We start from the raw sequence: 144,179 nt of genomic DNA, 5'->3' as shown, positions 1-144,179 counted from the left end.
CCAGGCTGTCTCTCCGTCCATCTAGGCTGTCTTCTCTCATCTCTCTCTCTCTCTTAAATCAAGAAGTTATGTCCTTGTTCCGTCTGGGTTGAGATTGTTGCCTGGTGACTAGATAAAGGTCACCTTGTTCTTCATAACTTTTTTCTTCTACTGAAAAAGAAACTGACCTTGGCCATTCTTAATCTCTCTAACTCGCACCTGGTCACAAACGGATTTCTAACTTAACTTTGCTCCTATAAAAATAAATCTCTATTCATCTTTCATAATCAAATTCATGACAGGACTCACCAAGAAATATCTGTTTTTCCACACTACCCGCCAGTGCGACCAAAATTTCCACCATAAAGATGCCAACAGCCCTAACCAGTGTGGGATAGGCAAAAAATCCCCCCCATCCAAAAGCCAATCAGGATGAAGGTCAAAAATTCCAATCCGACCCCTTTAAAAGGCGACCAGCAAAAACTCACACTAGAAAAAGGGCAAGTGGGTGGGCGCCTTCGAAAGAAGAGGACGGATAAGAAGGAGAATGCAACTTATATACTCAGGGGCTTCTCCCGCTCTTCGAACAATCACATTTGCCCAGTAAGTCTCGCGCCATCCGTGGGGGGGACAAAGCTCACTCATGCTTCCCAAAGCCTCTGGCTTGGGAGCAACTTTGTCATTACCCCCCAACCCGGAATAAAGATGCAAGACAAATAGATATGGATTAAATCATGGGCTACACTTTATTAATAATCATTCTGAAGAAAAATTTGTTGCCAATCAATTGGCAAAGGGGGACCTGCTGTAGTGCGGAACAGATAAATCAGTAATCATACGGGTGAATCCCCGGCCCCAGATTCTCGCGGTCTTAATGACATCAGGAACCCGGCTGGCTGCTAATAAACACCCCCAGACCTTGAGCCATCTTTAATTGATGACTGTTGGTCCAGAAGTGGTCCAGCGCATCTTTCCCGCCCAGGTGCTGTAATCGCATGATCCACAGCCCTGGGAGGTCTGATGCACTGTTAGCTTACCTGATATTAAAGTGGGACTCACCAAGAAATACCTGTTTTTCCACACTACCCACTACAGCATAGGGACTAGAGATGCTATGTCCCTTGCCCGCCAATGAGCCACTCAAGCTCAAGAAGCAGACCCCCCTGGATGTCTTCCAAGAAGACATCCAAACCCAAATTGGACAGATAGATTTCATTCTTCTGAAAAAACTCAGGCCTATCCATCTGGATCCTTTGGTGACTAGTCACCGATCCAAGGCCACTGCAGATTGCTCCGCAAACCTCATGGCTAACACTCCTCTGGGTCGTGTTAACATTGAGGAAAAACCGGTCATCTCTCTATGTCAAACGTAGCACAATCATGGACCACACAATTGTCATCAGAGGGTACTTAGTCTTCATCCACTTCAGGTCCCGAACAATGTCCAAGATCAGCACCTTACCAAGATGCTGAACTAAATCATTACTGCTGATGTGAACAACCAATATATATGGTGGTGCCTAACCAAAATAGCCGCCAACTTGCACAGTTGGATCCATTGCATGCTTCACAGTCCTTTCCATTTGACTTGTGTGCTGGCCCCGAGGCCCAGATCACTCCCCCATGGGGATGCAGCAGCATAAAGCCCTGCCGAATGGATATAGCTATGTCCATCAATCACAATATGTTGTCGTCTCGCCGACCTATAGGTCCTGTGGAGACATAACAGACCAGGCCTCTGCCTATACATTAGGCCAGTGGTCCCCAACCTTGGGCCTCCAGATGTTCTTGGACGTCAACTCCCAGAAATCCTGGCCAGCAGAGGTGGTGGTGAAGGCTTCTGGGAGTTGTAGTCTAAGAACATCTGGAGGCCCAAGGTTGGGGACCACTGCATTAGGCAATGTTCTCACTTATTTGGAACAGCTAGCCGACGACCCAACCTAATCTCTTGATTTCTTTGAACTGTACCCCATTGCAGCTGCTGTGATAGCTGCTCTTATTCTAAAATAGTAATTACCAAAACTCGTACTATTTGCATATATTCTCTTTAATGCTAGTTCTGGTAGTTTCCAAAACTGATACTTTGTCAGAGGAGACCCATCAGTATACTGGAAGAATTATCCTGGGCATCGTCCTCTCAGCTTCAGATGTACCTGTATAGCTCTGACGGGGCAGATGTTGCTTATGCTGCACTGCCTTAACGCATTTTGCGTACTCTTGCCCAATTGATCAGCCTTGGATTGTTGAATGGGTAATTGTACCTTTCCATCCTCTACTATAACAACCTGTCCTTGCAGGGCTATTTACATACTTTATTGTTACGGCATCAAGCCATACAAAATTGAATACAAAACTTCAAACACTGGTATGCACTACAAAGAGCCATACCAGACATACAAAAAGTAAAATATCTAAAACAGCAAATATAGCAATGTAAGACCAAGGTCTAAGGGTTTAGCTGTCTATTCTGTCTGCTATAGCATGCCGCCCAAAATTTCGCTACCAGTTCTGTAGTAGTCCGATTTTGGTCAGTTAACAATTGATTACAGTAGTCCAAATCCGATTGACCTGCCATATCTTTTAAGAGACGTGTAATATATTTTCCTCGGATCTTATTATGCCTGTTACACCTGAGCATCATGTGCTCAATAGATTCTATCTCGCCAGAGCCACAAGGGCAGAATCTCTGTTCCCTTGGGATTTTCTTAAATCTGCCTTCCAACACCGCAGAAGGGAAAGCCTCGAATCTAGCCAGAGTAAAGGCTTTCCTAAACTTATATGTCTCAGGCTGTGATAGGTAGGCCGTAGGGAGCGGACGATATTTATGCATGTATATTGCTCTAAAATTGGGGCATCTATTGAGATCTACCTGTCTCTCCATATTCATTATTCTCTGTTTAAGGGCTGATTTTGCTTCATCTCATTGCATGCTTAATATTGCTTGAGGAGAGAAGCCCATTACTTGCAATTTATTTAGGACTGCTTTTAACCAGCTCAATTGGAAGTTGCCCTCTAGGAGTAGGTGTGTTAATCCCTGTAATTGAAAGTTTATTTTAAGCCAGTACTGAGGGGAGGCTAGCACAATTTTGGCTACCAGTGTTAGTGAGCCGGTCTCTAAATGGATTTGTGCATTCGTTACACATCTTGGGACTTCAAGTATTGCTCTAAGGAATTTTGACTGAACCCGCTCTATCAGGTCAAAACTGCTGGGTGGAGGCCCCATAAAGGTGCCATAGAGGATCTGGCTGACCACCTTTGCTTGAAAGAGTTTTTGGGCTGCTGGAATATAACGACCCCCTTTTGAATGGTAGAACCTTAGGATGGTGTTTGCTGTTTTTTCCCCTTGGGTGGCTGCATATTGTATATGGGCATTCCTGTCCCCAGTGGATTGCAGGGCCATAACTAGGTATTTAAAACAGACCTGTTCAAGAGATTGCCCATTTATAATCCAAGATCTTTTCTTTTGTCTTCTACCAAAGGCCATAATTTTTGTCTTTTGATAATTTATTTCTAATTCCTTCTTTCTGCAGAAGTCTGCAAATTTCTTAAGGGCTCTCTTTAGGCCGATGGCGTTCTTGGTAGAAACACAGCATCATCCACTTAGAGAAGGAAAGAAATATGTCCGGTGTAATTTTGGAGAATGAAGACTAGGAGAATTCAGATGTTCTACTATGTCGTTTATATATAAATTAAACAATGAGGGGGGCAGTAAGCAGCCCCATCTGACTCCTCTATAGGTGTTAATCAGTTTTGTTAAATTCCCTTTCCTATTGAGCCTAACCTTGAGATTGTTATTATTGTGCAGCACACGAAACAATAGAAGTAATTGTTCATCTATTGAGGTGGCTTCTAAACTGGCCCATAGTTGCTGTCTCGAGATTGAATCAAGCCACTTTCAGATCAATAAATGCAGCATATAATGAGGTTGGGCCTTTTGCTGCATATTTCTCTATAAGATGTTGAATAATAAGACATTGGTCCATAGTGGATCTACACTCTCTAAAACCGGCTTGTTCTACAGCAATCCTATTTTCTTAGATAAAGGTAAAGGTAAAGGTTCCCCTTGACAATTTTTGTCCAGTCATGTTCGACTCTAGGGGGCGGTGCTCATCCCCGTTTCCAAGCCATAGAGCCAGCGTTTTGTCCGAAGACAATCTTCCGTGGTCACATGGCCAGTGCGAGTTAGACACAGAACGCTGTTACCTTCCCACCGAGGTGGTCCCTATTGATCTACTTGCATTTGCATGCTTTCGAACCACTAGGTTGGCGGGAGCTGGGACAAGCGATGGGAGCTCACTCCATCGTGTGGATTCGATCTTACAACTGCTGGTCTTCTGACCCTGCAGCACAGGCTTCTGCGGTTTAGCCCACAGCGCCACCACGCTGGCGCTGCAGGTCTCAAATTTGTCCTGCAGATGCCTAGCATATAGTTTACTGCATATATTTAAGAGACTAATAGGGTGATAGTTTGCTGGCTCATCTCTTAGTCCAGGGGTCTCAAACTCAATTTACCTGGGGGCTGCTGGAGGCAGAGACTGGGTGAGGCTGGGCCACATCAGATTTTCTGCCAAATGGAGCAAGAGCCTAAGGAAGCAACCCAGGAATTTCCTTAGCCCGTCTGGGGCTCTGAGGAGGAGGAGGGGTGTGCGAAACCTCATCGCTGGCCACAACCCCCTCCAGGTCCTTCTTCACTACCAGCAGCAGCAGCAGCAGCAGGACAAAGAAGTCAAGAAGGGAGGGAGTGTCGGTGGCCACCTAGCGGGGGGGCGGGAACGACATAAAAATTTTAAAAACCATCAGAGAATTCATCTTGCCAAAGGAGAAACGCCCCCACTGGTATCACGCTGCAGCAGCTCGGGCGCTTGGGGAAAAGGGCCGGCAGCATGCCTCGCTCACCAGCTATCCCCCAAGACAGCGCCCCTTGCACCCTCAATCTGGAACTGCAGCCTGCCAGCTGGCAGACAGGTGGGCTGGCTGGCAGGCTACAGTTCTGGATGGAGGGTGCAAGAGGCGCTGTCTTGGGAGAGAGACAGTGAGCGAGGTGAAGCTTTTTTTGACTCTCGACAGCAGAAGACACATGGGAGCTTTGCGGGGGCAGGCCAGGCAGGGGCCACAACTATCATCCAGCAGGATGCAAATGGCCCCCGGGCTGCATGTCTGAAACCCCTGAGCTATCAGTTTCTTTGGGTATTGTTGCGAAGAATGGTTGTGGAGCCAGAGGTTGGGAATTGGATTTCCCACTGTACCTGTAGGGAGGAAGAGCTGGCCTGTGCCGCTTTGGGCAAGCTAATCACATGCCAATCAGGCCTTGATAAAGTTGATGTCTTTGACTGTAATTCCAAAAATTTTCCTAACCAGCCAAGCCATAGGTCAGAATCCTCCGATGTCAGAATGAGGTCACAATCTGGTCTGTATCTCTGCAAACTGAGAGGCAGTTAAGAGTCAGGCTGAGCCTTCATCTGGTCAGGATGGATCTTCCTGTTAGGTCAAGTAGAGGGTTGAAGGTGGGCTTTATGACCTGATTACAGTTATGGTGTCTTAGTGGATACAGTGTCAGACAGGTATTCAGGAGGCCCTGAGCGAGGAACCTAGAGGAGTGAGGAGGACCTTCAAAATAACTTTGTTCTGAAAAGCTTCAAGACCACCTTGTACTAACAGATAACTACCCATTTTCTTTAAAGATGCTCCTGAAATTATTAATTCCTGATTTTCAATTAAGCTATTGATAGGGAAAATATGTCCTGTGATTGACAATGTCACATTTCAGGTAACGAGTGTTCCCCGGGATTTGCGATCTGTTTCTTTGCTTTTCTCCTGGAAGAAGGGAATCAGGTCACGCTATAGGTTTCTTTGGGTATTGTTGCAAAGACTGGTTGTAATGCCAGAGGTTGGGAGTTGGATTTCCCACTGTGCCTTTAGGGAGGAAGATCCGGCGGGTGTCCCTTTGGGCAAGCTCATCACATGCCAAGCAGGGCTTGATAAAGTTGCTTTCTTTGACTGTAGTTCCCACAATATTCCTAACCAGCCTAGCCATAGGTCAGAATCCTCCGATGTCAGAATGAGGTCACAATCTGGTCTGTATCTCTGCAAACTGAGAGGCAGTTAAGAGTCAGGCTGAGCCTTCATCTGGTCAGGATGGATCTTCCTGTTAGGTCAAGTTGAGGGTTGAAGGTGGGCTTTATGACCTGTTTACAGCTATGGTGTCTTAGTGGAAAGAGCGTCAGGCAGGAATTCACGAAGCCCTCAGCGAGGAACCTAGAGGAGTGTGGAGGACCTTTAAAAATAACTTTATTCTGAAAAGCTTCAAGCCCCCCTTGTACTAATAGATAACTAAAATTTTCTTTAAAGATGCTCCTCAAGTTATTAATTCCTGATTTTCAATTAAGCTATTGAAGGGAAAATATGTCCTGTGATTTAGGATGTCACACATCAGGTAAAGCGTGATCCCCAGGATTTGGGATCTGTTTCTTGGCTTTTCTCCTGGAAGAAGGCTTTTGGTTCGCACTATAGGTTTCTTTGGGTATTGTTGCGAAGAGTGGTTGTGATGCCAGAGGTTGGGAGTTGGATTTCCCACTGTGCCTTTAGGGAGGAAGAACCGGCGGGTGTCCCTTTGGGCAAGCTCATCACATGCCAAGCAGGGCTTGATAAAGTTGCTTTCTTTGACTGTAGTTCCCACAATTTTCCTAACCAGCCTAGCCATAGGTCAGAATCCTGTGATGTCAGAATGAGGAGACAATCTGGTCTGTATCTCTGCAAACTGAGAGGCAGTTAAGAGTCAGGCTGAGCTTTCATCTGGTCAGGATGGATCTTCCTGTTAGGTAAAGTTGAGGGTTGAAGGTGGGCTTTATGACCTGATTACAGTTATGGTGTCTTAGTGGATACAGTGTCAGACTGGTATTCAGGAGGCCCTGAGCGAGGAACCTAGAGGAGTGAGGAGGACCTTCAAAATAACTTTGTTCTGAAAAGCTTCAAGACCACCTTGTACTAACAGATAACTACCCATTTTCTTTAAAGATTTATTTTATTTATTTATTTATTTTATTTCTATCCCACCTATCTGATCAAATTAGACCACTCTAGGCGGCTTACAATAAAAACAGCAATAAATTTTAAAAACTTTACACCTAAGACAAAAATGAAAATAAAGACAGAATAAAAGAAGAAATTGTCAAAAGTTTGTTGTTGGGAAGGCCTGCCTATACATCAGTGTTTTTAGTTGTTTCTTAAAAATGCCCAGCGAGGGAGCTGCGCGAATCTCAGGGGGTAAGTTGTTCCAAAGGCGAGGAGCCACCGCCGAGAAGGCCCGATTTCTGGTCTTTTCTTTTCGGGCCTCTCTCGGCGTTAGGCTCCTCAACCTCACCTCCTGGCTCGCGCGGGTGACACGGGTAGATCTTGGTGGGAGAATGCGTTCCACCAAGTATCGAGGTCCTAAACCGTTTAGGGCTTTATAGGTGAGCATTAACACTTTGAAATCGATGCGGAATCGGATGGGCAGCCAATGCAGAGCGGCCAGAGTGGGCGAGATGTGTTGGCATCTTCTCACACCACTGAGTAATCTGGCCGCTGCATTCTGCACCACCTGTAACTTCCGCAGCAGCCTCAAAGGTAGCCCCACGTAGAGCACATTACAGTGGTCTAATCTTGAGACTATGAGCGCATGCACCAGAGTGGTGAGAGACCCCACATCAAGGTAGGGCCGCAGCTGGGCTATCCGCCTAAGATGCAAAAAGCAGAACGGACCACGGACACCACCTGGGTTTCCATAGTAAGCGCCGGGTCCAGATGGATCCCCAAGCTGCGGACCCCATCCCTGGCGGGCAGGGTCACCCCCCAAAAAATGAGGGAGTTTCCCATATCCCCAGGTGGGGAGGTGCCCACCCTCAGTACCTCCGTCTTGTCCGGTTTCAGCCTCAGCCCGTTGTCCTGCATCCATTCCTGCACAGCCTCCAGGCAACGCCGAAGGGACCGAACGGCATCTCCTGCGGTTGGAAAAAAGGAGATGTAGAGCTGTGTGTCATCCGCATATTGATGGCACTGTGCTCCACACCTCCTGATGACCTTCCCCAGCGGCCTCATGTAGATGTTAAACAGCATTGGGGAGATGATCGACCCCTGTGGAACCCCACAATTGAGGCTCCACGGGGCTGAGGCATTCTCCCCAAGCTGTACTCTCTGGGGCGGTCCTCCAAGAAGGAACGGAGCCAGGCAAGAGCCCGGCCACCAATCCTCAACTCGGCGAGCCTCCCCAGGAGGATACCGTGGTCAATGGTATCAAAGGCCGCTGAGATATCGAGGAGGACCAGCAGAGACACTTTGCCCCTGTCGGCCTCCCTGAATAGGTCATCACACAGGGCGACCAATGCCGTTTCTGTTCCATGGCGCGGCCTGAAGCCCGACTGGAACGGATCCAGGGCATCTGTTTCTTCCAGGAACGCCTGAAGCTGATCGGCCGCCACCCTCTCGACCACCTTGCTTAAGAAAGAGACATTGGCGACGGGCCTATAGTTGCCAATTTCGTCCGCCGCCAAACAAGGTCTCTTTCTTATGGGCCTAATGAGTGTTTCCTTGAGGGCAGAAGGAAATCCGCCCTCAAGGAAAGACCCATTAATTATTGCAGTAGCCCATTCCGTTGTTGAAGGCCTGGCTGCCTTGATTAGCCAGGCCGGGCAAGGGTCCAAAGAGGAGGTGGTGGCACGACAGCGATCAAGCGTCCTGGCGACAGTGTCGGGCACTACGGGCTGAAAGGAGTCAAAGGACACCAGGCAAGGCGGAGCGCTGGGTATCTCGACTCGACTCACTGTATTCAAAAAAGGAGCGAGATCCCGGTGGATGGCCTCCACTTTAGTTTTAAAAAATGCTGCAAATTGGTCCAGGGTAAAGCTAGGGGGAGGCCTATCTCCCGGGCCAACTCCGGATAGGTCGCGTACTATGCGGAATAGTTCTGCCTGCTGGTTAGATGCCTCACTTATTCGGTTAGCGAGGTAAGTTCTACTGGCAGCCTTTACCTTTGCCTGGTAAAGGTTAGTCGCGACCTTAACAGCTATACGATTGAAAACCGTCGGGTCCTTTCTCCATTTGCGCTCTAGCCGTCTCCTGACCCGCTTCGACACCCGAAGATCCTGGTTAAACCAGGGCGCTGGGCGATCTCTGCGGCGGAGAGGGCGTTTAGGCGCGATCGTGTCTACGGCACTAGTCGTGGCGGTAAACCATCCGTCAACCAGAGCCTCGACAGGAGCGCCAGCCAGGTCAGCCGTGAACCCTCTCATGGCATCTTGGAATCCAAATGGATCCAGTAGCCTTCGAGGGCGGACCATAACAATAGGTCCCTGCTCCCTGTGAGGGGGGAAGAGCCATCTTAAGGGAGCATTTTATTAGGTGGTGATCCGACCATGACAAGGCGACCGACTCAAGGTCAGTCACCATCGGTCCACTCTCACTCCCGTTGGTGGAGAAAACCAGGTCTAATGTATGGCCGCCCACGTGTGTAGGGCCGTTGACATGTTGGGACATGTTCAAGAAGGCCATGGTCTCCAAGAACTCAAGAGCTGGCCCAGCAGACTCTGCCCCCACGTGCACGTTGAAATCCCCCAAGACCAATAATCTCAGGGAACCCAGCAGTGCTGAAGAGACAAAGTCTACCAGCTCCGGTAGGGAAGTGGCTGGGTCGCGGGGAGCACGGTAACCCAGCAAGATCCCAATACCGTCCCTGGCCCCAACCCACACGTGGAGAGCCTCAAGACCCGGTTTTACCACCGAGGAGCGCCTAACTACCTCCAAGGTGGACTTATAAATGATGGCAACTCCCCCCCGTCCCTCTAGTCTACCCTGGTGTTGGACAGCATAACCGGGCGGACAGATGAGAGCTAGAGGGGGACCCCCCTCTCCGCCAATCCATGTTTCGGTTATGCAAGCCAGGTCTGCATCTTCCTCCAGAATAAGATCATAAATTAACTGGGTTTTGTTAGATACAGACCTGGCGTTCAACAACAACAGGCGTAGAGGGTTGGCTGGTCTGGCTACCTCAATATTGAAGGTTGGTCTCCATCTCAGAACAAGGAACAGCCTTTAAACATCTGTTCATTGTTCTTCCAATACAAGTAGGGAAGGAGCCAACGCCATATCGCCCTCTACCCGTGACTACAGAGATGTTCTGTGGCCCCTCGCTGGGAAGGCAGGCCCTCTGATCCATGACGAAAATAAAAAGTATAAAAGAAAATAGATAAAAAGCTAATAACTTAATAGAACTAAACTAAAGGGAAAGAAAAAAATATACAAAACAACGATAGACTAAATACATCAATAATAACATATAATTAACAGTATCAAACTTGATAATAATTAACATAAATAACCAAAGTAATAAGCAATAGAGTGAAAAGTAATAATAACAGAAGTAAATTATCCCCCAGAAGTGCTCAAAGATTTCAATCTTCCACCCTGTAGTCCAGTCATTGGTCGCAATAAAGATGCTCCTGAAATTATTAATTCCTGATTTTCAATTAAGCTATTGATAGGGAAAATATGTCCTGTGATTGACAATGTCACATTTCAGGTAACGAGTGTTCCCCGGGATTTGGGATCTGTTTCTTTGCTTTTCTCCTGGAAGAAGGGAATCAGGTCACGCTATAGGTTTTTTGGGTATTGTTGCAAAGACTGGTTGTAATGCCACAGGTTGGGAGTTGGATTTCCCACTGTGCCTTTAGGGAGGAAGAGCCGGCGGGTGTCCCTTTGGGCAAGCTCATCACATGCCAAGCAGGGCTTGATAAAGTTGCTTTCTTTGACTGTAGTTCCCACAATTTTCCTAACCAGCCTAGCCATAGGTCAGAATCCTTCGATGTCAGAATGAGGTGACAATCTGGTCTGTATCTCTGCAAACTGAGAGGCAGTTAAGAGTCAGGCTGAGCCTTCATCTGGTCAGGATGGATCTTCCTGTTCAATCATATTGAGGGTTGAAGGTGGGCTTTTTGACCTTTTTACAGCTATGGTGTCTTAGTGGATAGAGCGTCAGGCAGGAATTCAGGAGGGCGAGGAACCTAGAGGAGTGTGGAGGGCCTTTAAAAATAACTTTATTCTCAAAAGCTTCAAGGCCCCCTTGTACTAATAGATAACTACCCATTTTCTTTAAAGATGCTCCTGAAGTTATTAATACCTCATTTTCAATTAAGCTATTGATAGGGAAAGTATGTCCTGTGATTGACAATGTCACATTTCAGGTAACGAGTGATCCCCAGGGTGTGCGTTCTGTGTCTGCTTTTCTCCTGGAAGCATGCTTTTGTGTCACGCTATAGCAGGGGTCTCAAACTCAATTTACCTGGGGGCCGCTGTAGGCAGAGTCTGGGTGAGGCTGGGCTGCATCTGATTTTCTTCCAAGCGAAGCAGGGGCCCAAGGAAGCCACCCAAGATTTTCCTTAGCCCAACTGGTGCTCCAAGGAGGAGCAGGAGGGGCATGTGCTCCCTCATTGCCAGCCACGATCCCCTCTGGCTCCTTCTTCACTACCACCACCAGCAGCAGCAGGACAAAGAAGGGGAGAAGGGAGAGAGTGCCAGCGACTGCCTAGCTGGGGGAGGGAGGAGGACACAACATAATTTTTTTTTTAAAAAAGTCACAGAATCGCCCTACCAAAGGAGAAAAGCCCCCATCGGTACCCGCAAAATTAAACAGAACAGGGTGGGCCTCCCCACAGATGCGTGCACGCACATGTGTATACACGCACACACACAGAGGTCTGGCAACCTTACTCTGAGGGGCCCCCCTCAAAAAAAGGCACACTCAGTAGCAGCAGCTACCCCCACCATGACTGAGGAGCAGACTTTGGGAGGCGAGCCCAGGCAGCCTCCAGAGCTGAGGCAGCTGAAGGAGGAGCAGGAGGAGGAGGAAGCACTGCCGGGCGCTGAGGTGGCCGTTTGCCGGGCTGGTGCTGAGGGTGCCGAGAGAGAAAGAGAGCCAGAGAGCCGCTTCCCTGGAAGAGGCGGCAGCGGTGGCAGCTGCTGTTGGCAGGTTGGAAGCGCTCTTCTTCAAGGATGGGAGCGAGCTCCGCTCTCAGGCATCACTCGGCGGTGGCTCGGGCGCTCAAGGAAAAGGGCCAGCAGTGCGCCTACCTTGCCGGCTCTCCCTCAAGACAGCACTGCGAGCAAACACGGTGTTCGAAAACATCTGCGTAAGCCTGGGCAGAGAGCAATCAGGAGTTTGCACACGCTAAAATGGGCTGAGTGAGTCCAAGCTCAGCTAGCCATGCTACAACACTCTATCTTACAAGTCTGCCCACATAAAAACACCCTTGTACTCTCAGATATTACTGTGAAAAGATCAAGTGGGCTTTGTAGTCCTTAGACTTAACTTGCACCACTGGCTGGACTCCTTAAGTATGCTAGGCCGAGGCAGCACTCTCAGATGACCCTAAGACAAGTGTACTGTTCAGAAAACCAATTGAGTTTTATAATCATTATTTTATTAAAAAATAAGCATGTTACTAGGTATCAAAACCAAACTAAGCCAAAGTAAGTAAATAAGCATTGTGTTAGTTATTTACAACTCTGTAGTGAGGCAAAGAAAGCATGTAAAATAGAAAAGTGTTCAAAAACCTTACAAAAATACAAAAAGCCATTAAAAAGAATAACAACAGTTCCAGTCCAGTATTTCATTAGTAAAAACAAAATAATCCAAGTAGGTTATAAAAAGGCTATAGTCCTCAGTGATCCTGTAGAACAAAAATCCTGTACTAAAAAGAAAATTTCAGTAAAAGTCCCATTGTCCTTAGGAAAGAAAAATCCAGTAAATGTGCCATTGTCCTTACAAAATTACAAGAGCATAGTCCATATGAAGTATTCCAGAAATAATAGTTCATAGAGAAATAATCCATAGTCCTTAGGAAAAAGCCCATAAATCCAAGGGTAATCCAGTATAGTAAAGGTTAGTCCCGTGTGTCACGAATGACTGAAGAGTCGGTCTTGAAAGACAATGTCCATAGGCAAAAAGTTCCTTTTTCAAGAGTAACTGGCAAGGGCTTATCGCACCTTCCCACGATGTCATCCAATCAGAGTTCGTTACTAGGCAAACAGTCCTGTTGCACCACATGACTTCTTTCCCATACACACCAGATGTTATTTGGGTTTACTGTGGTTTCGCAAAAAGTCACAACAATTCCCATCTAATCACACCGAGTCCTTTTCTCAGGCTATCAGAATAACATTCTCTCTGCTCGCCTAGAAAACAACCTGTTAGCATAGCAAAGATACTTTATACAAAGAAACAAGATGGAACCTCTCTTGCTCATTTCTCAGTTACAAAACCCATATTCCTTACAAGACTTTAACTCAAAAACCCATCTCATCACAAGCCCCTGGAAAATTAACAAAATTTCTGAACAATTTGAGTTCTAATTTTGATAACTGAATAAGATGAGATGCCACAATTAAGCATTAACAAAATAGAGAAAGATAGTAACTTGAACATAAAGTAATACATTTCAAATATGATTCTAAAAATAGCAAAACAATTGATACATGAGAACTATTATAATTACAGTATTTACCATACATGAGAGAAAATTGCGTTAGACACCTCTACTAGTCTGAAAAACAGAAGAACAAACATGTTAGTATAACTAATTAAATCATCACTCTGCATATGCTCAGATAACACTCCCGTCATTAAACAGTAAAATAGTGAAACCAGGGTTAACATCATAATAACTTGACAAACCAATATACTGATATGAAGTAATAATGGATAAAACACTCTATGTATCCTCAGGAACATTGTAATACCGAATATCAAGAAAATTAAATATCAGATTTTTTTTTCAATTCTAGCCAATTCCTCCCCTTGCATCTGCACTAAACATTCTAGATAAACAGTGGGCAATCAAGGCCTTCTTTCCAGGTAGATGTTCAATGTCAAAATCATATTGTTGCAATCTGAAATGCCACTGCATTAATATTGGACTTCGATACCTCTGTCTCTCTAAGAATGTCAAAGCATTTTTGTCTGCTTGAATAACCACTTTCTGTGTACATCTATATATTCTGAAAACGTGAAGAGCCCACAAAGTTGAATAAGCATTTCCCTCCTGACAATTATACTTTCTCTCTCTTTCCTTCAATTTTCTGGCCACATAAGCTACGGGGTGTAAAAACTTATTGTTATCTTCTTGTAATAAGATAGCGCTCAGACCTCTTTCTGAAAAAGCAGTTTGAATTATCATGAGTTTAGCAAAATCAGCTGATTGCAAGATTGGTTCTGTTATAAGTAACATTTTTAAAGACTCAAAAGATTGGTTGCATTCTCGTGTCCACTCCATTGCAACAGATCTTGCTTTCCTTATTAATTTCTTTAGAGGTGATACCAAATCACTGTAACCATTAATGCATCCTTGGAAATGGTCAACTAATCTTAAAAATACCAATATCTGTTCTCTTTCTGTAGGAACAAGCCAATCATTAATAGCTTTCACTCTGAAATACTCAGGTAGAGGACAATTAGTTCCAATCCGATATCTTAGGTAGGGCACACTCCCATCAAACCAAACACAATGATCCATTTGCACTTTCAATCCTGCACTCCTCAATCTGCGAAGTACCGTTTCTATATGTTTTACATGTAACATTGGATCAGGGCTGTGAATTACAATGTTGTCTACATAGCCAATCACGTAATATAAATCACCAAGCAACTCATCAACCAATTTCTGAAAAGTAACATAGATATTTTTCATTCTAGGTGCCAACTTCCTGAGTTGGTAAATTCCCTTAGAGCAAGTAAATGACGTGTAAGGGCGATGTTCCTCTTTAATTAAAATCTGATAAAGCCCTCCTTTTATTCCAACCACAGAAATGCATTCAACGTTTGCAACAATTTCTACTAACGTGTCAACACTGAGTGTAGGAAGAGTCTCTGTCTCAGTGAACTTATTTAACTGGCTAAAATCTAATTCTACTTTAAGATTAACATCCTGTTCGCCTTGACACATTGAAATAGTATTGAACACAGCTGTTCTACATGGTTCAATCACTCCTTGTGAAATAAGACTTTCAACAGTTCCAGACACTAAATTGCCCTTAGTCCCTTCTATGTCCATAGGAACAGAAACAGCAGTTAAACCATCTTTAACTGTAATAGAATGTTTCACCATATGAGTCTCTCCAGGTGAATTAGAAAAAAACATCTTGGTAATGATTTAACACAGACTCCCATATCTGTTCTGGGCTAAATTGATCAATGCCTTCAACTCCAGTATCTCCCTCACCATTTTCTCCATCTTGCTCATCATTCTCTTGGTCTACCTCTGTCACCACAGGTATAATGTCAGGAATCTCTGGGTCAAGAAATGCAATGCACTTGTAAACCCGTATTGCTGGTATCCTTTCTGAATTAACTGTGCTATCAGGTTTGGTCTCAAGAGGCCACTGTCGCATCTGATTTCCCTCAGGAGCTCTCTGCATAGCCTCAGGAATGCTATTAGGCCTAACGTTATCACCTGTTTGTTTGGTCAATTCCTGCATCGATCCCAAAGTCATATTATTATTCAAACAAATATTAGACATTCCAGAATCATTACTAGCATTCACAACTTGGAGATTAGGCTGGTTAGAATCCCCTTTCTTTTCCAAAGGAATCACAGGAAATATCGACTTTGGTACAGAGCCAAGTTTCCCAGACATGATTTCAGTCTCTGGAGAAAAATCAGCACTCTGTAATCCCAAAAAGTTAGCGCTTCCCCCTTCGTTGGTTGTGTTAGAAACAGTCCCACAACCCAACAGGTTTAAATGCAGTTTCTTATCTTGAACCAAGCTTACAGAATTAGCATCACATTCTCTTGTACCATTAAAACAGTGTGAAAGTTCGTGCTGCAAGGTCTCTGTACATTTAACTCCTCCTGTAGCATTACTCAACATCTCTGGTAAAGGCACTTTATCTCCTTCGGTCTGCTTTGATGTGCTCTCTCCTGCTCCAATTTTTTCCCCCACACAAATTCCTTCAGATCCTACAGTTCCCAGTTGCTCAGGCAACTGAGGAACAGTAAGCTGTCTATCCTGATCTGACATAGTCACTACTGCTGGGCATTCTCTCAAGTCCGGGAGTGAATGAGATTCTGCTAATGCTTCTAAGCAAAGGCCTTCCGGCACTACTTCCTCCCTCTTAGCAAGCAAACCCATAGTTCCAGAGTTTCTCACCTGTCCTGGGCTTTGAAGAAGGACTGAGGGGTGTGCTGAGCTGAATTCCAATGCACTGAAGTTCTTTGGAGCACTGCAGTTTTCCCTTGCGTCGTCAGATGCCAGTTCATCCACGGAAACAGCTCTGTGAAGCGATGCCTAGAGTAGTCCACCACGACTAGATAGGCGGGATATAAATTAAATAAATAATAAATAATAATAATAATAATGTCTCTTTCTCCTGCATTCCTTCCTCTGCACGCTGTACCGGCACCCATAGATTTTCTGCTGTTAATCTGCTATCTCCTCTGGTATGCTCATTACCACTCCTCTGGGCCTCGTTAACTCTTTCCACGCAAGCATTTTGCATACCAGGGTCATTTCTAATTGACTGGAGTGACCCGTTGCAGTAATCCTCAAATGAGTCCTGCTGTGCTTGAATAAACTGCTGCATCAAATCAGGTTCTTGTTTCAAGAGGCTTATTAAAAGTAAGTTTTCCCGGCAAAGCCGAGCTACCTCTCGATCTTTTTGACGCACACTCTGCGTCGCTTGCTGGATAAATTCCGAAGCACTTGTACGATTCTCTGTATGGCCACCAACTCCTCTTCCTCCCCCATGTTAAGCTAGGTCAGCAATAAAACAAAACAAAACTCCAAGGAAATCAAAATAAAATTAAAAATCTTCTCTTCACCTTCGACCAACTGCTGTCACTCTGTGATCCTAAGATCGGCAAAGAGGACAGACAGCTGCCACAACCAAAATACTGAAAAATCCAAAAGGAAGAGAAAAGAAAAAACTGTGACCACTCTGTGAACCCTAAAGTTACAGAGATGATCAATGACTGAGCTGGGTGCAGATAGATACCACTAGGGCCAGGTCATCTGACAGATGCTGAGATCATAGGGCATGACTCTAGGCCAAGCCAGATACAGCTAGGTACCCCAACAGCTCCTAAGATCGTAGTGGGAGACCCAGATCTAGGCTGGATACAAACAGGGCCAGGTCCTCCGACAAATCCTAAGATTATAGGAGTACGCTTAGGCCAAAACAAGCTGGATGCAAGTCACCAGAACAAAATAGCCAGAGTCATTCATGCAATCCTAAGATTATGAAATGACACTGCTCAACCTGGGTGCTATCAAAGACTGAAAAGGCAGGGTCATCCCTAACAGATCCTAAAATCCTGGGCATGACCTGAGACAGCACTCAATGCAAGCATCCCAAAAATAAAGGACATGCATCTTAAAATTACTTCACTACAACGTTGTAACAACCTGCACATGCCTACTGATTATATCCAATTGTTTCCTAACAGTTTGCTTGTCCTCCTGGGAATCTCTTTCTTAAAATAGCACCCCAGATTCTAACACACATTACCACAGCCTGAAGATTTAACACCTCTCACCACAGCCTTTAGATCTACAGTAATTGCTGGTAAACAGCGTTTCCTAGGAAGCTACTGTTCACACTCAGGGATGCACCTAGCTCCTTAAAGCATCAGTGTCCCACTGCAATCAAAACTTAGCTTGTGGATCAGAGCCACTCAAGCTGCCAGATAGAACAAAGATTGGTCATACTGAGGTTCTACAAAAACCAGCACGTGGTCCATCGCGCCGCTGCCACCATGCGAGCAAACACGGTGTTCGAAAACATCTGCGTAAGCCTGGGCAGAGAGCAATCAGGAGTTTGCACACGCTAAAATGGGCTGAGTGAGTCCAAGCTCAGCTAGCCATGCTACAACACTCTATCTTACAAGTCTGCCCACATAAAAACACCCTTGTACTCTCAGATATTACTGTGAAAAGATCAAGTGGGCTTTGTAGTCCTTAGACTTAACTTGCACCACTGGCTGGACTCCTTAAGTATGCTAGGCCGAGGCAGCACTCTCAGATGACCCTAAGACAAGTGTACTGTTCAGAAAACCAATTGAGTTTTATAATCATTATTTTATTAAAAAATAAGCATGTTACTAGGTATCAAAACCAAACTAAGCCAAAGTAAGTAAATAAGCATTGTGTTAGTTATTTACAACTCTGTAGTGAGGCAAAGAAAACATGAAAAATAGAAAAGTGTTCAAAAACCTTACAAAAATACAAAAAGCCATTAAAAAGAATAACAACAGTTCCAGTCCAGTATTTCATTAGTAAAAACAAAATAATCCAAGTAGGTTATAAAAAGGCTATAGTCCTCAGTGATCCTGTAGAACAAAAATCCTGTACTAAAAAGAAAATTTCAGTAAAAGTCCCATTGTCCTTAGGAAAGAAAAATCCAGTAAATGTGCCATTGTCCTTACAAAATTACAAGAGCATAGTCCATATGAAGTATTCCAGAAATAATAGTTCATAGAGAAATAATCCATAGTCCTTAGGAAAAAGCCCATAAATCCAAGGGTAATCCAGTATAGTAAAGGTTAGTCCCGTGTGTCACGAATGACTGAAGAGTCGGTCTTGAAAGACAATGTCCATAGGCAAAAAGTTCCTTTTTCAAGAGTAACTGGCAAGGGCTTATCGCACCTTCCCACGATGTAATCCAATCAGAGTTCGTTACTAGGCAAACAGTCCTGTTGCACCACATGACTTCTTTCCCATACACACCAGATGTTATTTGGGTTTACTGTAGTTTCGCAAAAAGTCACAACAATTCCCATCTAATCACACCGAGTCCTTTTCTCAGGCTATCAGAATAACATTCTCTCTGCTCGCCTAGAAAACAACCTGTTAGCATAGCAAAGATACTTTATACAAAGAAACAAGATGGAACCTCTCTTGCTCATTTTTCAGTTACAAAACCCATATTCCTTACAAGACTTTAACTCAAAAACCCATCTCATCACAAGCACCTCTTGCACCCTCCATCCAGAAATGCAGCCTGTCAGCTGGCAGACAGGCGGGCTGGCTGTCAGGCTGCAGTTCCAGATGGGGAGTTGCAAGAGGCACTGTGTTGGGGGACAGCCAGCGAGCGAGACAAGGCGAGGCTTTTTTTTGACTCTTGACAGCAGAGGACGCGTGGGCGCTTCGATGAGCAGGCAAGGCGGGGGCCACAAACTATCATCCGGTGGGCCGCAAATGGCCCCCTCTCTTAGTTCTTTTTTGAATAAAGGTACTACTATTGCTGTATTCCATTCTACAGGAAAGAGGCCTGTAGAGTCGATATAGGTGAATAATGCTGCTAAAAAAGGTGCCCACCAGTCAATATTTTCTTTGAAAAGTGCTGGAGGTAAGCCATCCAACCCTTGTGCTCTGCCTATTTTCAGTCGGGCAATATGGGATTTAATTTCCTCCTGGGAAACTGGAGGTCAGACCAGTATGTCTTTGAATTCACCAGCTGGAACTGGTGTTGGTGGAAGGTCTTTATAAAGTTGATTAAAATAGGCAACCCATTTACATTTGGAAATTGGAGGATCAATTTGGAAGGGGAAATTTTGTCTCTTGTCCCTAACCAGTTGCCAGAAATTAGAAGAGTTTTTCTGTTTTGCAGCTAAAATTATTTCCGCCCATAGGGAATGAGAGTATTCTTTTTTCTTTTGATAAATTAGATGTTTGTATGCTGCTTTTTGAATCCTAAGCTTCTGTCGGATTTCCTGTCTTTGTTTGTTGTTTGATTTTTTAAACATGTAATAGATGGCTGTAAGGGCTTTTCTTGCTCCTTGACAATCTTTATCAAACCAGGGTTTGGACTTCCTAAAGGATGTGAATGGGTGGTCTTTGGGTTCAGTTACATTTATTTTTAATTCCTGTATTAAACTATTATAGATCTTAATGGGGTCAACCTGTATATTGTAGTCCCGTTCTTCAAATTTATGAATACTGTGATCTTTGACCTCTATTATTTCTCTAAACCTGGATTGAATTTGTGCAGACCATCTCACTCTATGACTTAATACTTGCGAGCCTTCATAAGAAGGTTGATCAGTCATAATTTCAGTTGTAAATACGAATTTAGCCTGAAGCAGTAGGGGGAAATGGTCACTCTCTAAGTAGGGTAACACCTGGAAGCTGGTTATGAGTGGGATTAGAGAGGCACAAACTTAGCATATAATTAATAGTACTAGATCCTTGGCCTGACATATAGGTGAACACCTGATGATCCTCCAGAAAGGTTCCATTCAAAAGGTACAGATCCAGTTTGGAGGCTACTTTGATACAATCCTACAAGGTTTGAGGATGAGTCTTTAAAAAGCCTTGGGAAAGGGAGAAATTTATAAGAGTTATCCGGATCACTAAAAAATTCCTTGTACTTAAATTCAAGGCTGGTATCATCAGGGTCAAGACGTGCATTAAAATCTCCTAGAAGTATCACCTTTGCTTTTGGGTGATCTACTAATAGGTTTGCTACATACTGTATTTTTTGCACCATAAGACGCACTTTTTCTCCCAAAACAAGTGGGGGGAGAAGTGTATGCGTCTTATGGAGCAAATACTGTCCCCTCCACACCACCATCGCTGGCTTCCGAGGCCTCCGGAGGCCTCAGCAGGCAACGTGGGGGCCTCCCCCAGGCACCATCGCTCGCTTCCGAGGCCTCTGGAGGCCTCAGCAGGCCCCGTGGGGGTCCCCCACCACCACCACCGCTGGCTTCTGAGGACCTCCAGGAGGCTTTCCACTGGTAAGGTGCTGCTTTGTACTTTTTAAAAAAATGTTCTGGGTGGGTTTTGTAGGGTACATTTGGGCTGGGGGTATGTTTCTATGTTGCTTTGTGTTTTGGTAATTTTTTTGCAGTCCCAGCATGGGACTTGCTCTGTTTATTTATTTTTACTTTATTTTTTGGTATTTAAAAATTAGTTGCTGCTTTTTACTTTTTAAAAATGTTCTGGGTGGGTTTTGGAGGGTAGGTTTGGGCTAGGGGGTATGTTTCTATGTTGCTTTGTGTTTTGGTACTTTTTTTTGCAGTCCCAGCATGGGACTTGCTCTGTTTATTTATTTTTACTTTATTTTTTGGTATTTAAAAATTAGTTGCTGCTTTTTACTTTTTAAAAATGTTCTGGGTGGGTTTTGTAGGGTAGGTTTGGGCTGGGGGGTATGTTTCTATGTTGCTTTGCTTTTTGGTGATTTTTTTGGCAGTCCCAGTGTGGGACTTGCTCTGTTTATATATTTTTATTTTATTTTAATTTTCGGTATTTAAAAATTAAGTGTGTCTTAACGTCCGGTGCGTCTTATGGAGCGAAAAATACGGTATATCTCAAGAGAATTCCAGGCTTCGGTTATTTGTTGTTTTAATGTGAGTGGGGGAATATATACATTTATTAAAATTAGACTGTCTTCCCCACTTTTCAGGACTACTGCCATAGTGCAGGGCTATTTGAGACTTATCTTACTCTCTTAACTCAAGTACTTCACTAATTCTAAAGGTCCCAAAGAAGGTCAGCAAAAACGTTGCCTCAAAATGGGGATGGGCCTTTTAATGGATTTTTTACATAAGAGTGCCCACTGATTACAAATGCGCTCCAACAGCTGTGTTGAAATAGGGACCCTATTATCCTGAATCTTTCCTCTCTCTTTAGACCACCCTTCCAACATTTTCTTAAGTGATGGTCACCTGTGTAATCCTTGAAGCCACTGATCCCTGCATAATAAGCTAACACAGACAGCACACCCTGAATGATTCCTGTGATGTGCACCCAATGTCCTTTCTTTATTTTCCCTTAAACACAAGTCCACCCTCTGGATGTTTGTCCTCACTTCATGCTGCCACCAGGTGTTATTCCCTCAATACCAAATTGATCTTAAACACGTGCTGCCAATTCAACAGATTTATTGATTTTATAGATGTCATGCAAATCACAGGAGTAAATCACAGATGTTTAGGCTTATTCATTAAATATCATTTGCTTTCACGTTGGGTTGTATGTGCATTTATTCACTGTTATAATATTCTTTGACTATCCATATATTCTCTATACTTTTCTTTCCTATTCTCTCTAGCATTCTCTCTTAACTTTCTCAATTCAGTCTCCTAACTCTCTTTTCAATTCCCTATCTGCAACCTCTTTTCTCCAACTCCCTTCTCTAACTGTCTAACTAACTGTCTAACTGTCCTGGTTCCGCCCCTCCTGTCCTCTCATAGGCTCCTGCCCTTGAGCTCACCATGATGGGCAGGCATGACGTGGGGTTCCGCCACAATTCCCATTGCAATTCCTTTTCTCTTCAAGTGCACCAAGACTTGCTGTAAATGTTCAGCTGGAGCCATCCTTTCTGGCTCGAGGTCAAGCATCTTCCTAAATTCCTGAAATTCCATACTCATGGATGCATAACCCCTCCTGGTCCTTGGAGCCAGGGCTAAACCTATTGCTCCTGATATATCCTCTCACCAATTTGCCATACCTGCAGGGGCAGCACTTTGGTGAACTCCCTGGCTCCTGGGTCTAGCTCCCTGAACAAGTACATCTGATGGCGTGCCAATGCATCAGATATCCTGTTTTCCACACCTAGCACATGCTGAGCATTACATTGCAATGCCCGCACTGTGAAAGGCATAACTAATGTGTCATGGTAATGTGGACTGCTAAATACTCTGCTAAACTGCAGTTTTGCGCTACCAAAATGCAATGCGAGGTTGTCTATAATGTAAAGAACCGCCAAATTGTTGCACCAGAAACCGACCACTGAGTATGACCACCCAGAGCCAAAAAAAATCCAAGAAGGTCATGTCTCTAGTAATACATCTATGGTGCCATTCTTCAGGCCAAGTGCCCGCGCACCACCTTCTTCTAAAGTAAATGCTGAACCCCAAGGATCTCGCATATGAATATACCTGGAAATTGGCTTTCAACCCAGTTTCCATTCTCCAAGAAGAAATACCATGTCATTTCTCCAAAAACTTACTCCATACTGATAAGTCTTCTCACATTCGTCGTGTGACACTAGCCCTGTGCTGTAGTCAGTGAAGACCCTGCATAGCAGTGCACAGTCGCCTTAGGAATGGATGCCCTAAAGTCACGACTCTACATACAAAATTTAAACATCCTATTATTTCCGAAGATCCCTCAGGGACACCTTACTCTTAAGGAGTAGTTCTACTATCCTGGACCGAAGATCCTCTGACGTATTGCCAGGCAATCTTAATGCCTGTTGGATTGTCTCCACTTCAATACCTAGAAAGGTAAGTGATGTTGTTTTCAGTTTTTTCTTCCACTAGTGGTAATCCTAGCTGCTTTGCTAATGCCTGAAAATATTTTAATATGAAACTACACTGCCCTGAGTTCTGTGTAAATCCTGGAGGGATAGCATTGTCAGCAAACACGAGTTCGAAAACACGTGTAAGCCTGGACAGAGAGCAATCAGGAGTTTGCACATGCTAAAATGGGCTGAGTGAGTCCAACTCAGCTAGCCATGCTACAACACTCCCTCTCACAGGTCTGCCCACATAAGAACACCCTGGTACTCTCAGATATTATTATGAAAAGGTCAAGTGGGCTTTGTAGTCCTTAGACTTAACTTGCACCACTGACAGGACTCTAAGTAAGCTAGGCCGAGGCAGCACTCTCAGATGACCCTATGACAAGTGTACTGTTCAGAAAACCAATTGAGTTTTATAATCTTTATTTTATTAAAGAATAAGCATGTTACTAGGTATCAAAGCCAAATTAAACCAAAGCAAATAAACTAGCATTGTGCTGGTTAATTACACAGATGTAGTGAGGCAAAGAAAACATGAAAAATAGAAAAGTGTTCAAAAACCTTACAAAAACACAAAAAGCCATTAAAAAGAATAAAAACAGTTCCAGTCCAGGAAATCATTAGTAAAAACAAAATAATCCAAGTAGGTTATAAAAAGGCTATAGTCCTCAGTGATCCTGTAGAATAAAAATCCCTTAACAAAAGTAAAAATCCATTATATGTCCCATAGTCCTTAGAAAAGAAAAATCCAGTAAATATACCATAGTCCTTACAAAATTACAAGAGCATAGTCCATATGGAGTATTCCAAGAAAAGAAGTCCATAAAGAATATTTCATAGATAACAGTCCATAGAAAATAGTCCATGCATAGTCCTTAGGAAAAAGCCCATAAATCCATAGGTAATCCAGTATAGTCCCATGTGTCACGAGTGAATGAAGAGTCGGTATGGAATGACTGAAGGATCGGTCTTGAAAGACAATGTCCATAGGCAAAAAGTTCCTTTTTCAAGAGTAACTGGCAAGGGCTTATCACACCTTCCCGCGATGTCATCCAATCAGAGTTCGTTACTAGGCAAACAGTCCTGTTGCACCACATGACTTCTTTCCCATACACATCCAGATGTTATTTGGGTTTACTGTGGTTTCGCAGAAAGTCACAACAATTCCCATCTAATCACACCGAGTCTTTTTCTCAGGCTGTCAGAATAACATTCTCTCTGCTCGCCTAAAAACAACTTGTCAGCATAGCAAAGATACTTTATACAAAGAAACAAGATGGTGTGACAAACCCAGACCTACTGGGATATGCCACAGTTTCACTAAGCTGCCACCAACCATTCCCTATAAGAAGTCACACAGACCAGGGATGGATTTTTAACAAATAAAAGAACAAGGTTTATTAAATAACACACAGGGAAAAATAAAAGGATCAAGTGAATAAGATACAGTAACGTGGCTTAGTCTCAAGCATACATACACACAGTTTGGTTCACACAGAACACTTAACTTGAAGCACAGACCCTGAACCTATCAGTTCTGGCTAACCATACAGACACCTGAACCTATCAGGTTGGTACTGACTGACACACAGTAGTACCCTGTCTGACACACAGACTCCCACTCAAGCTTCTTCTCTCAGCTTTTTCCAGCTTCTCCTTCTAACTTCTCCACACAAACTCCACATATATATACAGTACAGCCCCTCCTCCTGATGTCCCGCCTTCCACTCCCCATAGGATGGAACTTTCCCTCCAAACCCATGACAGACAGGTAACATCAGTGCTGTATGTAACAGATGGAACCTCTCTGGCTCATTGCTTAATTACAAAACCCACATGCCTTAAAAGATTTTACCTCAAAAACCCATCTCATCACAAGCCCCCGGAAGATTAACAAAATTCTCAAACAATTTAAGTTTTAATTTTGATAACTGAATAAGATGAGATGCCATAATTAAGCTTTAACAAAATAGAGAAAAATATTAACTTGAACATAAAGTAATACATTTCAAATATGATTCTAAAATATCAAAACAATTGTTACATGAGAACTATTATAATTACAGTATTTACCATACATGAGAGAAAATTGTGTTAGACACTTCTACTAGTCTGAAAAACAGAAGAATAAACAAGTTAGTATAATTAATCAAATACATCACTCTGCATATGCTCAGATAATACTCTAGGCATCAAACAGTAAAATAGTAAAACCAGGGTTAACATCATAATAACTTGACAAACCAATATACTGATATGAAGTAATAATGGATAAAACACTCTATGTATGCTCAGGAACATAGTCATACAGAACATCAAGAAAATTAAACATCAGAGCTTTAACCATTCTAGCCAATTCCTCCCCTGGCATCTGCACTGAACATTCTAGATAAACAGTGGGCAATTAAGGCCTTCTTTCCAGGTAGATGTTCAACATCAAAATCATACTTTTGCAATCTGAAATACCACTGCATTAATCTTGGGCTTCGATGTCTGCTTCTCTAAGAATGTCAAAGCATTTTTGTCTGCTTGAATAACCACCTTGAGATAATCCTGTTTGTCTTGACACACTGAAATAGTATTGAATACAGCTGTTCTACATGGTTCAATCACTCCTTGTGAAATAAGACTTTCAACAGTTCCAGACACTAAATTGCCCTTAGTCCCTTCTAGGTCCATAGGAACAGAAACAGCAGTCAAACCATCTTTAACTACAATAGAATGTTTCACCACGTGAGTTTCTCCAGGTGAATTCGAGAAAACGTTTTGGTGATTAGCTAACACAGACTCCAATATCTGTCCTGGGCTAAATTGATCAATGCCTTCCACGCCAGTATCTACCTCCACATCACTTCCTCCACCTTGTTCATTATTCTCTTGGTCTACCTCTGCAACCACAGGTACAATATTGGGAACGCCTTGGTCCAGAAATGCCACACCCCTGAAAACCTGTATTAGCTGTGCTATCAGGTTTGGTCACAAGAGGCCGCTGTTGCATCAAAGTTCCCTCGGGAGTACTCTGCATAGCCTCAGAAACAGTATCAGCATTCTCACCACTTCCTTGGAAAATAGGCTGTTGAAAATAAGAATGGTCCCAAACCTCTGCTTTTCTTTCTAAAGATCTTTCTGAGAAGGTTAACTGTGGTTCTGGGCCAAAGTTTCCAGATATGATTTCAGTCTCTGGAGACACATCAGTACTTTGTAATCCCAAAAAGTTAGCGCTTCCCCCTTCATTGGTTGTGTTAGAAACAGTCCCACAACCTGACAGGTTTAAATGCAGTTTTTTATCTTGAACCAAGCTTACAGAATTAGCACCACATTCACTTGTACTATGGAAACAATGTGAAAGTCCATGCTGCAAAACCGCTCCACGATCAACTTCTATGGCACTTGGCAATGACTCTGAGAAAACATTCACTCCTCCAGCCTTCTCAGCAGACTGCTCCTGTGCACTGAGTAGGCTACCCCCATGGTAAATCTCATTACTCCCAAACTGCCATGAAGTACACAGGGTCCCTGCCAACCTAACAGTGTCTGATTTCACTGTTCCCTCTGGGCTAAGAGAACGGGGGTTGTTTGAGATCTGACATGCATCAAGATCTGCTGACACAAGTCCTAGCAAATAATTAAGCTGAGTCTCTATTACATCATCCTGCTGGTATCTTACTCCCCCTTGAACTGCTGTTGCTTCTAAGCTGATGAGAGGGCTCTCAGTCACAGCAATTGCTTGACTGTTTTGGAAAATCCCTTGCTCTCCCTCTTCTGGCAAACCCATAGTCTCATCCCGAATTATTTCAGAGCTTCTCACCTGTCCTGGGCTCTGAAGAAGAGCTGAGGGAGGTGATGAGCTGCATTCCAATGCACTGCAGTTTTCCCTTGCGTCGTCCGATGCTAGTTCCTCCACGGAAACAGCTCGGTGAAGCGATGTTTCTTTCTCCTGCATTCCTTCCTCTTGGACGGATGATAAATCGCTGTCTCCTCTGGAATGCTCATTAGAATTCCACTGGGCCTCGTTAACTCTTTCCACGCAAGCATCTTGCATCTCAGGATCGCTCCCAATTGTCTGGAGCGTCTCGTTGCAGTAATCCCCAAATGAACCCTGCTGAGCTTGGAAAAACCTTTGCATCAAGCCAGGTTCTGTGCTTAAAAAACATTTTAAAAGTAAGTTTTCCTGATAAAGCTGCTCTATAAGCGAATCCCTTTCCCGAATTTTCTGCTTGGCTTGCTTGAAAAATCCCGAAGCCACTTCCAAGATTCTGTCCACGGCTGCCGACTGTTCTTGCTCCCCCATGTTCTGCTGGCAATCTAGCCTAAGCTAGGTCAGCAATAAAAACAAAACAAAACTCCAAGAAAAAAAAAATTTAAAAATCTCCTCTGCACCTTCAACCAACTGCTGTCACTCTGCTATCCTAAGATATGCAAAGGGGACAGACAGCTGCCAAAACCAAAATAAAATTAAAAATCTTCTCTGCACCTTTGACCAACTGCTGTCACTCTGTGATCCTAAGATCTGTGAGAGGACAGACAGATGCCAAAACCAAAATACTGAAAAATCCAAAAGGAAGAGAAAAGAAAAACTGTGACCACTCTGTGAACCCTAAAGTTACAGAGATGATCAATGACTGAGCTGGGTGCAGATAGATACCACTAGGGCCAGGTCATCTGACAGATGCTGAGATCATAGGGCATGACTCTAGGCCAAGCCAGATACAGCTAGGTACCCCGACAGCTCCTAAGATCGTAGTGGGAGACCCAGATCTAGGCTGGATACAAACAGGGCCAGGTCCTCCGACAAATCCTAAGATTATAGGAGTACGCTTAGGCCAAAACAAGCTGGATGCAAGTCACCAGAACAAAATAGCCAGAGTCATTCATGCAATCCTAAGATTATGAAATGACACTGCTCAACCTGGGTGCTATCAAAGACTGAAAAGGCAGGGTCATCCCTAACAGATCCTAAAATCCTGGGCATGACCTGAGACAGCACTCAATGCAAGCACCCCAAAAATAAAGGACATGCATCTTAGAATTACTTCACTACAACGTTGTAACAACCTGCACATGCCTACTGATTAAATCCAATTGTTTCCTAACAGTTTGCTTGTCCCACTGGGAATCTCTTTCTTAAAAGAGCACCCCAGATTCTAACACACATTACCACAGCCTGAAGATTTAACACCTCTCACCACAGCCTTTAGATCTAACTGCTGGCAAACAGCGTTTCCTAGGAAGCTACTGTTCACACTCAGGGATGCACCTAGCTCCTTAAAGCATCAGTGTCCCACTGCAATCAAAACTTAGCTTGTGGATCAGAGTCACTCAAGCTGCTAGATAGAACAAAGATTGGTCATCCTGAGGTACTACAAAACCCAGCACGTGGTCCATCGCACAGCTGCCACCATGTCAGCAAACACGAGTTCGAAAACACGTGTAAGCCTGGACAGAGAGCAATCAGGAGTTTGCACATGCTAAAATGGGCTGAGTGAGTCCAACTCAGCTAGCCATGCTACAACACTCCCTCTCACAGGTCTGCCCACATAAGAACACCCTTGTACTCTCAGATATTATTATGAAAAGGTCAAGTGGGCTTTGTAGTCCTTAGACTTAACTTGCACCACTGACAGGACTCTAAGTAAGCTAGGCTGAGGCAGCACTCTCAGATGACCCTATGACAAGTGTACTGTTCAGAAAACCAATTGAGTTTTATAATATTTATTTTATTAAAGAATAAGCATGCTACTAGGTATCAAAGCCAAATTAAACCAAAGCAAATAAACTAGCATTGTGCTGGTTAGTTACACAGATGTAGTGAGGCAAAGAAAACATGAAAAACAGAAAAGTGTTCAAAAACCTTACAAAAACACAAAAAGCCATTAAAAAGAATAACAACAGTTCCAGTCCAGGAAATCATTAGTAAAAACAAAATAATCCAAGTAGGTTATAAAAAGGCTATAGTCCTCAGTGATCCTGTAGAATAAAAATCCCTTAACAAAAGTAAAAATCCATTATATGTCCCATAGTCCTTAGAAAAGAAAAATCCAGTAAATACACCATAGTCCTTACAAAATTACAAGAGCATAGTCCATATGGAGTATTCCAAGAAAAGAAGTCCATAAAGAATATTTCATAGGTAACAGTCCATAGAAAATAGTCCATGCATAGTCCTTAGGAAAAAGCCCATAAATCCATAGGTAATCCAGTATAGTAAAGGTTAGTCCCATGTGTCACGAGTGAATGAAGAGTCGGTATGGAATGACTGAAGGATCGGTCTTGAAAGACAATGTCCATAGGCAAAAAGTTCCTTTTTCAAGAGTAACTGACAAGGGCTTATCGCACCTTCCCACGATGTCATCCAATCAGAGTTTGTTACTAGGCAAACAGTCCTGTTGAACCACATGACTTCTTTCCCATACACATCCAGATGTTATTTGGGTTTACTGTGGTTTCGCAGAAAGTCACAACAATTCCCATCTAATCACACCGAGTCTTTTTCTCAGGCTGTCAGAATAACATTCTCTCTGCTCGCCTAAAAACAACTTGTCAGCATAGCAAAGATACTTTATACAAAGAAACAAGATGGAACCTCTCTGGCTCATTGCTTAATTACAAAACCCATATGCCTTAAAAGATTTTACCTCAAAAGCCCATCTCATCACAAGCATCATTGACTGATGCTCCCTCTGGAAAGGAGATGCATTGAATAAGTCTAAACTCCCCCTGTGTCTATTTGGGCATGATGCCCAATGTTGAAACCCTCAAGTTCTCAATAGGTAGCATTGGGAAGGGGCCAAGGACTCTTCTTTTGGCAACCTCCTTATCTATTTTATTCTGCACCACGCCTTCCTTTCCCCACACTGAAAGGAGGTTGTGCTCAAAGTATGCACTGTGCTCTCCTAACTGGAAACCATATTTAAATCCTTCTAACAAATATGTAGCATCTTTCTTATTCAGATAATGCTCCTAAGACTTCAAAGACCACTACTCTATTTGGCCTGGGCCCCTTTACCAGGCACGCCACCGCCACTATTGTGCTTTTTTCCTCCTTCAGTGCATTTATTTTGCTTCTGGGCACCTACTCTAAAACACCTAGCATTGGGGTGGTGACCCCTGCATGTGCTACATTTGTGCTTAAAGTAACATGGCATTTTAGTACAAAACCCCTTTGAATTGTACTCCCGGCAATACATGTGGGGTTGAACTGCCTGCCTCGGTGTAACATGGGGATTTTGAACAGGGGCAGCTTTCTTATTTAAGTGTCCACTATCAAAGCACTCTCCTATGTTTGGTCTCGCTGGTGTCATATGTTGTAGCCACAGTCCCAGCTGTGGCTCATCCCAATGCATGTTGGGGTGGATTGCACTTCTCATACAGAATGCTTGATCATAGTGAAGCCATGCCATGCCAGAAAAATCCATATAAGCCCTATATATGGTGTCCAAGTATTGAAAGAGAGACCGAACCCTCCATGGTTGGGCTTTGACTATAACTCCCACATAAATTAGAAAGCCCAGGAGCCAATTATCCAAATTCCTTTCTGGCTTTTTTCTCCTCATCCTCTCTTTTTCTTTCTCAACCCCTTTGTCTAACTCCTTCTTTTCCACGTTTCTATTAAGCAATTTGAATAGAAATACATACATACCCTTTCATATTTTCTCTTTAGTTGCCAGGGCGAGGTGATCTCCCAGCGGCATAGAGTAATCTCCATATGGGAGGGCACACAGTGGCGCCATGTTGTAGCCCATGTTGGCCACAGAAGGGTAAGGCCACCCACCAGCACTGGCCAGGGTGTCCTGACTTGCTAGTACCAGAAGCCACTGGTAATGGTGCAGCTAAAAAAATACTGTAAATAAAAAAAAATAAATTGATTGAGATATGACATCCCCTAGCCACTGTATTGTGGCATGGCATAAGGCCAGGGTGTGCCAGTCAGCCCTATATTTTGTGTATTAATAACTGTGAGTGTTGTAGATGCAAATTGACCAGCGCCAGCCCAAGGCCATGCGAGGGTCAGTGTGTATGTGTTAGGAGAAATGTTCCACTCACCCAAGGATGTTGATGCGAAGCTAGGCCTCCCAGTGTGTTGCCTGTCAGGATAGACTTCAACTACGTCCTCCTGTACTTCCTAGCATTCTAAATTTGATGTAGTCATTGCTGACAATGAGGATCTGTTGCTCTGTTTGGAACACCTAGGTTTAGGCATAGATGACAAATCCTCAGCCTCAGTCCTTTCTGTCTCTCCAGGTACCCACTCGACCTCGATAACATTAAAATGATCCATTATGAGCTAAGGCCTTAAGCTTAGCCTTACGATGACTTTTAGATCTAGATCTATGAGGTTGCAACCCCTCTGGCTGAGGCGTTCGACTAGCAGTTCTCTCAGCCTCAAGGGCTGAAATTTTACCCTGAAGTTCTTTCCAGATAGGCCAAGACTCCTTGTCAGAGGAGGCTTGAGGCAGGGGCAGCTGTGGCCTTTCTTTGGCTTGTCACTTTCCTGTTTTATTACCCATGCCCTCCCTTGATGCCATCACGTATAAAATTTATTGGTCCTTGGGAACACTGTTTCAGCAGTAAATGCAGTTATAAACCACTGAACAACCATAATTTTATAATTACTTTCTAAATTACTAATAACTAGTTACTTGCCTAGTTGCTTAATAGCAAATTAATTTCTTAATTACTCACTAATTATTTTGTGACTTACTTGTTAACCGCTTATCCCATATCGATGCAATTCCTTGCTATATCAACCAACAACCCCTTATTGCCAGAACAATTTCCAATGGACACCACTAGTAGAAACAAATCCTTATTTACTTAGATATACTTAGTAATGAAATTCTATCTTATTCAATTACTATAGCTTAATTAGCCAATTAACTCAATTAGATTAATTAGAATAATTACTCCTCTCCACACTCTTTAATAAATCCCAACCAAGCCCCACTAACCTTTATTAATATAAAGTATTATAAATAGGATAAAATGGAATCAATTTAGTTATTATTACTATTAATGTGCCAAATTATGAGCTGCTTCAACAAAAACAGACGAACTAACCTGAGCTCCAGTCCCTATAAACCCCCTTATGCGCCTTCTGGAGGCTAAACGTTCAGGCGGGAAAGAAGCAAGGTAAAGAAGGGTTGGGGGGCTGAACTCAACTTGCAGTCGCGTGGGTAATGGAAAAGAGGTTGTGGCAAAGAGAAACTGGACGAGGATAAGCTGGGAAAGGAACTAAGGTAGGGATAGATCTGTGAGGTTTCAAGCTCGGCTTGCACCTCAGGCTGGCTGCAGCAGTAGGCTCAGCCGAGCCACACTGCAGCCACTCAGGTGACCAAAGACAGTCAGGGAAGGAAGAGCTGGAGAAAAGGTATTGATGGGGTTGGGCTCAGCCAAGCTGTGCCACAGCCACTCGGGCAACCAAGGAGGCTAGGGGAAAGAGAAAGTGGGAAAAGAAAGAGGTAGCTTCCCTACCGACTCAGCTCTACCCCAATCTCACCCCTCTTCTAGCGGCCGGCCATATGTCCTTCTCTGCACCCTACTCCCATTATTTCAACTTTAATTAAATTTAGTCTCCAAACACCTTAAAAACTCTAATTAAATAAGCCTTCACACTGAAGCACAGTGACACGATCACGCCACCGCTACTGCCCACGACCCTCTGTTACCCTTTTTTTTAAAAAAAAAAAAAATTAAATTATAAAGATAAGAACACAAGTCCCTTTAAGTCAATCAAATAATAATATGAAAACAAGTTTTTAGATCTGGGGGTGGGAGCCGTTGCTACCCCCCATCCTCCAGAGCAAGCCAACTGTGATGCAGCCAAAATTTCCCAGCGATGGTGACCTCCTTCTCGTGCAACTGCCTTCAAAAGAAGAGGATGGATAAGGAGGAAAATGCCACTTATATACCCAGGGGCTTTTCCCACTCTTCAAACAATCATGTTCACCTAGTAAGTCTCATGCCATCCATGGGGGGGGGGGGAAGCTCACTCATGCTCCTCAAAGCCTCTGGCTTGGGAGTGACTTCGTCACTCTCATCAAGACTACTTATCTGATGCCTAACCTTGGACTGTGTTTTGGTTTTGTTGTGGAACCTTTCTGAGTTATTAAAAAAATGCCTTAAATATTTGTGGGATACAAAGAACTTGAATTTCATGATACTATAATGTTCAGTGTTATCACAAATTTTACCCCACAATCTTATCAACTTATAAATGTGGTCTTTTCCCTACAAACATCAATGACTAAGAACTTCCAAATGTTCTAAAATATTTATAGACAATGACAATCTTATATTCTCCAAAACCATCTAGAAAGTTGAGGAAGAATATTATGTTATCAGAGCTGGTACTGAAATAAATCACCAGATTGATCACAATAAATGAGTTCAATTATCTGTCTAACTAAATACTCCAGCAAGATTGGTATAGAACATAAACATCCTTTACTATTGAACTTTCCTATTCCCCACATAGGACAATTGATCTAAGGAAAAAGCCTAAGACCAGAATAGTTTACCTCAGCTCTTTAATCCATCATCCATAGTTTATGGCAGCCATGTATCAACACACGTCTTGTGCTTGAGAACAAAGCAAACGTTAGCATATTGATCTGGATTATACAAAGATATGCATGTTGTCAATGTATTTAACATGTTCAAAACTTCAACTTTATCAGAAGTCGAACTGACTCATAAATGTGGTTATTGTTTAATACTGATATAGTTGGTTGGTTGCTAAATGGCGCCCAGAGTAGACCTTTGGTCTAGATGGGTGGGGTAGAAGTCCAATAAAATAAATTGAATATGTGTGCAACTATAAATATTTATTTATTTATTGGACTTATATACCGCCCCATAGCGCTACAAGCACTCTCCGGGCAGTTTACAATTTTTAATTATACAGGCTACGCATTCCCCCCCCCAGCAAGCTGGGTACTCATTTTACCGACCTCGGAAGGATGGAAGGCTGAGTCAACCTTGAGCCGGCTACCTGGGATTTGAACCCCAGGTCGTGAGCACAGTTTTAGCTGCAGTACAGCGTTTTAACCACTGTGCCACGAGGCTCTTATGAAATATGAAATAAAGACATTTGTTTTTTATTCTTTTCCTACAAAGGTCTCAGAGTGATTTATTGAGACCTTAAGTATCAGTTATTAAGAAAGGGCTGGACTGTGGGAAACTTGTAGCTATTCTCCACTATAGGTTTCTATATTCCTAGGTAAAGGTTCCGCTTGACATTTAGTCCAGTCGTGTCCGACTCCAGGGTGCGGTGTTCATCCCCGTTTCCAAGTCATAGAGCCAGCGTTTGTCCAAAGACTGTTTCCATGGTCATGTGGCCAGCATGACTAGACACGGAATGCCGTTACCTTCCCACCAAGGTGGTACCCGTTTATCTACTTTGCATTTGTACATGCTTTCAAACGGCTAGGTTGGCAGGAGCTGGGACAAGCAACGGGAACTCACTCCATTGTGTGGATTCGATCTTACGACTGCTGGTCTTCTGACCTTACAGCACAGAGGCTTCTGCGGTTTAACCCACAGCGCCACCACGTCCCTATGGTAGATTGGACTCCTGCTGTGTAGTAAAAAGGAATTTTACCAGAAATTTGAAACTCTACAAGTTATAAGCCCAGACACAAGAAAAATAGACAGATAGTTAAGTATTTTAGGCTTCGTTGTTTTTCAAAGGGTTTGCAAGTTTTTCCTTCTTCTCTACCTTCCATATTTTTAACCAAAACCACTTCATAACCATTATCATTAACTAGCACTTAAAATATCAAAAACTCACTCTAAGACATTTGTAGAAGAATAAAATATTTCTTTATAGTTGCTTAAAATTACAGATTTGTATATACGTACTGCTTTCTTTCTGCACACATACTTAGCAACTGACTGAACAGATCAACAGCACACAACTGCTACCAACAGACAAAAGAGAGGGGGGAAACACTCAGCAAAGAGACCGGGCTCTCTTTGAATTCAAAAGCTGAAAGTAAGTATTGGTTAGTGCTGGATAGACAATCACTCCAGCCCAGAAAAGTTCCTCCCTATCACATAAACTACAGACAGCATGAAAGGTTGCAAATAATACTCCAACAACTGTTGTAAGAGGGCTGTTTGAGCACCATCCCCTTAAACATGAAATCAGTCGCTGGCATCTTTGGTTTATGCATCTATGGTAGAGAGTGAGGCCATTTGGCATGACCTAGAGGAGATATATGGGAGAATATGAAGCATTTTAATGATAGGCATCCTTTTGCTAACCTGTATGTCAACCATGTTTTCTTGCATATTCAATGGAGAGAGGCTGTTCATGAACCAAGCTGGGGGGGGGGGAGGACTTCATCCCAAATTTGGGAGAGGGGTGGGATAACGAATCAGAAATTTCCATTGGCTGTCTGGAGGCAGATAAGTGTTCCAGAGGAGTACTATTAGAAGTCTGCTCTTTGTGTACTTCTTCTAAGGTCAAGCTGTGTGCCAAATAGATGGTTCCTCCTGCCAATGTTTCTCTGTATGTGCTCTGTGTAAAGGAAATGAGCCTGTGGGATGCATTCTTACATAGTGTGCCTTTATCATCTAAAACAAGGGCGGAGCATCTTTGGACCTCTGCTTCAAGAAGCCCTAGTCAGCACAGCCACTGGTAAGGGGCTGGTAGACAGTATCTTAAGGCTCTCTCTTTCCTCACCATTTGAGAATTTACATAGGCTCTAAAAGCACCATAAATCTCCTTTATTCATTCAGAGCATATCTCCACATCTATGCAAGCAGTTTGACTAAATATAAATGATGTTGTAGAAGCAGCTGCTTCTCATATATTACCAGTGCAATTCAATGCATGACTAATAAGGATTGGACCAATCAATCTATTTCTGGTCTGTGTCAGTTTGGCGCATACTCATTCATTAATTTTGTTCCTTTCTTCCTCAGTCATTTTTTTCTTAACTACTCAAAAGTGTGCAATAAAATTTGCATTCAACATGTTATTTACAGAAAATTTTACAATTTGTTTCATCCCAAATACATATTTTTCTATGCATGTGCCTGAAAACATGACTTCTGTTCACATTTTATCCTGAAACACCCACTTTGATACACATTTTGATCTTTTACTTGAGCTTAGAACTGATTGCTAAATTCAGAAATAGTGCAAAATCTAAAGGATAACTGTGCTTTTCTCCAGAAAGTGTCCAGTAGGTATGCCTTAGGTCAGTTTGCTTCAAAATGTAGAACAAACAAAATACTTAAGCAGCCCAACACAGAAGTGAGTCCAACTGAGTCTCACAGAATTTACTTCAAAGTAGCTGGGTCTAGGATCACAACCTAACATAGACAAAAAGGAACATATTAATTACATCCCAATATTGTTCTTTTGTTAAGTACACAGATTTTTTACTGTATCTTTCTCTCAATTCTTCTGGCTTTAATAGCTCTCAATTATGTATAATTTCTCAGAACATATTTGCCATTCTGCAGCATTGTCCCTTCCACTCTGCCATACAATGTGTGTGAAAGGGCAGGCAGAACAATGACCAGTCTGCTCAAAAAACAACTAAAAAACCCCCACACACTTAGTATAACGAGACCCCATGGGAATCATGCACACAACAATGAGATATTCTTAGGATTAAAATATTGCATGGTCCCATGGGATAAAATTCAAATCATAACTCAGCCTTTCCTTAAACAAGCAAACACTGAGAGTAGGATTTAAATAAACCTTGCATAATATTTCATTCCATGCATTTCATAAAGTTAACACTACGATGATGCAGTAGTGGAAGGCAGCAGCTAAGCCTTACACATGGGCAGCGAATTGTTGTTTCATTTATTATTGTATTTTTTTCATTCTGGAGAAAAAAGATAGTCCTTGTGATATTTTCAGTCCAAATCTGATCAGTGGAAAGAGGAGAAATACCTAGACTCAGCTTTTACAAGGCTGGCCATAATGGGAAAGGTGAGTGTGCTCCCTGCAGTCAAACATACACTGCAGAGACCACAGACCAGCTATTCTGCCCCTGTGGCAGACACAGAGAAGAATCATCAAAGGAGCATTTTAAAAGCACATCTCATGTTTCTATTTCCTTTTTATAGATGTTTTGGTGATATAATGGAATTGCATTATCTCCTGAGGCATGGGCATGGTTTGAAAGACAGTAAGATGTGACATGAGCATGTTTCTTTCTGAGCCACCTTAATCCAAGTCATGATTCTGCTTTATTTTAGTTGTTCCGTTAGTGTATCTTTATCAGAAGAATGGCCGCACTGGCAGTTTTCTGCCTGCTTAGCTCAGCAGTTCCATCAGTGTGTCTATCATGGCAGTGGCATATTGGCTAGAATCCTATTACCAGGGATGAGGACTTGAGTCACAGGACTTGCTATAGAGTTGGACTTAAGTCGCATCAACAACTTGACTCAGATCCAACTGGTTTTTTTTTCCCAGTGACTCAGACTCAGCTCGCAACTTGGACCCGTTTTTCTGAGTCACATTTTCAAATTCCTTTTCTTTTAATGAAGGCCAGTGTAAACCCAGAAGAAGCTTTGCAATGCTCACCAGAAGACACAGGAGAGGCAAGCAAACAGTGGGCAAATGGTAGTGGAGGAAATAGTGACATGGAGGAAGAGATTTTGAGAGGGTGGTGGTGGAGGGGCTGAGGGAAGGCGAAGCAGGTTTTTTCATATTGGCCACAGTTCCGAGCACAAGGATGGGTTGGTTCACAAGCCTTAGATCTCCCCACACACACCCGACACAGAACCATCCAGGAAAGATGGAGACACTGTGTGTCCCTAAAGAAGAAGCAGATGCCCAGAGGAGGCATGAATTAAGGTCTAAACCATCTTACTGGGGAGAGCAAGAAACTAAGGAGTGGAGGAGGAAGTTGGGAGAGGAAAGAGAGAGAGTGGAAACAGAACGAAGGGAGAGGTTAGATTGGAGAATTTGGGAGAATCAGCAGAGAGAATTCCTGGAGTCCCGTGGGAGATGGGGGAACCCCCCAGGGAGTGTGACTGCGGTGGAGAGGAAGACACTATCCCCCTACTGGAAGGAGAGGAGAGATTACTACTGAACCCTGATGCCCCAACGGAGTGGCCCGGGCCCTGGAATAGCCAGGGTAAAAACCCTTTCAAAGTGGATGACTGGAACCCCCCTTCAGACCTATTGTCAAAAGGGGAGAATGTTTGGAATGCTTTTGTTGACACTAGACTGTTGTTAAATACCCCAATAAATGTTACCCCCATTTCTAAATCAAGGAGAGTGGGTGCATTCTTTGGAAAAGAGTCGGAACAAACTACTGAACCCTCACAAATATGTAAGAAATGCCTTTGTTTTTCCACTCAAATGCTATATTTTGACCTTTGCTACTGAAATACTAAAGTTTGTAGTTAATAAACCTTTTTTCTAAAGTTATTACAAGTTAACTCCATGTTTTTGACTCTGTACATAATTTAGCTCATTGAAGATAGTTGGTCAGAACACACAATGATCGCTAACATGGTAGCAAAGGATGATTAGTTGTGATCCAGTTACTCTTCCATTGCCAAGCTATTAAGAGTCATTAAACTTGAAAGCCATGCAGTTAGAATAAAGTGCTGCTGTGGTGACAGAGAAGAATTAGATTGAAAAGAAAGGTTTTTGGTCATTCTAAATGTGAGTAAAAATGCCTGAGATAAAATATTCCATGCCAAAGTTCCGGCCTGCTAATTTCCAAAACTGGTTATTTTGCCTGGAGAATCTGTGTGAAATCCAGGGAGTGCTTGGGGTTTTAACAGAAGATGAACCTCATGTAACACATAACCAGTATGCAGATTGGAAACTGAAGAATGCAAAAGCAGAGGATCTCATAATTCACTCTTTAACAGAACAGAGATTGGTTCAAATCAGGCATGAGAAAATTGCCAAACTTGCCAAGTTAAAATCACTATATCAACGCGATCAAGGACAGAGTATGCAAATTTACTAAAACAAGCAACACAGTCCAAATGGCATGAGAAATCAGAATAATTGGCTCAATATATTCTGAGAATGCAAGCAATATTTGAAAAGTTGGCTGTGGCAGGTGAAACTTCAAGCAAAAGTATGCAAGTTATTCTGATCCTTAATTCAAGTCTCCTATTCAGAGCATGTTACCATAGTCTCTCGAGACTGACGGATGCCTAAAATTCAATGCCTGCACAATTCAATTCTTTTTCTGGGTCATATAAGCAGCATAAAGAAGGGTTGGATAATCTGATCCCTTGCTTGCAAGAAGAGCATATCACACAACAGAGCTCAAGTTACCAAACTGGTCCTGCTGCTTTTACAGTTGATAGCTTCTTCAAACTGCCAAAAAGAAATCCCAGCCAGAAGGAGAAGAAGGAAGCTGATAGCCATCACAAAAAGGAACAGTTGATTTGCTATCTCTGCAAAAGAAAAGGACATTTTGCTAGAGACGGCAGAAGCAAAGAAAGAATAGAAAAGCATAACCAAAATGATAATAATGAAAAGACAGCCATGTATGTGTGCAGTCTTAATGCAAGTCACCAGACTTCAAGCTTCTATCTTGATACAGGAGCTAATCAGCATCTAATCAGAGATGCTGATTTGTTCACTGAACTAAATCCAAGTCCAGTGAAACATATAATGTGTGCAAGCGGCCAGCATACACGGTGAAGGAAATGTTTTGCTCAAATGCAAAAATAAAAATGGCTTTGAAAATCTTGTTGCAGAAAAAGTACTGTATGTTCTATTTCTTGTTGTTGTTGTTTAGTCATTTACTCGTGTCCAACTTTTCATGACCCCATGGACCAAAGCATGCCAAGCCCGCCTGTCTTCCACTGCCTCCCAGAGTTGGGTCAAATTCATGTTGGTAGTTTTGATGACACTGTCGAACCATCTCGTCCTCTCTCGTCCCCTTCTCCTCTTGCCTTCACACTTTCCAAACATCAGGGTCTTTTCCAAGGAGTCTTCTCTTCTCATGAGATGGCCAAAGTATTGGAGCCTCAGCTTCAGAATCTGTCCTTCCAGTGAGCACTCAGGGTTGATTTCCTTTAGAATGGGTAGGTTTCTTCTCTTTGCAGTCCAGGGGACTCTCAAGAGTCTCCTCCAGCACCACACTTTAAAAGTATCAATTAGTTGGCGGTGAGCCTTCTTTATGATCCAGATCTTGCTTCCATACATCTCTGCTGAAAAAACCATACCTTTGACTATGCGGATCTCTGTGGGCAAGGTGATGTCTCTGCTTTTTAAGATTCTGTCTAGGTTTGTCATCACTGTCCTCCCAAGAAGCAGGCGTCTTTTAATTTCGTGGCTGCTGTCACTATCTGCATGTGGCTGCTGTCACCATCTGCATCATGGAGCCCAGGAAAGTAAAATCTGTCACTGCCTCCATATCTTCCCCTTCTATTTGCCAGGAGGTGATGGGACCAGTGGCCATGATCTTAGTTTTTATGATGTTGAGCTTCAGACTATTTTTTGCACTCTCCTCTTTCACCCTCATTAAGAGGTTCTTTAAGGCCTCCTCATTTTCTGCCATCAGAGTGGGATCATCTGCATATCTGAGGTTGTTGATATTTCTTCCAGCAATCTTGATTCCGGCTTGGGATTCCTCTAGTCCAGCCTTTCGCATAATGTATTCTGCACATAAGTTAAATAAGCTTGGGGACAATATACAGCCTTGTCATACTTCTTTCCCAATTTGGAACCAATCAGTTGTTCCATATCCAGTTGCTTCCTGTCTGACATATAGATTTCTCAGGAGATAGATAAGGTGGTCAGGTACTCCGATTTCTTTAAGAACTTGCCATAGTTTGTTGTGGTCGACACAGTCAAAGGCTTTTGCGTAGTCAATGAAGCAGAAGGAGATGTTTTTCTGGAACTCTCTGGCTTTCTCCGTAATCCAGTACATGTTAGCATTTTGGTCTCTAGTTCCTCTGCCCCTTTGAAATCCAGCTTGTACTTCTGGGAGTTCTTGGTCCTCATACTGCTGAAGCCTACCTTGTAGGATTTTGAGCATAACCTTGCTAGCATGTGAAATGAGTGCAATTATACGGTAGTATGTTCCACAGTTCACAGCAAATTTGATGAGTGCATGTACAGTGGTGAACAAGAACTTTAAAGTGAAATTGGATAATGAAGTGTGGTGGAATGCCCATATCACTCCTGTCTATCATAGTTGAAGCTCAAGTTCAGGAGCCTATGAGAAGACAGGAGGGGTGGAGTCAATTAGGCAGAGAGAGAAAAATAGGAGGGAGTTGATGGAGAGTTAGAGAGGAGAATAGAAGATTTGGAGAGTGGACAGAGAATGAGGAGAGTTGTGAAAGAGATGAATAGTCAAGATAAAGAGACAGAAATTATTAATGAGTTAATTAATGTAAATAAGTAAATACAACACCTGAATAAACAAATGAGTAATCAAATATAAGAGGTTCTAATGAGTGATCCTACACATTGATAAAAGAACATCTGTGATTTAAATACCAAAAGAGAAATAAACAAGTTATATTATATTTACGCTGTTAGCCGCCTAGAGTGGTCTTAACCGACCAGATAGGTGGGATATAAATAAAATAAATAAAAACATAAAAAAATATTGGCAGCATGTGTCTGATGCATGTATGGTGCAGTGTGGGTGAGAGATATTCACCATGGTGGCAGCAGAAGAAAGACAAAACGTATCTAGAGATTGAATCTTGGTTTGGGGGAAAACAAACAAGGAACACTGAGTGTTCCTTGTTTGGAAATGTCTCATTTGGAAATGTGACTTATCTCACTGGAGTCCAGAAAAATGGATTGTTTGAGTTAAACTGTGAGAAACCACATACAGTCTTTATGGCTCTCCTATGCCATGTGGCATAGGAGATTTGTGCATAGGGAATCGGATGCAATTCTGAAGTTGCAGAAAGATCAGCTTGCTACGGGGGTTGATACTGATGGAAATACTGACTGGGACTCCAGATGTATAGTTTGTGTGAAAGGAAAGGCAACCAGGTCATCTTTTCCCAAGAAAAATGGAACACAAAGTACACAGCCGCTACAGCTGATCCATACAGATTTGTGTTGACCCCTTCAATCCTCAGGAGGAGGGTACAAGTACATTCTGACTTTCATTGATGACAATTCAAGTTACTGTGTGATTCACCTACTCAAAGAAAGGTCTGAGACCTTCAACACAATGAAGGCATATGTAGGTGAAGAACAAGTTCAACAGGAATCCTCAGATTGTGAGATCAGACAATGAGGGCAAGTATATCTCACAGTATATACAGACTTCAAAGAGCAAGGAATTCAACATCACTAAACATACACAGTGGTGTACACTCCTGAACAGAATGGTGTGGCAGAGAGAAAGAATCGGTCAATCATGGACATGGTCAGGTGCATGCTCATTGAAGCAAAACTACTAATAAATTCTGGGTACATGCAGCATTAACAGCAGTCTATCTGCAGAACAGATTGCTGACCAAAGCAGTCAACAAAACACCATTTGAACTTTGGCATCAATGTAAGCCAAGTGTCAAACATCTGAGAGTATTTGGGTGCAAAGCATATGCACACATACCTAAACAGAAGAGATCCAAACTCGATTCCAGAGCCAAAGAAGGTGTTCTACTTAGCTATGAATCGGGATGCAAGGGATACAAGTTCCTGTACCCAAAAACCAGTAAAGTTGACATTTATAAAGTGGTGTATTTCGATGAAAGAGAGCCCAGTGACCAGAGTCCTGATGATTGCCACGGAGAGAATGAAGATGAGGGAGACCAACCTGAGCTCCATTATCCCATGTTCCAATGTGCAGTTGATACTGAAACCCAGAGAGAGGAGGGTGCCCAAGTTATAACTCCACCAGAGTCAGATGATAAAGAGGCTGGCGCACCGGACGAGGCTGAGATGCTGGGAGATGTTCCAGAGTCAACACCAAGTCCAGAACCAGTCCAGAGATGTTCATCAAGTCCAAACAAGGGAGCTCCAGCAAAGCGACTCACAGAGGTGTCACTACCAAAAAAGCCTGCATCATGGAACGAAGTGCAGCAGCTTCCCACAGCGGAAACAAACAAGTGGAAAGTAGCAGCTCAACAGGAATCTGATGCACTACAAAATAACAAGACGTGGACTCTTGAAAAATTGCCAGTCGGCAAGAGAACTATCAGATGCAAATGGGTCTTAAAGGCCAAGCAAGATGAAAGAGGACATGTACAAAGGTTCAAAGCTAGGCTTGTTGCAAAGGGCTACTCTCAAAAATATGGAGAGGACTTTGATGAGACTTTTGCTCCAGTTGTCAAGCACACCAACATTAGGGTGCTTCTAAGCCTAGCTGCTTCCGGAAAAATGCATGTTGAACATCTGGATGTGAAAACTGCATTTTTGCATGGAGAAATTGAGGAGGAACTATACATGCAACAGCCTCCTGGCTTCACAGATCCCAAGAACAAGGATCTAGTTTGTAAGCTTCAGAAGGGGATCTATGGCTTAATGCAGGCAGCTAGAGCATGGAGCGAGAAGCTGAACAAGATGCTGTTAAGCCAAAACTTCATCAAAAATAAAGCAGATCCCCGTCTCTTCACATGAAACAAAAATGGCAGATTTGTGTAGATCCTTACATATGTGGATCACCTGATGCTTTGTTGTGAAGATCAATGAAACATCAAAGAGATTGTATCCAACCTCAACAAAGAAGTGGAAGTAAAGCAACTTAGACAAGCCAACTATTACTTAGGGATACAAATAGAGAGAGAAGAGATTGGAAGTTTTCTTCTGAGCCAAAGGCAAAAGATCCTCAACTTGGTGGAAAGCCTTGGACTGCAGGATGCCAATCCTCTATCCTCTCCCATAGATACTGGCTTTCATAAACAGAGAGAACCAAGTGAACTCTTGCCCGACAACCATGGCTACAGAGAAGCCATAGGAAAGATGCTGTATCTTGCCACTATGACAAGACCAGTTTTTGCGGTGGTGGAGGACATTCTTGTATCTAAAGAGTACTGCACATTTAAAGCTGAAATTACCATCTACAGAAAGTCCTAGATAAGTGATGCAGATTGAGCAGAAGACATAGCCAATTGTAAATCCATTAGTGGGGATGTATTTTTTTTCTATGGGAATTGACCAATGAATTGCATTAGCTGCAAGCAAGGCAGCATAGCTCACTCTTCTACAGAGGCAGAGTACATTTTGGCTGCAGCAGCTTGTGATGAAACTGTATGGCTCAAGCTCTTGGTTGCAGACCTCAAAGTTGATAAACCTACTCCAATTAGGGTTTTTGAAGACAATCAAAGTTGCATTAGACTTTCCTTGTCAGAAAAGACAGGTGGGCGCACAAAACACATTGATGTTAAACACCACATCATAAGAGAGATGCAAACAGAGGGATTATTACAATTGGAGTATTCCACTAAGGACATAACTGCAGATATCCTAACTAAGCCGTTGGCTAGGGATAGATTCCAACAACTGCAGGGGAAATTGAATCTGATTGATTCAGGAACACAGTGAGCTGAGAAGGGGTTTTGGAGTATACAGATCAATTGTGTCCCAGAATGCAGCGGGTGATTCTGCCAATCACTCAGTTCTATCCTGCTATTGGGGCGCTATTGTGCATTGATCACTTCCTGCCCCATCTCTCTCTTTTGTGTGCCTTCTTCCTTGAAGAAGGGCTCTTTCCAAGATGGAGATTGCCAGAGCACATGCTATCTGATTGCTCTCTCTCCCTCCACATTTGCATCTATGCCATCCAGCTTTAGGAGTTGGTTTACCCAGTTTTGAAACATTCTTCAAAGATAAAGAAACTTTCTTGGAATATGTAAGACAAATGCCTTCTTCTTAAAGCTCACCCTGTATAATTATAATAAACCAAGGGCATCTTCTAACATGATGTTCAGGGTGTGGGAGCTGTTGCTTTTCCCCTTGTTGCTTAGCTAAAGTGACACACACTGTCAGAACCAGATGGGAAGCATTTACCTCATGGGTCCTGCACAGACCTGAATTGCTTCAGTTTCAGAGAGCATTGATTTTGATGCATGAATAAACAGGCAGCAATAGGCTCCTCTATCATGACTGGCGTTTGTGGCCTTATCTGAGTAGTGTAGAAAGAAGGCACCTGAAATGTTGCAAAGGAGGCCTGACAAGGGAATTCACAGAGCCGGCTGTACTGTTAAGCACACTGAGGTGGCAGCCTTAGGCAGCAGAATCGAAATGTCATGATCAAAAGGCAGGAAATTGATAGTTGTTTCACATATGATTTTTTTATTCTTACTATAGGACATAAGGAGGGAAGAGCTGCTTGGGGGAACTTCTGAATCATGTGCCAAAGCCATTTTTTTAGCTTTGGGTATTTTCATGCATGGGAGGGTGCCATCTTTTGTTCTGCTTCAATTGGCAAAATATCTAAACAGGGAATAGTCCCTAGTTACAATGAGTAGAGGGATAGAATGGAGACAGGCAACCAGTACTTGACACAACCACACAACATTTCTGCCCCTCTTCACCAGCATAGTACATGCCACTGCACAGAGTAAGTGAGGATATGGGAGCTGATTAAGATTGCCCCCCAGATATTCTGCAAACCCTTCACTCTCAGAATTGCAGTGGAACCACAGGTTGTGATGGAGTCTGATTGCACTTAACCTGCCTGCAACATTTTGTGTCTTATACCACTTATACCACTGAACGCAATGGATAAGTTTTTCACCAACCAAAAATGAAAAGGGTAATAGAATTTTAAGGATCTGAATGCATTTGTGTTGTACTATAATTCTTTAAGGCCACAAAGGATTATTTTCTTTTAGGGCATTCTATTGAATCATTCTGCTGAATCATTGTGAACAGCTTTACCGAACATAGCCTGCTTTATTAATTTTTAACAGTATTAGCATTGTAGCTGTAACAAACATTTGTTTGCTAGATGGCAGCAAAAGTGCTGCGAAGGTATTTAGTTGTACATGTGCTTGCCAAAGTCAAATTTGAAAGTCTGTGTTCTTTCTCTTTTGCTTCTCCAAATTTATCGTGATGAGGGTCTGGAACATAAGGCTGAAGGATCAGACCACCCAGATTTTTTGGTGAGGCAGTTTTTTTTCTTTTTTCCAGAAAACATTCTTCCAGATTTCAGGTGGCTACATTTGGAACACAATTATGAGTAATCCATTGTACTGACACCACCACAGCCTACAGAGGAGTTGCACAGTGGTTGTTTTGTAGCCCTAGGGCTGTGTGAGGCATAGAACAAGCTGGCACTCCATTCTGTTATGTGTACAAAAGCAGAGTGGATTGGGTGTTGAATCTTCAACTCTGGGAATGGGCCAGTGTTCTCTTTCTTGGGATAATAACAATCTTGCATGCACTAAAACTGGGTATCAGTGGGAGGGGGTTCTACAGCCTAATGTGATTGTTCTTTGTCACTAACTTGATTGATAAAGTTTTTCCTCCACCATTGGCATTTGGGGCAAGCCTTTGCCTCTTCTTCCTGTTTGTTTTTGCTCCCATTGTATTGTTGATAGTCCCTTTTATTTTTCTGACCATTCTGTAAGCATCTAGTGCGCAGGGTCTCCTTCATGCTGGACACTCTATCCCCCCTCTTTTTTTCTTCTGACTATTACTATAGATAGTAACTGTAAGTAAAGATACCCTTTTTCCTACTTTAAATGCATCTATAGTGATATTTACCATACAAAGTGCTAGTTTGTGTACATGAGGGATGGCATTGTTTGATTAGTTTGGGCTATTCTCACCACATTTCTATGTTGTTTTTCTACCGTATACTCTGCTAACTAAAAGGAATAGCCAAGTTCCTAGAAACCCCCTTTTTACCAAATTTCCCCAATACTATTTTGACCCTCTAGGTAACAAGTTAGCTAAGGCCATGGTCACACCAGCGTAAAGTCCTCCTGTTTTTATGTGACTTTTAATTGTGTTCCAGTTGTGCTTTGCAGTCATATGGCATATATCCCAGAATGTGTGTCCCAACGAGTTTTTGAAATACTGCAACATTATGTACCTTCCAATTCAATAAGTACCTAGAGCTTCTTGTTGAAAGTGTTTGACAGAAATTAACCAACACATCGACACACCATGGAAATTTTTTAAAAATTGTAAAACATTTTAAAATGACATGCATTGTAAGAGTCAAAAAGGCCCTGATGATATCATTCACACATGCAGCAACACATTTGCCTGAAAAGATCCGCAATGGAAAAAAGTAAAAGCCTCTGGTTGCATGGGAAATGATTGGCAGTTAGCATGCTCTCCAGGTAAATGATCCGCTAATGGCCGTGCATCATGTGACTGCAAATGTATGATACAAACTCAATGGGGAAAAGGAAGGCAACATTTGGCTCTTATGACCACAGCCTAAGCTGGTGCTATCCTAGTCCCATAGCATATAACTCTCTCCTCCAGCATCTCTTAGCATCTGTCACCTAAGGTGATTGCTTCACTTTGCCTCATGGCAGGGCTGGCATCAGGGTAGGGTGGAGATGTAGTCCAACTGAACTGCTGTGCTTCCCCGCTGAAAGCTAACAAGCCTTTTTATGATACCAGAATAGAGAAATCAATGGCAACTGGAGCAGGGTCTTGAGCAATCTAAGCAAGTATCACTGGCTTGAGCCATCAATACACAAGGGTCAGACCCACCAGTACTTCAAAACAGATAATGCAGGTAGACAGAGACTCAGAAAGAGAGGTCAATGTTAAACAATAATTGTGTGTCATCAAGTCAATTCTGGCATATAGTGACCTTTTTGAGATTGCTAATGTAATGGGTTAGCTTGAATGACTCTCCCAGTTTGTATTGACAATGAGCCCTTTACTATTTTTGTGTCATAACAGCAGATGAAATGTATGCAGAAAACGATGCCATACATAATATATCCAATGAGAAATTAAATGCAAAGATCTATATGACCAATACCAAGTTCGTTAGTTATGATAGGTCTAGGTTTACCTCCTCCATTCATTTGGAAAAGCAGAGCTAAAGTAGAGCAGTGTAATATAAGATGTCATATCCAAATGAGCATGTGCTGTTGTTAAAGGAATCATATGGTCATCAGATCTGCATTTTTATATAATTATGAAGTAGTATATAAACCATCAATCATCAATCAAAGTAGCAGATTCCATTATTGTTGCTATTTTATATACAGACCAAGAAATGTTTATCATCACTTTTGTCAGCATTATCATTATAGTCAATTGTGTTTCTTCCATATTCTGTTGCATATCCCCTCTCCCTCTCAAGTCTCATGAAGACAAATAAGAGCAAACAGGGTTTAATCAGATCTCTAGCAATCTGTCATGGAAAGGCTTTGGAGAGGAAGACTGCCAGGTCTTGGTGCATCAGCTGAACCAAACTCCCCAGGCAGGGAGAGAAATCTCAGGACAAGCAGCACTGGAGAAGCAGAAAGCTTGGGTTTATAATATGGGCAGTTTTAATGCCCATATGCCTGTGATGCTCCCATCCCAACTGGTTCCAGGATTTACTCATTCAGCACATTGGTGCTTGCATGTCTGATCAACATATAGACAGCTCATGACCCTCCCAAACATTTTGGATGAGGAGCGCATCTATTCCAGTCCATGGACTGTACCTGATTGCACACCCAACATTTGTTTGCAGTTCATATTCTCTCCCTCCCTCCTTCTATCTCTCACAGACACACAGACACCACAAAGACATACTATATATTACTTTGCAATGGTTATACAATTGTTATACAAGGGTTAAAGCTTTCCCACCGTACTTCCTTTTGCACTTTTCTGTGGAGGAAATCCTGTATGTTGCTATTCTACATTCCAAGGGTGTTTCCAGGAAATGCTTTTATTATGAAATCACTGTTTCATTCCATTTTACAGGGGGTCCAGACATTATTGTCTTTATAACTCATTTTTTGGCCATACTTTTCCCCACCTTTTTTCCTATTAAAAAGGGTAAACAGAAAATCTGAAAAGGACAAATGACTGGACAGCTCCATAACGTGTTCTCATTGATAGCTCTAGGAGGCACCTTGGTAAGCCTCATTGCCTCCCTTCATAAATTAAATTAATCCAGAATCTGTACAATATAAATAATTAACTATTTGTTTCCCTTTCATGTCATCCCAAATCTGCTATTTGAATTGGCTTCCTCATTCTGTTGTTGGTAAGGTTTGTGCTGAAGGCAATGTGCACAATCCATCATGTTCAGGCCACGTGCAACCCCCAGAGGTGCAGCCACACCTTTGAAGAACCCTGAATGTGATTTAGAACCTGTTGAATTTCTGAGGTAGTAAACCGCTGATAACATGGGGTGATGTTTCACAGCTACAAGCATACAGACCCCAACATGTGGGCAGTTGTGGAAACAGGCAACAAGTTTTCAAATAAGAGGGTAGATCCATGTCTGCATGGAGTGCTTACATAAAATAGTGGCAATTTATCATAGTGGTTACGGTGCTGAGAACCTCAACAGGTCAGACAAATATGGGGATTTTTCTTCAGAAATGCAGTCATGAATTTGTCTATACGGTTTAGGGCCTCGATACTTGGCGGAACGCCTACTTCCACCAAGTTCTACCCGTGTCACTCGTGCGAGTCAGGAGGTGAGGCTGAGGAGCCTAATGCCGAGGGGGCCCCGGAAAGAAAAGACAAGAAATCGGTCCTTCTCGGCTGTGGCTCCTCGCCTCTGGAATAACCTTCCCCCTGACATTCGCGCGGCTCCCTCGCTGGGTATTTTTAAAAAACAATCAAAAACACTGATGTTTCAGCAGGCCTTCCCCTCAGCCAACTCCTGATCTTCCCTCTTTTTCCTCTCTCCTAGTGTCTGTTCCATCTCGTCCAAAGTTTCTCCCCTTATTTAAAATTGTTTTAATTATTTTGTATTATGCTTGTTGTAAGCCGCCTAGAGTGGTCTTAAGTGACTAGATAGGCGGGATATAAATAAAATAAATAAATGGCTCCTATTAGAGATGGGCATGAACTGCTGGTTCAGCGGTTCATGTCGGTTTGTTTCTCAGCCAAATGAGTGCTCGGTGCCTCCCAGTCCTGCCTCCTCTGGCAGGCACCCACTCAGAGGCAGAGCCCCAGGTTCTCCTCCCCCCAACACTACCTCTGAGTGGGTGCCTGCCAGAGGAGGCAGGACTGGGAAGTGGCAACCACTTGTTAGACTGAGAAACAAACCAGCATGAACTGCTGAACCAGCTATGCCCATCACTAGTAACTATACTTGAGTCCCTACATCTGGAAGTCGAGTCATGACAACAGGACTTCTTTCTTATTAGTTGAAATGTTTCGCTACTTATCCAAGTAGCTTCTTCAGTCTGAGGAGAGTCCCTACACATTGTTTGACTACAATTCCCAGGACCCCTGACTATTATCCAAGCTGTCTGGGGTTTCTGGGAATCTGTGCTCTAGAGTATCCAACCAACAGCAATCTTGAAAGGTTGCTGGTCTAATAAAAATATTTTAAAATATTTAAGATCAGGTGTAAACTTTTTTCTGTAAAATATTTCCTTTCAGCAACCTAGCCAATAGTAACAAGAAAATGGTTACTATACATGGGATGCTTCATGAGCTTTCTCTTTGTTGATAATATTTTTGTTTTTATACGGGGTATGAAAATGTATTCTGTATTTTACAATAGAATATATTCTTATTTTTTATTTTTATTTTTACAATAGAATATATTCTTATTTTTTGCAGGTTTAATATTTTCAGAAGGATTATAAACTTGGCAGACAGTTTAGTTTGATTGTATGTGCAAGCTTCTTCATAAATAATGATATATTATTTGTGTTTTATTATGTCTCTGAGCAAATTTATCTTTGATTCCACAGTTCAGAGACAGTAAAAAAAATTACTAGCCTGTTCATGTACACACACACAAACACATTACTAGAACAATCCTTATGGCTCTGCATTGTAAGTTGAGATAACCTGCAGCACTGCAGTCTACAGACAGTCAAGCACTTGTTTGGAGAAAAGAAGTCATTCCCTGACTCCATGTCAACAGGAAGCTTCCTGATACTAGTACCATGTCCTAGATAGGGTTGTTGAAGTAGGCCTTAAACAGGTAGCTCTGACCTGCTGGTGGCCTTTCGGTTGAATATCAGGAAAAACTTCCGAACTGTTAGAGCAGTACGACAGTGGAACCAGTTACCTCGGGAGTTGGTGGATGCTCCAACACTGGAGGCATTCAAGAAAAACTTAGATCATCACCTGGCAGATATGCTTTGATTGTATTCCTGCACTGATGGCCTTGAAGGCCCCTTCCAACTTCACTTTTTTATGATTATATGATTTGGCTGCATTTCAAAAGTCCTTTTCAAATGATTAATTTCAGTCAGCTAGTTTGGTGAGAGTGGGACAGAAGGGATGGCAAAGTTGCAAAAAGGGGGTATTTGAAACAGAGAAAAATTGCCATGTTTTTGTATTGTTTTGCTTTTGCCACCCATATCCAGCATGTGGCCCAACAGTTTACTCCTAGGAAATTGGAATACGGCCCTCAGCCAAATAAATATTGCTCACCCTTGCCCTAATTGTTACAGTGAATGCCAAATAAGCAGATTGGATTGATCCTGTCTGTTCTTCACCAGCCATCCCTCTCCCTTGAACATCCTCACAATTGGACTGTGATCCTTCAGAGTTTCTATAAATTGAAGCAGGGAATTTTTGCTAGTTGTCCCAGAAATTCCTCACCACACCTCCCATCCTGTTTACAAGTAGTCCCCAAGCCTCCAAAACAGATTTTTCATACCATTTTTCGTGCCGGCGGGGGGGGAGAGACATAAAAGTACCCTGTTCAAGGGATAGAAGTCTGCTCATTGGAACTATGTATCTCTGTTGTTATAGACCATTGGTTCCCAACCTTGGGTCTCCAGATGTTGTTGGACTAAAACTCCCAGAAACCTTCACCACTAGCTGTGCCAGCCAGGAGTTCAGGGAGTTGTCATCCAAGAACATCTGGGGACTCCAGGTTGGGAATCACTGATATAGACAGTTGGTAATACTGAAGAACGTGGTGGCGCTGCGGGCTAAACCGCAGAAGCCTGTGCTGCAGGGTCAGAACACCAAGCAGTCGTAAGATCGAATCCACGAGACGGAGTGAGTGCCTGTCATTTGTCCCAGCTCCCGCCAACCCAGTGGTTTGAAAGCATGCAAATGCGAGTAGATAAATAGGGACCACCTCAGTGGGAAGGTAACACCGTTCCGTGTCTAAGTCGCACTGGCCATGTGACCACAGAAGTTTGTCTTTGGACAAACGCTGGCTCTATGGCTTGGAAACGGGGATGAGCACCGCCCCCTAGAGTTGAACACGACTGGACAAAAATTGTCAAGGGGAACCTTTACCTTTGCCTTAATACTGAAGAAAAGAGACCTTGATTGTCAGGGTTCTCTCTCTGGGACAGGATTCCTGAGCTCTGTAATATCAATTCTCCTAATACTCAAAGGCTTGAATAAAAAGGCCACTCATGCCCCTGCCCTTATCTCCTGCATTCTCCTAAAATGCCTTCTGTTTATGTTAACACTCCACATATTCTGTAACTCCCACATAAAATCTCTCAGCAGATTTGAATGCTAAGGAAACTGAAAGTAAAAGCCTTCACACAGTTCTGTTGATATAATTATTGCATATTATTATGTCAAATTATTTTTAATTGACTTCACAGGGAATTGAGGATAATATATGCAGCAGGCCCAGTGTGATCCAGCCCACAGAATGTGTCCACAGAGTCCATGTGGGATGTGCTCATATGCAGTAATAAATAATACTTCCTTTATGCCATATATTGTTGTTTGAATCCGACACTAGAGAGAAGCAAGAGTCTACTCTGCTGCCAAAGGAGTGTGGCCATGATACCAAAGGCAGTTAAGTATATCATCATGGCTCAACGTTTTCACATAGTGATGTGGAAATGTTCGATATTTTACTCCCAAAATGAGACATCTAAATGAACAGATATAGGAGAGGATTTAACTGCTTCATTAGTGTTCTTGATGATGATGATGATGATGATGATGATGATGATGATGACGACGACAACAACAACAACAACAACAACAACAACAATGACAACCCAAGGAATAAATTTCACATTCACATGTTGATACACAAGAAACCAATAATCTGTCAAAAACAAGTTTCACTGTACATATTTGGATAAATATATTAATGTATTGAGTATTATGGGTTTACTGAAGCCCCTCCCCAAGAGAGTCTGTACACAAACAAAGGACATGGAGATAGGGCCAGTCCACCCTCAACACTTTAAGAAACATTCTGATCTATTGTGTCCCTAAGTCCACGATATAATCTGTGCTATCCTGAAATCTCCATTTTAAAAAATGCCAATTTCTACAAATGGGGGAGACATGTAAAGGACTTGGAGGGGCTATGCAACATCCTAACTGTGTGGCTATCCACTTAAAGCCCACAAAACATACACTCACTAAATTGTAACATTATTTCAGTAAAATTTAGTAAAAAATAAGATAAAGATTAGAACAAACAAAAAGACTACCTGTGCAAGAAGTCTGTGTAAAGAGCAATACTAATATTTCAGTTCATTGTATAGCTCCATGAAATGGCTGATGGAGTGACTGCAAGGGGATATACGTATCTACCCCACTGTGAACTCAGTCTGAGCCCTTTGTAGTGTCTCAGTGTTTGAAGTCTTCAAGAGAGAGCTTGGGCTTCAGATGACATTTACCAACTCTTTTGGAGGCATTGGCTCAGTTGACTGTATTATTTTGGGTTCCCCTTTCTTCAGTTGAAAGCACTGACTATTTTTTAAACTCTATGAATGCCAAATGGGATATGAAGGATCCTACGTGGTGTTGCTCTGCTCTGGTGAGATGAGGAGAGCAGTTGCTTACTCAGTCTGTAATCATCTGCAAGTAAAACAAATACCATGTTATAATGCATTTTTGTGTATTTGTCCAAATACCACATACATTGTCTACTGAGTACAGTGGTGCCCCGCTAGATGACGACCTCACAAAACAACGAATCCACATGACGATGAGGTTTTGTAATCGCTATAGCGATTTGCAAAACAGTGATTCCGATTTTCGCTGGACGATGTTTGGGTCCCTGCTTCACAAACCGTTTCTTGCAAGACGACGATTTTGACACGGATCGGCGCTTCACAAAATGGGTGTTTTCAGGACCGATGCTTCGCATGACAGCCATTTTAATAGCTGATCGGCGCTGTAAGCAATCCCCCATCTCCAAGGAGATTTAGGGGATGCCAGAGATGGAGAGATTCCAGAAAATTAGTCAGTCCTTATGAGCTAAGATGAGCCCTAAATCTCAGCAGGCCCTGAACCAATTTTCCTTCCTCAAGTCCATCCCCTTTGTTAAGAAAAAGCAACAAACACAGACAGTCCATGAGTTTACACTCAGGCCAATCTGGGCTCTATATATGGTAGCAAAATATTAGTGGCCAATTAGTTAGGCTAGTTTGTACAAGAGACCAATGCATGCAATCTTAAACATTATTGCTTTTATTCAGAAAGATAGTTCTAGACAGAATTCAGATTATAGTAAAGCATTTCAGTCAGTAACATTTCCATATCAAGTCAGACAGACCACCCCACTCCTCCAGCTATAAAAATAAAACAAGAAATGCATTCTAAACTAGGACAATGCATAAGCGTAGTCATTCTTACGTTCCTGTGATTCCATAGTCCATGATCCACCAGGAAAAGTTAGATTCCAGTTGTAATCCAAAAGTTATAATCCATTTTGGGAAAAAGCACATGTCTGTCCTTTCTCAGTCAAACTCCATCTTTTTGTCCCTTCTCCCAACTTTCTTCTTCTTCCCAGAATTCCTCATAAGGAACACCCCTCCTGGGTCTTGTTGTCCCGCCTAACTTTCTCATGGGAGCTTGAGTTGTTATCATCTTTTGTGGCAGAATTATTATGACTACCAGGAATGTAACTCTCTGGCTCTCCTTAGCAACTAGATAACCAGAGAACGAAGCTTCTCTGAAACAGCATGTAAAATTTTCCTACCACAGACACAGACATTAAATCAAGATGGATGCTATTGGGACAAACGTAGGACTACATATCCCATTCTAATGCACATAAAAACACAAATCATCATAGGCGCTTCGCAAAATGGCTTCTCTGTGGGCAATCTTTGCAAAACAACAACGATTTTTCCCCATTGGAACTCATTAAACAGGTTTCAATGCATTCCAATGGGGAAATGGTTTTCACAAGACGATATTTTCACAAGACAGCGATTTCTATGGAACGGATTATCGTCGTCATGCGGGGCACCACTGTATCTATAAGCGTTGTGGCAGCAAAGCAATAATATAAATCTATGAACAAATAAATGCTGTTCACTGCCATGGCTATAAGGAGTGAAGGGGAGAACATAATTTTTAGTCAATGATTCACCCAGAATCTCCCCATATAGAATGATAACCTTCCATTAACAGTCAGTGGTGTCAACTGTACCCCAATAACATTAGGGAAAAAAAATTCATGTACCCCTTCTGTCAGTTTTCTACAACTCCATGTTTCAGGAAGTCCTCAGCCATAATAAGATATGAATTGCCATGTGGTGTTTCAACACTTCCTGCTCATTCTTTTAGCAAAAACATCTGATGTTTTTAATCTTACAGCTCTCTGGGGGTTCATTCCTTTTCGAATGAATGGAGCATTAGGAAAAACAACCATATAAGTGAGACCCAAATAAAATGCTGTTTAAATTATTAATTACTTATTATGTCTACAGACCCTTAGTCAAACCTATTCTGGTTCAAGTTTTTATATTGGAATTTTTTTTCTTTGCTGCTGTGCTTTGTTTGCCCATGTTTTGTTTTGTATGAGAATGTTATATACGTAGATGGTGCAAAGAAATTATTTGGCCTATATTCATATTACACAAATCATTTACTTTCCTTAAGGCCACCATAAATGGGAGCACAGGTCAAGACCCCACATATTTGCATATTCCTAGCATTTAGTCCATAATTACTTCATTTCTACAAAGGGAATTGTTTTGACCACCAGACTTGAAGATCAAACATATGTTCATCTTCCAGTGACTAATCAAAAAACAAAATTTGTTAGAACACAAAATACAGAAGTGAGGGAAGATATGAGTTATGACAAACAGATGTCTTAGATTACTTAAAGAGATTCTCTCTCTCTCTCTCTCTCTCTCTCTCTCTCTCTCTCTCATATCCCCATAGGAAAACCAAAGCAGCCCACAAAAGCTGAGACTATACAATGATCAACATTTTAAAATACCACATATATACCATATTTTAAAAAATTAAACATATATGAGGAATAAAACTAAGATTAAAAACAATTTTAAAACATTTTAAGCAACCTTTATATCACTTCTACCTGCATAATCTAGCCTGATGTATGAGAGCTTCTGAAAGTGCTCCATACCACATAAGAGTGTCATGACTGATGATCAGTTAGTGTCGTTCAGTGGAAGGTTCTTAATAGGGCAGTAGATGTCATTTCATGAACACATGACATCAAATTCTGGTGTTTTGCAGTTCCTAAGGGCTACATGTATGTTACTTATTAAAGATACAGGGTTTTGCCAAAACTAACAAAGTTGTTTGAAAGCAATCATACACAGCAGCCCGCCACATAGCTGATTAAAGCCAATATAAGCTGAAATCCTGTTCATGTATGCTTTGTGGTGGAAGACTGATAATGTCATCAGCCAGGGCAAATGTTTGAAAATTAAACATTTCTCCCTCCAGTTCTGAGGCCACTGCAAGTCCTGAGTAATTCCTTTTATTGCTGGGAACCTGTGCGGGCCATGGAATGGGAGGGGGGAGATTTTTGTTACCAAAGATCACAGCTGCCAGTAAAGTCATTTTAGTAGCAACTACAGTGGTACCTCGACTTACGAACTTAATCCATATTGGAACAGTGTCCGTAACGCAAAATGTTTGTAAGTTGAAGCACCACTTCCCATAGGAATGCACTGAAAACCAGTTAATCCATTCCAGCTGAAGAAAAAAATACACCCCCCCCAAAAAAAAACACTGCAAGCCCCATAGGAACGTGCTGGGGCTGCAAAAAATAAAACAAAACCCAGGAGAGAAAGGGAGCCTCAAAGGCTCGCCGAAGTGAATGGGGCTGGGGCCAGAGACCTGGCTGGGAAGCTCTCGCTTGCCTGCCCACCTGCCTCCTCCTGCTCCTCCGGAGCTTCCCTCACTCCGGTCAGCAGTCACGGCTCCCCCCCCCGCTGCCCAGAGGAAAAAAATAACCGAAAAAATTTAAAGAGCACAGAAAGCCCAGTTGAAAGGTGCTCCATTGTGATGCTTTAAGAAAAAAACCCAAAAAAACCAAACAGACACTAGAGCCACCTCCGTTGCTGAGGTTTAAGAAGGAAAAAAAACCTCTAAAAATACAGACACACAAACACACTTGCTCCGAAGCAGAGCACAGAAACAAACCCTCCTTGCAGACACACACGCGCACACTCACTCCAAAGCAGAGCCACCAAAACCCACTCAGAACAGTTTTTAAAGGAGAAAACAGCAGCTTACCTCTCTACACAGAGAGAGAGAGAGACTCAGTCCGAAGCAGGAAGTTCTCCGAAGCCTACAACTGCAACACACCCTATAACTGCCGAAAGATCTACAGCACAAAGAAGCAGCCTCGTCACCACCTACAGTTAGAAAGTTGAATTGCCCACCTTTTTTCCCTGCCTGTTTCTGTTCGTAAGTGGAAGCTCTGTTCACAAGTCGAAGCAAGAAGTCACGACCGGAGCTGTTAGTAAATCGAAATGTTCATAAGTAGGGACGTTTGTAAGTCGAGGTACCACTGTATTTGAGGTGAATAAAGATTTCCTTTCCCCATTCTTTGGTCTGCAAGGGTTTCCAGTGATAACAGGTATTACTTGGATCCTATAGGAACGTTATGACAGGAGGGGAAAATATTTAATTTAAAAAAAAGAAGCCCCCCCACAGAACTTACATGAACAAGATTTCAGCCAATACTGGCTTTAATCAAGCAGGGCAGGAGTTTACCATATTTGCAAGGTCCTGGATGAACTGTAACAATTGATAACACCTTTGCCAATGTGCTACTAGCCAGAGAATTCACTAAAGGGAAGAAAAGCAAGTTAGAATTTCACTGGCAAATTTGTACCAATTTTTTAAAAAAAGTTATAAAGCAGAAATTTCCTCAGCATTCCAACCCCATTCCAGCAGTACAGTACAGTATCTGGAAACTCCATGAAGATTTCGTGCATGTCGTTATATACAACAGAAGGGATGGTCTTTTCTTCAAGAAAGATGTTGCCATGCCAGACAACAAGCACATGCCTGAAATCTTTCAGTTTGTTTATATAATAGGACTTGTAATAACACCAAGAGTAGTGCAGACATCTCTAACTAGTTTATCTCTGTGTTATTTATTACAAATATTTGTTTGCCATCTAATAACAGAATATTATCTGAGTGGCTTCCAGTAAATGTAGAAACAGTGGCCATTCTTAATGAGTTCTAAATTGCTTGGATGTTGAACAACACATAGCATTAACAACTACAGTGGCCATAGTTTCATCTCCAAAAATGAGGACAGAGAAGACTACAAATGCCAAAATGGAGGAAATTCTTCACAAAAAATGGAGGCATTAATTTAAAGTCCAGTTTTGTCATTACAGATGTTTAAAATAAATAGTCTATAAATCTATATAAGATCTATATAACAGACATCTTGTGTGGATCTAAAATCACATGTTAGATTTTAACTGCAAAAAATTGGAATTTCTTTCTCATTTAATTTTCGCACATGTTTTTTATCATGGGTTTTAAATCTGTTTTAATTTGTTCCAACTAGTGACAATTTTAACATTTTAGGCTTAATTATATTTAATATCAATATCCTAACTTACTGTGATTTTAGATTACATCTGTCCCTTCACTAGGAGAAAGGCAGGATAAAATAAATTAATAAACAAATAAAATGTTTTGAACAAGAGTTCTAAACCAGATTTCCTAAAACACTTACGTTACAGTGGCAATTTCAACCCTTTATACTGAAGTTTCATGAGTGTCTCTCCTGTGTAGTGTTGTTATGTTCCATCAAATCAGTTCCAACTTATGGCAGGTGGGCTCCCAAAATATTTAAGGAGTAATTTTATCAGTGCCACCTTCCAATGAGTTCCCATGGCTGAGTGAATATTTGAACCCAGGTCTCCTGAATCCTAGTTCAACCACCTATCCACTACACTGGCTTTATCGCCCTTCACTGTTGACTGACTGCCTAAGTGGTAACCGTGTCCCATTTTAAGAAGCCTTTTTAAATCATTTCTCCAGTTCTGCTTTTACTGCCTCGTGATAGTCCTGTTTTTCTGCTTCTCTCCTACCAATGTTGAACCCTCCATGCTAAACCCAGCCCACCAGCTATGCATCATGAATGCTTGCTTTCTTTAGTATGCTGCTTTAAGCAGGCAAGCGGACAGGCAGCTGAATGATTACTGAGCCCCAATGGGTCACCTCACCATAAATATCAGTCCCATTTTACTCCCTCTCCTATTTTAGCCTTAAAGTAACTGTGTATGTGATTTTTTGCATAGGATGGCAGTCCAAATCACTCTTCCCTGCTATTATGCTTTTAATTTGGGAAGCCATTTGGTTTCCCTTCTTAAATCTCTGCACACCAAACTTTGTGTGGCATGATGAAGTCATCAGACTGTGAAGTTGATGGTTTACTTTTAATCATCTAAGTCCTGTCTTCCTTTAAAATATATACTGTATATTTAAAAAGCTATGCCAGAAATTATTCTGTTTGATAGGGGTGGTCAATTCCTGTGAGAGAGACCACTGTCATCTCTCCTTCAGGGAAGGAAGAGAAACATAAAAAGCTGTAATGAAAAGTTCACCATGACAGGCAGAGTGCTCAGTTCTAAAACACCCCTTTTTAATCTAAACATGCAGGCAAATAGAGCAGTGACTCACTGTTCATTTCAATATTTATGCCATGACCTACTTAAATGGTAGGGGTGAGAAAGAGTAGAGTTCAGAAGAAGATACTAAATGCAGTAACAGCATTGATGCAGAGAGCTAGATGCAGCCATGGGTGGAGCTTCTAAAAGTTGCTTTTTTGTAGTATATCTCCCAGAATTCTCTAGAATGTGTTGCAGTGTTTTGAATTTCGGCTAAAAACCTCTATCTGTGCAACAGATGTGCAGGGACTTATGGAGCAGAATTTGCTTCCCTGTCTCCTCTGAGATATTGTTGAGAAAAACAAGTAAAAAGTTTAATTTACTTGCAGTTGAATAGGTCACAAACAGCACACTGTACAAAAAAACGTCTACTTATAGTACCAGGCCCCATCAGAATCATAGCCTGCATTCACCAAACTCCTGCAGATTACATTCTCTGACTGCACTCTAGCAGCACGAACTGCTAACTAGAGAGTCTCCTGGCAGTTAGAATATAGTTAGCAGTAGAGGTGGGCATTGGGTGCTATTTGGTGGTTTGGCCCAGTTCGTCGTGGCACCCAAAACCAGTTGTCTCATTCTGTTTAAGATTAACCAGGCACTACGTGTTAAAGTTGTCAACCACCATGCCACAACCTTAAATTCCTGTGTTATTCCGGTGTTATTTTCTCTACCCTATGCCTGATTTTTAAACCTCTATCATTATGACTGTAATTTAAAAAATGTAATTTAAAAAGTTCTTCCCTGAGCTTCCATCTCAGAACATCTTGTCAGGTTTAGTGAGGGGCAAAAAGTAATAAAACCACACTCTGCGTGACAAGAGGTGGAAATATTGAGCTTCTTAAGGACATGAGTGAAAATGACCTATAAAGGACCTCTTCTCTCTTTATTTATCTGTTAAAGTCCAAAATAGGAACAACAATTCTACTCCAGAGATAGGCAGAGGTGGGCTGCTTTCAACTTTCAGTCACTTTCCCATCTTGTGAAAAACAACAAGAAGCAATCTTTAATATGTGCCATTTTGCCTCAAGAAACTTTGAAAACTGCCATAAATGGGCAGAGAAAAAGAATTCATCTGACTAGACCTCTAATATAAAAGAGTCCTCCTTCCTGTAGTTAGAAAAGAAGGTATATAGGAAATAAGTCACCTCTTCTTGAAGTAGGGTTGCTTCAAAGTACAGTGGGATGCAAAACAGAACAGCAACAGAAGGAGGCTTCTGAGAAATGGAAGGCCATAGTTTTCAAACAGAAAGGAGACACACAAGCTCACTGTCCTCCAAGAGAACCCAATGTCATTTCCCACTAGATGCTTACTAGAAAAGTTCAGTCCCCATCCCCCAAAGTCCCTTAAGATATTCCGCAAAAAATAACAATGAGGGGGAAATCAGTCCATTTTACATTACTTTGTTTTCCTGGAAGCTTCCAGAACTGGAAAATCACTACTTTTTTCCAGAATATTTGTTCAATACTGTGTTTCCCCGAAAATAAGACAGGGTCTTATATTAATTTTTGCTCCAAAAATGCATTAGGACTTATTTTCACAGGATGCTTTATTTTATAGTCATGTAATCTTCTGGTTGCTGCACAATGCTACATAATGGTGGAGGGTGGGGTTTCACTTAACTAGGGCTTATTTTTTAGATAGGGCTTATATTACGAGCATCCTGAAAAATCATACTAGGGCTTATTTTCAGGTTATTATAGGGGATACGGAGTAGTAGCAATGAAGCCTCACTTCAACCATCATCCCTGCTTTGGGTGCTGGCTTACAATATGGGATACCCTTTCAGTTTTCAGGAATTAAAGCCGAACTGTATAAACAGACTTTAACTAGTATTTCACCAATTGACCTGGAGTATTCATGTTTGTTTTAAATGTATTTAATTTATTTAAATGCAGGTGTTATCAATCCAGCTAGAGATAGGGTTTTGCCCCCCAACCCCAGAATAAAGATGTGAGACAAGTAGTATGGGTTAAAACACAGGCCACACTTTATTGATTATAATTCAAAATTTGCCAATCATTTGGCAAAGAGAGGTCTGCAGTAGTGCGGGAACAGGTAAATCAATCAACATATGGGCGAGTCCCCGGCCCCCTGTTCTCATGGTCTTAAAGACTGCAGGAACCCGGCTGGCTGCTAAATAAACACCCCAGGCCTTGAGCCATCTTTACTTGATGACTGTTGGTCCAGAAGTGGCCCAGTGCATGTTTCCCCCCCCCCGGGTTCTGTAATTGCATGATCTGCAGCCCTGGGAGGTCCGATGCGCAATTAGCTTACCTGATCTCACAGTGGAATTCACCGGAAAATACCTGGTTTTTTCCACACTACCCACCACAGCATAGGGACTAGCCATGCTATATCCCATGCCTGCCATCGAGCTGCTCAAGCTCAACAAGCAGGCCCCCCAAATTGGACAGTTGGACTCCATCATTCTGAAAAAACTCAGGCCTATCCATCTGGATCCTTTGGTGACCAATCACCAATCCAAGGTCACTGCAGATTGCTCTGCAGACCTCACAATTAACACCTCTGTGAGCCACGTTAACGTTGTGAAAATCCTAGCATCTCTCCATGCCAATCGTGGAATAATCATGGACCACACGATCTGAATAGCAGGGTACTTGGTCTTCAATCACTTCAGGTCTCATATAATATCCAGAATCAAAGCCTTACTGGGATGCCTGGCTAAATCATTACCACCAAGGTGCACGACCAATATATCTGGTAGAGACTGGCCAAAGACTGCCAACCTGCACAGTTGGATCCATGGCATGCTTCGCAGTCCTTTCCCCATAACTTGTGCTCTGGCCCCAAGGCCCAGGTCACCCCCCATGGGGATGCAGCAGCATAAAGCCCTGCCCAGTGTATATAACTGTGGCCGATTATTGCAATGTGTGTTCGTTTCACCAACCTTAAAGGACCTGTGGAGACATAACCAGACCAGGCCCCTGCCTATACATTAGGTAATGTTCTTACATATCTGCAGTAACTGGAGGACGACCACTGGCCTAGCCTCTTGATCTCTTCTGAGCCACAACCCATAGCAGCCGTGGTAGAAGCTGTGCCTATTCTGAAACAGTAGGTGCCAAATTTCACGTCTTGTACAGTATACCTACGCTATCTAATGCTAAGTTGATTAGTTTCCAGAACTGATATTTTGTCAAAGGTGACCTATTAGTGTGCTGGAAAAAATATCCGGAGTGTTGCCCTCTGACCTTCAAATATACATGTGTGGCTCTAACAAGGCAAATGCTGTTTATGCTACACTGCCCTACGGTAATTTGCCTATCCTTGCCCAATTGATCGGCCTTGGATCACCAAATGAGGATTTGTACCTTTCCTTCTTCAACCTTAACATCCTGCCATCTCACTGATTCTAAGTGCCCCAAAGAACATCATTAGAGACACTGCTTCGAAAAGGGCCTTCTCATAGTCATCCTTACATAAGGGCACCCGCTGCTCGCAGATATGCTCTAATAGCTGCGGTGAAATAGAGACCCTTGTATCCTAAATCCTACCTCTCCCCTTAAACCACCCTTATATCATTTTTCTTATGTGATAATCCCCTGAATAATCCTTAAAACCATTGATTTTTGCATGATAGACCAGAGCAGATAGCTTGCCCTGAATGGTCCCGGGAGCCAATCCCTTTCTATTTAAATGTACCATAAATTGTGTAAGTGTTCAACTGGACCCGGCCATTCCAGTTCAAGGTTGAATACTTTCCTAAATTCCTGAAACTCTGTACTCACGACCGAATAACCCTTCCTTGTCCTTGGTGCCAGGGCCAAACCTATTGCTCTTGATGTATCATCATGCCAGTTTGCCAGACCTCCGGGGGCAGCACTTTGGGAAACTCCTTGGCTCCGGGTTCTAGCTCCCTGAACAGGTCAATCTGTTGGCACAACAATGCATCAGCTATCCTATTTTCCAGACCTGGCACGTGCTGAGCATGCAACAAAACATTAAACTGCAATGCCCGTAATGTAAATGCCCTGACCAATGTCATGACCCATTCTGATTGTGATGTAAGGTTGTTTATAATGTAAACCACTGCTTGATTGTCACACCAGAACCAGACCACCATTTTGGCCACTTGTCAGCCCATAGCCAAAGCGCCCCTACTATAGGAAAAAATACTAAAACTGTCAAATCTCTAGTGATGTCCTTGAGGTGCCACTCTTCAGGCCACGTGCCCGTGCACCACGTTCCTCTGGAGTAGATCCCAAATCCTAAAGATCCTGCTGTGTCAGAATGTACTTGGAAATCAGCCTTTAACCCAATTTCACCTCTCCAAAAGGAGATTCCATTAAATTCTGCCAGAAACTGACTCCAAACTACTGACTCTAGTTCTGTGCCATGGTCGATGAAGATCGTGCATAGCAGTACACAATCACCTGAGGAATAGTCATCCCGGAGCCACTACTCTACAGGCAAAATTCAAGTGCCCTACTATTTGTTGAAGCTCCCTCAGTGACACCTTGTGATTCTTTAAGAGTGTCACTATTCTGGTCCGAAGGTCCTTTAACTTATTATCCGGCAGGCGTGATGCCTGCTGTATTATGTCTAATTCAATACCCAGGAAGGTGAGGGATGTGGCTAGCCCCTCAGTTTTCTCCTTGGCTAGTGGTAATCCCAGCTATTTGGCTAATGCCTGTAACCTATTTAGTATGAATCTACACTTTCTTGAGTTCTTTTTGGCACAGAAAAGGTAATCATCAAGTTAATGGGCTGCAGAGTTACAGCCCACCATACACCTCAGTTTCCATTCAATAAACATGCTGAATTTCTCAAATGCAGTGCATGATACTGAACAACCCATCAGTAAGACCCTATCAATGTAAAAGGATCATTTGAAATGGAAACCTAACAGATTAAAGTTGTTGGGGTGCACTGGCAAAATTTGAAACACTGATTTTATATCACATTTTGCCAATTTCGCCTGCCTCCATGATTGCGATGTACAACTATATGCAATTGGGTGGACAAAGGGGGGGTACAGCTTTGCCACCTACCAAGGCCTTATGCCATGCCAGGCACCCTCATGCCTAAATTATTCAAACCGAGGGGGTGGGGGAGCAGTGCCAGGCCAAGGGCCGTCAACCACTAAAACCCCAGCACTGTCTCTCCACTCCTAGGCTCTTTCCCCAACGTTCCTATCTTCTTTTAGAAGGCCTGATTAAATTTGTGCTGTTCTTGTTTAATAATTATTATTCATTTTTTTCAAACGTGAAGCTGCTTGCGCCTCAGCGCAGCAGGCGCCGCTGCACCGCTGCTACCACTTGCTTCCCCTTTGAGCCCGGTAATAAAAACTTATAATATATAAAGGAAACAGCCTTCCCACAATTAATTAAGAATATAACAAATGAGAACACAACTGTGGGAGGGAGCCGGTGCTACTCTTCCATCCTTCAGAAACCTGTCTCAGTGACGAAGCCAAAATTCGCTGGATCGAGCGGAGTCCTCTTTTCTTTTGCAATGCCAGAAAAAGAAGAGGACAGTTAGAAGGAGGAAAGCCCCTTATATAGCCACGCTTTCCCCCTTCTCTTCAAACAACTCTCGTGAGATTGTAGGGTCCTGTGCCATCCTTGGGGGGCCCCAAAGAGTGAGTTGTGCTGCCCAAAGCCTTGGCTTGGCAGCGACTCTGGCATTTGTTCTCATTGTATCTATTGCATTTTCCTGTTTATATGATTGTAATTATGTTTTGATGGGTTGTGAACTGCCCAGAGAGTGTTTGCACTGATGAACAGTATAGATATTCGAATGAATGAATGAATGAACGAACAAATGAACAAACAAACAAACGAGTGAATGAATGAATGAATGTTTCAAAATGGTTGTTGTAGGTTTTTCAGACTGTCTGGCTGTGTTCTTGAGGTTTTTCTTCCTAACATTTCGCCAGTCTCTGTGGCTGGTATCTTCAGAGGACAGGAGTCAGAACTCTGTCTGTGCTCTGGTGTTTTGATTCCTGTCCTCAGAGTTCTGACTCCTGTCCTCTGAAAATGCCAGCCACTGAGACTGGTGAAACGTTAGAAAGAAAAACCCCAAGAACACAGCCAGACAGCCCAAAAAACCTACAACCACCATCAGATCCCAGTCATGAAAACCTTCAAGAATACAACATTTCAAAACTTTAAAAAGTCATTAAAAATAACAACAAAGTCCTGTATCGCCTGAAAGACTTAAACATTTATTTTGACATAGATTTTCCTAAACAATGAGTCCACTTCATCAAGCACAAAAAGTGTTATTCTAAATTGGCAGATATATATACACACACTGCAGGAGGGGAATGCATATAATGTAAATGTATGTTTGTAAAATAATTTCAGTGGTTGCTTGCAGTGTTGACAGTAACACAAACATCCTGGCAGAGTAACTTTAATGTTGTGACTGCACAACAAGGGAAATGCAAATTCACCCACATTCACTGTCTGCGAAGTTGCAGCAGGAAATTCAGGTCTGTGCAATTCCAGTAGCCACAAAGACAATAGGAGAGAGACTTTTTTTGGCCACTTGCTTGCAGTTCAGTGTATAGCCTAGCATGCGGTGACACTACAAAGGACTGTCTTCCTGCTTCAGTTTCCTCATATAGTTATTAGCTTTTTAAAAAAATTATCATGCTCAGAGACAAACTTAGTTTCTTAACCTATAATACAAAAAACATACCCCAGGAATGTTGGTGCCAGTGGAAGGGAAGTGTAAACAAAGTTTCTTGGAAAAAAATGTTTTGTTCCCCAAGTGTGTGCTGCATGTATAAGGCAAGAGAGAAGATGCTTTGCATTTGTGTGAGTGTGCTTGATTGAACTTCCCTGTCTGCATCAGTTCAAAGCAATCACATACTCTGAACCAAAGCAAAACGATTCGACTTTTAAAAAGCAAAAAGGCCTCTACTGGGAAACAAAAACTGCAATTGGGACTGTAGGATTCCAGGTTGATTTTCATTTCCCATTGTGTCACTGGGGGGAAATGGGAGTCAGCCAACCCCAAACCTGTAGTTTTCCTGCATTTTCCTCCCATTTAGTCATGCCATAAGATAGGAGAAAATAAATTTTTAAAAATAAAAGCACCATTATCTCAAATCACACTGCAGGTAGTAGAACTGAACTTTTTGATAAGTTGTAATTCAATGGTGTTATGATAGAGTTGGAGTCCACTATAGTGTAGTGCATAGAGTGATGGGCTAGCACTGGGGAGACATGGGTTCAACTCCCTCCTTGGCCCTGGAAACTCTCTGGGGAGGAGGATGGAACTGATAAAACCACTCCTTAGATATTTCATTTTCCTTTAAAGCCCTAGCAGGGTCACTGTAAGTTCTGACTTGACAGCCCATAGTACACATAATAATATGAAATTATTGTTTAAGTTATTTCATTCAAGGAAGGCTAGCTTACACAATACGCAATCTTTCGTCCTCTCTCCTTATCTCTCTGAGTTGGGGTGGCAAACCATGGGGTGGCAAACTCAGGAGGAAAAACCCAGCTGTTACATGCACCTGTAGGGGCCTGGAATTCATAATCTTTCATGCAAGCTCAATGGTTTAGGCATCTGACTGTAGAGCCAGAGGTTAATAATTCAATTCCCCCCCCCTGTGCTCCCTGTGAGTACAGCCAGCTTTTGTGCCCTTGAGCAAGCTGCACAGTCCCAGAGTGTCCCTAGAAGAAAGGAATGGTAAATCACTTCTAAGTCTTCTCTGCCTCAAAAACCTAGAAAAAGATCACCATAAGTATAAATTGACTTGATGGTACACAATAAGGGTGGTGGTGGGTGGTGGTGATGCAAATTGAATGTAAAGGATTACTGGGTTCCACACTACAGTTTGCCAGTTTATATCGCTCTCTTCTCTTCACAACGTCTACTCCTGCTGTCATTGTCCACCTCCTGCTTATCTCATATCACTGCAGATTGACAGCTCCATGGTTCTTCTTTGCAAAGTAACTGACTACAAGTGGATCATGAGCAACTAAAGTTACAAGGAAATGTAAATGGTTCATTTACGGTATCTTCTCTTTAAGAAAAAGAACTTTCCTTATTTTGCGACAGCTTCAAGCTCCTAACATGCCCCAACTCTATCTTGATACTAAAGTGTTAACAGGATATTTTTCTATAGTTTCTCTATTTGTTGTTGCTTAGTCATTAAGTCATGTCTGACTCTTTATGACCCCATGGACCACAGCACACCAGGCCCTCCTGTCTTCCACTGCCTCCCAGAGTTGGGTCAAATACATGTTGGTAGCTTCAATGACACTGTCCAACCATCTCATCTTCTGTTGTCCCCTTCTCCTCTTGCCTTCACATTTTCCCAACATTAGGGGCTTTTCCAGGGAGTCTTCTCTTCTCATGAGATGGCCAAAGTATTGGGGCCTCAGCTTCAGGATCTGTCCTTCCAGTGAGCACTCAGGGTTGATTTCCTTCAGAATGGATAAGGTTGAACTCCTTGCAGTCCAGGGGACTCTCAAGAGTCTCCTCCAGCACCACAATACAAAAGCATCAATTATTTGGTCGTCAGCCTTCTTTATGGTCCAGCTCTCACTTCCATACATCGCTACTGGAAAAACCATAGCTTTGACTAGGCGGACCTTTGTCAGAAAGGTGATGTCTCTGCTTTTTAAGATGCTGGCTAGGTTTGTCATCGCTTTCCTCCCAAGAAGCAGATGTTTTTTAATTTTGTGGCTGCTGTCACCATCTGCAGTGATCATGGAGCCCAAGAAAGTAAAATCTGTCACTCCCTCCATATCTTCCCCTCCTATTTGCCCGGAGGCGATGGGACCAGTGGCCATGAGCTTAGTTTTTTTTTTTATGTTGAGCTTCAGACCATTTTTGTGCTCTCATATTTCACCCTCATTATGAGATTCTTTAATTCCTCCTCACTTTCTGCCCTCAGAGTGGTATTGTTTCCATATCTGAGGTTGCTGATATTTCTTCCAGCAATCTTAATTCTGGCTTGGGATTCCTCCAGTCCAGCCTTTCACATGATGTACTCTGCATATTAGTTAAATAAGCACGGAGATAATATACAGCCTTGTTGTACTCCTTTCCCAATTTTGAACAAATCAGTTGTTCCATATCCAATAGTTTCTCCATATCTTTTCCTAAAACTGAGCTATAAGTAGAATGTGTTGTAATTATGTTTCATTGTTGCTTTGACAAATCTTTGTGTGGTTTATATTGAGTGTTTACCAAAATAAGAGTGAAGCTTCTCTTCTCTCTTTTTCTGTTGGGAAATCAGTTCATTTTAGCTAAAGAAGGCTATGCTCTTGCGTTTTTCTTTTTAATTGGGCATTGTTACATTCAGCTTTTCCTTGGGAAAATCTACCACTATTGCTGATACCAGCTTCTGCTAGTTCACTCTGAACAGTAAGGTGCATAGAATTAATTTGCATTTTGAAAATAAATTGCTTTCTTGAAATGCCTTCTTTGGCAAGTGTATGCCTCTGTAAGATCGATGCCTCCTCCCCCCTATGCCTTTCACCAGTCTTATTACTCTGCAAGTCAAATGCAATAACAATGTGTGAAGTGGTGGAAGCTATTAGAAAACAAAAGAATAATAAATCTCCAGGAAGTCATGGAATACCAGCTGAATATTACAAGAATTTTCAAGAAGTTCTAGGTTTAACCTTTAAGGAATTAATAGAAGAAATAGAAATGCAGAGAAGGCCTTTGACAATATGAACTGGATTTTTTTGCTGACACAGTTGCAATTAATGGAAGCTGGAGATAAGTTTATAGGAGAAATTAAAGCAATATATTCTAAACAAGAAGCAAGAATCAAAGTGAATGGAGAGCTATTTATTCTCATGTTGGAAGTCCTGAACCAACAAATCAGAGAGGATAAGAGAATCAAAGGTTTAAAGGTTAAAGGAGAAGATTTCAAAATTCAAGCTATGCTGATTATTTAGTAATAATCTTAGAAGAACCTATGATGTCAATAGAAACATTAGTACAGACAATAACTGAATATGGATGTATGTCAGGTCTTAAAATAAATAAACAAAAAACAAAAATTCTAATGAAAAATATGAGAAAAGAACAAAAAGAAGAATTACGAAACACTTTAGATGTCAAGAAATGTGTAAAGTTAGGTACATAGGAATTCATATGACAAAAAAACCAAGTACATTAATAAAGGACAGTTATATGGAAGTAATTAAAGAAATCAAAGTAGATTTGCAGAAACGGTCTAAACTCCAATTATCCCTAATGGGTAGAATAGCCGCAATAAAAATGAATATATTACCAAAGCTAGTTTTCCTCTTTCAGACAATTCCAATATTATTAAAACAAGATGTTTTTGAAGAACTGAATAAGATAATGACCAAGTATATTTGGGATGGGGAAAAAACAAGAATAAAACTTAAGGCTCTTCAGGACAATAAACAAAGAGGAGGGTTTGTCCTACCATATTGCATGAATTATTCAGCATCTCTGGCCTGGGTGAGGGAATGGGTTATTCTACAAAATGGGAGACTTTTGAAAATTGAGGGGCATGTTTTAAGGCTAGGCTGGCATGCCTACCTATGGTACCAAGATGATAAGCAATGCAAAACATTTAATTTACATTTGATCAGGACAGCTCTGTTATGGTTTTGGAAGACAGTTAAGGCACAACATTATAGAAAGATACCATTATGGGTAGCTCCATTAGAAGCGTACTCTGATCTGGCAAGAACATCTCAAGGGACAAACAGGAGATATGCCAAGATATTAGATAGTTATTTTAATGTAAAGAACAAAGATGAACTGGCAGAACAAGGTATTATCTTGATAAACTTGTTGAAATCAAGATATGTAAAAGATAAAACTACAGGGTTCAGGAAGACAAAATACCTTTGCATAAGGGATTGCTGGACTCAGAGGAAAAATTGATTAAAAGTTCATATAATAGTTTAATGGAGCAAAAAATGGAAGATGAAATTGTGAAGGATTGCATGGTAAAATGGGCTCAAAATATAGGTCATAATATAGAACTAAGTGCGTGGTCACAAATTTGGGAACAATATATTAAATCCATAAATCTAAAAAGAAAATGTATACAAAATGTTTTACAGATGGTATGTAACACCAGAGAAATTAACAAAATTGTATAAAATGTTTCTAATAAGTGCTGGAAATGTGAAAAGAAAGTAGGGAGCTTCTATCATATGTGGTAGTGCAGTAGGGCCAAGGACATTTGGAAAATGATTCATAAAATGATAGAGAAAAATTTAGTTGTTAAAATTCATTGACACCTGAAATTTTCTTATTGAATATATTACCAGCTACACTAAAAAAAAGAGACCTACTTGACCTTACACCTCGTAACTGCAGCTAGAATTGTATATGCCAGTAAGTGGAAGACTACAAAGGTGCCGACAAAGAAGGAATTTATTGAGAAGATTTTGGAACTAGCAGAAATGAATATTTTGGCAGATACACTAAATGATAGACTGGATAATAATAAATGAGAACCTCTTTATACCTGGATGAAATCTACACCAACTAAAGTACAATAGATTAGATTAATATGATGTTAGAGAGTAAAAGACAAGATGAAATGAATGGAACATATTGTAATAAATCACTCTGGCTGCAATGGATTGAAAAGTAGAAAAAATACATTTAAAATAGATTGTTTTGTAATCATGTTTCATTGTTGCTTCGACAAGTCCTTTTGTGGTTTATATTGACTGTTTACCAAAATAAGAGTGAAGCTTCTCTTCTCTCTTTTTCCATTGGGGAATCAGTTCATTTTAGCTGAGGAAGTCTATGCTCTTGGCTATTGTTTTGATTGGGTATTGTTACATTCAGCTTTTCCTTGGGAACATCTACCACTATTGCTGACACCAGCTTCTGCTAGTCCACTCTGAACAGTAGAGTGCATAGAATTAATTTGCATTTTGAAAATAAATTGCTGTCTCAAAATGCCTTCTTTGGCAAGCGTATGCCTCTGTAAGATCAGTGCCTCCTCCCCCTATGCCTTTCACCAGTCTTATTACTCTGCAAATAAAATGCAAATGTACTCAAAATGCCAGGCTCCAGACCAAGATGTTTTGCTGATTCACACCCAGTCTAGGCAATACAGTTAACATGTCTTTAAAAGCTCACTGAAGTGGCAAAAATGTCTAATTGTCCTAGCACAAGTTTCTCACATTCTTTGTTTTGTAAATGAGCTTGCTTTTGTTTTGCGATTGACTAGTAGGAGGTAATCATAGGCTGTATTTGCAAGTCTGATTATTCTTTGAAGGGATTACATGCCAGGAACAAAAACACTGCAATGCCAGGAATTATACACTTCCCTCATTAGGTGACGTGACTCTCAGGCAAAAGTTAAAATATCATCCCATATGTGCAAGAGCTGGCTGGACTGGCAGTTGAATCATACTTCAGCATTGGCAGTAGGACAGGATCCTTTACCACACTTTGGTAAGCATATTTGTATAGGGGATGCATAATATGTTGTGTGACACTATTGGATGGCAGTGTCTTCCAAAAGGAGAGAAATAAAGGGGAGGCGGCTGTCCCAGGATCTGCCTATTGGAATAGCCAGCCAGCCCTGCAAAAAGTTTGCACATAAAACTGTGTTAAGTAACAGAATAGCATACTGTATATTCATTTATCTCACAATCCAATGCTACATCATCTTATATAATGCAATGTCACACAACTCCATGAATGGCACCAGATGATACTTTCAATATCTTGTGACAATTTTGTATAATGACCTTTCAGACCTTCAGGTACAGTCTTGCCCTGTAGTTCGTAGGCCAGAGCAATCGTAGAGACAAGCCACCTAGAAATGGTAGAAGATGAAGCAGGCGAACCCTTTTGGGGTCCATGAAAACACAGAAAGAGTCTTTGAGCGGCACAGAAGTCTTTAGTTCTAGAGATGTAATATGCCAATGCTCTTCGGATGTCCAGAGAATGAAGCATGCACTTGACGTCAGAAAATGGTTGAGGAAACAAAGTTGGTAGCAAGAGAGATTGATTAAGATGAAACTCTGAAACAACTTTTGGTAAAAAGGTAACATCTGGGTATAACTTAGCTTTGTCTCTGAAGAATTGCAGGTAAGGAGCATCTGATTTCAGAGCTGCCAACTCACTTGCTCTTCTAGCAGACGTAATAGCAACTAGTAATAACGTTTTAAACAACAGTAACCGTATATCACATGAAGCCACGGTTTCAAAGGGATGCCGAGTAAGTGAATGTAGTACCAGTGTGAGAGACCATTGGGGCACTGGAGGCCTAGTGGGAGGACAGATATTGGAGAGTCCCTTCAGGAACGATTTCAGTGGTGGATTGGAGAAAAGATTCAGAATCTCTGGGCTGGAAAGAGACTATAGCCGAAATATAGACTTTGAGAGTGGACAAAGCCAGTCCTGAATCAAAAAGATAACATAAGTATATAAGTAACGTTTGGAGGGAAACGGGAGATGCCTGTAAATGTCTTGACTCAGTGAATTTGAGGAAATTGTTCCATTTATATTTATATAAAAGGTTAATAGGTGGCGTTCTAGCTTTATCTAATATCCCTTTGATGGCAAATCCTCCAAGCCGTGAGGTGGAGAGACTGCAGATCTGGGTGCAGAATGTTGCCTGAGTTCTGAGTCAAGAGATGTGGTAGCACTGATAGCCTGAAGACATCCACAGCCATCTCTTTGAGGGTGGAGAACCACGGTTGATGTGGCCAACATGGTGCAATGAAGATGGCCTGTGCTTGCTCTTGTCTCAACTTGACCAGAGTCCTTTGGATCAGAGGAATTGGCAGAAACAGGTATAGTAGGCTTGTTTGCCAAGGACTCATGAACACACCTGCTAGAGAGTGGGCACCCCTGCCTGCACAAGATGTGTACATGTTGCACTTCTTGTTTATGTCCGATGCAAACATGTCTATGGATGGCCGACCCCACCTCTTGCAGAGCATCTGGAAGATGTCCTCGTCCAGTTCCCATTCGTGGGACTGTCCTGTCAGGCGACTCAGCTTGTCTGCTAGTTGATTGTCGGACGTTGATATGTGTATTGCCACTGGGAAGATGTGATGTTGGTAGCACCACTCCCATAGATGCACAGCCAGGTAGAGGAGTGACATTGACCTTGTTCCTCCCTGCTTTTTGATATAAAACATGGTTGTAGTGTTGTCTGTAACAACTTGTAAATCATGACATTGTATTAGGAACGCCCTGAAGGCCTTTATAACTGCCATCATCTCAAGGTGATTGATGTGAAGGCCTCTGTCTCGTTGTGACCATAGGGCATGGATCTTGTGGCCCTCGCAGTGTGCTCCCCAACCCGTGGGGCTGGCATCTGTTGTGATCTGAACTGATAACTGAAGGGGGCGAAAGGAACAGCCCATTAGGAGATGTGGTGCGAAAGCCCACCACTGCAGCTGGAGTGCTAGCTCTGGAGTAACTAGTAGCTTTTTCTTTGGGTCATCTTGAAGATAATTGAATAGGTGTAGAAACCATGCTTGTGGGGAATGCATTTTTAGTTGAGCATTTGGAAGTGTCGCTATTGTGGAAGCCATGAGGCCCAGTAGGTGTTGAGCATGATGTGCTGAAACAAAAGAGTGAGGCTTGAACTTGTGGATAGCCTTCCTCAGCTTCTGAATGCATTCTGGTGGTAGAAAGACTCTTGCTTCTAGGGAATTCAATCTCGCCCCATGTAGTTGATGACTCGAGATGGTACCAGTGTGGACTTCTCGAGATTTATTGTGAGACCCAGGCTCTGCAGCACGTGCAGAGTGAAGCTTGCATTTTGCAAAGCCTTTCTTCTGGATGTGGACACTATCAGCCAATCATCTATGTAAGGAAAGACTTTTATGCTGTGAAGACGCATGAACGCAGCTACTGACGCCATGCACTTTGTGAATCTGTGTGGAGCTGTGGCTAGGTTGAAGGGTAGAGTGCAGAATTGGAAAATCCTGTTTTAGAATATGAACCATAGGAACTTTCTGTGATGCTGGTGTATTGATATGTGAAAATATGCGTCCTTGAGGTCTATCACCACAAACCAGTATTTTCTCTTCAGTAGGTGGATGATAGACTCCAGCGTGACCATCCTGAAGTGTCGTGGATGCAGGTAAGTGTTCAAATCCCTCAGATCTAAGATGGGCCTTATTCCTCCGTCCTTTTTTGGTACTGCAAAGAACCGGGAGTAAAACCCATTGGCTATGTCTCAGTGAGGTACTTGATGTATAGGGAGTCATCCGGTTTTTCATAGAATAAGCCCTTGGTGTCGAATGGCTGATCTTCTATTTGCCTTTTAACGTCTTCCACTATGCCAGAAGATTGTAACCAAGTGTGGCGTCTTAGTACTATGGATGATGCCACTGTCTTGGCAGAGACATCAGCAGAATGTCTGGACGCTAGGCGTTGATGCTTGGAGACAGTAAGTGCCTCATCATAGGTGTTTAGAAGATCCTGGTGCATTTCTTCAGGAGCTGCTTGTAGGACAGGAAGTACTCTGGACCATAACTGCTTTTGATAAACTCCCATAGCCGCATGATAGTTGGCTACCTGGAGCATGAAGGTTGCAAAAGAATATAATTTTCTCCCTAACACATCCAGTTTTCTACCTTCTCTGTTAGTCGGTGTCACATGCTGGCATCCTGAAGCCTTGGAGGAATTGGCTTGCACTATGATGGAGTTTGGGGCTGGATGCTTTGTAAGAAATTGAGTCTCATCTCCATGGATACGGTATAAATTCTCAGTCCTTCTAGTAACTGACTGAGGGTTAGATGGTTGGGTCCAGGACTCCTTGATTAGATTCATGAGGGGTGGTATAAAAGTCAGGCTGAGTGGTTGTGCCCTTTCTTGGTCGATGTCCCCAAAAATTAGATCATCTGAAGCAGGAGGCAGTTGTTGAGTTTCCATTTTCAGTGTCTTTGCCATTCTGGAGACCATTTGAACATAAGAGGAGAAATACTCAGAAGGGGAGGATGGGTGAGGATCTCCTTCATCTGACTCGAAGGATTCCGCCTCCACAGGTGATTCTGCTTGAGCTGGGGAGAATAGTTCATCCCCCTGTTCAGAAGAAATGGAAGAGAGGATTTCTTCCTGATCTGAAAGAGGTGGTTGACTGTCCTTTCTTTTGTGTTTAGGAGGTACTGCAGTTGATTGTCAAGCATCCAAGTGATGTTCGGTAGAATGGGTTCTTTTTGATGTCAATCTCGGCATCGAGGCATGTTTTAGGGAGGCCTTGGAAGTGCCCTTGGTACGCGAATCTCCATCGACCCTGTGGCGATGTCGACATCAAGTTGGTGAAAGAGAAGAAGACATTGAGGTGGATGTAGTATCATAGCGAACTCTCCTATGTCTGTGGTAGTCTTCCGACGTCGAGGATGAGTCAGAATCCTCATGTCGACGTTGACATATGGATCTTTTCCTGTCGACCTCGACATAATCCTTATAGTCCTGCCTATGCTTCTTTCGATGTCGAGAAGACTTGCTCGGGACCAACACCTCTTTTCGGGAAGACCAATGTCGGTCCAGAGAAATGTGCTTTCTTCTAGCCATCTTTTTACAAGGTGGAGAATCATGCCTCGATTAAGAAGATGGTGAAAGAGGTGCCGGTGACGCCCGCCTGGTAGAAACATGGCTGTGAGGGGCAGAAATTGGGCTGGAGAGAACAGCCTCTTCGAGCTGAGTTGGGCTTGGTGAATGCTCGAGAACGATGGATGATGTCCCTTGTTGTCAAGGAGGCAAAGATGGGGCAGCCTCTGACAGTGACTCACGATCTTGAGATGAGTCCTCAAGGATCGGGGATGGTAAAGAAGCTGTGACAGGAGAAATAGATTTGTGATCTTTCAGTTTGTCCTTCTTGCTTTGGGCAGTAGTCTTTTTTCTGCTTTGCAGGTTCCTTAGTAGATGGTGTTTTTGACGTCGAGGTTGAGACTTTTTTGGTGGTTGTTGCAGGAGGCTTTTTTGGCGGTTTTGTGACACATTTGGATACTGATGTAGAAGATGAAATATTTGCTTCTGACCGAGGAGTAGCTGAGGGATTAGATGCAGTCTCCATGTCTGATGGCTTAGAAGCAGATAGAGTTTTATCTCAGAGGTAAAGCTTAAGTCTTTGTTGGCACGCTTTTAGGGCAGCTTTGGTGAAGTTCTTGCAGTAACGGCAAGATTGAGGCTGATGAGAATCTCTCAAGCAAAAAAGGCAGAGGTCATGGCCATCTGAGAATGAAAGTTTTCGGAAACACGACTTGCACCTGCTAAATGGCTCTGAATGGGACATAAATCAGATAGAAAGGGAGTGAAAAGCTCACAGCGGTAATTGGTGATTTCCATAAGTAAACAGCACTAATGAGGTTAAAGTGCTCCCCGCAGCACCAATCAACAGCGCGGTTTTTCCAATCCACAATGAACGGTGATTAAGAGCCAAAGTCAACAATCCAATCCACAAAACAAAGAATAGTCAAGGCCGGTCAGAAGTCAAGGGGCAATAGAGAGGTTTCTTCATCAAAAAAACAGTCCAAGTCAAGCCAATAAGTGATAAAGAAGATTATATTGAGAGCTCTATCTGAGAAGTTCCTAGCACGATGGCGGTAAAATGGAACTGGAGGCTGAGGGGGATGGAGCATGCATGGTAGGGGCATTCTAAACTTTGTTACTCTTTCAGAAAAGCTCTAGAAGATTCCGAGAAAGCCAGTGCAGGCGCTGTTTAACCCAAATGTTTGCATTCACAGAGGCCATGAAGAAGAACTATCCATTTTGAAGGAAATCAACCCTGATTGACAGGACAGATTATGAAGCTGAGGCTCCAAGACTTTGGCCATCTCATGAGAAGACTCCCTGGAAAAGACCCTGATGTTGGGAAAGTGTGAAGGCAAGAGGAGGACGTCAGAGGACGAGATGGTTGGACAGTGTCATCAAAGCTATCAACATGAATTTGACTCAGCTCCAGGAGGCTATGGAAGACAGGAGGGGCTGGCGTGCTCTGGTCCATGGGGTCACAAAGAGTTGGACACGACTTAATGACTAAACAACAACAAGATCTGTATTTGAAGGGTAGGCACTGAGATAAATCCAATAGCTCTCACATAGGATATGGAAAATGGCCCAACAATGACAGTACAAGTGATGCAGTATCAATATCCCTAAGGCACATTTGCCTGAGTGCTTTATTAGTTTTAATGAACAATCTTGTATTGTTTGTTTTTCATCTTTTAATACTTATGCTGTCCTTTTATTCTGTAAACCTAATTAGGTCCAGCACAGCCTGCTGTGTTTCTGAAGATAGCTGTTGAGAAAGGAAAACAAGTTTTTAAAAATTCATTTGTTTTCCAACACTTAGCTCCCCTGACACAGGAGCTGAAGCACCATTCCCTCAGTCTCAAGTTATTTGCTTTATGGCAAACAAAAAGACTATTACACAGTGTTCCTCCTGTCAGAGATTCTGCCAAGGTTTTAATCTTGGTGAGCATGCATGTGCATACATGCACACACAGAGAGACATACACACACTGAATTTATAGGCAAAGTATGTAGCTCTTTCTCAGCACCTGTTACTTTAGGGAAGTGGTGATCTCAGCTAATCAGGGTTTCTAAAGTGCAGAGGGTGACATCTTAGCACTGAATCGTGCACCAGATATTGCTACATCATTATCACACTTGAGTGCAAATATGACTTTATATGGTGTGTGTGGGAAAATTCATAACATGAATGACTGCAGATAGTAAAAGATTACACAGTGAACAAATTCTGATGAACTCATGAACATTTCCAAAACAACCACTGAAAACAGAGTTGAAAGGACTGAGCAATTGTTGTTTTTTGACATTGCTGAAAATGTTTACAAAGAACGGTAATTACTTTGTTTCATCTTATTATGAATCAATTGGATGTATGTACAAAGATGTGACCATTTCATTTTGTGTCACAGTTTCCCAGGCCAGGATGATTCTCAGCTTGAACTACCTTCAGTTCCCAACTTCTCTCTCATCCCTGTCGCCTGCTTCCTTCCCATGGTGGCCTGCGCTATTCCTTGCCATAGCCAATTTGCCAGAACTACCAGTTCTGGAAAATGTATGGATGCAGCATATATGCAAATGTGTGTCAACTTACCACTTGGGTGACTAGATTTCTGACCTTTTTTTTAGCTTACAGATATCACTGCTAATAGTACCTACTTTATGATTTGCTTAGCATGTTCTTCTTCCACAAGTACATTTGAAAAAGCAGAGCAAAGTCTACTAAAAACACAGAATTATGGTGGCAATAAAAGCAAATGTAATTGATGCCCAGAAGAGATGCCTTAATGTTCCAATATTTCCAGTGATGTTCAACAGCTCAGTTGCAGTCCACTGGCCTCCAATATTATTCAAAGAAACTACAACATGCTTATGTTTCTTACCCAAATGTAAATGTCATCTCCTTCATTACTTTCTTGCAAACAGACCATAATTCTGTGGCTAATCACTTTGCCATGTGAAAGCATTAGATTCAAAACATGGCAATTCCACATACCAGGTAATGGGAAAGATCTCTGTTTGCTTTTTAATTTTATTCAGCGAATTAATATATTGCAACAAAAATGGATCTTTAAAGTAAAATTCACAAAACAGAATTAAAAACAGGACATCCAGTTGCATTTTTCTAGTGAAGATAATAACTGATAACATAAACCATCAGTGTTGTTTTGTGATGTCTATTAATAACAGGTATGTCATGGGATCTGGGATTTATGGTTAAGATACCATCATACTAAAATCTGCGTTCAGAACCTGACATAGGCAAAGGGAGGCATCTAGTGTGCATCTATTACAATACTGAATACATGAAACCTAATGCCAAAAATATTGCATTGTTACCAGTTTCATTTGTCTTACCGGTAAGGGCAGTTAGTCTCTCCACTAATGCTACAACAAGGTTTCTTGCTTGTGGAAATTCTTTCTATCTTCTCCAGTATTGTGCTACTACAAGTTTAAACTCTTTATAACATCAGTTATCATGAGAAAGGATCTATTCCCTGAACAGCCACTGCCATACAGAGTACAGAGTACTGAACCAGGTGAACAAATATCTGGCCTTTTGTGATGCAGATTCCAATGTTCTTAATTATAGCCTTTTCTTCGTACTATTTTTACGCATCAGAGAATTCAGAGCTTGGAAAGCAGCCATGTTGAACATTCTGCAATGTTCAGTCCAAAAGAATAATTTTTCAAGCTTTGCCAGTGCCAAAATTAAGCTGCCACATATTATTATGGCTGCACTAGATTTCCCAAGACAATTTCCTGGCCTTTTCAACCACCTCACAACTGGCTGCTTGAGAAAAGGAATTAAAACCAGGAAACAAACCAATCCAGCAACTGCTGGGAGCTCTGAAGAGGCTAACTCTGGAGTAAGATCTATATGAAGAAAATACATTTCTACTGGTGAGCCACTACCCATCAACAACCACAAGGAAAGAGGCAAAAGCCAATGTATAACGCAAATAATTTAAAAGTTAGAAATTCTGGCAATATGAATAAGAAGCATGCTTGTGCACTTCTGTCTCCCTTCTCCCTTCAGGCAAACAGGAATTTTATTTATTTATTTATTTATTTATTTATTTATTTATTTATTTATTTATTTATTTATTTATTTATTTATTTATTTATTTATTTATTTATTTATTTATTTATTTATTTATTTATACCCCGCCTATCTAGTCATTTCGACCACTCTAGGCGGCTTACAACATAAGGATAACAAGTTCTAAAAAAATTTATAACAATTAATTAATTAAATGATTCTATAAGATGGGAAAAATAATAATAAATCAAATAAAGAGAAAAAAAGGAAAGAGAACAGGAATTAACTGGAAGGGAAGGCCTGCCTATACATCCATGTTTTTAGTTGGTTCTTAAAAGTACCCAGTGAGGGTGCAGCGCGTATCTCCGGAGGTAGTTTATTCCAGAGACGAGGAGCCACCGCCGAGAAGGCCCGGTTTCTAGTTCTTTCTTTCTGGGCCTCCCTCAGCGTCAGGCTCCTCAGCCTCACCTCCTGGCTCGCACGGGTGACATGGGTAGAACTAGTTGGGAGTAAGCGTTCCCCCAAGTATCGAGGTCCTAAACCATTTAGGGCTTTATATGTAAGCATTAACACTTTGAAGTCAATGCGGAAATGGATGGGCAGCCAGTGCAGCATGGCCAGAGTAGTAGAGATATGTTGGTATTTTCTCACTCCAGTAAGGAGTCTGGCCGCCGCATTCTGCACCACTTGAAGTTTCCGCATCAGCTTCAAAGGAAGCCCCACGTAGAGCGCATTACAGTAGTCTAATCTAGAAATTATGAGCGCAAGTACTAAGGTAGTGAGCGTCCCCGTGTCTAGGTAAGGTCACAGCCGGGCAATCTGCCAAAGGTGGAAAAAGGCGGTGCGGACTACCAATGCCACCTACGTTTCCATGGTGAGCATCGGGTCCAGGTGTACCCCCAGGCTGCGGACCCCACTCTTCGCAGCCAGGGCCACCCCCCCAAACATGAGGGAGTTTCCCAAGCCACTATCCACAGGGCCACCCACCCTCAGAACTTCTGTCTTGTCCGGGTTCAGCCTCAGCCCGTTCTCCTGCATCCACTGCTGTACGGCCCCCAGGCAGTGCTGGAGGGACAGGACGGCATCACCTGCAGTTAGTGAAAAGGAAATATAGAGCTGGGTGTCATCAGCATATTGATGGCACGATGCTCCACATCCCCTGATGACCCAACCCAGCAGCCTCATATAGATGTTAAACAGCATTGGGGAGATGATCGACCCCTGTGGAACCCCACAATTGAGACTCCATGGGGCCGAAATACTCTCCCCAAGCTGGACTCTCTGGGGGCGGTCCTCCAAGAAGGAACGGAGCCAGGCTAGAGCCAAGCCACCAATACCCAACTCAGAGAGCCTCCCCAGGAGGATACCGTGGTCGACGGTATTGAAGGCCGCTGAGATGTCGAGGAGGACCAACAAAGAAATTTTACCACTGTCGGCCTCCCTCAACAAGTCATCGTACAGGGCGACCAATGCCGTCTCTGTACCGTGGCATGGCCTGAAACCCGACTGAAAAGGATCCAGGGCATCTGTTTCATCCAGATGTGCTTGAAGCTGGTCAGCCACCACCCTCTCGACTACTTTGCTCATGAAAGAAATATTGGCGACGGGACTAAAATTGCCCATTTCGTCCGCCGCCAAATTAGGTTTCTTTCTTATGGGCCTAATGAGTGTCTCCTTGAGGGGAGAGGGAAACCTGCCCTCAAGGAAAGACCCATTTATTATTGCAGTGGCCCATTCTGTTGTTATCAGCCTGGCTGCTTTGATTAGCCAGGCCGGGCAAGGGTCCAAGGAGGAGGTGGTGGCTCAACAGCGGTCAAGTACTCTGGCCACAGAATAGAAAAACAAAACAAACACAGAAAGGAAAAACAAAACAAAAAGAGCTCTGTGTTATGATTATTGATGCTGGCTGGCTAGCTCAGTGAGTTGGGTGGAGTCTGTAGAGCCAGAGGCTGGGAGTTCAGTTCCCCAGTGCCCATCCCAGAAAACCCAGCCTGTGGCGCCTTGGGCAAGTTGCGCAGTCCCAGGAGAAAGGAATGGTAAACCACTTCTGAGAAAAACTTGAAAATGGTCACCATAAGATAGAAATTACTTGACAACACACAGTTATGATGATGATGTGTTTCCAAACAACAGTCCTATGTCATCCTGTGATTCCTCTTGATTTCTTTTAAAATCAGAATTAATGTAATGCTCACTAAATCCTTTGTTCTTGTCCATTTCAGCTGTTTTGATGAGACTATGCATATGATATTGACAATTCACATGTAGAGTCACACTAAATGGTATATGATACTCTGGAGATACTGCCAAGCAGAGGCTATGTCAGTTCGAATCCAGGAGTCTAAGGTAATGCGCCCCTTTAGCAAACAATGCTCAGATGACCTCACATAATTCCAATCAATGACAACTTAACATATGACAATGAAAACGTGAAATTGCATAGACCCATCTCAACAGGGCATCAGAACACATTTGTATGACCGTGGCTCTTGTCTCACTAGCAAAATGTTTCTGAGTTACTCATGAATTTTGACCCCCCCTTTTTTTTTGAGGTTCAGATGACATAAGGCCATTATCAACTATTTTGTTTCCCCCTCCATCTACATTTTTGTTGTGGAATTCATTGCAGAACATGGCCCCTGCACTTCACATATTTGCAGATTCTTCCACCAGGTGGTGATCCTTCCCCAGAGCCCTTTCATGTTTTCCTCTTGGGCAGGGGTCTCCAAAATACAGCCACATCCAGCCCGCTTTGCCTTTTTATCCAACCTGGCCTGGTATGCTGGGGGTCCACGATTGCCTAGAATGGATGGTAGCAGAAACAGAAGCTAGACTGCTAGAACCATGGTCTCATTTCCAGCAGCTTAGCTTTTGCAGGCAGGAGCAGGGAGGGCTTCTCCCATCTTTCTGTGCCCCAGCAGGCATAAAAAGACAAGGGAAGTGGGACCCAAGCGATTCCCCCACCCCCACTGTCTTTGCAAAGTACTGAAGTGTAGCCAGTCACATCACATCAAATTTAGGGTAATATTGTGGTGATACAAAAATATGTCAGAACACACACCCCAGGATATATGTCACATGATCACAATGTGTGACTGCTCAGGGAGTTAAAAATGCAAGAAAAAGGAGACATTTTCATGGTGTGAGCACAGCCAAAAGCTGGTTTTACCTTGTTCTTTTCAGGTCTTCCAGCCACTGCTACATAGTTTAGCTGCTGAAGCAATTTGCTCCGATTTCTTTTTTCTGTGTCAGGATATTGTTAGCACATGACCTTTGGCTCCCTCGGCTGCAAAAGAAACTGGTTGATCTCATGCAATATACAAGATCATATTTCTTCAGTGCACTCAGCTCTGACAGAACATTCCCACCCGTTTCACCAGCAAGAATATGTCACTGTATTCCAAACAGAATTGGTTTCTGATAGATTTAAAGTAATTGCTCTGTGGCTGTGAAATCAGCTTGAGCTCTTCTCTGAGTGACTTCTTAAAAATGTTCTATGTATTGCCAGCTGCCATAGGTGTGTTATAGGAATCACAACTATTCTCATTGACTCTCTGTGTCTACTATGAACTAGAACATTTCAGGCAGGCTTTTTTCTGACGTTCTGAGAGGAATACAGGGGGGAAAGCATCAAATATTCAACCAAAGGCAGATGGAGCCCTCGGCAGCGGCTATTAAGGAAGGGGGTATTGGTGATGGGGGGCTAAGGTAGGGAGAGGAAGGGATGGGGTAGACTGTGGGGGTGGCTGCCTGCCTATCGATAGACAAAATGGTGGTTTTCTGAGGTTCTTTTTGTAATATGAAGGATGAATAAAAACAGGTAAATATTCATCCCTTCGTATTCGTGGGGGTCTCTGGAACCCACAAATATGAAGGAATGAATATATAATGAATCAGCTATTTTTGTTGAAAAAGCCAATCCGTTTTTATATTCGTCCCCATCTCTAGTGTTTTGTTTTGTTTTTGGATACCCCTTCCAATAATGCCTTGGCTGTAAGGGTCCTCAGAGCTAAGAGGTATTCAGATAGCGGCTGAAAAGTGTAGAGGAGGCCAGACGGCAGCATCTAAAAGAAAGAAGTCATTAGATCCTGGCCGTGAAAACCTTCGCAAATACAAAGAAGTCATCTCTCTGGCAGCCATTGTTCTCCTGCTCCCCCATCTCTCTTCACATTAGTTTCTTGCAAGGCGGGGGGACAGTGGAAGAGGGGCACAGACTGTACTTTCTGCCTTGGGTGGGGGAAGAGCTTGTACTGATACTCCAATCTGGTGATTTAAATAATAGTTTCCTGTACCACAAAAATCAATTTAAAGCATCATCCCCACTTTCTTTATCATGTGCTACAATTGTTTCTTAATCTGGTTGTGCGCTATATAAAAATATCTACTGGCTTCTGTGTTTGTTCCAAGTGGTGGTTATTGATTCTTGAAGACAGGTCCTAAATCTTTCCTCTGAAATTCAAAGTGTGTTTTTGCATATCACTTTCCTTGAAAAGGTACACTTTTTATTCATTGAACATTTTAAAATCAAATTTGCAGTGAGTTGATTGATTTTAGCAGCCCAGCCCAGCTCTAGCACAGGGGTGGGCAAAATGCAGCCCCTTGGGTTTAATATGTTGGAGTTTTGTTTGCAACCTCACATGCTATCTGTAGTATGAGTGACTAGGAGGGAACTTTTCTGGGCTGGGGTAATATTCTATCAATCCAGTAGTAACCAATCATTCCTTACAGGTTTTGAGATTCAAAGAGAGCCCCGTATCAAGTCTAAAAATAGTTCTCCATGAACCTGAGGGTGTTGATGATGATACACAAAATATCACATTGAAATGAATCTGTTAGTTTCAAAAGAACCACCAAATCTATTTTTTTAAAGTAAGACAGTAACGTTAGCATTTTAAGATCATGAAATAATGATTCAAAAAGAGCACCACCATCTTTTGGTTTCTTCCATGCTTCTCTGATCTCTTCCATTGTGATTGGTTTGTTCAATTTTCCCAGTTGTTGGGGATTCAATCTCCATTCTGGGATATTGTTCCAGTAATTTCCAATCCTCTCTTCTTCTCCTTCTCTTTTCTTATATAGTTCGGTGAAGAATCCATAGATCTCCTCCTCAATCTCCTTTTCTTTGTATACTTCCTTCCCTTGCTTATCAAGCAATGCTGTTATCATCGTTTTCTCTCTTTCTCTTTTTATTCTGTATGCTAGCCATCTTCCCGGTTTATTTGCATTTTCAAAAAAAATTTGCCTTGCAAATTTGATTTTCTTCTCCATCTCTTCCTGTTCTAATAGGTTAATTTTATGCTGTAACATATTTATTTTGTTGAGTAATTCCTTCTTTGTTGGTGCCTTCTTGAGCTCTGCTTCCTCTTTTTTTAAAGATGTTATTAGAGTTTGGTATTGTTTATTCCTTTCCTTTTTTCTTTGTGTATTAAATTCTATTGCGTATCCTCGGAAGTATGCTTTAGCTGCATCCCATACTATTGTCATTCCTGTATCCTGAGGTTTATTTATTTGGAAAAAAATGTTCATTTCGTTTCTGATTTTGTTTACAAAAGTTTCTTCTCTCAATAATTGCGTATTAAGTCTCCAGGAACTGTTCCTGTATCCTCTGCCCTAAAGTCATCAGTATTGGGTTATGGTCTGCATAAGTATTTGATAGGATTTCAATATCCTCTGCTTGGTGTGCAGCTTCTGCTGATATCCAGCAGTTGTCTATTCTTGACCATGATTTATGTCTGTTAGAGTAGAATGTGTAATCTCTTCTATTTGGGTTTCTTAGCCTCCATAGATCAATTAGGTTTAATTCCTCTGCCATTTTGAGAAACACCTTGGGTATCATATTCCTTGACTTTTTCCTCCTGTGTTGAGTTTCTTTGGATGTATCCTTCTCTTTATCAATTATTGCATTGAAATCTCCCATGATACATATTTTCTGTTCTGATCTTTGCACTAATTGGTTCTTCAGTTGGGAGTAAAATTTGCCTTGAGCGTCATTTGGTGCATATATGTTAACCAAGAGGACTTTTTCTCCTCCCTTAGACATTTCTACCATTAATAGTTTCCCATCCTCAGCAGCAAACACTGGTTCTGGTTCCAAATCTTTTTTGATGTACAGGGCGACCCCATTTTTCTTTTGTTTGCTTGACGCTATAAAGGCTTTGCCTAATTTTGGATTTTCTAACAATTTTTTATCTTTTTCTCTAATGTGGGTCTCCTGAATAAATATAATGTCTGCCTTGACTTTGATGAGTTTAGTGAACATTTTCCTTCTTTTTTGGGGTGAGTTAAGTCCTTTAACATTCACTGAGAGAAGCTTAGTCTGTTTAAACATCTTGCTGATCTTTACTACCTTTTGTATCTCTCTGTTTCTTTCCCTTGGTTTTCCTTCCTGGAGATGATTTCCTTTGGCTTCTGGCCCCTTTTGCTTCTTGTTCCTCCTCCTCCTCTTCTTCCTCTTCTGATTCTTCACTTGAGAATTGTAGATCCTTTTCTGATAGGTTCAGTTCCTGTTTCATTTCTCTCATGAAGTCTCTGGCTTTCATTATACTGTTGATGTTGAATCTCCTGGATTGGAAGTTCAGAAGCAGCCCTTCTGGGATTTTCCATTGGAATGGTATCTTCCTGTCCAGTAATATCTTAGTTAAGAAGGAATATTCTTGTCTCTTCTTTCTCACCATCCAGGGTACCTGTTTAAGTATATTGATTTTTATTCCTTTTATTGTCAGCTCTTTTTTCTGTTTACTTTAAGTAGTTTTTCTTTTACTGTTCTCCTTAAGAATTTTATGTGGACCTCTTTCGGTAAATTATTACGTCTGATATAGGCGTTACTGACTCTGAAGATTCTCTCCACAGCTTGAGTAAATTCCTGTTGATCTATCCCTGTTTGCTCTGACAGTTCTTCAGAAATTAATGTCAATAGGTCCTCTTCTGTCTCTCCCTCGAGTTGGGCCACATTCTGAATTCATAAAAAGTAGGAGGCTTTTTCCATCTCTAAAGTTGTAAGGCATGCTTGCATCTCGTCTCTTTCAGCTTTCATCTCTTGTATGTCCTGTTCAATCTTTGTAAATCTGTGTTGTGTCTTTTGGAGAGATTCACAGAGTGTCTATTTTCTTGTTCGTATTTTCTGCACTAGCTTTGGTTTCCTTTCTGAATTCCTGCATCTGCTCTGATAGCTGTTTGACAATGCTCGTCTGCATGTCTTGTAATGCGTTCTTAAAAACGTCCCCCCCTAACAATTTTTGCAGATTTGAGCTCTTCGTAGGCGATTCTTTGGAAGAGGAGCTCCTGGTGTTCATTTTGATATTTTCGGTCCTTCCCTGTCAGGCTAACTTAGTGCTTTCCTCCCCCCGAAATATTTACAGTTTATGGTTCCCCTTTTATCAACATATGCAGATACCTAGTTACTTACAAATTGAAAGGGTCTATTTCGCCTGGCCCAGATGGACTACCAGCAGAATATTATAAGACATTTGAAGAAATCTTAAGTCCACATTTCAAGAAATTAACTGAAGACATACAGACTAAAGGGGAAATTCCCAACTCATGGAAAGAAGCATACATCTCCCTAATACATAAAGAAGGCACGGATAAAAGATCAGTCAAGAATTATAGACCAATTTCTCTCCTAAATGTTGACTATAAGATCTTCACAACTATCTTAGCCACAAGACTAAAGGAGATACTCGAAACAATAATACATGAAGATCAAACAGGCTTTCTATCTAAAAGGAAATTATCCTCGAATATAAGGACAATAATAGACATATTGGAATATTATGAAATGCACCCCGGAAAGCAGATAATGCTAATCTTCCTGGATGCAGAAAAAAGCCTTTGATAATGTTAACTGGGACTTTATGCTATCATTACTGGAGAGAATGGGTCTTCAAGGAACATATTTGAAAACAATCAAGGCAATATATACTAAGCAAGTAGCCAAGATAAAAGTGAATGGCAATCTAACTCGAAACACAAATCGAACAAGGAACAAGACAGGGCTGCCCACTATCCCCCCTATTATTTATTTTAATATTGGAAATACTTAACAGACAGATCAGGAATAATGAAGCTATCAAAGGACTTAAAATAGGGGGAGAAGAATTCAAGTTACAAGCATATGCAGATGATTTAGTGAAAATATTAGAAAATCCTATGGAAAATATTGAAAGACGGTTGGAAGTTATAGAAGAATTTGGACAGGTGGCTGGCTTTAAAGTAAATTATCAAAAAACAAAATTTATGACAAAAAACATAAAGCAAGAAGATGTTGAAAAATTAGCACAGAAATCAAAGTTTGAGGTGGTGAAAAAAATTAAATATTTAGGGGTGATCATCACCAAAAAACCAAGCAATTTAATGAAAGAAAACTATTTGGCAACACAGAAAGAAATTCAGAAAAATCTGGAGGAATGGAGCAAACTACAAATTTCTTTCATGGGAAGAATATCAACAATAAAAATGATGATCCTACCTAAATTTTTATTTCTATTTTCAAATCTCCCAATACTACTGAATTTTAAATATTTCAAGGACCTGGATAGACTAACAGCAAAATTCCTCTGGAAACACAAAAGGCCAAGAATAAAACTTAAACTGTTACAAGATTTGAAAGAAAGGGGGGGAGTGGGCGTGCCGAACTGGCTACTATATTATAAGGCCTGTGCAATGACCTGGATGAAGGAATGGATAACTTTAGAAAATCAAAGACTTCTGAAATTAGGACACGATTTAAAGATGGGATGGCATGCATATGTATGGTATGGAAGACACAAGGAACACTCTCGGTTTGAAGAACATATTATTAGGAAGGCTTTAGGGATGGTATGGCAGAAATTTCAAGCACAAACTTACGAGAAAATCCCAATGTGGGTAGCGCCGATAGAGGCATTCTCATTAAAACCCTGAACCAGAAAGGAATGTTAACCACATATGAAAATCTATTAACAAAAGAGCTGAAGATAAGGGATAAACAAGAGCTCGAAAAAATGGGTATAGCGGTTGACTGGTGGTCAATGGTAAAATTAGAATTAAGATGCAAAAAAGACAGGACTGTGGGTTTTTTCAATGGCAAAGTCCAGGTGGACAGACTGTGGTTATATACGGATGAAGCAATAATTAAGAAAATGTATACATATCTATTAGAATATGAGCTAGAGGATGAGAGGGCGAAAGAGACAATGATAAAATGGGCAAAAAATTTTGGGTGTAATGTGGACCTTGATGATTGGACAAAGATGTGGAAAGGAAGCTATAAGATCTTTAAGCCAGTAAATCTAAGAGAAAACATACTCAAAATGTTTTACAGATGGCACTATACACCTGTAAGATTAGCAAAAATGTCAGAGGGCAACAGCAATATATGTTGGAAGTGTAAAAAAATGCAGGAACTTATTATCATATGTGGTGGACATGTGAAAAGGTCAAAATTGATTGGACACAGGTATGGGATTTAGCAAAAGAAATTACTCAGCAGAAGTTAGATATAAAACCTGAAATGACATTACTGAATGTCATTTCAGGAGTAAATGATAACAAATTGAAGCATTGTCTGATGTATATACTCACAGCAGCTAGATTACTCTGGGCCCAGAAATGGAAAACAGAAGAGGTTCCAACGATAAAAGAGCTGTTAAAGAAGCTATGGAACATAGCAGAACTGGACACTCTATCAGAAGCACTACGGGAACAGCCAAGAGACTATGTAAAGCAAAGCTGGGGACTAATATATTCATGGGCCCAGAAGAAGACAGGCGTTCAGGATAAAATTTATGACATATGTATGAACTATTTAGTATATTTTGTAAATTGATATAGGGAGAGTAGAGGGGCTAACGAGGCTGGAATCTTTGACTCCAGAGGGGGGAGGGGGTATTTTAAATAGAGGGATTAGCTAGGTTTTTTTTCCTTTGTATACGTGGTCTAATTTCTTCTTCTGTTTCTGTTTTTTCTCTCTCCTCTTGTTCCTTTTTTCTTTTTTTTGGTGTTTTTATGGTTTTTTGTATGTTAGAAATTATAATAATAATAAAAAAAGAATGGTTAAAAAAAAGAGCACCACCATCTTTAGTCCTCATGACTGGGCATTCACAGATGTAAAATACTAATGTTAAGAGGCAAAATCCAAATAAACAAAACAAAACAAAACAAAAGGACTAACAATTATATTTTAATGTGAGCTTTCATGGACAAGTCCACTTCATCAGACATATGGGGAAAATGTAATACTGGATGAAATACCAAATTTACAAGTAAAGCATTCTAAATATTCATTGGCTCTAAGAGTCTTGGGTGTATGGTTACATCTCACATGCAATAATTTATGGCCCATATTTGGTGTTACGTTCTATTATAAACATTCCTACAGGAGACAGAAAACAGATAAGGCCTGAACAAAAAAAAAAAGGAGAGTTGGTGACAACTGACAGGGATAAGGCTATTTGTTAAAAACTCAAGATGGAGGAGATGAAGGATAGAGGAAGTACAGTGGTGCCCCGCATAGCGACGTTAATCTGTTCTGGATTAATCGTCGCTATGAGGAAACATCGCTAAACGGAATGGAAAAAGCCATAGGAACGCATTAAACTTCGTTCAATGCGTTCCTATGGGGCCCAAACTCACCGTTCAGCGAAGTTCCTCCATAGCACCGCCATTTTCGCGCCCTCGGTAAGCAAGGGCAGGGCGCGAAAACACTTGTGGTGGCCATTTTGGGCACCCGGTGGCCATTTTGGAACCGCCGATCAGCTGTTCTAGGAACATCGCAATGCGAAGATCGGTAAGCGAAACGCTTACCGATCATCGCAATGAGATGTTTTACCCATTAAAACATCGCAATGTGATTGCATTAGCGATCTAAAATATAGATCGCTATGCGGATTCATCGTTAAACGGTGTGCTCGTTATGCGAGGCACCACTGTATATATAAAAGTAGCAGCGGAAATACATATAGTGAATATGGACAATTTAAACCTTTGAGCCTTGTGATGAAAGATAGGCCTGTAGATAAGAGTAGATAACAGCATAAATATTACATTTGGTAAAGATTTAAGAAACATAGGTTTCTACTCAGTCCATTTATATGGGTGTCCATCATGCATTTAAAATTTAACTCAGCTGTTTCCCCTCTGTATTCTTGATTTGTATTTATATTCTAAAATAGCAACTTTCTTGTCCTCTACAGAGTGTCCTGGTAGACTGAAATGGTTGGAGACAGGTTTCTCTGTATTGTGATTTCTTTTTTTCTTTTTAAAATATTTTTTTAAAAAAACACACACACAACATAGACCTACTACCACACAAAGAAGAAGAAGAAAACAATAAAATACAATTACATAAGTGTCACCATCACCTTCAGGGCTAGCATTAAACTTCATTTAATCCATTTTCTCTCCAAAAATTCATTGTTTCTTCCCGAAGTGTATACCTCTTCCCTCTCCGAAATACAAATTCCAAGAATACACTCCATATTTTCTTTAAATCATTGTTTTTATTGGCCTCTTCTTATTTTCATATCACATGTCAATTTCTCATTAATTGCCATATCCCATAATTCTCTGTACCATTCCTCCAAGCTAAATTGATTATCATTTATCCAGTTTCTTGCAAAAATTAATCTTGCTGCTGTAATCATTATTACTATTTAATCCTTATTCTCTTTCAACAATTCATCCTTGCTAACCAAATTCAATAAAGCAGTTAATGGGGACATTTGAATATTTAATCCGGTTATTTCCCTTATTTCTTTAAAGATTTAATTCTATTCTTGCTTTTTTACTTCAAATAACCACCACATATGTATATACCTCCCCTTCTCTTTTTTACACCACCAACATAGTGATGATACACTTTTATTTATGATACTCATTTTCACCGGTGTTAAATACCACCTCCATATCACTTTGTAGCAATTTTCTTTTATCCTTACAGACATGTTCTTCAAGATTCTTTGATCCTATATTTTATCCCATTCTTCACCTATTATTTCCTTATCTAGATAATATTGCCATTGCATTTTTAATCCTTGTGTACCCTGTTCACCTTGCATTAATAATTTATATACAGTGGTGCCTCGTTTAGCGACGTTAATCCGTGCAGGAAAAAATGTCGCTAAACGATTTAATTGCTAAGCGATTTTAAAAAGCCCATAGGAACACATTAAAACGCGTTTAATGCGTTCCCATGGTCTAAAAACTTACCTGTAAGTGAAAATCCTCCATAGCAACGGCCAATTTGGGTGCCTCTAAAGTGAGGCAAAACAGCGGTCGCCATTTTGTTTTTCCAGCGGCCATTTTGGAACTGCCAATCAGCTGTTAAAAATGGGTGCTTTGCCATGATTGCGTCCTCGCAATCATCACAAAGCGATTTTTACCCATAGGGGCCATTGCTAAGCGATCGCTCTGGCGATGGCAAAAAGTCCATCGCTAAGTGATTTCGCCGTAAAACGGAGCGATTGCTAAGCGAGGCACCACTGTATTTGACTTAACAGTTCTTTTTCTTTCTGTCTTTGATTTCAGTCTTTTTTCTATAATCTCTTCAAATTTTGTCATTTTTCTACTTTTCCCTTCCTTACTATTCCATTCCCTTATCCACCTTTCTATTTGAATTATATTTAACCATGAAATCCCCTCTCCTCCTAAAACCTTTTTTTATATTTTCTTTATCTCTCATCTTCTCCATGCAATATTTTAATCTATCTATCTCTTTACTTTTTAATATATTCTTAATTTTTTTTTAGATTTTCAGGAAAATTCCTTAACTCCACCACCTGAGATAAAGGGGAAATCGGTGGACTCAGTAAGCCTCTAAATTTTTTCCAGTTTTCTAACATATTTTTAAGGAAAGGATTGTTACGGTAGCTTGGAAGCCACCTGTCTGTCATTGCTGTAGAGGCATGTCATGTGCCAATAGCGTGATGGAAGGTGGGACTTAATGGGTGGAGCCAGTGTATATAAGGGGAGTGAATGGGTGTGAGTGCTTTAGATAGGGACTGGTTAGGGACCGGTTAGGGTGTTAGGGTTTGTTATTGTGAAGAACTGTGCTATATAGTGAGGGTCTGTGAGAGAGTGTGTGAGCGTGTGGTACTTTATTAGTTATTGCCTTATTAATTGAGTGATTAAAGTGATTTACCATTCCTTTTGTTATTACCAATAAACACAAGTTTTAATTTTCAAAATCATTTATTAGTCTGAAGAGTCTTTTGAGGGAATGGTTGGTGGCAGCGTGAATAAAGTGAGTGTGTGAGAGTGACATGGCACCTCCTTTGTGACGTGTGAGGAGGTGGTCACAATAAAACTGGTGTCCAGTGGCGGGATATGAGTTGTCCAGTAAAGCCTTGGCCAAAGTGACCAGAGCAAAGGTTTCAGATAGGGGCACCTGAAGTGGAAAGCGTGGGTTACCTTCTAGGATTTGGCTCACGGGGAGCAAATCTAGTAGAGGCGCGCTATAACTTCAGTGTGTAAACTGAGAGTGTCCTTGTCCAGCTCTGTGGTGTCCATTTTGTGAGGGAGAGTGACCCAAGGCAAAGGCTGTGGTGATTTGGTCAGCGTGTCCTGAGTTAGGGTAACTCTGAGGGGACATCGCGAAGACCAAGGGCAGCTAAAAGCTGAGGGATCTCCATTTAAAACAGCCAAACCTAGGAGTGTATAGAGCTGTATTAAATTTAGAGGGTGCCAAAGGCAAAATAATAAAGTATCCTTAGTTTGGCAAGGGGCCCAGTGAAAAAGGGCAGAAGCCAAAGAATCTTAGTTACTGTTGCTGGCTGTGTGCTGGTGAACACTGCAACTAAATATCACGGACCATAGCAGAGGAAGAAAAAAAGTCACTTTAAACAGAGGCTTGGAAAATAGAGAGAAGAGCCTTTTGAGTGAATAAAATGCCCTTAACCCGTAGCAAGAAAACTGAACTTGAACCAAGATCTGCTGAGATGGCAGCTAGTTCAGATGAAGAATTTAATGGGCAAGAGGAAGATTTTCCTCAGCGCAAGAGGAAGAGTCATCTAGAGAAAATTTATCAGACCTCAGAAAATTTGAGTTAGCACAAGCACATGAATTCAGAATGAGGTAATTAGATCTGGAAAGAGAAAATTGCCCTGGAAAAAGAAGAAAGGATTGCCCAGAGAGACAGAGAGGTTGAAATAGAAAGAGAGAAAATGGCCCTAGAGAGAGAGAGAATGTCTTTTGAAATTAGGAGATTGGAACTAATGAACCAGAACAACAACAATAACAAAAATTCCAACTCTGAGGAAGCACAGTTGTCAAAATCAGATTTAAAGAAATTCCCTTCTTATAAACAGGGAGACTGTCCCGAAGCATTTTTAACTCTTTTTGAAAGGGCATGTGCAGATTTCTCTGTCAGAGAGTCAGAGAGAATGATAATTTTAAGATCTCAAATTAGTGGGTGTCTGGCTGAAGTCTACGCTGACATGCCAATCGATATAATTAAAAATTATTCAGAATTTTAAAAGATGGTGTTTGCTAGGTTTGGCATAAATGCAGAACAGCTGAGACAGAAATTCAGAACACTGTCAAAGAAACCAGATGAATCTTACACACAGCTTGATGCCAATGTAGTTAAATGTTTAGATAAGTGGTTAGCACAAGAGGGTGTGCAGACAATTCAACAATTTAAAAATATTATAGGGTTGGAACAGTTCTATTCCCTTTTACATGGTGAAATAAAATACTTGGTGAAAGACAAACGACCGTCAGAGGTTAAACAGGCAGCTGAGATTGCAGATTTCATTTCCCAAATTAGAAAGCCTATGTATTCTGAGGGAAAAAAACATGAGGAAAACATGGGAGGACAACTCTAAATATTTCAAAGGGCAAGTTAAGAGCCAGCAGAAATTGGGCGGCCATTTTGTTGGAAAACCTTCAGAACTGGGCCAAGCCAAGAGCCAGATTTTGGAGGAAAAAGAAAAATTAGCTGGAAAAAGCTCATGGAGTGAACAAATTTGCTTCAATTGCCATGAGAAAGGCCATATTGCTTCCCAATGTCATAAAACAAAAGAAAATAAAGAAATTTTACCTCAGAAAATGAATTTAAACAAGGCCAAATCGGTTTACTGTATTCAGAATGATCAGATAGCTTCCCCTAGAGAGGAGCCTGTTGTCATGGAAATGCCAGCAGAGGGCTCTACAATTGATACTTTTAGTGGAGAGGTCTCAAGTTATGACGATAATCTTCCTATTGCTGAAATAAGACACTGTCTATATATAAGAACTGATTCCCAATTATTTGAATCAGCTGGTGATAATATAGGAATATTTGAAAACAACTATTTAGCTTTAAGAGACACGTGCTCACAGGTTGTCGCAAACACGGGTTCGAAAACACGCGTGTAAGCTTGGACAGAGAGCAATCAGGAGTTTGCACATGCTAAAATGGGCTGAGTGAGTCCAATCTCAGCTAGCCTTGATACAACACTCCTTCTCGCAGGTCTGCCCACATAAGAACACCCTGGTACTCTCAGATATTATTGTGAAAAGGTCAAGTGGGCTTTGTAGTCCTTAGACTTAACTTGCACCACTGACAGGACTCTAAGTAAGCTAGGCCGAGGCAGCACTCTCAGATGACCCTATGGCAAGTGTACTGTTCAGGAAACCAAATGAGTTTTATAATCTTTATTTTATTAAAGAAAAAGCATGTTACTAAGTATCAAAGCCAAATTAAACCTAAATAAATAAACTAGCATTGTGCTGTTTAGTTACACAGATGTAGTGAGGCAAAGAAAACATGAAAAATATAAAAGAGTTCAAAAACCTTATAAAAACACAAAAAGATATTAAAAAGAATAAAAACAGTTCCAGTCTAGGAAATCATTAGTAAAAACAAAATAATCCAAGTAGGTTATAAAAAGGCTATAGTCCTCAGTGATCCTATAGAATAAAAACCCCTAAACAAAAGTAAAAATCCATTATATGTCCCATAGTCCTTAGAAAAGAAAAATCCAGTAAATATACCATAGTCCTTACAAAATTACAAGAGCATAGTCCATATGGAGTATTCCAGGAAAAGGAGTTCATAAAGAATATTCCATAGAACAGTCCATAGAAAATAGTCCATGCACAGTCCTTAGGAAAAATCCCATAAGTCCAAAAGTAATCCAGCAAAGCATAGGAACCAGTCCATGTAGGTAGGCCACCAGTCCCAAATGGCTGAAGAGTAGGTCACGAATGACTGAAAGGTCGGTCTTAGAAAGACAAAGTCCATAGGCAAAAAGTTCCTTTTTCAAGAGTAACTGGCAAGGGCTCATCGCACCTTCCCACGATGTCATCCAATCAGAGTTCGTTACTAGGCAAACAGTCCCGTTACATCACATGACTTCCTTCCCATACGCACCAGATGTTATTTGGGTTTTCTGTGGTTTATCAAAGAGTCACAACAATTCCCATCTATCTAATCACACAGAGTCCTTTCTCAGGCTTTCAGAATAACATTCTCTCTGCTCGCCTAGAAAACAACTTGTCAGCATAGTAAAGATACTTTATACAAAGAAACAAGATGGAACCTCTCTGGCTCATTTCTTAATTACAAAACCCATATGCCTTAAAAGATTTTAACTCAAAAACCCATCTCATCACACAGGTTACCCTTTGTCACCCTGATATTACACCTCAGAGGCACATTATTCCTAATGAACATATGACAATCAAAGGGATTGGAAAAGAAGTGGTAGTTTTGCCTGTAGCAGAATTTTTAATTCATTATCGAGGATGGCAAGGAAATTGGCGCGTTGGAATTTCCTCGCAAATATCTGCAGCAGTACTTATAGGGACAGACCTCTCAAAACATGTTAAGAGTGCGTTAGTAATTACTCGATCACATCAAGAACAAACTGAGGCAGCTGAAAACGTTACTGACTGCCAAGGGGGAGATGAAAATATACCCCAAGCTGAGGCATTTTCACTAGAAATACCACAGAAAAATATATTTTCCCAAGAGCAGCAAGCAGATCCCTCTTTAAAATGTTGTTTTGATAAAGTGGCTAGCAGAGAATTATCCCCTGAATCCCCTGAACGATTCCTTATCAAACATGGCTTGCTGTACAGAGAAACACTGATGACTATTTCTAAAGGGGGTCATGAGATTAGAAGCCAGTTAGTTGTACCAGACAAATATCGCTCAATGATTTTAGAAAGGGGACATTCAGACATATTTGCTGCACATTTAGGTATAAATAAGACCAAACAGAGAATAACTCAGAACTTTTATTGGCCTGAAATAGGAAAACAAATTAGAAATTTCTGTCAGAGAGGTGATGTGTGCCAAAAACAGGGTCATAACCGTGACAGGACTAAAGCTAAGCTATGCCCTTTGCCAGTTATCTCCACACCTTTTAAATGTATTGGAGTAGACTTTATTGGACCATTACCTAAAGTTACAAAAAGGGGAAACAGGTTTATTCTTACCATTATTGATCATGCCACAAGATACCCTGAAGCCATTCCTTTAAGAAACATTGAGACCCATACTGTAGCTGATGCCCTGGTAAACTATATGAGTAGGACGGGTTTTCCTTCAGAGATTATAACAGACTTAGGAACATTGTTTACATCCAAACTGATGAAGAGATTGTGGCAGATTTGTGGCATTAAACATTTAGAAACTTCTCCCTATCATCCTCAACGTAATGGGTTAACAGAGAAATTCAATGGGATCCTTATGAGAATGATTAAAGCATATTTAGCTGAGAACCCTAATAACTGGGACCAGAAATTACAATTACTTTTATATGCCTACAGATCAGTCCCACAAGAGAGTACCAGGTTCAGCCCTTTCGAATTACTATTTGGGAGAAAAGTGAGAGGTCCACTTGATCTAATTAAGCAAAATTGGGAACAGGTGGTAGAGGAAGATCCTCAAAATGTAGTCACCTATATAGACTCATTAATGAACAGCCTCAAAAGAAATCTAGAATTGGCTGCTGAAAACTTAAAAGCACAAAAAGTCAAACAGAAAGTTTGGTATGATAGAAAGGCTCGAGAAAGACAGTTTAAGCCTGGAGATGAGGTACTGATGTTGAGACCCATCAAAGGAAATAAACTACAATTAAATTGGGATGGACCTTACAGGGTCATTTACAAAATGAGTGACCTTAATTACATTATCGAAGGAGGTGAACACCTAGGCAGGAGGGTGGTTCATATAAATGCCTTTAAGCCATATTATAGAGAAGAAAAAATGTGCTTTTTGCAATCAAAGCAGCTGAGAAAGAAGAACATGATTTACCATTCTGGGAAGGAAGGGGTGAAACTAAGTTTAATCCAGGGGACGTGAAGATCAGCCCTGCTCTAACGATATAACAGCAGAGTGATCTAAAAGCACTGGTTACTAAGTATCAACAGGTTTTCTCAAGCAAACCTGGTGTAGCCAAGGGAGTGTTGCATAGAATAGAGACGGGTAATGCACCCGCGCAAGCTGTAACCCCATATAGAGTAACTGGACCTTATGTAAATAAAGTGCGCCAAGAGTTAGATGCTATGCTAAAAGATAACATTATAGTACCATTGTCTAGCGCTTGGTCGGCTCCAATAGTTTTAGTGGGATATTATAGAAAATTTATCCCCAGATTTAGTGAAATTGCAGCGCCTTTAACCGAGCTGACAAAGAAAAGGAGTGATGACCGCATCCCATGGTCCGAGGACTGCGAGGTGGCTTTCGGGAAGCTAAAGGAAGCTTTAACCAACCACTCCGTGTTGCATGCTCCAGACTTCAACAGAGAATTCATCATCTACACCGATGCATCTAACGCCGGGGTAGGAACTGTGCTGTGCCAGTGTGATGACAACAGAGACCAGCATCCCGTGTCCTACCTGAGCAAGAAACTCCAAAAGGGTGAGAAGCACATGTCTACCATCGAAAAAGAGTGTTGGGCCATCGTGTATGCAATCCAGAAACTGAAGCCTTACATCTGGAGAAGACACTTCATTTTGTGTACGGACCACTCACCTCTAATGTGGCTAAAGACAATGAAAGCCCAGAACAGTAAACTAATGAGGTGGGCTCTTCTTTTGCAGGACTATGATTTTGAGGTTAAGGTAGTCAAAGGGACTATGAACTGTGTCGCTGGCGCCTTATCCCGAAGACCAGAAGACGACGGATGATCTAATTTGGACTCTTGAAATTTATAAAGAAGTTTAATATGGTTTTAAAAGCATATAGTTATTAAAGTAATGTTTTTGTGTATGTATATGCAATTAATTACCTAATTGTAAGTATATTTAAAATGATATAATTGTGTAACTTTGTATAATATTTTATTGGTAAGTGTTATAATATGGGAAATGTATTGTTTAATGCTGTGTTCAGTTGTTTTGGGTGAAAAGCACCTTAGCTTTCCCCCACAAAACAACTTTTATAAGGGGGGAGGTAATGTTACGGTAGCTTGGAAGCCACCTGTCCGTCATTGCTGTAGAGGCATGTCATCTGCCAATAGCGTGACGGAAGGTGGGACTTAAGGGGTGGAGCCAGTGTATATAAGGGGAGTGAATGGGTGTGAGTGCTTTAGATAGGGACTGGTTAGGGACCGGTTAGGGTTCGTTATTGTGAAGAACTGTGCTATATAGTGAGGGTTTGTGAGAGTGTGTGGTACTTTATTAGTTATTGCCTTATTAATTGAGTGATTAAAGAGATTTACCATTCCTTTTGTTATTACCAATAAACACAAGTTTTTATTTTCAAAATCATTTATTAGTCTGAAGAGTCTTTTGAGGGAATGGTTGGTGGCAGCGTGAATAAAGTGAGTGTGTGAGAGTGACGTGGCACCTCCTTTGTGACGTGTGAGGAGACGGTCACAAGGATTATTAATCTTTTTTATCTCTTTCCAATTTTTCTTTAAACAATGTACATTCTACTCTTTCTTCCTTACCCTCCATTTCTATTTCTATCCAAATTAAATTTTTATTACCTTTAATAATATCTGGGATATGTCTAATATGGTTTGCTATATAATATAATTTTAATTGGGTAATCCAAGACCTCCCTTTTTTGTGTGTAACATACCATAATTTTTATTAATCTTCACTCATTTATTTCCATTACAATATCTGCCATTCTTTCAGTTGTTTTTCTATAATCTTTATAGGAAGCATCCAAAATATAAAATTCAATTTAGGAATTATTTTCATTTTACATAATGCCACTCTACCAAACCATGAAATCTTTAATTTCTGATATTCTTTTATCCTTCCATTTATCTCTCTTTTTAATCTATCCAAATTTATTTTAATTATTTCTTGTAAATTCCAAGTAATATTTATCCCTTAATATTTCATAACATTTCCCATTTTACCTTCAAATGTTATTTTTGTTTTTTTCTCCTCATCTGAATGATTTAACAATAAACTTTCTGACTTTCCCCAGTTTACACTTAACTCAGTTATGCTCTCAAATTCCTTCAAATGTAGTTTGAGCCTTTCTATTGTTTCAACTGGATTTTTAACCATTAATAATGTTTCATCAGCAAACAAGTTTATCTTACCATTCTCTTTGTTGTCTATCCCTCTAATCTGTTTATCATCTCTAATTATCTGTGGCAATAATTCAATTATCACTGTAAATAATACTGGAGATAAAGGGCAACCTTGTCTTGTGCCTTGGCCTAGGTATATTGTCTCAGCTATACCATAATTAACTATAACTCTGGCTGTATTCTGTGAATACAGTTGGTGGATTATCTGCCTAAAATTGGGGCCAAACCCTAAATATTTAGTTAATATCTTAAACGAACCTCATTCCACTGAATCAAATGCTTTAAATATGTCTAACGATATTACTCTGAGGTTAGAATTAGTTTTTTTTAGCTAGGTGCATTAAGTACCCTCCTAATTACATCTGACATTTGTCTACCTTGTATAAATCCATTTTGATCTTTTTCAATATATTTCCCCATAAAGCTATTTAATCTCTTTGCCATTATTGCCGTGAATATATTAGCATCTTGATTTATCAGTGATATGGGCCTATATGCTTCCATATTTGTTGGATTTTTATCTGGTTTCAATATTAAAACAATGAGTGACTCCATGATATAGTGGTGCCTTGCAAGACGAAATTAATCCATTCCATGGTTAATGCCATCTAGCGAAAATTTCATCTTGCAAAGTGTGTTTTCCCATAGGAGTGCATTGAAATTTAAATAATGTGTTCCTATGGGGGGGGGAGTCAGAAACCAAAAAAGTCAGCAAAAAGTCACTTACCAGGTACAGTAGACTGAGCCCTGCTCCTCACAGTGCCTTTGTAGCCCCAGAACAGCTGGAAAAAGAGCACCAAATAGCAGAGAGTCGGCAACCAGCAGGGCGGTGGCAGCCATTTTGTGGTCATCTCCGCTCCTGCCCCCCTCTCCCCGCCTCTCAGCTGATCAGCGCTGGGTCTAAGAGGCTTCCCAAGGCTTGCCTAGCACAGAAAAAGGCAGGGGGGAAAAGTGGGAAATTCAAAAATGGTCCTTTTCCCTGCCTTTTTACATGCTGGGCAAGCCCCGGGAGGCTTCAGAAAGCGGAGCTTTGCCATGGAGGGGCCTGCCCACCTCACCCCACTACAGCCAGCACCACTTTCAGAGGTTCCCCACCAGTCTTCTCAGCACCATCGAAAGACTGGCGGGGGACCTCTGAAAGCGGTGCTGGCTGTGGGAGGCGGGGGGCCCCACGGCAAAGCATCACTTTCAGAAGCCTCCCTTTTCTGGACTTTGCACTGCTATATTAACTATTACCAGCAGATAGAGCATACTAACTGTATTCAAAGGTTCAGGGATTTGATTTCGTTTCTCCTTAACTGGATTCAGAAAGTGAAACCTAACAGAAAATTTATTTTTCAGTCCTTCAATCTTATTTAAAATACCAAATGCTTAACTTATTTCACAGACTGTTAGGCTCTTTCTTATTTTTTTATTTCATTCCATACCCTGTTAAATTCTTCTTCTTCTTTTCTTTCTTTCTTTCTTACACCTGGCAGCCCTCTAAAAACAAATTTCCAGCTTCAGCTCACAATAGTTTCCCCGGCAACTTGATAAGAGTGTTCGACTAATGCTTTTACAAACACAGCCTGTCCATTTAAGCAGTTTAAAAAGCCTTCTCCGTTAGCTGTGGTGGGAAATTCTCCCACAAGATAGATAACTCTTCTCCTCCGCTCCTCCTCCACACAAAGCTGCCGCTCTTTATTATTGTTTTAAGAAAAACAAACTGCTTTATAGTCCTCTCCTGTTGCCACAAGGATTTTATAAAGTATTTAAAATCACCTACATATCAATGAGCTTTTTTTATGCTGCCTCATGTAGTTTCAGAGTAAGAGTTCCGGGATTCTTAAGTCCAGGACATGCCCCTCTGTATTGTGATTTCTGATGTCCGATTTGTGACTGTGGCATTTGCCCAGATCATGAATATTAATATGCTATTTACATAGACCAATGGGAGTGCTGGAGGGGCAGAGTCACAAGGTATAAGAGACTCAGCAGGAGGAAGAGGAATTTACATAGACATAGAGAGGGTTCTAGAGATAGGGAGTTTGAGGGAGAGTTGAAGGGTTTGGTGTAGTTTTGAAGTTTGGGCAGGAGAATGGTGGTTGAGGGTGGATAAAGAAGGATGTTTGTTTAAGAGTTAACAACATTGCTTGTTCTTTCAACACCTGTATCAATAAACAATTTCTATTCGGTTCTTTTAAAATGATATATGGTCTGGACATCTATTATTAATAATAGGGATTGTTGATGAAATCAATTGGTGGCAGCTGAGGGGCACATAGCATGAGCTCCTAGTTTGGTGAAACAATCAGGGGCCACATGGAATTGGGACAGTGACCATTGATTCATTTCCATAGAAATTGTCCTATTTTTTCTATGTGGAATTTAGAGGGGCGTTGTTGACAAAAGATGGCATAGATCACTGGTTCCTAACCTTGGGTTACTCAGGAGTTTTGGACTGCACCTCTCAGAAGCCTTCACCACCAACTGTGCTGGCTGGGGTTTCTGGGAGTTGCAGTTCAAAAACATCCGAGTAACAAAGGTTAAGAACCACTGGCATAGATCACATTAGCTGAGGAAAAAGTGAAGGTGCCTTTGATATTGTGTGTGGCATTGTTAGGTCCTGAAATTGTGTTGCCAATATAGATGTGTGGGCAAAGTTGTCATCTGGGTTTGCGGCAAGGTTTAGTCTCCCTGTGTGTTGTTGTTTTGTGGTCCATTGTGAGTTAGTAGTTGCTTGAGGTTGGGGGGTTGTCTGTAGGCAAGTATGGATCTCCCACCAAGGACTTTGGAGAATTCAGTGTTCTTCTCAAGGATGGGCTAGAGATTACTTAAGATGCGTGTGAGTGGTCTGAGTTGTGGATTGTAAGTGATGACTAGCCATGTTCTGTTGTTTTTTCCTCTGGGTCTGTCTTGCAGTAAATTATTTCTGGGTATGTGTTTTGCTTTTTTGGTTTGTTCCTTAATCATATGTATAAGGTGGGTCTGAGGGATACATTTTGTAGATCCTTGAGTTTGGCGTCTCTATACTGTGGGTCAGAGCAGATGCGATTGTATATGAGGGCTTGGCTGTACACAATGGATTTTTATGTGTTCAGATGGAAGCCCAAAAAGTGTATGTAGGTATATTGATCTGTTGGTTTTCGGTACAGTGTGGCTTTAAGATGTACCATGGTGTCTAGAAAATGCTTAGATTGTTCCAAGTAAGGTTGATGTTTGGGTAAAAGTCATTGAAATCCTGGTGGAATTTTTCTAGGGATTCCTTTCCATGGGTCCAGACTAGAGATGGGGGCATTTGTATTTGTATACGAACATTCCCCCACAGGTGGAAATAATGAGGGTCCAGCCCCATGGGGCCAGACTGTCCGCTCACCATTCCACCATGGACGCACGCTCCATGGAGCCTTTCTATCGTGGCATTGTCCTCAATGGATTTGCCACTCTACAACCTAGCAGAGATGCTTGTCATCCCGCCTCCTGCCAGGAGTGGCTAATACATTGCGGACAATGGTGCGATAGGAAAGCTCAGTCGAGCGTGCATCCGCAGTGGAATGGTGAGTGGACAATCTGGCCCCATGGGGCCTGACCCTCGTTATTTCCACTTGTGGGGGAATATTCGTATTCATATAAGAATACGAATACCCCATCTCTAGTCCAGATCAGAAAAATGTCATTATGTATTTCAAATAGAGAATGGCTTTTGGGTGTAGCAGTTACAAAAATGTTCTTCCAGGGCAGCCATGAATATGTTTGCATATTGTGGGGCCCTGTGAGTGCCCATTGCAGTTCTATTGATCTGGGGGCAAGTTTTGTTGTCAAATGTTAAGAGGATTAGTTTGAAAGGAGAAGGAAAGAGGCAGACTAGAATTTTCCTTGGAGTGTGATGAATAAAAAATACCATGCAGTTAAATTGCTGGTTTTTATAGAACTATACATCTTGAAGCAGAACTTAAATCTCTGTCCAATCCATATGATCTAGTTACTGAAGTTACTCATTATTATTTTGATTGTCGCTTCAGTCATGCAATAGTCAATCTCATTAATGAACCTCATTGCCCTTACCAACAGGTGTGAAACTATACTTGTTGGTTCCTTCTAGTGGCCAATTCTGCTATTGCATATAGGAAATGCTCAGAAAAATACAAAAAACAAAACATATGTTTCTCCCTTTGTTATTTAGGATTGATGAAAGAATACTATAAAATCTGATGTTATCCATTCCATTTGAGAAACATATGTGTTACGCATTATACCTCAGCAACATAGGTACTACCCAATACACCTGGAAGTAATTTTGTAACTACATTAAATAGTGCCCAAATAGTAATTAATCACATGTATATCTCTTTGTAGTTTAATTGTATTTATTGTGCTGGTTTAACTGATTATTACCCACCTTGTATCCCACATGAGACAGACGGATGGGCGGGTGGATGGACGGACGGACAGACGGACAGACAGACAGACAGACAGACAGACAGACAGACAGACAGACAGACAGACACTCTGTCAATACTAAGGGCCTGTGGTAAACCCATCCACATGTCTGGAGAGTCAAAAGCTACCTACCCCATAACTTCTAGATGTTTTGTTTGATCAAAAATCATGAATGGACTCAAATACAGAGACCAAAATATGCTACTACCAAGCACATAGCATTGAACTTAATAGGGTTTAAATTATATTACATGCATTTTTATGGGGAATTGTGCTCTAAAATATCATTATTCTTTGCAGTTCTGCTTTGGGTTCCTTCTGCCAGTACAAGAACCAAATTAAAAAATAAAAATTCTGGCAGTAATTTTGAGGGGGGAGGAATTCCCTAGTAAAACCTATAGCTTCTTAGCGGGGGCATTTGAGCTTTTGTTAAGTGGAGGAAACATCTTAATATGCTCAACAAATCAACTGTGGCCAATAAATCAAGGATTTTCATTCCCTCCTTCTTTGCAAAAGAAACCCCACAGGAATAATTAAGGATTCTGGGAAGAAGGATGATATTGAAAACTCTAATTTATGTTCAATTTAGTCAGTGTACAACATATATTATTGCGTATAAAAACGTTTGCTTGAGATCTTTGGCCAAATAGTTTTCAGCTTGCACTTTGTTTAATTCAAACAACATGCAGCTCCAAAGTTGTTGGGGAATCTAGTTTTGGAAGTAATTAAAAATCCAAGAACAATTCTGCATGAATTAATACCTAGAAGTCTTAGTCCATTTCAGCACAGCTGTTAAAAAGGTATAGCACAATCCCATACTTGCCTGTCAAGTAGTAAGAACTCAGGAGTAAGGCCATGAGGCTTACTTTCTGATAAGAGGGCACCAGACTGTGACCTTTGCAGAGCAATTCATTGAGAAGACAGAGTCCATGGTGCAGAACATGTCAAATCCATAGGCTGACCAGTTTCATACCAGCAGGGTAGAAGCATGGGATGCTTGAAGGAAAATAAGAATACAAGCTACAGCACTGATGTAGTTTTTCTCATTGTAAAGATATATCAGCACTAAAGGGATGTCTTTGGCATGCCCCCTTTTTTTGCTGTTACCATAACCGCAGCAACATTTTTATGGCACATATGGCATTTTGACAATTTCGTATTAAAGGGCAATATCATCAGGCCTTTTCATTATATTTTGACACTGTGCCTACTAAGCACCTAGTTTTCCAGCAGTTCCCATGTCCACTATGATGTAGATGACCACCTACACATGATTGGAAAGGAGGATGTAAACCATCAAAAATGGAAGTAAATGAAAACACTTATTTGCATATGTGATGATCTGAAGGAGAGTGGGATTTGTAGTCAGAGAAAATGGAGACTGTTAGGTTCAAAGTGACATGATTTTAAGGCATTGGAATGTGTTAGGCCGTGAGACTGTTTTTCAGATTTACTGACTGCCTGGTACAGAGAGAACTGTGATAACAAGGCATGGACAGAGAGGCCTCATGAAACCAAAACGCGCATACTGTCTTCATTGGCAACAAGATAACACACCTGGGTTTCATGAGAATTCTGGGTGGAGAGTCGTGTTAAACGTCTTTGAAGTTAATTAGTTTACAGCTGTTGGGCATAATGGAGAAGGAGGTCTTAGACATGTAGAAAAGATGAATGATGGGATGTGTTTGTACCTTTTTTGAATGGATTGTGTTATGTGATAATTTGCTTACAGAATGTAGCAAGGAAAAGCGGTTTGTCTTTTTAAAACCAGAAGGAGAGGGAATAGCCCACCTTGGAAGCTACAATGATTACTTAGCTTAGTTTTTAGTGTTTCTTATTTTAATAAGAAATAGCAGCTTTATTTAACCATTGGATTAACTATTGGATATGTTCATGCTATTACTTTTGCAAACAACTGTTTTTCTATGAATCTATATTTTCTTAATAAAAATAATTATAAACTCAACTGAGGACTAGTCTCTTGAACAGCAAGGTTACACTTAAATCCAGTGGATTGGAATAGGTCACTAACTAGCTACTAAGAGAGGTCCTACCTTACAGAGCTGTTGTGTGTCCTAAGGAAGCACAAAGCCCATGCTTAAGTGCTTTAAGCAATAGTTTTTTAACAGTCAGGCTTGTCCATAGAACAGATGTTATGCACTTCTGAGGCTTTAAGGACCTACCTCAGAGAAATGTTGGTAGATTTGTGTCCACAGTAACTCCCTGTCCAAACCTTATACTCTCTTTAGGGAGAGATGAGTGTTATAGCATAAATCTACAAGTGCTAATTTATAGGCACAGATAAATAATCAGAAACATTTTTCATAATTTAAATGTAATGCATTTCACTCAATGGGGAAGACGAAGGACATGTAGCTACCCTCCCCTCATGGTTCTCTTCATTACCATCTATGATGGGATTATTGGTTATGGAGTTAACATCATGTGTTTAATATTTGTAAAGTGGTTAGAGGATTAACAGAGTCTTGAAAAACTGCAAAACATGAGCTTGCATGCTTTGAGAACAGTGTAATGCCAGTATCACTGTCTTGAGATAACGAAGGCAGAAACGTACCATATTGCCCTTGAAAATTCCTTGCATCTGGAATAGAGCTAATTAAGACAACTTAACTGGCATAGTTAGGGCCAATTAAAAGAAGCTATATGATTGGTTGATCTTTGGGACTGCGGAATGCAGAATGATGGGATTTAAGGGAGATAGCTAGTAAGAATTACACCCTCCATCTTGAATCATCATTATGGAATGGTCATCACCATGCCTTGTCATGTTCATGCTATGCTTTGTGCTGTCTGCTATGGAGAACTCTGTATGTGCTTGTGAGTATAGTTGGCCAGATTTAGCTTCATTGTTTTATGTGGGAGAACTCTGCGTTATGCATATTTTACCCGATGACGGTTTTTGTAATTGATGTTGAATTACTGGAACATTTGTCATGCTTTGATACTTTTTTTGCTTTTTAATGAACATATAATATTTGAACCAAGCTGTGGTTTATTTGAACAGCAGTAAGGGGTCTGAGGATGCTCTGACATTTTTGAAACATTTTGAGGTTACTTTAAGTTTTATGCAAAGTTGCTTTACAACCCAAAGCAACAACCTGCTTGTGCATATTTTCCCTGAACACCCAGGAGTAGGGACTCAGAGTGTGCTAGGGAAGAACAGGCTACACCATCAGTGAGTGCACTGAGCTCCTGGACATAACCCATTCAGGTAGAAGAAAGGCAGTGTGACAGACTGATGAGAGCAACCGCTTTGTGTAACCCAGAGTAAGAAACTCTCACATCATCTTCTGCCTTTCACCTGGAAAATTTAGAAAATCAAACAAATGGTATTTTTGGTGGTCTGATTTGGCCCTGAAGCCTCCAATTACAGAGCCTTGATAGATGCAGTACCCTGGGTTTTTTTTGACAGAGTTACAGAAAATGCTCGTTTCCTACTTCTACTAATATTTCTTTTCTGAAAGAGACTGAACAGAACCTACATTTTGAAATTATGAATTTATAAAACCTGAAGCTTGTCTTTTGTTTTTCTCATGGCAGAGTACAATTCAATTACCTCTACAGAGATGGCAGACATGCATTGTGCAAAATGGCAGGAAGTTATTTTTAATGCTACTGCTTTGTATTTGGCATATTAATAGCTCAATTTCCCCTTCATGGATTGCTGCCCTGTCGTGGTGAAGGGGCTTGAGTAATTCAGAGAAGCTATGGGCTATGCTGTGCAGGGACGCCCAAGACAGACAGGTCATAGTGGAGAGTTCTGCTTGTTTGTTCATCTGGGGGTTTCGGAGGCTCGGGCGGCATGGCAGAATGGGACTGAGAGTCCGGTGGTGGGGCCAAAGGGACTGGTGCTGGAGGTGCAGGAGGCAGAAGTTGAGGGAGTTGTGTGGGTGGACTAGCAGCCTTCACCTTAGATTGGTAAAGGTAGTGGCAATCCTAACAGCTATTCAGTTGTTTTTCATTGGGTTCCACCTCCATATGCACTCTAGCCTTCTCCTAGTTTGCTTCATTGATCACAGCTCCTGGTTAAACCAGAGCGAAGGGTGATCTCTGCACTGGGGAGGGTTTTTAGGTGCAATCATGTCAACAGCCCTAGTGGTGGTGGCAAGCCATCTATCAACCAGAGCCTCAGATTGGGGGCTAGCGAGTCTACTCCCACTCAGCTGTGATACTGGAGAAGGCACAGACACCAGCAGCAATCCCAGACACATATTCAGAACACTAGTCAAGTGTCACAAAGCAAAAAGCCTTGTCATTACTGTGGATTCATCAACCCTCACTCCTCAAATCCTCATGTTTGCCATTGAGAGAAGGCAGAGATCCTCCCACTCTAGTACTGTCAAATAGGGTTTGGAGCAGGCTGAGACTGAGGCGGGACCAGTGGTATTCATGTGCCCCTTGGTTGCTGGTTCTATGGTTAAGACTGTTCTAGAGTTTGTTTCTTCCCCATCCCCAGTTCTAATTAAGCTCTTGTTGCTTAAGCCACCATAACATCCATAATAATTAAAATATTTGAAATATGGATTAAGGGAGGAATTAATTATCATACTTTCATCTAATTCAGCCAAATTTGCTGAATTTGGGGCAACCAGGCTGCCCACAGCCAACCCTTTGACGTGAAGGTAAAACTAAGTGTCCAACCAAAATTAATTTTTCTCCCAGAATAATATCCAAAAAATCTAAAAGAAAATGTGTGTGTAGATAGGTAGAAGGCCAAGCTGATGATTTCAACAACAGATCTAGCTCCATCATATGGATGTATATAAGGAATTAACATCCATTGTAAATAAGCATGTAGATTTGCCAACTTGTTGAATGAAATGGATAGTATCCCTAAATGATATATGGACTGAGCCACAAAAGGTGCCAGGAAAAAAAATCTGAATATTGAGCTAGAGGTTCTAAAATGGAACCTGAACCAAATTCCATTAATACATTAAAAAGTCTGCACTAGGCTGTTTCCCTTCACTTATGAGGCAGATCATGGTGTTCACAGACTTGGCAGCCATATTTCCTCAGTTGACATTTAGGCATCCCAGTTGTCTGTGGCTGCATCAAACTGGCACTTGGTTCACACATACATGGCCATCCTTGGAAAGACCCAGACTTCTCGTGAGGCAGATCAGGAGAAAGGTGATTGATTAGGAGAGGGATCAATTGCACTCCAGGCCCTCTCTTACCCCTCCACAGTCCCCACACACACTTACCCTCCGGTCTGCCTGCCACAGCATTTTGCCTGGTACTGCCACTGGGCAACCAGTTAGTGCCCTTTGACTTGGCTTTCTTTGGCTGTTCTGCTTTACCTTGGTGCACCTTGGAGGAGGGGAGGTCTGGTTACATCCACATCCTCTGCTGTCTACTTCTGCTATGTACGCACAAGAGAAATGTGTATGATATATCCATTTTGAGAATTTTAACTAGGCATTCATTGTAGATGAAGTGTTTGCCCAAATGGAAGCTTTTCTTCCAAAGCAAATAGCAAGAATTGAGCTGTTAATCCAGAAGATGACTGCAGTAAGTAATCACAATTCTTTTAAACCTTTGCATTCTCCTACTTCCCCTAAATGCTGAGGTTTCCAATTTATTGTACCTCCCACACATATGTTACTTAACTCTAACAGTCATTCATTTGCACTGTGTTTATATAGTCTGGCCCTGAGACCAGCATTTGCTCTCCTAACTCAATATCATCTTCTTTGACTATCAGATGATATTGAGCCTTTGAAAATGAAAGGAACTGAATCCTACAAATACATAAATGCAAGGGCTATTTTCTCCCACTGAGTTGCATACTTATTTTAATCAGAAGGTATTTGCTACAGTACCATTATATAACACAAACGTCTTCTGTTCTTAGGTTTAGGTTAGAATGACATAGAAGAAAGTTGCACTGGAACAGACTTGGTAGACCTCTAAAATGTCCTTCTGGTGTATCAGTCCTACCATTGCTAGCTTTTCTTTTGTTCTCAATTCTGTGCCTCTTTTGGAGAGGTGGGTCTCTCTGAATCCATCCTATCTTTCTTCAGAGCTCTCTCACTTGCTTTATGCATAAAAATCAAAACCTTTTCACCATCATGATTATAAGTAAATAACTGTAAACCAACTAGAGAAGCTCATATGTTCCTTTGCAAGAGAGAGAGAGAGAGAGAGAGAGAAATCCCACCATCTTGGCAAGCAATGATATTTGTTGCCAACTCTCTTTTCTAAGAGCTGGGCTTGAGTCACCAGGTGAAATGATGCTGATTGATGGTTTTCCAAATGGCAAGCCAACTTCCTGTGTGACAGTAGGGTGTATGTGTGTTCTGTACCATCAAGTTGAAACTGACTTATAGGGACCCTAACAAGGCTTTCAAGGTAAGTGAGATATTTAGGGAGTGATTTTACCAGTTTCACACCCCAGTAAGTTTCCATGGCCAACTGAGGATTTAAGCCCTGTTAGTAGTAGGATTACCTAGCCTTCATCAAAATCATTTTTGACAGGTGCCCCGCCCCTTTGAGGCAGAACAAAGGGTCAAAAATCGACCAAGAACCCTCCTCCTGGGTGGGCAGGTCTTTAGGATGCTGTAGGAGGTTGTTGAGGCCATCGTGGACCTAAAGGAGGGTTTGATAGATACGGGGGTCCCCCATGACCAGACCACAGCCTCAGGAGTGCCTCCCGAAGTGATGTGTCACCCCTGTAGGCCAAGGGGGCAAGATTGAAGTGGTTTGGCTAGGAAAAGGGTGGCTGTAGGGCATGCCTTGGCCTGCCCTTAGGCTGCCAGGGACTGAAATTCCATAGTGGTTGCTGGAACACCACAGCGGAGATTTCGGGGCCCTTCTGCACATGCATGCTGCTCTTTGCAGAGACCGGTGCAGCTTGAAGAAGATGGAGGACAAGGAAAACCTGATCCCTGCTGTCACGACCCAGCTTCCAGTTAAGGAGAACGTGGTCGGCAGACAGAGAGTAATTGGAAGTCTGAGTACCCCTAATCAGCTGGGTTGAGTCCTGGTGACTTCAGCCAGGGCGTACGACAAACTCCTTCTTACAAGTCTGCCCTAAAAAGATACTTGCTTACACTTAATAAAGTTCAGCAAGAAGTTACACATGAGCTTTGTAGTCCTAAAATCTGCATGGCTCAATTAGGTAGGACTCAGTAGCTTATTGTAGCCTTGCCTCTCCCTCTGGGAATGGCTGCAACAGGCTTCACTGTTCAAGAGACCAAAAGATTTATAATTGATCTTTTAATTGAAAAAAGATAGATTTACAGAATAAAGTCAGTTTGATGCAAAAGCATAACAATAAAGCATTTCCAAAGCTTGTTACAATTACAGTTAAGGCAACTAATTCCCTTTTGATTACAAAAGCTCTAAAAATCTCTAAAAGCTTCCTTGGGGTAGGTAAAAGGCATAAAGCTCCCCTCTTCCTCTTTCCTCAACTCTCTACATCTTCCCAAGTCTTTTCCCTGGCACAGGACAGCAGGAAAAAAGATCTAGAAAAATCTCTGGTTCCATCAAAAGAAAAAATAGGAACAAGATGGAACACTGCACATGGCAAAAGTTCATTTTTCTATCTTCTAGGCACCTCCTGTCTTCTTTGTCTCCCACACTGTTATCCAATCACAGTGTAATGTGGTACAAGCAGTCCCCTCCTCCTCCTCTCGTGAGAAACAGGTGTTGGTTTTTCTCCATCCTTTCTCTTCTCCGCCATAACAAGTATCTGGTCTTCTTATCTTGTATTGGCTTGTACTGGCTTAAGGAAAAACATTCTCACAGCCCTCTGGATTAACATTCCCACCATACAAATTCATTCTTACATAGAACCAATATGGATTCCATTTTACATTGTTCACAACTACATATCCCATCTACATTACATGGTTTAATCCACATATTCACAACCATGACACCCGGAACAAGCCAAAAGGACCAGGTGAAAGCCAAAAGGCGCTTGAGCCCCCAAGGCTACTACCAGGGGTTTGTGGGTTTTCCATGCCCCTGAGCCCCTCCAAGTCTCAGGGAGAGGCTGCCTGAAGAGACAGACAATCCAAGAAGAAAATGCAGGTCTGCAGAAGACCTATTTGTATTCACTACAAAGACAAAGCAGAAATCGAAAAGCACAAGAAAGCCGGACTGCACACTGATGTGGGGTGATGAGACGGATGCTGGGCTTGAGTGCGATTGTGGGCAATGGTTAAAAAGAGCTTTACAGAAGCCAATTGGTGATGCCCTAAAACCAACAGAGGTCATGGGTGGCTGTGTGCTGGTGAAACCGGGCTTTGCGGGGAATGCCGACAGTCCCGAGGAGCAGATGAAGGCTTTGAGAGTGCTACAGAGGACCAAGTCAGACAGGTAGGAGCATTTTCTAAAAACTATAGTTATGGGGTATGTTAGGGCTTTTAAGCTCTTTAAAAAAACCTTACTAAAAGCTTGTTTCATTCTCACCCACAGGAGAAGGCTTGGCATGATTAGGATGATGGGCTTGAGTGCAATTGTGGACAGAACTGCCCTGAAAACAGCAGACAACTTTGTTTCAGCCTCACCCACCGGAGAAGCCTCGGGCTGCTGAGGATGAGAAGCTGCCCTGTATGAATATACAGCCTGTAAATATAGACTGTGTTGCATGTGGTTCTACCTATGCAGCTTGTAAAGCTAATCTGTATGTCATGTGTTTCTACTATCCATGAGGCTTAGATGTTTGCTTTACAATACCCTAGTAATATACTGACATTTAATAAATGCTGTGAACAAAAACAGCTATTTCAGGAGCAGAAACTAGAATTAAAAAATTCAGATTAACAGAATAAAAGTGGGGTAACCTATCTGTGTCATCATCCCCTGGATTACCATGACTGATTATCTGTGGATTTTATACAACTAATTCTTATACCCTTCTGGGCCACCACCCTACAATATTTCACAGTGGCTCTGGACCTTTAGGGAGGATTAAGTTCAAGAGGTGGTGCTGGAAGGACATGTCTGATGCCTGTTGGGGGTCTTTTGGGGCTCTGTCTTGTCCCCATATGATTTAACATTTACATGAAACCACTGGGAGAGGTTGTCCAGCACATCCATTAATTTCTAGATGTGCTGAATTACAGATCCAGCAATCCAATTGATGGCTACAAATTGGTGGAATCTGTTGTGAAATGTATATGGAAACTGCTAGGGTGATTTTAAAGCATGGGTTTATTTTTTGTCACTAACCTTGGATCTTTCTTCTTTTCGCCACCGCACCCATCCCCAGCAGCATATACACAGTTCAGAAACTTCAGTGTTTTCTATCAAGTTGCATCCAAAGTATATCAAGCCTAATACAGTTTTAAAGACATGTGAGATATTTAAGGGGTGGTTTTACTAGTGCCTCCCCCAATTGTGTTTCCATGACTGGGTGGGGATTTAAATTAAGCTCTCTTGAATCCCAGTCCATCACTCTATCCACTAAACCATACTGGCTGTCTTAGAAACTTGTAGTACAAGTTATCTCTTTCTGTTGCTTTCTTGGAAGCAAAATTGTGTATTCCATTTGCATCCGTGGATCAAGACATAGGGACGGCTATCAAATATAGTTGTGTTAGATTCATGAGAGTCTACTGAACTGGAAATGTCAGCTGAATGATGCTTGGGCCAATTCCATGCAATACCAATTTTCTTCTTCTTTCTCTCTTTTAGCTGCTAAAATTGCAATGAAATTTAATCACAAAATTGGCCATTATTAAAGCAGCTGCAACAGATGGATTCACAGCTGATTCATGAAAGACTCTCAAATCCCATTGTCCTAAAGCTTCCAACGATGCTGTGATTTATTATGATCAGCTCATCAGCCAAAAACAGTCCACTGCCGAAGGCAAGGAAACCTGAAATTATTTTCATGTTGTCACAGTGGTAATATGTAGTCGGTATGCAGTTTAAGGACGAATTAAGCCAGAATAGTAAGACGTAGATAGTTTAAACGACCTGCTCAGATATATATTATACTAAATCATGGTTTATTTTGACATGGCAAAATTTCCAGGCCACCAAGGAGTGGGGCAGGCCACATTTGGACCTGGGGGCACACATGGCCTACAGGCCATACTACCCTCACCCCTGCAATAGAACTAAGTATGGTTTCCTGAGTTCTTTGGAGGGAAACTAGACTATAAATGTAATGAATAAACAAAATATAAATATTGAAAGGAAGATTCAGCACTCCCTGGGCGCATGGACCTTCAATGCTTTAAGATGTACTCTTTTTTCTATGCTGTAGATGTGACCAGGGTAAGCGTGGATTTGAAGATACAAGTCTGCTACCATTACATGGACTTTGTGCTGAAAACATTTTCCCTCCAAAATCTGAGGTCTTGGTGGTTTCATATCCGAGGGCTTCCCTTCAACATGGGCCCCTCCCCCTTGCTGGTTTTTCCCTGGTCCCTGAGAGTACCTGCTGTAGGTTTCTTTGGGCTTACCCACAGATTTCCCCTCAGCACCTAAGGGCTTCCTTATTTGGGAAATAAAATCTGCGATCTCTGCCGCTTCTGTCACCGATTTAGGTTTCCTCTCCCTCACATGGAACTTTAGTTCCCCATGCAGGACTGAATAAAATTGTTCCAGCGCTATCAGGTCTTTGAGCTGCTGGAAGGTCTCTGTCCCCTCCTGAGACAGCCATTTCTCTAGCAACCTCACCAGTTGGGCCCCCACTTGGGTAAAAGTCTGCTCTGGTTTTTTTGTGAGTGACCTGAATTTTTGCCTCAGCTGTTCAGCATTTATCCCATGCCGGGCAAACACCAGTTTTTTAAACTCAGCGAAGTCCTTCAGCAGTTCCACTGGCATCTCTGCATAGACTTCTGCCAGGCTGCCACTGATTAAAGATCGCATAATGGTCATCTTCTCAGTTTCCCTTACTGAGAAGTCCACAAACGCTCTTTCCACGAGGGAAAAGAACACCTCAGGGCAATCTCCCTTGTGGTACACAGGGAATTTCTTCAAGTCAGTTTTAGACAATTGGCCCACCTCAGAATCTCTATTGTTATTATTGTTCTGGTTCATCATTTCCAATTTTCTTAACTCAAACGCCATCCTCTCTCTCTCCAATCTTTCTTCTCTTTCCATTCTCTCTCTCTCTAATTCGAATTGTCTTTGTTTCTCCCTTTCCTTTTCCTCTTTTTCCATTTCTAATTGTTTCATCCTAAATTCATGCTGTTGGGCTAGGAGCATTTTTCTGAGTTCTGAGGTCAGTTCTCCCGCGCTCTCATCCTGCACTGAGCCAAATTCCTCCTCAGAACCTTGGTCTCCCTGTGGTTCCCTCACTTCCCCCATTTCTGCCATTTGGCTTCGAGTCAAGGGCATAATCCCCCCAAAACAGGCTGCCTTCAAACGTCACGCCTCAAAATAAAACGACGACTTTTTTCCTTTTGCCTCAGAAACAGCCTTCTATAGACTGCTGCTGTCCCTCCAGCACCAACTTGCAACTGTTGCCAGACAGAATTCACCCCCTCTGCTAGGCCTCTCAGCAGACAGGCTAGATCCCTGTTACTTCACGCAGCTTTGCCTCAGCCCTTTCCCGCCAAAACGGGTTGCCTCAGAGCTCCCTAATCTAGTCCCCCAATCTGAGTTTGCACGTTCTTCCTCTAGCCTACCTCCCCGTGAGGTAAGCCTAGAAGATTACCTACGCGCCCTCAGATTTTCCCTGACTAGACCCCCCTTGCTCTGGGCACACTTGCCAAGGCTTTGCTGGACCACTGGACAACTGGACCAGTCGTATCCCACACGCTGGACACCAATCAATGTGGCAACCCCAGACCTACTGGAGTATCCCACCATGTAGTTATGCTGCCACCAACCATTCCCTATAAGGAGTCACACAGACCAGGAATGGATTTTAATAAATAAAAGAAAAAGGTTTATTGAAATAACAAACAGGGTAAATAAAAGGATCAGGTAAATAGGATACAGGAACTTGGTATAGTCTTAATCATACCCATGCAACAGATTGGTTCCCACTGAACACTTTAAGGTAACGCACAGACCCTGAACCTATCAGTTCTGGCTACCTAGATAGAAACCTGAACCTATCAGGTATGTACTAACTGACAAACAGTTGTACCCAGTCTGACACACAGACTCCAACTCTCCTTCTCCACACAAGCTCCCAATATATATACAGTACAGCTCCTCCCCCCTGATGTCCCGCCTTCCACTCCCCATAGGATGGAACTTTCCCTCCAAACCCATGACAGACAGGTACCATGATCTTAGTTTTTTTGATGTTGAAACTCTGACCATTTTTTTTGCACTCTCCTCTTTCACCCTCATTACAAGGTTCTTTAAGTCCTCCTCACTTTCTGCCATCAGAGTGGTATCATCTGCATATTGGAGGTTGTTGATATTTCTTCCGGCAATCTCGATTCCGGCTTGGGATTCCTCTAGTCCAGCCTTCCGCATGATGTATTCTGCATATAAGTTAAATAAGCCGGGGGACAATATACAGCCTTGTCGTACTCCTTTCCCAATTTTGAACCAATCCGTTGTTCCATATCCAGTTCTAACTGTTGCTTCCTGTCCCACATACAGGTTTCTCAGGAGATAGACAAGGTGGTCAGGCACTCCCATTTCTTTAAGGACTTGCTATAGTTTGCTGTGGTCCACACAGTCAAAGGCTTTTGCATAGTCAATGAAGCAGAAGTAGATATTTTTCTGGAACTCTCTGGCTTTCTCTAAAATCTAGCACATGTTTGCAATTTGGTCTCTAGTTCCTCTGCCCCTTCGGAATCCAGCTTGTACTTCTGGGAGTTCTCGGTCCACATACTGCTGAAGCCTACCTTGGAGGATTCCGAGCATAACCTTGCTAGCGTGTGAAATGACTGCAATTGTACGGTAGTTGGAGCATTCTTTGGCACTGCCCTTCTTTGGGATTGGGATGTAGACTGATCTTTTCCAGTCCTCTGGCCACTGTTGAGTTTTCCAAACTTGCTGGCATATTGAATGTAGCACCTTAACAGCATCATCTTTTAAGATTTTAAATAGTTCAACTGGAATGTCATCACCTCCACTGTCCTTGTTGTTAGCCAGGCTTTCTAAGGCCCACTTGACTTCACTCTCCAGGATGTCTGGCTCAAGGTCAGCAACTACATTGTCTGGGTTGTCCGGGATATCCAAATCTTTCTGATATAATTCCTCTGTGTATTCTTGCCACCTTTTCTTGATGTCTTCTGCTTCTGTTAAGTCCCTCCCATTTTGTCCTTTATCATGTTCATCTTTGCACAAAATGTTCCTCTAATCTCCAGTTTTCCTGAACAGATCTCTGGTTTTTCCTTTTCTGTTGTTTTCCTCTATTTCTTTGCATTGTTCATTTAACAAGGCGCTCTTGTCTCTCCTTGCTATTCTTTGGAAGTCTGCATTCAATTTTCTGTAGCTTTCCTTATCTCCCTTGCATTTTGTTTCCCTTCTCCTCTCTGCTATTTCTAAGGCCTCGTTGGACAGCCACTTAGATTACTTGTGGTTCCTTTTCTTTGGGATGGTTTTTGTTGCTGCCTCCTGTAAAATGTTACGAGTCTCTATCCAAAGTTCTTCAGGCACTCTGTCCTCCAAATCGAGTTCCTTACATCTGTTCTTTACTTCCACTGTGTATTCATAAGGGATTTGGATTAGATTATAACTGAGTAGCCCAGTGGTTTTTCCTACTCTCTTCAGTTTAAGCTTGAATTTTGCTATGAGAAGCTGATGATCAGAGCCGCAGTCAGCTCCAGGTCTTGTTTTTGCTGACTGTATAGAGCTTCTCCATCTTTAGCTGCAGAGAATATAATCAATCTGATTTCGATATTGCCCATCTGGTGATTTCCATGTATAGAGTCGCCTTTTGTGTTGTTGGAAAAGAGTGTTTGTGATGACCAGCTTGTTCTCTTGACAAAAATCTATTAGCCTTTGCCCTGCTTCATTCTGAACTCCAAGGCCAAACTTCCCTGTTGTTCCTTTTATCTCTTGGCTCCCTACTTTAGCATTCCAGTCCCCTAGAATGAGAAGAACATCTTTCTTTGGTGTCAGTTCTAGAAAGTGTTGTAAATCTTCATAAAATTGTTCATTTTCAGTCTCCTCAGCAATGGTAGTTGGTGCATAAACTTGGATTATTGTGATGTTGAAGGGTCTGCCTTGGATTCATATTGACATCATTCTATCATTTTTGAGATTGTATCCCATTACAGCTTTTCCCACTCTTTTGTTGACTATGAAGGCTACTCCATTCCTTCTACGGGATTCTTGCCCACAATAGTAGATATTATAATCATCTGAGCTGAGTTCGCCCATTCCTGTCCATTTTAGTTCACTGATGCCCAGGATGTCGATGTTTATTCTTGCCATCTCCTGTTCGACCACCTCCAGCTTCCTGAGGTTCATAGATCTTACATTCCAGGTTCCTACGCAGTATTTTTCTTTGCAGCATTGGACTTTCATTTCATTTCCAGGCACATCCACAGCTGAGTGTCCTTTCAGCTTTGGCCCAACCACTTCATTAGCTCTGGAGCTACTTGTACTTGTCCTCCGCTCTTCCTCAGTAGCATGTTGCACGCCTTTCGACCTGAGGGGCCCATCTTTCAGCATCATATCTTTTAGCCTTTTGTTTCTGATCATGGGGTGTTCTCGGCAAAGATACTGGAGTGGCATTGCCATATCCTACTCCAGGTGGATTGCGTTTAGTCGGAACTCTCCACTGTGTCCTGTCCGTCTTGGGTGTCCCTGCACGGCATATCCCATAGCTTCTCTGAATTACTCAAGCCCCTTCGCCACGACAAGGCAGCAATCCATGAAGGGACATCGGTATTTATATGATATTAAATGTTCAAAAATAGACACCCTAGAGGAAATTCATGTGTCCTTTAATGTGCATCAAAATATCAAAGAGGCAGCAAGTATATTAAAAGACAACAATAGTGTTCACTCCCAACAAATTGGAGCAAGTTCAAATGAGGGCAATAAGGATGATCAGGAGACTGGAAACCAAGCCATATGGGGAAAGTTTGAAAGAACTGGGCATGTTTAGCCTTGAGAAAGAAGACTGAGGGGAGATGTGATAGCACTTTTCGAATACCTCAAAGGTAGTCATACAGAGGAGGGGCAGGATTTGTTCTCAATCATCCCACAGTGCAGGACATATAATAAGGGGTTCAAGTTATAGGAATCCAGATTTAGGTTGAATATCAGGAAAAATGTCTTAACTGTTAGAGCAGTACAACAACGGAACCAATTACCTTGGGAGGTGGTGAGCACTCCAACACTGGAGGCATTCAAGAGAAAGTTGGAAAAACATCTGTCAGATTTTGCTTTGATTTGGATTCTTGCATCATGCAGGGGGTTGGGCTCACTGGCCCAATAGACCCATTTCAACTCAAATATTCATTGATTCTATGATTCACTACTGATGCGCAGTAATAATTTTGATATCTGACATTGATGATAAATTCTAGTGTTTATTGAGTACATTATAGAGTTGTTTGGATAACAGATCAACAATAAATTTAGTTAGTTAGGCATCCTTCAGTGTCAAAAGACTATGGTAACGTGCTCTGTATGGAGGACTTCGAACTGTCCTCCATACAGATATTGTCCCAGATATTAACAGTGGACTGGAACTAGAGAAGTACCAAATGTCATGTGGCTAAGACAAATGGCACACATCTCCGATGCAATAATATTTTTGCAGAAGTGTGGAGGAAAAGGAAGGGTGACAACCTCCAAATGCTTCCCTCTGGCTCAAAGCTAGTCCTACCATTAAGGCAACTGCCACATACAGCAGATGCCCAAGGCAACAGCTTTTCCTCAGCAATCCCTGTACTACATTATTAGAACTTAGTGATGGATAAGTTCATTCTCCTTGTACAGTACACTCTAATTTGTTGTGATGAGGTAACAAGCAAGCAGACAGAATCTGTTTTATTTCATATTCCACCATTCAGATGTTTTAGTGCAGTTTTTAAAACACTAGTAGAAAACAAATATTTTAATTACTTCTGAGAAACAGAAAAGCAAATGGTTACTTTTTAAAAATTGTAACTATCACAATATCTAAGTCCTTTTAGAGTCCTTGGAACTATAATTATTTCATAAACTCTGATTCTGTGCTGCCCTGATGTATGGAAAACACTATCCCTTTCTTGAAGTGAGAGCAGGTGCAAAATCAGTCAGCTTCTCTATTTGGAAATGAAGGATAAACTATCTTTTATTTTACCTCATGCAGCAACATTTTTTGAACTAGTCCTGCAGTAGAGGAAGTGTGAAAAAATAAATATTGGCCAGAATCCTACTGATACTCACACAAGGTTTACAAAACTTGCTGAAGCTGATTTTGGCTAATTGATGAGGTGCCAAGTCATGTATCATCTGCATGTAAAACTGAGGCACACTGTGGCATCTCATCAGTCAGCTGAGGGAAGTTATTCAAACCTTATACAAACACAGATAGGATGTCAGCCACTGTAATTTACACAACACACTTAAATGCACTTAAAGGTAGCTGAATTGTACATAATTATTTTCTGCAGTTAACAAGTATCAGAAATTGTACAGTTTCAGTTTCAGAACCTTTATTGGCATACAGCACAAGAGAGTCATTTATGATAAAATGTTAAAAAGCATATATGCCATATATGCTAGTAGGTACCCAGATAACATTTTTAGGGCTTGTAACAATTACCTCTCCCTAAAGAGAGTATGATGTTTGGAAAAAGAGTCACTGCGGGTGCAAATCTACCACCTTTCTCTGAGGCAGGTCCCTTAAGTCTCAGAAGTACATAGCATCTGCCCCATGGACAAGCCTGACCATTAAAGAAAACTTTTGCTTACGTACTCTTAAAGCACTTAAGCATGGGCTCTGTGTTTCCTCAAAACACACAGACAGCTCTGCTAGGAAGGACCTCTCAATAGTAGCAAGTTGGTGACCTATTCCGTTCCACTGGATTTAAGTGCAACCTTGCTGTTCAAGAGATTAGTCCTCAGTTGAGTTTTATAATTACATTTTATTAAGAAAATATAGATTCTTAGGAACAGTTTGTCTGCAAAAGCGTTAGCACATATCCAAAGATTACAATGGTTAAATAAAGCTGCTATTTCTTATCAAAATAAGAAACACTAAAATCTAAGCTGAGGTGGGCTATTCCCACCTACTCCTTCTCTTTTCCATGCTACATTCTGTAAGCATTCCCTCACATAGCACAATCCATTTGAAAAACTATAAAAAGCTTGAAAAGCTAAAAGAAGCTTAAAGAAACTTAAACACAACCCATCAGCCGTCTTTTTCTTACATCTCTCAGACATCCCACTTCTTACACTCAATAGCTGTAAGCCAATTAACTTCAAAGAGGTGTAACACAACTCTCTACCCGGAATTCTCATCAAGTCCCAAGTGCGTTATCTTGTTGCCAATTAAGAAGGTATGCCTGTTTTGGTTTCATGAGGCCTCTCCCTCCTTGCCTTGTTATAGCAGTTCTCCCTGTACCAGGCCTAACACATTCCAATGCCTTAAAATCATGTCACTTTGAACCTAACAGTCTCCATTTTCTCTGACTACAAATCCCACTCTCCTTCAGATCATCACAGGGCTCAATGGTGTGTGACAGCATTATGTGATGCCTCTGCATGATGGAATGGATATATCTGGCTATTGTCTAGGTAAGTTCCTTATTAGTGCCACTCAGCAGGTGCTGGATTTTATCTGGGTCGCCCCAGCCAGAGTGGGAGAAAAGGAAGGGGTACAGAGTGGCCAATCACTTCTCAGTGACTAACTGCCTAGTACAATCTATTTACTATTTACCAGAGCAACAATTATTCAAGTAGTGTTGTGCTGAATATTTTATTAAGGATGTTCACATTGCTTGTTAGATGCACAATATCAAAGATGCACTCTTTAAAATTTCATGAAAGATATGCTTGGGATTAAATGTGAGCTTTCAAATTAATTAGACAGAACAAACAAAGCCCTGTGGAACCTATATTCCCTAGGGGCCTAAAAATACCAAGCAGTTTGGCTAAGAAGACACTATAAACAAGTCTTTGTGGAGAAAGATCAAGATAACATTTTTTAAAAGCATCTTTTGTAGAGCATAACATAGGGCGGGCAAATGACATCCTGTAGGAAGAATAACTTTAAATTTTGCCAAGCAATTCTCCTCAGATTAAGAGCAGATTCCAAATATTTGTTAAAGGGACTGACTTGGAATTTATACCCTTCTTAGCATGGGAATCTTGGAGCAGTCTAAGATGCAGGGTAGAATTTCAATTAATAATTAAAAACAGAGATCATGATTCAGTATTATTTTGTTTTGTAAGTTATTTGTAAGTCAGAATTGACTTGATGGCATGGAGAAAAAGTTTCTACATATCATATGACAAAATTAACTGAAAAAGACAATTATTATATGCCATCTATTCATCTCTGACTTATGGCTACCCCATGAATGAGCCGCCTCCAAAATGTCCTACACTCAACAGCCCTGCTCAGCTCTTGTAAACTCAAATCTGTGACTTCCTTTAGGGAGACAATCCATCTCATATTTAGTCTTCCTGCTGCCTTCTCATGATGTGCCCAAAGTAGGACAGCCTCAATTTCAACATTTTTGTCTCCAAAGATAGTTTGGGCTTGGTTGATCTAGGACCAATTTGCTTGTCTTTCTGGCAGTCCAGGATATCCACAAACCTCTTCTCCACCATCATATTTCAAACAATGTCCCTAGATGAAGAGACTGGTAAACCACCTCTGAATAGTCTTTACCTGGAAAACCCTGAAAAGGGTTGCCATGGGTCAGAATTGACTTGACAGCACATGATTATTATTATTAAGGTTGCCTAAGTATTAGCCGATCACTCTATCCACTGGCTCTTGTTTTCAACATTTTGATGATGATGAGTTTAGCCTATAAATCCACACCAGCTGAAAAATAATGATAGCAGTGGGCTATTGCAATGTCTTTTGCAAATGAAACAAAGCTATCCAGTTCTGAGCTGCAGCCACTTCAGACTCAAATTACTCAAATCACAGTTCAGAAGAATATTAAAAGCTGTAACTAAGGCTTCATCTTAAGATGCCATGAAGGATATTGACTTCATAATGACTCAGTAAGCAAATGCAATTTTGCTTCTGTTCCAACTCCTTCTTTTCCCAAAGAAGGCTAATACTGATCCAAAGCTGAGAGAAGTCTGCAAAGCATCAGATCCCATTTCCCACTATATTTACATATGAGCTCATTTCATTATGAAAAAGAATCAGCATAGCCACCATAATATAACTAATGTGAAGAAATAAATTGTCCATCTAGAACAAAGAATAAATGGAGCTTATATTACTGCACAGCCAGGTTTGGTTTTGTTCTTTTAAAAAATAATATAAGGTAAACATTCAGCAGTGAAATTGCAAACTTAATAAGCAAAGAATATTGTCTCCCATCCCCACATAACAGTTCAACTGTTTATCATGAAATAGATTTGAATATATAGTTTCTAATGGTTGTAAGACACAGTGAGTCATATTACAGATAAAGGGGGTTTAATCAATTGACAATTGTTGGAGGAGACATGGGGTGGGGCTTTGTTGCGGCACTGCCAGTAACTCCAGAGAAGAGCTCTCTCTGGAAAAAACTGGAACCGTCCAGTCCGGGATCCCCCTTTTTAAATGGGGATCGAAGGAGAGTCTAGGAGAAGTCTCTCTGAAGCAGATGGTGAGCAGCAGAAGGAGAAGAATGGGAGGCAGACCCAGATTTCTTTCCTCTGAAGAAATCACCGTGCACGGACTGGAGCGGGCACCATCTTTGGCACTGAGCTGCGAGGAACCCTTTACCGGGGGAGAGGAGAGCAATAAATATAAACTAAGAATATATAACAAGTAAGTAAGCCGAAGCCTTTGATTTATGGAACAGCCTCATTAAGCTGAAAATAAGAATGAAAATATTTGGCTGAAAGAAGAAAAGTAGCGGTGAGTTTATCTTATCAGTCTGACTCAAAGCAAAACTAAAGCCTCTCCAAGTGAACTCTTAAAACACCAGGCTGATTTCAAAGCCAGAAGAGTGAAACAGAAAAATAAATTTTATGTTTCTGAAAAAGAATCCCAGATAGTAACACCATCTGACTGGATTTAAGAGACTTGAGTGTGGTGAATGTAGTTTGGCTGGGACACGCTTCTCTTCGTCTTTCCCTGGATTTTGTGAACTGTAAATAATAGAATTTGGTGGTTCTCAGGAGAAGAAGGGAGCTGACGTGGTCGATTAGACTAAGGAGTATTGAGGGGTTAATGAAGATCGCAAGACGGGCTTCAAAGACAACTACTGGACCGTTTGAGACTTGGTGATTGTTGTTTTGTCTGTCGGATTGCGGACTGCATGTGAGTCTGATAATAGAGCTTGCTGAACTCAGGAGAAGAAGAAAAAAATTGTGCCACAGTTCTATTTGACTCTGTATTAGCTGGGTTAAAAGTTAGTCTTACATTATCTTACATTATAATATTTGGATAAAGATTGGAGGGAGATCTAAGGGGAGGTTCATGATGAGGGATTTGGATTGTTGATAAAACTGTGGAAACTGTGGAAGGATATTTAAGGGGTTATTATTGCAGTTAAGGGTATAGTACTGTCTATACAAACCCCAAAGCCTGAGATGGACTCCAGAAATTCAAGAGAACAAATGGAGACTGGCTCTGTTCAATCCCAAAGTTTTGGAATAGTGGTACAAGAAATAGAAAAGGAATGGCAGATTAATATGCGAAGGATAATAATAACAGGGTTTCAGCAAGTGAATGAAAATCTTAGCAAAATAGAAGATTTGATGAAAGGGATGAAAGAGAGGACAGTAGATGCCAAACAAAACTTAAATGAAGCTGTATAAACTTTAGAACCGTCTGTATTAGGCATGACTCCAGGTAACATAAATGGGATAGAGAGTTGCCCAGTGACCTATGCAGCTTCCAAAATTAAAAAGCATTATGTCAAAAATCTTAAGGAAGCAGAGATACTGAAACCAGAGAATCTTATGGTGAAAATATGGGAAGTGAAAAAAATAGATATTCTGTCAGATGGGCTGAAAGACTGTTTAATTCAAAAGGAAACTGAACAATGGGATGTACGGTATAAATGGCAGCAGTTACCAGACAGTGTTGGAGTAACATAGAATAAACTAAATTTAAAGGATAAGATAAAAGTAGGAGGATAATCAAATGGTGAAAAAGCAAAAAGTTGATTTGTATGTGTAATATGAATTAATTGGATGATGGTATACTTTATGTTCTCCTATCCCCCAACCCCTTTTTCCCTTTTCCCTATCCCCCCCTTATTTTCTGTATTCTCCATCCCTGTTCTTAAATAAATACTTAAAAATGTGGGGGGGGGGGAGGAAATGACAATTGTTGGTAACAAAGAGTAACAAACCCTCAGCTTTATAGGTTTTTTAAAATACCTCCAAGAAGTGGGAGTGGGTTGGTTGGTTTTCCTTTGGATTGGGTTGGAATTTAGGCAGCAAGAGCTTCAGGATCAGAAGCTTTTAACTATCATTTTAATTCACTCACAAACTAACAAAACAAAATCCAACTCAGAACATAATTGTTATGGTGTTTTAGGGTGTTTCCACAATAATTTCAAAAGAGTTATGATAGTTGATTTCAAAAGAAGATTAGGAGTGGAGCAAACCTCCACTAAGAAGGGCTCAAGGAATCACTTAAGGAATTCCCTCTTCTAAATATCAAGATACATTCTCTGTAATGGATAGTTTGATCCTTAGACCATTTATTTTTATTTTATTTTATTAGACTTCTACCCCGCCCATCTAGACCGAAGATCCACTATGGGCGGCATCACAATTTTGAAAACAATAAACCAATAAATATATACCATAAATCCAAGATGGCAAAAATGACAAAATTTAAGATACGGCAGGAGGGAAAGCCTGGCTAAATAGCCAGGTCTTAACTTGACTCCTGAAAACACCCAAAGAGGAAGTCAGGCGGATCTCCATGGGCAAGCTGTTCCAGAGGCGAGGGGCCACTGCTGAGAAGGCCTGGTTTCTCGTGTTTTCCTTCCAGACCTCCCCCGGCTTTAGGCCCCTCAGCCACCCGTCCTGGCTAGAATGAGTGACTCTGGCAGAACTGGGTGGAAGAGGCACTCTGCCAGATATCGAGGTCCTAAGCTATTTAGGACTTTATATGTCATCGTTAAAACTTTGAAATCAATGTGAGAGTGAATGGGCAACCAATGCAAGGTGGCCAGGGTGGGGGAAATATGGTGATACCTTTTCACCCCTGTAAGAAGTCTGGCCGCCGTATTCTGCACCATCTGAAGTTTCCATGTCAGTCTCAAAGGCAGCCCCACGTAGAGCGCATTACAACAGTCTAATCTCAAGACTACGAGCACATGGACCAAAGTGGTGAGTGCCCCCACATCAAGATAGGTATGCAGCTGGGCAATCTGCTGAAGGTGGAAGTGTGTGGAATGGACCACTGACACCACCCAGTTTTCCATGGTGAGCGCCAAGTCCAGATGTACATCCAGACTGCCAACCTCACTCTTGGTGGCAAGAGTCACACACCCCCAAAAGAGAGGCAGTTTCCCAAGCCACTGATATGTGGGCCACCCATCTGAAGGACTTCCATCTTGCCTGGGTTCAGCCTCAGTCCATTCTCCTGCATCCATTGCTGAACGGACTCCAGGCAGTGCTCAAGGGGAAAAAACAGCATCCACTGTAGTTGGAAAAAAGGAGATGTAGAGCTGATGACACAGCATACTGATGACACAAAGCCCCACATCCCCTGATGACCCCTCCCAGCAGCCTCACATAGATATTAAACAGCATTGGAGAGATAATCAAGCCCTGCAGAACCCCACAATTGAGGCTCCACAGGGCCGAGAAACTCTCTCCAATCTGCACTCTCTGGGGGCAGTCCTCCAAGAAGGAATGGAGCCAGGCAAACGCCAGGCGACCAATTTCCAACTCAGAGCCTCCCCAGGAGGATACTGTGGCCCACGGTATCAAAGGCAGCTGAGATATCAAGAAGAACCAGCAGAGACATTTTGCCCCATCAATAGGTAATCAAACAGGGCAACCAATGCCATTTCCATGCAATGGCACAGCCTGAAGCCCAACTGGAATGGATCCAGGGCATTGGTTTCATCCAGAAGAGCCTGCAACTGCTCCGCCACCAGCCTCTCAACTACCTTGCTAAGGAAAGAAACGTTGGCGATGGGCCTATAATTGCCAATATCATCCACTGGCAAGCTTGGTTTCTTCCTAATGGGCCTAATGAGTGTCTCCTTGGAGAGACCCATTAATTATTGCCATGGCCCATTAAGATGTTATAGGCCTGGCTGCTTTGATTAGCCAGGCTGGGCAAGGGTCAAGGGAGGAGATGGTGGCAAAACAGCGATCAAGCACTCTGTCCACCATGTCTGACATCACAGGCTGAAAGTAGCTAAGTCTCATTGGCCAAAATGGAGCTCAATCCACTGTTTTCAAATGGAGGTTAAGATCCCGGTGGATGGCCTCCACTTTTGATTTTTAAAAGGCTGCAAATTGGTCAGCTGAGACGCTAGTGGGAGGCCAGTCACTATTGTGATGAGATGGGTTTTTGAGTTAAAATCTTTTAAAGGCATATGGGTTTTGTAATTAAGAAATGAGCCAGAGAGGTTCCATCTTGTTTCTTTGTATAAAGCAGGCCTGTCCAACCCGCGGCCCAAGGGCCGCATGCGGCCCAGGTCAGCTCGTAATGCGGCCCAGTGCAATTTTTTCTTTTTAAAGAAATTCAAAAGTTTCAAGTTACACTGCCGGCGCTTGCAGCCGGAATGTGGCCGGGGCATGTCACAATGGTGGGGGGGGAGAGGGAAGGAAGGAGTGGGAGGGGAGGGGACAGGGGGGCTGCGTGACTGCATTGCGCCGTCCCCGTCAATAGGTGGCCCCTCTCCCGGCCCCATGAAGCTGCCAGAGTTGAAGCTGGCAGCCTCTGCTGTCTTGAGATCGCAGCTGTTGGTAAGCGCGCTTGGAGCGGGGCTGCGGAGGACAGCTAGAGCTGCCCCCCCATGCGGCCCAAAACAAATGTATGTGCGGCCCAAACCAAATTTTCATCTTCTAATGTAGCCCAGGGAAGGTGAAAGGTTGGACACCCCTGGTATAAAGTATCTTTGCTATGCTGACAAGTTGTTTTCTAGGCGAGCAGAGAGAATGTTATTCTGAAAGCCTGAGAAAGGACTCTGTGTGATTAGATGGGAATTGTTGTGACTCTTTGATAAACCACGGAAAACCCAAATAACATCTGGTGTGGTATGGGAAAGAAGTCATGTGATGCAACAGGACTGTTTGCCTAGTAACGAACTCTGATTGGATGACATCGTGGGAAGGTGCGATGAGCCCTTGCCAGTTACTCTTGAAAAAGGAACTTTTTCTCTATGGACATTGTTTTTCCAAGACCGACCTTTCAGTCATTCGTAACCTATTCCTCAGCCATTTGGGACTCACCCTAATGTCTTTCGAGACGGACTGGTGGCCTACCTACATGGACTGGTTCCTATGCTTTGCTGAATTACTTTTGGACTTATGGGATTTTTCCTAAGGACTGTGCATGGACTATTTTCTATGGACTGTTACCTATGGAATATTCTTTATGAACTCCTTTTCTTGGAATACTCCATATGGACTATGCTCTTGTAATTTTGTAAGGACTATGGTATATTTACTGGATTTTTCTTTTCTAAGGACTATGGGACATATAATGGGTTTTTACTTTTGTTTAGGGATTTTTGTTCTGCAGGATTACTGAGGACTATAGCCTTTTTATAACCTACTTGGATTATTTTGTTTTTACTAATGAATTACTGGAGTGGAACTGTTTTTATTCTTTTAATGGCTTTTTGTGTTTTTGTAAGGTTTTTGAGCTCTTTTATATTTTTCATGTTTTCTTTGCCTCACTACATCTGTGTAACTAAACAGCACAATGCTAGTTTATTTGTTTTGGTTTAATTTGGCTTTGATACCTAGTAACATGCTTTTTCTTTAATAAAATAAAGATTATAAAACTCAATTGGTTTTCTGAACAGTACACTTGTCATAGGGTCATCTGAGAGTGCTGCCTCGGCCTAGCTTACTTAGAGTCCTGTCAGTGGTGCAAGTTAAGTCTAAGGACTACAAAGCCCACTTGACCTTTTCACAATAATATCTGAGAGTACCAGGGTGTTCTTATGTGGGCAGACCTGTGAGAAGGAGTGTTGTAGCATGGCTAACTGAATTTGGACTCATTCAGCCCATTTTAGCATGTGCAAACTCCTGATTGCTCTCTGTCCAGGCTTACACGTGTGTTCTTGGACCCGTGTTTGCCGACATGGTGGCAGCGGTGGGATGGACCACGTGCTGGGTTTTGTAGTACCTCAGGATGACCAATCTTTGTTCTATCTAGCAGCTTGAGTGACTCTGATCCACAAGCTAAGTTTTGATTGCAGTGGGACACTGACGCTTCAAGGAGCTAAGTGCTTCCCTGAGGTGAACAGTAGTTTCCTAGGAAACGCTGTTTGCCAGCAATTAGGCTGTGGTGAGAGGTGTTAAATCTTCAGGCTGTGGTAATGTGTGTTAGAATCTGGGGTGCTCTTTTAAGAAAGAGATTCCCAGTGGGACAAGCAAACTGTTAGGAAACAATTGGATTTAATCAGTAGGCATGTGCAGGTTGTTACAACGTTGTAGTGAAGAAATTCCAAGATGCATGTCCTTTATTTTTAGAGTGCTTGCACTCTGTAATAGCACCCAAGTTGAGCAGGTCATTTCACAATCTTAGGATTGCATAAATGACTCTGGCTACTTTGTTCTGGGACTTGCATTCAGCTTCTTTTGGCCTAAGCGTACTCCTATAATCTTAGGATTTGCCGGAGCACCTGGCCGTGTTCCAGCCTAGATCTGGGTCTCCCACTACGATCTTAGGATCTGTCAGGAGTACCTAGCTGCATCTGGCTTGGCCTAGAGTCATGCCCTATGATCTCAGCATCTGTCGGGATGACCTGGCCCTAGGGTATCTATCTGCACCCAACTCAGTCATTGATCATCTCTGTAACTTTAGGGTTCACAGAGTGATCACAGTTTTTCTTTTCTCTTCTTTTTGGATTTTTCAGTATTTTGGTTTGGCAGCTGTTTGTCCTCTCGCCTATCTTAGGATAGCAGAGTGACAGCAGTTGGTCAAAGGTGCAGAGAAGATTTTTAATTTTATTATGGTTTAGCAGCTGTTTGTCCTCTCGCCTATCTTAGAGAAGCAGAGTGACAGCAGTTGGTCGAAGGTGCAGAGGAGATTTTTAAATTTTTTTTTCTTTCTTGGAGTTTTGTTTGTTTTTATTGCTGACCTAGCCAAGGCTAGATTGCCAGCAGAAGATGGGGGAGCAAAAACAGTCGGCAACTGTGGACAGAATCTTGGAAGTGGCTTCGGGATTTTTTGAGCAAGCCAAGCAGAAAATTAGGGAAAGAGATTCTATTATAGAACATCTATACCAGGAAAACATACTTTTAAAACGTTTTTTAAGCACAGAACCTGGCTTGATGCAAAGGTTTTTCCAAGCTCAGCAGGGTTCCTTCGGGGATTACTGCAACGAGACGCTCCAAACAATTGGGAGCGATCCTGAGATGCAAGATGCTTGTGTGGAAAGAGTTAACGAGGCCCAGTGGAATTCTAATGAGCATTCCAGAGAAGACAGCGATTTATCGCCCGTCCAAACAAAGGATTCACAGGCCCTGGAGCCGCGCGCAGAGAAAGGAATGCAGGAGAAAGTTTGCCGAGAAGCTGTTTCCTTCGGGGAATTAGCATCGGACGACGCAAGGGAAAACTGCAGTGCTCCAGAGAATTTCAGTGCATTGGGATTCAGCTCAGCACCACCCTCAGCTCTTTTTCAGAGCACAGGACAGGTGAGAAGTTCTGAAATAATTCGGGATGAGACTATGGGTTTGCCAGAAGAGGGAGAGCAAGGGATTTTCCAAAACATTAACGCAATTACTGTGACTGAGAGGCCTCACATCAGCTTAGAAGCAACAGTAGTTCATGGGAGAGTAAAATACCAGCAGGATGATGTAATAGAGACTCAGCTCAATTCTTTGCAAAGACTTGTGTCAGCAGATCTTGATGCATGTCAGATCTCAAACAACCCCCCCCTCTCTCAGCCCAGAGGGGACAGCGAAATCAGACACTGTTAAGTTGACAGGGACCCCGTGTACTTCATGGCAGTTTGGAAGTAATGAGATTTACCAGGAAGGTGGCCTACTCAGTGTACTGGAACAGTCAGCTGAGAAGGCTGGAGGAGTGAAGGTTTTCTCAGAGTCATCGCCAAGTGCCATAGAAGTTGATCGTGGAGCGGTTTTGCAGCATGGACTTTCACATTGTTTCAGTAGTACAAGTGAATGTGGAACTGATCCTGTAAACTTGCTTAAAGATAGAAAGCTGCATTTGAACCTGTCAGATTGTGAGACTGTTTCTAACATAACCAATGTAGGGGGAAGCGCTAACTTTTTGGGATTACAAAGTACTGATGTTTCTCCAGAGACTGAAATCATATCTGGAAGCTTTGGCCCAGTACCACAGATAAACTTCTCAGAAAGATCTTTAGAGAGAAAAACAGAGGTTTGGGACCATACTTATTTTCAACAGCCTATTTTCCAAGGAAGTGGTGAGAATGCTGATACTGTTTCTGAGGCTATGCAGAGTACTCCCGAGGGAACTTTGATGAAACAGCGGCCTCTTGTGACCAAACCTGATAGCACAGCTAATTCAGCAATACAGGTATTCAGGGGTGAAGGCATTGATCAATTTAGCCCAGGACAGATATTGGAGTCTGTGTTAGCTAATCACCAAAACGTCTTCTCGAATTCACCGGGAGAAACTCATGTGGTGAAACATTTTATTACAGTCAATGATGGTTTGACTGCTGTTTCTGTTCCTATGGACCTAGAAGGGACTAAGGGCAATTTAGTGTCTGGAACTGTTGAAAGTCTTATTTCACAAGGAGTGATTGAACCATGTAGAACAGCTGTGTTCAATACTATTTCAGTGTGTCAAGGTGAACAGGATGTTAATCCTACACTGGAATTAGATTTTAGCCAGTTAAATAAGTTCACGGAGACTGAGACAATCCTTACAATCAATGTTGAGACGTTGGTAGAATTTGTTGCAAACGCTGAATACATTTCTGTGATTGGAATAAAAGGAGGGCTTTATCAGATTTTAATTAAAGAGGAACATCGCCCTTATACATCATTTACTTGCCCTCAGGGAACTTACCAACTCAGAAAACTAGCACCTGGAATGAAAAATACCTATGTTACTTTTCAGAAATTGGTTGATGAATTGTTTGGTGATTTATATTACGTGATTGGCTATGTAGACAACCTTGTAATTTACAGCCCTGATCCAATGTTACATGTAAAACATATAGAAACGGTACTTTGCAGATTGAGGAGCGCAGGATTGAAAGTGCAAATGGATCATTGTGTTTGGCTTGAGGGGAAGGTGTCCTATTTAAAATATTTGATTGGAAAAAATTGTCCTTTACCTGAGTATTTTAAAGTGAAAGCTATAAATGATTGGCCTGTTCCTATAGAAAGAGAACAGATGTTGGTATTTTTAAGATTAGTTGACCATTTCCAAGAATGCATTAATGGTTACAGAGATTTGGTGTCACCTCTAAAGAAATTGATAAGGAAAGCAAGATCTGTTGCAATGCAGTGGACACGAGAATGCAACCAGTCTTTTGAGTGTTTAAAGATGTTACTTATAACAGAACCAATCTTGCAATCAGCTGATTTTGCTAAACCCATGATCATTCAAACTGCTTTTTCAGAACGTGGTTTGAGCGCGATTTTGCTTCAACCAGATGACACTAATTTTTTACACCCCTTAGCTTATGTGGCCAGAAAGTTGAAGGAAAAAGAGAGGAAGTATAACTCCCAGGAGGGAAATGCATATTCAATTTTGTTGGCTCTTCATGTTTTCAGAATATATGGCTGTACACGGAAAGTGGTTATTCAAGCAGACAAAAATGCTTTGACATTCTTAGAGAAGCAGAGACATCGAAGCCCACGATTAATGCAGTGGTATTTCAGATTGCAAAAATATAATTTTGATGTTGAACATCTACCTGGAAAGGGGGCTTTGATTGCTCACTGTTTATCGAGAATGTTTAGTGCAGATGCAAGGGGAGAAAATGGCTAGAATTGATAAAGCTCTGATGTTTAATTTTCTTGATATTCTGTATGACTATGTTCCTGAGCATACATAGAGTGTTTTATCCATTATTACTTCATATCAGTATATTGGTTTGACAAGTCATTATGATGTTAACCCTGGTTTCACTATTTTACTGTTTGATGACTAGAGTATTATCTGAGCATATGCAGAGTGATGTATTTGATTAAGTATACTAACATGTTTGTTCTTCTGTTTTTCAGACTAGTAGAAGTGTCTAACGCAAATTTCTCTCATGTATGGTAAATACTGTAATTATAATAGTTCTCATGTATCAATTGTTTTGCTATTTTAGAATCATATTTGAAATGTGTTACTTTATGCTCAAGTTAGTATCTTTCTCTATTTTGTTACTGCTTAATTATGACATCTCATCTTATTCAGTTATCAAAATTAAAACTTAAATTGTTTGAGAATTTCGTTAATCTTCCGGGGGCTTGTGATGAGATGGGTTTTTGAGTTAAAATCTTTTAAAGGCATATGGGTTTTGTAATTAAGAAATGAGCCAGAGAGGTTCCATCTTGTTTCTTTGTATAAAGTATCTTTGCTATGCTGACAAGTTGTTTTCTAGGCTAGCAGAGAGAATGTTATTCTGAAAGCCTGAGAAAGGACTCTGTGTGATTAAATGGGAATTGTTGTGACTCTTTGATAAACCACAGAAAACCCAAATAACATCTGGTGTGGTATGGGAAAGAAGTCATGTGATGCAACAGGACTGTTTGCCTAGTAACGAACTCTGATTGGATGACATCGTGGGAAGGTGCGATGAGCCCTTGCCAGTTACTCTTGAAAAAGGAACTTTTTCTCTATGGACATTGTCTTTCCAAGACCGACCTTTCAGTCATTCGTAACCTATTCTTCAGCCATTTGGGACTCACCCTAATGTCTTTCGAGATGGACTGGTGGCCTACCTACATGGACTGGTTCCTATGCTTTGCTGAATTACTTTTGGACTTATGGGATTTTTCCTAAAAGGACTGTGCATGGACTATTTTCTATGGACTGTTACCTATGGAATATTCTTTATGAACTCCTTTTCTTGGAATACTCCATATGGACTATGCTCTTGTAATTTTCTAAGGACTATGGTATATTTACTGGATTTTTCTTTTCTAAGGACTATGGGACATATAATGGGTTTTTACTTTTGTTTAGGGATTTTTGTTCTGCAGGATTACTGAGGACTATAGCCTTTTTATAACCTACTTGGATTATTTTGTTTTTACTAATGAATTACTGGAGTGGAACTGTTTTTATTCTTTTAATGGCTTTTTGTGTTTTTGTAAGGTTTTTGAGCTCTTTTATATTTTTCATGTTTTCTTTGCCTCACTACATCTGTGTAACTAAACAGCACAATGCTAGTTTATTTGTTTTGGTTTAATTTGGCTTTGATACCTAGTAACATGCTTTTTCTTTAATAAAATAAAGATTATAAAACTCAATTGGTTTTCTGAACAGTACACTTGTCATAGGGTCATCTGAGAGTGCTGCCTCGGCCTAGCTTACTTAGAGTCCTGTCAGTGGTGCAAGTTAAGTCTAAGGACTACAAAGCCCACTTGACCTTTTCACAATAATATCCGAGAGTACCAGGGTGTTCTTATGTGGGCAGACCTGTGAGAAGGAGTGCTGTAGCATGGCTAACTGAATTTGGACTCATTCAGCCCATTTTAGCATGTGCAAACTCCTGATTGCTCTCTGTCCAAGCTTACACGTGTGTTCTTGGACCTGTGTTTGCTGACAACTATGACTAACTCCGGATAGATTGTGAACTATATGGAAGAGTTCTGCCTGCTGATTGGAAGCTTCACTTATCTGTACAGCAAAGTAAGCTTGACTAGCAGCCTTCACCTTAGATTGGTAAAGGTTAGTTGCAATCCTAACAGCTATTCAGTTATTTTTCATTGGGTTCCACCTCCATATGCACTCTAGCTTTCTCCTAGTTTGTTTCATTGATCACAGCTCCTGGTTAAACCAGAGCGAAGGGTGATCTCTGCACCGGAGAGGGTTTTTAGGTGCAATCATGTCAACAGCCCTAGTGGTGGTGGCAAGCCATCTATCAACCAGAGCCTCAACAAGAGCACCAGTCAAATTGGCCAGAATCCTTCTCATGGTATCCAGGAATCCTATAGGATCCAGTAACCTTTGAGGGCAAACCATTAAAACAGGCCCTTCCTCCCCACAGGGAGGAAGAGCCACTATAAGGTTACATTTAATCAGGTGGTGATCCAACCATGACAAGGGGACAGACACTAGTTCAGTCACCATCGGACCACACTCACTCTGCTTGGTGGAGAACACCATGTCCAGCATATGGCCGCTCACATGGGTGGGGCTGTTGACATGTTGGGATATGTCTAAGGAGGCCATGGTCTCTAAGAACTCAACAATCGGCCTGGAAACTTTTGCCTCCCCATGGATGTTAAAGTCACCCAAGACCAGAAGCCTCAGGGACCCCAACAATGCTACGGAGATGAAGTCCGCCAGCTCCGGTAAGGAAATGGCAGGGTTGCGGGGAGCGTGGTAATCCAGCAAGATCTCAATACCATCCCTGGATCCAACTGACATGTGGAGGACCTCTAGACCCAGCATTGTCACCACAGAGTGCCTAACAACCTCAGGGGTGTTCTTGTATACAATGGCTACTCCCCCCCCCTGCCCCTCCAGTCTACCCTGGTGTTGGACTGCATAACCAGGAGGACAGGCAAGAGCCAGGGTAACACCCCTTTCCCTGCCCATCCATGTTTCAGTTACGCATGTCAAATCTGCATCCTCTTCCAGAATCAAATCTTGTATAATCTGGGATTTATTTGATACAGTTCTGGCATTCAACAACACCAGGTTTAGAGTGGAGAGCCGGCTGAGTTGACTACCTCAAGTCTGGAAGAAGGTCACAGTGACAGAATAGTGAACAGGTTTTAAGCATCTGTTCACCGTTCTTCTGGAACAAATGGCAACTGCACTAAACCATAGGAGCCTCGTGGCGCAGTGGTTAAAACGCTGTACTGCAGCTAAAAACTGTGCTCACGACCTGGGGTTCAAATCCCAGGTAGCCGGCTCAAGGTTGGCTCAGCCTTCCATCCTTCCGAGGTCGGTAAAATGAGTACCCAGCTTGCTGGGGGGGCAATGTGTAGCCTGTATAATTAAAAATTGTAAACCGCCCAGAGAGTGCTTGTAGTGCTATGGGGCAGTATATAAGTCCAATAAATAAATAAAATAAAATAAATAAAATATCTCCCTCTGCCAGAAATCACCCTGATATTAGAGAGACCCCCTCGGGGGGGGGAAGCCTTTCACTCCATGCCAAACAAAAAAGAAACCAACAAATTGACAACTGAAGATAAATAATAAATAGTAACAAGGATTAACAATTAATCAATTGCGCAATCAAATGAACAAACAAATAAACTGTAACATAATAAGTGCAATAAGATTAAATTAATAACATAAGCAGCTTAAAATTTTGGAAGCATTAATAAGCAATAAACAATAACATTAACAATAAACAAGCTAAATTTGCAATTAAAGAATTAGACAATTTAAATTGGTATACAATATAAGATTAATAAAATAAATGAAAAGAAAAAATTTAAAAGAACAATAAAAAGAAACAGAGTCTCTCTATCTCACCCCATGACTACCCCCAACCGCACCTCAGCAGGGCAGCAACCATATTGTCGCAGCTTCTCCTGGAGTTTTTTTATGTCATGAATGTTATTGATGTTATTATGAGCGTCAACAGTAGAAACAGAGCCATTCAAAACTGGACACTGGTGACCGCCCCCCCAGATAATGTTGGCCATGAGAAGAAAAGACCATTGGGGGTTGTTGCAGGGATCAGGAGTTGAAAGCTGCCTCCCACAGTAATTGTAATGAAGGTCAATGGTAAACAACAGTGAGTGTTTGTTCTTCTGAGGAACAGGGGGCGGGCCAAAAACTGAGGTGGTACATGATGACCGATTGTCAAGTCAATCCAACAGCAGATGATTCCAGTGACTGCAGTGCTAACCATGACATAGCTATCCACACTTCTATCATGATTAACTTCGTTTTCACTTATTTGGATGCAGTATGAAACTATTCTTTCCTCATGTGTTGACCTACTTGGAGGAGGAGAAAAGGAAAACAGTGCTCACTCAAGCACTGTATAATTTATTAGATCTCTAGGTTTCCAAATGCAGTTCATGGATTGAAAGGTTTATTTGAATACAATATTCAATTTAGGGTCCACTACTTGTTCAGCTCACTGAATCAATGGGACTTAAGTGTTGATTTAAAAAGTGACTCTCCTTCAGTGACTCTACTCTAGCTAGGATTCACAATTGGATTTCACCCATAAATTTACCTCTCTCAAATATATAAGGTATCCGTTTTACTGAAAATTTAGTATCTTGATACAAAAAGTCCTTACACAGAAAAATAAATGCCAAAATAAAAATAATTCTTAAGGGCATGTTCTGCTGTAATGTAATACACCTATGGTGGAGATGGTAAAGTTAGTAACAATTTTATAGCATTAGCTGTAAAGAAATTCACTACCTTATTTTAATCTTCTTTTAATCTGCTTCTATATCTGGGCCATATTCCAGACACTTTGATTATTACTGAAGCTGATATTATATCTCTCTGTGACGGTAGCAGTGATCCATGTGCCCGTCATTGCTGTAGCTAGGGTTTATCTGCCTATAGCAGGACGGGAGGTGGGACTTCAGAGGGTGGAGCCATGGTATTTAAGGGGGGAGTGAATGAGGTGTGAGTCAGATAGGGTTTAAGATAGGGACTTGGTTAGGGTCTGGTTAGGGACTTAGGGAGTTAGGGCGTATACCCGTCATGTAGTACTGTGCTATATTTTGAGAGAAGGTCTGAAAGAGAGTGTGTGTGTGATACTTGATATTGATTGCCTTATTATTTCATTGATACAGTGATTTACCATTTCTTCTGTTATTCTAAATAAACACAAGTTTTTATTTTAAAAGTCATTTATTTGCCTGAAGAGTCTCAGATGAAGGAATGGTTGGTGGCAGCGTGAACAAAGTGTGTGTATGTAAGAGTGACATGACACCTCCTTTGTGACATGAGAGGAGGCCATCACAACACTCTCTATTTTCCTTCTCAAAGTAGAAGCTTCTTTCTCCCCCAAAGGGACTGTTTCTCATACATACACATATGCACTAACTTTAACAGCTGACTCCAAAAGGTCAAGAAGAAATTATTTAACAAGGGCTACAACACTTATAAGGTGACCCACAACCCCCTTGAAAACACTTTGCAAACTTCTTAGGGGTCACAACCCCCAGGTTAGGAGATATGCTAGACAATCTCTGATACACTGAATCACTTATATTAATTTTTTCCAAAAAATATCTTTGCCTTTTATGTAATGCTGATCAAGAAAGTGCATGCAACTGCAGTTTCGAGAATCACATTAAACAAAAGCAAAAAAGACTTTTAATTTAATCTATTCTTTAAAAAAATTAATCCAAGACCATTGCACATCAACAAAGGTCCAGCAGATGAAAAAATAAGAATTTAATTTTCCCTGCCCCTCTGCAGAGGAGCGGAGGAAATATACCATTTGCCAATATTGTGAAGTGGCTTGTTGATTAAGCCACTTCACAATATAGTAAATTCAAACCAGAAGGAGCCTTGCAGCTTTAAAAGCTGTAAGGCTTGGTTTTAGTCTCTTCCCCGTGATCACAAGGGGCTAAACTAGAGCAGACCAACCCACATTTTAAAAAGTAGAAGCCCCTGACAAGACTTCAAAAATATGTGAATCAGGCTGCCCTGGGGGAAAATTGACCTGCTCATCATGTGGTCACTGGAAAAAAGAATGAACCAATCCACACACACACATACCCCATGCACCAAACAGCAGAATAAATGCCAGCCTGCATGAGCCCAAAATTCTTTCTGAAACTGCAGTTGGCATGAACTGACAAGATTATTCCCCAGCTCAGACTAGAAACCAGAATTGCAGAGATGGGTACATAATGCATGAGTGTTACTATCTTACACATTATTATCTGTACACAAAAGAACAGACTACTAATCAAATATACAAGAGGACAAGAAAGGCTAGAAGTGGGTAGACCAGACTATTCAAATTAGCAGGGTAAAAAGCTTAGAAGTGAGGAGGCATAGACTCAGCCTGTCAAGACAATCAGGGGTAACCAAAACACTCTCTGCAGCTTTTTCAGTGATCTGCTGAGAATAGCTAAAGAAAATCAAAAGAAAGAGCTGCCTGACAGAACTGAATGTATGATTTCAGCAGCTTCACATAATTCTTCCTTGCTAGCACTGTGACTGGTCTAAAATATCTTGTCTAAGATGGCAATCTGCATTATACAGTAGGTGATTTGTTTATATGGTTATTATTTTTATTTTTATTTAATTCCCCTTACTTTAAAAAAATGTGCATATGCTTTCAATACACTTTGGAGATTTTGCCCCCTTCTTTTAGTTCTTAAACACCATCCCATTTTTTCCATTTGTGAGTTTGTTTGCCAATCAGTTTTGTGAGAAGGAATACCTACCATCTCTAATCAGGTGACAAAATACACATTACAGTGGCGCCTCGCTTAGCGATGTTAATCCGTGCAGCAAAAATCGCTGCTAAGCGATTTCATCGCTAAGTGATTTTTAAAAGCCCATAGAAATGCATTGTAACCCCTTCAATGCGTTCCTATGGGCTTAAAACTAACCTTAAAGCGAAGATCCTCCATGGGGCAGCCATTTCCGGTGCCTCTAAAGCAAGGCAAAACAACGTGGTGGCCATTTTGTTTTTCTGGTGGCCATTTTGCAACCGCCGATCAGCTGTGCGAAAATGGGGGCTTTGCGATGATCGCTTCCCCGCAATCATCGCAAAACAAATTTTCCCCATAGGGACCATCGCTAAGTGATCGCTCTTGTGATGGCAAAAAGTCCATCGCAAAGCGATTTCATCGCTATACAGAGTGATCGCTAAGTGAGGCACCACTGTATTGATATTTGTTTTGTTATAGACTGTCAAGTCGAAACTAACTTATAGCTACCCTAATAGGACTTCCAAGGTAACTGATAGATTTAAGGAGTGGTTTTAACCAGTTCCACACCCTCAAGTCTTCTGAGTCAAGTCCATCATTCTTTCCACTACACCACACTAGGTATCTACCATTGACATATATCATTCACAAAATTAAGCTATTATTCATTCAATGAACTTCTTCCAAGAAAGCATTCATAGGAGGAGGATGCTTTAGGCGGTAAGTGCTGATTTCCAACTCGGAAAAGCTTCCTCCAAAAACTGCCTCAGATAAAAAGTCACAGTTGCTTTCCACATTTCAGCACATTTCTTACAACTGCAATGCATCACCATGAAACACGCCATTAAGGAACATGAGCAGATGCCAATCCCCACAGGCTTCACTGCATCCTCTAGACAGGAGACTATAAAGAAGGAGTATTAAGTGTTAAAGGAGAAGCCTGCTATTATTAATTAATGCAACTGCTGTTTCCCTTTAATAGAATAATAACCTCCTTTTGAGGCCTCCTTTTGAGAGAAATTTTCCACATAGCATTTTAAGAAGTGCCACAGAAACATATGGGCCTCTGCTGTATTTTTGCTTCTTAATAGTAATCCTTGACTATTGCTAGTTATTGCTTCCTTGGGGTTTTTTCTCCACTCGAACTGGTACTATCTTTTCTTCATTATCCAATATTACAAACATAATAAATCCAACTCCTGCTTGGCAACAGTCCTTTGAACATCAGAGGAAGAGCATGAGGGAAATATATGAGAGACTAATTGAAGGACAAGCAGAAGAGTGTAAGCATTTATTCAGCATGCAAGCACATGGAAGTCATTTTGACAGTTTCTTCCAGAGGTGTGCTGATTTGTACATTTTGACCCTGCTGCTTTGGGAACTCCGGGAATTTTAGTCCAAACATGCAAATCTGCATACCTCAAGTTTTTTCTAACTTCCGGTTCAAACTGTGCTCACTGGAGTGTGGCAGGAGAGAGGAGTCCAGCAAAAACAGTGGTTTTATTGATTCATGATGCTAGCAGACAATGAAGGAAAAGCTAGAAACTTGGTAAAGGGGGTCTGCAGGAGCTCAAGGACGCATGGAAGCAAGGCTTTACAGCTGCCATGGCAACACCACAACACTGTTCTGCCCACCATGTCTGTGGTTTCCTTCTGGTCTTTCACCATCCTGCATACCTCAATGTGAGTACGGGAAGGCAGGAACACTTGGTATGGGGAACCATTTGCACATGAACTGTGGTTTCAACATCACATGAAGAATTAAGCTACATAACTGACATGGGATGGGTCTAGGGGTGACAGTTTAGATATCTTGCTTTTTCATTATGCTTGCTGGTGCATTTTGCAAATCTTTAATTAATTATGTGCTGTCGAGTTGATTCCACATTATGGTGATCATTGCCAGGGTTTCTTGCACATAAAATACTCAGAAGAACTTTACCAGTCCATTATTCTGATGGAGTTCGAGGATTGTGCAGCTTGCCCAAGACTACATAGTCTCACTCTTTGCCCTTGAAACATAACTGGGAATTGAACTCCCAACCCTGGCTTTGCACCCTGGTGCTCCAATTCACTCAGCAATATTGCAAATATTAACAGTTACATAAAATACAAACTTTATGGATTGCTGCCTTGTCATGGCGAAGGGGCTTGAGTAATTCAGAGAAGCTATGGGCTAAGACATGCAGGGACACCCAAGACAGACAGGTCATAGTGGAGAGTTCTGACTAAATGTGATCCACCTGGAACAGGCTTTGGCAAACCACTCCAGTATATTTGCCAAGAAAAGTCCATGAATAGAAACAAAAGGCTAAAAGATATGATGCTGGAAGATGAACCCCTCAGGTTGGAAAGCGTCCAACATGCTACTAAGGAAGAGCAGAGGACATCTTCAAATACCTCCAGAGCTAATAAAGTGGTTGGGCCAAAGCTGAAAGGATGCTCAGCTGCGGACACACCTGGAAGTGAAAGGAAAGTCTGATGCTGCAAAGAAAAATACTGCATAGGAACCTGGAATGTAAGATCTATGAACCTTGATAAGTTGGATGTGGTCAAACAGGACATGGCAAGAATAAACATTGACATCCTGGACATCAGTGAACTAAAATGAATGGGAATGGACAAATTCAATTCAGATGATTATCATATCTACTATGGTGGGCAAGAAACCTGTAGAAGGAATGGAGTAGCCCTCATAGTCAACAAAAGAGTGGGAAAAGCTGTGCTGGGATACAATCTCAAAAATGATAGAATGATTTCAATACGAGTTCAAGGCAGACCTTTCAACATCACAGTAATCCAGGTTTATGCACCAACCACTGATGCTGAAGAGGCTGAAATTGACCAATTCTATGAAGACTTACAACACCTTCTAGAATGGACACCAAAGAAAGATGTTCTTGTCATTCTAGGGCACTGGAATGGTAAAGTAGGGAGTCAAGAGATAAAAGGAACAACAGGGAAGTT

The 144,179-nt window shown here is 41.5% G+C and overlaps 2 long non-coding RNA genes across 3 annotated transcripts; one reads left to right on the top strand and one right to left on the bottom strand.

Annotated features, from left to right (window-relative positions):
• Positions 1-32,598: 32,598 nt before the first annotated feature.
• On the bottom strand, positions 32,599-102,073 carry LOC144583516 (uncharacterized). 2 transcript variants are annotated; one of them, XR_013537324.1, is made up of 3 exons: positions 101,806-102,073; positions 83,786-83,902; positions 32,599-54,071 (listed from the first exon to the last, which is right to left on the bottom strand). It is a non-coding gene; the product is annotated as an uncharacterized LOC144583516 (long non-coding RNA). The 2 variants fall into 2 exon arrangements; XR_013537323.1 differs by lacking the exons at positions 83,786-83,902; positions 101,806-102,073 and adding an exon at positions 57,723-81,671.
• A 2,621-nt stretch (positions 102,074-104,694) lies between these two features.
• LOC140708007 (uncharacterized) lies at positions 104,695-114,210 on the top strand. Its single transcript, XR_013537322.1, has 2 exons — positions 104,695-108,335; positions 113,946-114,210. It is a non-coding gene; the product is annotated as an uncharacterized LOC140708007 (long non-coding RNA).
• The last annotated feature ends 29,969 nt before the right edge of the window (positions 114,211-144,179 follow it).

This window comes from Pogona vitticeps, chromosome 6 (genome assembly GCF_051106095.1).
Source record: "Pogona vitticeps strain Pit_001003342236 chromosome 6, PviZW2.1, whole genome shotgun sequence".
Classification (NCBI taxonomy): domain Eukaryota; kingdom Metazoa; phylum Chordata; class Lepidosauria; order Squamata; family Agamidae; genus Pogona; species Pogona vitticeps.
Note: the sequence above shows the minus strand (reverse complement) of the source record. Positions and strands in the feature narration are given on the sequence as shown.